Genomic DNA, 136330 nt, shown 5'->3' on the forward strand with positions numbered 1-136330 from the left:
GGGTCACGTAGATGCTGCCCACGACGCCTGTGCCCTGGCCAGGGGGAGTTTTCAAGGGGACGGGGCAGGAGGGCTTCACAGGCCCCCTGGCCCCTTCTCCTTCGAAGCCCTGTCACAAGTGCAAATGACATCATTCCGGACGGAAAGGGCAGCTTCAGGCCATCTTTGAACAGACGGGAAACTCGCTGAAGCCTGGGGCTGTGTCCCCAGCCCTGAGCCAACAGGACCGGAGTCCTGACAGACCAGAGGACTGACAAACACCCCCCAATCTCCCAGAGGTGCTGAGAGGGACAGGGGTTTATTCGATACGTCGTGTGCGTGTCGGGCTCGGGGCGACCTCTGGAACCCTAGCCCCGGCTGGAAATGGAGCTCTGGGTGGTTCTCTGGGGATTGTTTTCACAGACACCTGATCCCCGAGGCCCTGACCCCAGGACACGGAGGCGGGTGCCCTGGCCGGAGGCCTGGCTCCCGTAACTCATGCGGTGCCCTCACCTGGCGGGAGACGTGTCCGTGCCCCGAGGCTCAGTGTACCCGATTTGGTGGTTTGAGCTGCAGGTGTGAATCTTCAAAGGAATCTTGCGCAGAAGATACGCAGCTACGCATATTGGTTCTCGATGCGCGGAACCAACGGAGCGGCCGTCCTGGCGGACCAGGTGGGCGGTGGGGGCAGCGCGTGAGACCCCAGGCCACCAGGGATCAGGCTGGTAGAACGCGGTTTTGGGGGGGTGGGGTGGAGGCAGAGGCGACATGGGTCACTGAGCCCCGCTTCCCACACGCTGACCCCGGGCTTGCCGGGTGCCGGGCTGCGAGCTGGACGAGACAAGGCCTGAAAGATGGTCGCATGCGGCCGTCTGAGCCACCCTGCGGCAGAGTCACTCCTTTCCGGGAGAGGCGTCCGTGATGAAAGTCTAGGTGGGCAGGGAGGAGGGCGGGCTGGGGGTCGCACCGCCCACCGGGGCTCACGGCGAGGAGGAGTAAATGCGGCCTGGCCAGCTCCTGACCCCAGCTTGGCAATCAGACGTGGGACAAGCACCTCTCCCCGAAGACCACCAGCGACTGTAGGGTCCTCTCCAGCACGGCGCCTGAGGCCACCTCTTACCGGGTCTGTCTCCCGCACACGGCCTCTTTCCAAACCCGAGCAAAGCCACATCCCATCCGTGGGCCGGTTTACGGCGCAGCCCGCTCTGGCCCGTCTCTGTGATGACACCCGGCGCTCAGCTGGTGACCCCAGACGCGCCGCGATCAAAGACCACCGTCTCTTCTGGGGTCCTGCCCCCACCCGCGGAGCCGCCACACCGGCCTCGCTTGCTCCTGGAGGCCGGTGTCCGAAGGGCGTGGGAAGAAGGCCTGGACCGACCCTCAGCTTTGCAGAACGGCTTCCGTCCCGGACAGCCTGTGGGGTGGGGGGCCTTGTGCTGCTAACCCGGGTTCTCCAGAGACACAGGCCAGGAGGACACGCACAGATAGAGGAAACCATTTATTGTAAGGAATCGGCACACAAAGGCTTGGAGGCTCGCAAGTCCAGATCTGATCGGCAAAGTGGGCCAGCAGGTGCAGATAAAGTATGAAGGCAGTCGCTGGAGAATTCGCTCTTACTCAGGGAGAGTTAGTCGCAGCCGCCTCCAGTTCATGCCTTCAGCTGATGAGACGAGGCCCACCGCCATTAGCGAGGGCCATCTGCTTTACTGAAGCCACGGATTCAAGTGTTAATCTCCTCCAGAAATGCCCTCATAGAAACAGTCAGAATAACACGTGGCCAAATATCCGGGCACCCCATGGCTCAGTCAAGGGGACGCAGAAAATTAGCCGTCACATAATCATAACGTTCCTGCCTGCGTTTCCCTCCACGGTGAAACAAAGGCCTCTTCCTGGGCCCTTTCTCCCCAGTGTTGAGTCCGCAGCACATACAAGTGCGCCCCTGCCTGTCCCGTACAACCACACAAAGCACTTTCTGATGAGGACCCTGCTGAACCTTGCAGGCTCCACCCACTCTGCTGGGAGTGTTTTGGGGACATCCCGTGGGCCCGCGGTCCCAGCGCCTAAGAAAACACGAGCTCGTAGCCCACCCCGGGCAGACTGTGTAGACCGAAATCCCAAATCCCCACAAGGTGTCGGCCAGGAACCAGCCTGTGGGCACAGGGGTGGCCGGTCCCCGATTTGGGGCAGAGTCTTTCCCGAGAACAGGCCGGTCAGACACAGCCAGAGCCCGAAAGCGTTCTCACTGGCCTGTCTGCTTCTCCCCTTGTCCATACCCCTGACTCGGCCCGGGGGCCCCCACGACTGCATCTCGGAGTCCTTGAGGGGCTCTCTGCCTACGTGCCTGCCGCCCCCCCCCCATCTCCACTTGGCATCTAGAGCGACTTCTAGAAGTTCATAGCAGACAGTGACCCTCCTCCTCTCCTCTAAAGCCTTCTGTGGCTCCCCAGTGCCCTCAGAGAAAAACCCAGATTGTGTACCACGTGACTGGCCAGGCACCCTGGGACCTGGCCGTGCCCCTCTCTCCTACAACCCCCCTCACTCTCCCCTCTAGCGAGACCTGTCTCTCACGAGCCGCGTCTTCTCCAGCCTCTGTCCCCTGTGTCTGTGCCCGGTACACCCTTCCCTGCACACCTGACCAAGGCTGCTCATCCTTTAGGCCTGGCACTTACTCTCCGAAGCCTCCCCTGGCTCCCCAGGCCAGTGGGGGGCCCCTGCTCTGAATTCAGGCCGCCCCTAACACGTTGGGTGTGACCCCCACCTCCCTCCTCCCAGAGTGTGAACTCTGCCGGGGCAGGGCCTGCACCGTGGACCGTCCATCCCAGGGACAGCATTTCACAGACACGGGAGCCCCGGCCTCGCGGAGACGCTCACGTGGGAAGCGAGTGCAGGCGCCGATCTGCGGGACCCTGTCCCCGGGGTAGGGGACCCAGGCGCAGCTTGCTGACGGGCCTGAGTTACAACTGACACCTGCAAAGCTTCCACAGGAGCTCAGCTCGCGCAGCCCTGACTAGCCCGCCTGCAGGGCCCCCCTCTGCTGATACAACGTATCCAGGACCCTCAGCTTTGGGCCTGGAGACTGCGGGTTTACAGGGCACCTAAGAAGGGACAGGAGGCAGCCTCTGGGCTTTCTGACCCTGAGATACAGGTGTGCCGACTGAGTTCATGGCCCAGCAAAGCCCCGTTTGTGCACAATCTTCACAGTGGGATGGGGGAGGGAGGGTGTCATTTTCCCAAACCCAAGAGCCACGGCCCCTGCCCTGCTGTGTGAACACCTTCTCAGGGCATTGTGACAACAAGGGGTCCTGTGTCCTCCAGAAGAAGTGGCTGCCCAGGGGCCCCAGCCTCCCCACTGGCTGCATCCCGCAGGGCCTGGTCTTGGGCCCCCCTGGGCTCCGTACGGAGCTGCACGGGGTGGGGGGTGGGCAGGGCTGTGTGTAGACGCTGGCGGGTCGTGCCAACCGTTGGACAACCGCCGTGTGAGCGTCCTCAGACCCAGCGGCATAAAACCACAGAAGCATCGCGTGTCCCAGTTCTGGAGGCCAGAGTCCCAAATCCAGGGGCCGCGCTCTCTGCCTGTCGGGGACCATGCGTCCTGCCCCTTCCGGCCAATGCTCCTGGCTGAGGCTGCACCCGTCTGGGCCTCTGCCTGACGTGCCCCTCTCCCGCGTGTCTCTGTCTTCACGCGGCCACCGTCAGATCAGCCCGGGGCCCGCCCTTCCCATGCACGACCGCACCCGCACTGGGTACGTCCACACCGAATGACCTCATTTCCGAATCTGGCCACATTGTGAGCCACGCGGAGGGGGTGCTTAGGACTTTCACGTATCTTTTTGGAGGAGGGACAGAATTCAAATCAGAACGTGCGATTTTGAGGGTCAAAGCCATCGCCGTCATAAAAGGCCTCGCCCCCGGCCTGGGCCACAGGTGGGGGCCCCCAGGGGGAAGTGGCATCCAGACTATGGGTCTGGCCTGTCAGCAGGCCGTGTGGCTTTACCTCCTGGTGGTGGCAGTGCCCGCACTTGTGGGGCCGGCTGCTTCTGCGCGGCTGCGCCCCCGCCCCGGCACAAGGACACTGCTACTCGTGGCTCAGCTCCCACGGTGCCACTCTGGGGGAGGTCCTGCCCAGGGGCGGCTGTCACGAGACAGCTGGGCACCAGCTCTGGGGGCAGGAGGGTTCCGGAGCCCCATCTCTGCAGGAGCGGCCAGATGCTTTTCCCGCAGTGGGTCTGATGGGGCCGCCTGAGCGGGGGGACGGGGTGCCCAGGCAGCTGGGGGTTTGAGGGTGACTCCTTCCCCCAGGGTCAGCCCACTGAGCTCGGCCTCCCCCAGCCCATGAGAACAAAGCCCCAGGCCCCTTTTATCTTGGCTGCTGAGGTCCTCCTGGAAGAGGAGCAACCCAAAGCCTGACCAGCGCATCTTCCGCCCCCGTCACCTTCTGGCCCAGTCTTTTCTTCCCTTTATAATGCATTTTAATAGGGTCAGACCAAGAAGGATGAACCCCGCCCGGGGGGAGGGGCAGGCCCGCCCCCCCCCCCCCCCCCACCCCAGCTCTGGCACTCCCGAAGGCCTCCAGGAGGAGGTGTCACACGGAGGGCCGAAGACGGCTCGCCCGTGCCCTGACCTGGGCTTGTGGGTGCCGGCCGACAGCCTCGACCCGAATTCTAGTCTGCGTCTGCTCCCTCCCCCCCTCCCCCCCCACGTCTCCCGGGGTCAGCGAGGCCACACGTGGGCCCAGCCCCGGTGTGGGAGGGGCAGAGGGGACCCCCAGGCCAGCACCCACTCTGGCCGCGAGGACAAGAGGTAGCCGCCAGCCCTCGTAGGTGAACCTGTGCTCCGTCACTCGCTGATCCCAGGGCTCATTCACGTGTGACCCGTTCATCACCGGTTCCTTCTCATCGTGGCCCGCCGGTTCACTACCCACACGCCGAAGCTGCCGGCCGCGCGTCGTGCGTCCCCCCAGCACGGGCTCACTGGCCTCTCCGACGGCCCCGGGATGTGGGTGTCATCTTCCCATTTTGCGGATGAAGAGACTGGGGCACCGTGGCCAGGTCAGGAGGAGCTCTGTCCCGGCAAGGGCCCCTCCCTGACCCCCGGCCCCTTGGAGCCGCCCCCGTCCCCCATGGGGACACCGAGCCGCAGCCGGCCCATCGGAAAGCTGCACCCTCCTTTGAGCATCAGGAAAGGGGGGTTTGGAACCCGGCACTCCCGCCTCCAGGCCGGCCTTGCCTCTGCTCGAGGACAGGAAGTACTTTTGGAAATTGAAAGGGCGTAGTCTCCCTCCCGGGGGTCAATTCACAAATCAGCCTTAAAATGTACCTGTGGGGCTTGACATTTCCCCTAACGAGAGGACTGTTGGCTGGCTTCTCTGGCTGGTCCCTCCTTCCCGGGGCAGCTCCCTTCACGGCCGCCAGAGACGGTAACAGCTGCCGTCCTCCAGCAGGTGAATGCAAACAAAGGTGCCCGCGTCCACACAGCGGACTATCGCTCAGCCGCAAGGAGGGTGAAGCCCTGACCCGCCGCCGTGTGGGTTTACTTCAGAAACGCCATCTCAGCGAAAGAGGCCAGACGCGAGCGGCCACCTGCAGCGTAACTCGACGTCCGTGAAGTGTCCAGAGCGGGCAAAGGCACACACACGAAAAGCAGAAGGGTGGCTGCTAGGGGCTGGGGAGGGGGGGGACTACACGTGGGACGGGGCCTCATTATTGGGTGACGGAGATGGTCTGAGATGCGTGGCGGTGGTTGCACGACTCTCGATACGCTAAAAGCCGCTGAACTGTAGGTACGCGTTAAAAGGGTGAGGTTCTTGGCTCGTGGATTACGCCGCGAGCTAAAAAATACACACACGCAAAAAGCCACGCAGGGTTGCGGCGGTCGGCCAGGGGCCACACCCTCCTATGTGGCCAAAGAGACAGCAGAGCAGGTCCTGTGCCTGGTGCTTTTGGGACTGGGTGCGGATGTAACCCTGGCTCGCGTCGAGGGAGGCAGACGGGTGTTGGAGGGGGCTGGTGGGATGGGGTCTGTCCACGGGGACCCGCGGCTGCCCTTCTTAGCCCAGCCTGCGGCTCAGAGAAGGACGGTGACCCCATGGCCGACCCTCAGTCCCCAGCTCTTTTCCCTGGGTTGATGGGTGCTTCTATCTAATGGGTGCACCCAGAGACCCAGGGTTTGGACGCCAAGCCTGGGTTTCCAACCGTCCCCTAGGTCTGCGGTCACGCGTTGTGCCGGTCATCCATCGTCACAAGATTAGGTCCCCAAATGCCCGAGACGACGATGACCGTTGCTTCTCTCCCACGGTTTCTGGGGGTCCGGAATTTGCAGGCCGCTTAGCCGGGAACGCCGGCTCTCGAGGTGTCGGCTGGGCGGACGTGACTTCATCAGGGGCTCAAGGTCCGCTCCCAAGGGTTGGCAGGCTGGTGCTGGCCGTTGGCGGGAGGCCTCACTTCCTCCCCGCTGGACCTCGCGTGTCCCCGCCCCGTGGGGGCCCGCTTCCCCCAGAGCCAGTGGCGGAGAGAGAGGGAGGGGCGGCAGCCAAACGTCCCGCTGCCCAGCCCAGAGTCACATGGCGCCATCCCCCCTGGGCCCTGTTGGTCACTCGGGGAGGCCCCACCAAAGGGGAGGCACCAGGAGGCAGGGGCACCATCTGGGAGGTTGCCCACCACCAGCGGGAACTCACGAAATTGCGTTGGAAACCCAAATCTTTCTGGAGTCCGCGAGCGCAGCCTCCCCAGCCCTCCCCGATTGATTGCTGTTTCGCGTCCCCACAAGTACATCGACGATAATGCCCTGCCGTGACTCATGCTACGCCGAGCCCTGGGACCTTCTCTCTGCCTGAGGCGACATTTTTAAAGCTGCCCGACACTGTCTCTTTAGCAGGCAGGGAGGCCGGCATCCCCGAGCATCTATGGCAAGAACGTCCCCGCTCACGTCCGGCGGGGTGCAGGACGGCTCGTGCCCCCCCCGGGGAGGGTGACAGGAGGTCGTGCCCCCGTGCTGGGATTTCACGTGATAAAGAGCGTCCACAAATCCGTAGGAGAACGCCGGCCCCTCCCCCAGCCCTCTGTGTCTCTGGGTTTGGGTCACAGCACCCTCCCCCTTGCCCCTTCAAGCCTAGTAGGGTGCTTCAAATACTCACCCCTGGGAGCGCTCCTCAAATGACCCTGCTTGGGACTGCTAGCCAGGGAACCCCAGCGGATGCGCATCCGAGGGGCGGTGTGGGCGAAAGACAGTGACAGACGGCCCAGGTCTTGTAAATTGCGTCTCCCTGGGTTCTGATCGGGGCTGTGGATGCGAACGTGAACCAGTACTCACGTGCCCTGGTCGTACAAGAAATGCAGATCAAAACCCCAAGATGACACACACACACACACACACACACACACACACACAGTTGTCAGAGTGCGGTGCAAGCGGGTGGCTGGTCCCTTCCTGGCCGCACCGGGCTGGACGGGCTGGACCAACGGCCATGTGGCGGCAGGTGGCCGTGAGCAACCTCTGACCCAGGGTTCCACCTCCAGGGCGTGATAACCCAAGACGCACATTCGGAGGTCCTTAGTTCCGGGAGTAGTCGATTACATCTGCCCGCTGGACCCCACTGGAACCCTTATAAATAGTAGTTGGGGTATTTAATGAGACAGGGAAATACACAGGATGTAATTTTTCTAGAAAAAATAGGGTACAGGACACCCGGGGGGCTCAGTCGGTTAAGCACCCGACTCCTGATTCAGGCTCAGGTCATGATCTCGCGGTTCTTGGGTTCGAGCCCCGCGTCGGGCTCTGTGCTGACAGCTCTCTCTCTCTCTCTCTCTCAAAATAAATAAACTTAAGGGAAAAAAAAGGAAAAATAGTGTAAAAATGGTAAATATAGCATGAGCTCTAGATTAAACAATAAAGATAATATATAAAATATATAATATAATGTAATAATACAATATAACATAATGTAATACAATATAATATAATAAATACATTCGCAGAAAAAAAGACTAGTGGAAAAGCCAAAGTACTTACGATGAGATTGTTGGTATTTTTACTTTGCCTCTTATCCTTTACTTTTGTATGCTTTCTAGACTTTTTCAATGAATGACTCTTTTTTGTTGTTTATTTATTTTTTATTTTTTAAAGTGTGTTTATTTTGAGAGACAGGGAGAGAGAGAGAGCGCGAGAACGCTTGAGCAGAGGGAGCGGCAGAGAGAGGGAGAGAGAGAGAATCCCAAGCGGGCTCCACGCTGTCAGTGCAGAACCTGACACGGGGCTCGAGCCCACGACCGCGAGATCGTGACCTGAGCTGAAATCAAGAGTCAGACGCTTAACTGGCTGAGCCCCCCAGGCTGCCCCCACTTTTTGTTGTCTAAAAAGGAAACAACTTCCAAACTCGTGCCCCCTAGGACCACATGCGGAGAGAGGGCACATCTCGGGCAGATGGCATAATGTCATCACCGGGACGTCTGACCAAATACACACACGTGCCCTGCACTCCACAGTATGCAGATGCCTTTCCCTCGCGTCCTCACCAGCTCTGGCCTACCTCACTGTGTCAGCTCGGGGGGAACGCTCTGCGCTGACCTTCTGTCCCCTGAGACTCAGCCAGAACACCGGTCACCCGCAGGGGCTGCTTGTAGGGCCCTGGACCTAACTCTGCAGTCGGGATTTTGGATTGATCTTCTTCAAGAGGCCTGCAAAGTGTGTATGCCTCATGCCCCACAAAGCCTGGACCTGCCCCGACGTGGATGTGTGTCGGAGCCCCTGAGGAGGACTCCTGGCGGAGAGAGGGTGGCGGCGGGTCTGGGCACGACCCCTGAGGCCCACGGCTCACCCCCTGCCCCTCTCCCTGCCGCGGGACCCCGAGGAGCCCGGCCCGTTCCTCAGCCTCGCTGGCCCTCCTGGTCTCCGGGGCTCCGTTCGTGCACTCCCTCGGCGGAAAACAAGCTTCCACAGAGGTGTCCCTCCCTCGGGAAGTCCCTCCAGTCTTGGCGCCCGCACCCCGGACCACAGCTCCCCTGCCCCAGCCTCCTGCTCACCGGCCACCGCTGTAATTGCCAACCCGGAAACCCCGCAGACGGGGCGTCTCTGCCCTGGTCCCTGCCGTCGTGTCCCCCCTGTGCCCACCACATGCAAGTTCAACGCCTTTTTCTAAAGAGACACCAGAGTCAAGGAACGAATGACACCGGACCCTTGCCAATCCACGTCGCCCAAACAGGCCCCCCGCGTGGGCATCTGAAGCCACAGGAGACCGAGGGGGCAGCGTGCGTCCCGCCAGGGGCACCTCACGCCCGGTCCTTCTTGCCCTCCTCGGCGCGCTTTGTGGCCCAAGCAGGGTGTGGGCCGTGCAGGAAGGCCCCAGCCTGGCTCTGATTTCCTTCCCGGGAGCGGAGGGGCGCCTTCCCTGCTCTCCCACTGCCCCCACCGCCGCCCGCGTGGGGCATCCAGCTGGAGCCCATCCAGAGGCTGGGGCCACCCCGGGCGTGGCAGACAGGGCCAACTGTTCCCCACTGGTCTTGGCACCCCATCCCCGCCGAGCCCCACGGCCAGACGGGCCTGCTGCTTTCCTTCCTATTAAAAGTTGAAAATACGTTTTCCTCCTGCCGATCTTTTTCCTTTTCATTTAGCAAACATTGATTTTTCCCCCTCCTGCAGACGGAATAGAAATGAAATCACACACGTCTCTTTGGGGTGATTTAGTTGTCAGGGCTGGAGGCAGCGGGCAGATGCGAGGCTTGTCTTGTCACCTCGTGCACGGTGGCTTGGTGGCCTGGGATAGTCATTCAGCCCTTCTCCATTGGGAAGCCCACCGCCCCTGTCCTGGGAGAGCAGGAGGCCCTACCTGCCATCCAGGGGAGCCTCCGGGAGGCTCAGAGGACAGCTCCTGTGAAGAGCCAAGTTCAAGGGTGTGTCAACACCGAGCACCACGAGGTGGCAATTATCCAATTAACTCGATTCGCGTAGACAGAACCGCCAGCATCTGCTCTGCATTCCCCCCCCCCCCCCCGGGCTCCCCATCTCGGACAGCTGCGGCAGAACAAGGACGAATGTTGGAAACTGGAAACCGGGCCTCCAGCCACACCCCAGCCGTCCCTCTCTGTGCCCTGACCTCCTCGACTCTACCTGGTGGGTGATAAAGCCTCCCTCGCGAGTTTGTGGTGAGGATTTGCGGGCCGCCCGTGGTGAGAGTTCTGGGGTGACCACGGGAGCAGGTGCTTAAAGGGAAGGCGGGTGGGCAGGGCGTGGGGTAGAACCACTTGCACCCGGGGCCCAATGCTTCCACCAGGGTCACACTGGGCAAACTACTCCATGCCTGGGTTTCTTCACGTGTTCCATAGGGATTCCAACAGCCTTGGTCTCAGAGACGCACAGCACAGGGTGATGGTGGTGACGACGGTGATGATGTTCACGGACAGGATAAACCACCTTTCTCGTGGGTTCTCTGTACGGCCAAGCAAAAAAACATCCTTGCCAAAGAGCCCCTCCAAAGTGATCCCTCCCTTACCGAGAGGCGGAGTCTAATACCTCTCCCCTTGAATTTGGGCTGGCTTCACAGCTTGCTTGACCCATAGGACATGGCAGAAGTGATGCCGTGTGACCTCGAAGTCTAGGTCAGATGATGCCTCGGAGCCTCCCTGACCCACAGGCCTCTTAGAACCTTCTGAGCACCCTAAGTTGTGGGGATATCGAAGTATCCCCAGACACCGCACCAGAGAGGCCCCGTGTAGGCAATCTGGGTGATAGTCCCAGCTCAGTCCAGTCTTTTGGTCAAGCTACCAAAGAACCACACTTGTGAGTAAAGCCATCTTGGACTCTCCAGACCAGCCTGACTGCCAGCTGGATGCCGCCAAGTGAACCCAGCCAATGCCACGTGGAGCAGAAGGGCTGCTGAGTGGGACCCTGCCGGGATTCCTGACCTCTACGTTGTGAAAGATCGTGAGCCTCTATATCTGGTGTTGGCCAGCGACAGCCGACTGGAGCAAAGGGTCTGGATGGTCTGGTCTCAGCCACATCCCAGACGAGCATGTGTCTACAGGTGTCGCTTGGCCTAGCGTCACACACCTACGTCCCCTACCTGTGGCTTGTGCCGATACGGGTCCACTTTCTACAAAGAGCCGTTCAGCCCTCTGACTTCTCAGCCTGGGGGAAGGCACACGTGCTTTGAAGCTGGTGGTCACAGGAAGGCCACGTATGGGCTGGAAAGAGCCCAGCACAGTACGAGCCAAGAACTACCCCCAGGCCCCCGCGGGGCACCACCAGGGCCCCCAAGCACACCCACTCCTAGCAGGGCAGCCCCAGGGGACAGGCTACGCCGAAGGGTGCCACCTCGACAGCCCCGGCGGTCCCCACGCCGACCACAGCCTGGTACTCTCTCCCGCCAGGCCCTGCTAAAGAGGGAGCCACTGAGGAGTCCCGAGTTTGCTGCCTGAGAGGAAAAGGGGAGTAGGTTGTGTGGAGGGAGTGGGAGTGTGTGCTGGGCCAGAGCAGGAGCTGCCAGTGCCCCAGAGCACAGACGGTGGTGCCTCGGAACTGGCCTGGGGAAGACAGCTTCCTTTCCTGCCCTAGATGAGATTTTCAGGGGCCAGACCGAAGTCCCGATGCTGGGCAGGATCTGAGCCGGGTCTGCCTGACCCCCAGCCCATGCCCCCTGTGCCTTCACGGGGCCACCCCATAAGGAGTCCCAAGGGTTTTTACTTTAAGGGCGAGGGGTTGCCTTTCTGAGCCTCAGGGCCCCAGGGTTTGGCCGCAGCAGGGATCTAACCAAATGCCACCCCGTAGGTGAAGTTCAGGGTCCTCCGGTCAGGCAGGCCCAGCACACAGAGGTAACGGTATTTTATTTTGGGGGCTTGGGAAGAAAATGCAGCCAAGTGCTGGGCGACCTGCATGGGTGGGGGGGGGGGGGTGGTGCAGGGGCAGCAGAGCCCATGGCTTGCTGTTTGGGGACAAGGGTCATCTTTTTAACACGTACAAAAGCCACTCGTACCCCTGCTTTTTCTTGACTTCAGGAAAGGGGGTGATGTTGGTTATAAGTTGTTCTTTTCCTTCTGTATTTAATTTTTTTTTTAATTTTGTGACGGTTTTTACTTATTTTTGAGAGAGAGAGAGTGTGCGAGCGGGGAAGGGGCAGAGAGGGAGACAGAGGATCCAAAGCAGGCTCTGCACTGACAGCACAGACGTGGGCCTTGAACTCCCGAACCGCGAGATCATGACCTGAGCCAAAGTCGGACACTCTACCGACTGAGTCACCCAGGCGCCCCTGTACTTTTTTTTTTTTTAAAGTAAACTCTATGCCCAGTGTGGGGCTTGAACTCATGACCCTGAGATCAAGAGCCACACGCACCACCGACTGAGCCAGTTGGGTGCCCCCTACGTCACTTATTTTCTACAGATTCTCTTTTTCAGTTTGCGGAACTTCTCTGACTTCCAACCTAATCTTCTGAGAGTTTCTGTCATGATCGGGTGATGAATTTTATCAACGCTTTTCTGAATCTTTTGAAATAATCATATTTTTACAGGAGTTTTCTCCTTTAGTCTGTTAATAGGGTGAATTTTGTTGGTTGTCTTTCCAATGTTAAACCAACATTGTGTCCCTGAGATATATCTCAGTTGGTCATGAGGTATCCCTTTTATATATTGCTGGATTTAATTTGTTAAAAATTTAATTCAGATTCTTATAAAATCTTTGAAAAAACATGAAAAAAATTTGTTTAATGTTTTATTTTATCTTTGAGAGAGAGACACACACAGAGCGCAAGCAGGGGAGGGGCAGAGAGAGAGGGAGACCCAGAATCCGATTCAGGCTCCAGGCTCTGAGCTGTCAGCACAGAGCCCGACGCAGGGCTCGAACTCAAGAACCGTGAGATCATGACCTGAGCCGAAGTCGGACGCTTAATCAGCTGAACCACCCAGGCGTCCCAAGTTCAAGCTCTGTAATAAGCTATAGGGCTGATCAGATCTTCTATTCCTTCTTGTGTCAATATTGTAAGGTCCCTCTTCCAATAAATGTGTTCGTTTCATCTGCATTGTCATATTTCTTGGCAAAAAGTTGTCTATAGCATTTTCTTATTGATATTTGTAGGATCTGTGCTGATAACCTCTCCTTATTTCTGATACTGGTGATTTTTGTGCTCTTTTTTTCTTCCTGATCATAGTAGCCAGGGCTCTGTCCATTTTGTTCATCTCGAAGTCTCAGTTTTTGTCTTTGTTCATTATCTCTGTGGTCTGTTTCTGTTTCAGTGACTTCTCTTTATTTCATTCCTTTTAATTTTTTTTAATGTTTATTTTTGAGAGAGAGAGAGAGAGAGAGAGAGAATGTGAGGCAGAGAGAAAGGGAGACACAGAATCCAAAGCAGCCTCCAGGCTCCGAACTGTCAGCACAGAGTCCGACGTGGGGCTCGAGCCCATGAACCGCGAGATCATGACCCGAGCCGAAGTCGGACGCTCAACCGACTGAGCCCCCCAGGAGCCCCTTTTACTTACTTTGGATTTAGTTTGCTCTTTTTTTTTTTTCAAACTCATCTTAAGGTGAAACCTTTGGTCTTTGATTTTAGATCTTTCTTCTTTTCTAATATAAGCATTAAAAGCTATAAGTTTCCCTCTCAGTACTGCTTTAGCTGCACCTATAAATTTTGAAACATGGGGTTATTTTCGGATTGCAAATGTATTGCCTGTATTTGGAGAGGACAGGCTGTACCCGTGATCCTAGTTCCAGGCACAAGGGAAGAAGTCGCCCAGTGATACTGTGAGTTCCTTGGGCCACTGTGGAGAGGGCGGGGTCACCTGCTAGATGGTTCCGCCCACCCCACCCATTTCAGACTCGCCACCCTCCTCCTCAGAAGCTGTGCTGCCATCTCTGCTCTGGCCACTGTCACTGCCGGCCTTGGGACTCCTCTTGTGTCATTGCTCCAGGCCCCTGGTCACAGTGCCTCGTACCTGAGTCCATTCCTCTCTCTGGGCCTGTCTCCTCATTGGTCAAGGCAATGTCTTGGCCCTCCTGGTTGATGGCAGGCCCTCCCTGCCATTAGCCTGTCCTTCTTTGAATTGAGAGTCTGTCTTGCCTCCTCACCTAGGCTGTGGGTCACTCAGCCTGATCGATCATCACGAAAATCCTCCCTTCTCCTCACAGCCAGCCTTGCAGAGGCCCTACTGCCCATTTCACCGATGAGGAGCGGAGGCTCAGATGTGCTGGGGGTCTGGTCCCGGCCCCCCGTCACAGGGCTCATCCCTGGGGGAGCAGGAAGTCCGACACAAACCTGCCACGTCCCCCATGCACTGGGCGCGCTCTTGGTGACCAGTCGGCTTGTGGCGGATGTGGAAGCTGCACGTTCCTGCTGGGCACACTGGCCGGGGGCTGGTCCCAGGCCCCCCCCCCCCCCACCGTCAGAGGGGGCGCCTCCTCCAGAAAGGACCCTAGCGAAGGCGGGGAGCCAGCCGCCGGGCTGGAGGAGCTCAGCGTGGACGCACAGCTCCTGGGAGAAGAGCCTCCCCCACGGATGAGTTTGGGGGGGTGACGGGGGGGCCCCGTTTCTTCTCCCAACAGTCAAGTGTTATTTTTGTTTGAAGCAAGACCTATAGAGTGCTTGCTCTGCATGTGCACCGTGCCACGATCGTTGGACCTATGACTGGAGGGGTTGCCACGCCCCCTTTGTGGGCGAGGAAACCGAGTCTCAGAGACAGGACACACAGCCGGGTCGGCCGGGCCCCTCAGGCCAAGCCATAGATCCCGGCAGCCTGCCCTGTGGAGCCCCGGAGAATGTGGGTAACGGAGGCACAGAGGTCTTGCCCCGTGGGTCCCATGTTGGAGGGAGAAAACCAAAGGGGACCTTTAGGGTGTCACTCTGGGCCAGAGGAGGCCAGCCACAGCCTCGCCGGGGAGACCAGCGTGGATGCCAGCCCAGGGAAAGACCCCGGGACACCCGTGGGGGCAGCTCTGGTCCCTTCAGGCAGCTGTCGTCGCGGGACCCAGGAAACCCAGTCCCCAGCACAGGGGCCACTTTAACGAGACGTGACACTCAGAGTCACATCCTTGGAGTGTCACTGATCCAGTCACGGCGGTGACACTGAGCAGGTATCGACACCATGCCCTGCATCTCTGAGCTCACAGCTGCCTTCCAGAAGGGTCCGAGGCCCTCGCTGTCAGGGGGAGGAAACAGGGTCAAGGCGGCCAAGGTGCCAGCTCCCGGCACGTGAGGCGTGGCAGAACAGGGGTTCAACCACGGGCTGCGCGGAAGGCCCTGCTCTGTCTGCACCCCACTCCGTGGGCCCCCCAACAGCAGGGCCGAGGGCTGCCCGACCCACGGGAGACCAGCCGTCTGTCCTGGCACCCGTGACCCCTTCGGGTCACAGGGGCCTAAAGTCCGGCCCAACGACCAGACCAGCGTGGCTGCAGATGCAGAGATAGTAGGAGGCGCTCAGGGCCGGTGGCCTGGGCGGAGGGGGGAGAGATAGCGTTAATTCCTCTTGGGAGGGCCGAGGGGGGTTCATGGCCAGAGTGACAGGGCTGAGAAATCTTGTTAGCCCTTTGCTTGGCTCCTTCTTGGGTGAGGTGGCTCCCAGACAAAGCCGCTCCTGGGGCAGCAGCCTGATAAAGAGCTCAAGCATTCATGGGGGGGCGGAGGGCAGGGCCCCAGGAGGCACTAATCCTCTGCAGCTCGCTGGAGGGGGGGGGTCAGAGGGAGGGGCCCAGCCTCTGCTGGAAGCTTCTGGCCTTGGACAAGCCCCTCCTTTCTCCTGGGCCTCCGAGTTCCACTTACGGTGGTCTGGGAGCATCTTGCTCGCTAGTTCTCTGGAAGGCGGTCTGGGCGAGGCTCTCTCGGGGCTCAGGACAGTGTGGGCCCAGCCCCCGCGCCGCCCTGGGGTGGGGCTGGGGGTGGGGGCGTGCACCCGACCTCCTGCAGCGGCCAGCCCGGCCCTGCTCTGCCCTCGGGGCACCAGGCTCCCGACAGGGCCCTAGCACAGCTCCGGTGTAAGGCAAGCCGCCTGGCATCTCCAAGCCTGGCTCCCCCTGGCAAAGTGGGGCCAACGATGGCACCCCCTGGAGGGCGAGTCCCCCTGGGCTCAGACCGCCGGACTCCCTCCCACCTTTCAGCAGCCCCCTGGCTGGGCAAACAAAGCCCTTCCGAACCTGAGCCACCCCGTGGCTCACCACTGAGTACCGGGTCCCCAGTCCGCCCGCCCACGTCCCCTGGCCAGAACTGGCCCACCTTGAGGCCCTCGGAGCCCTGTGCCCCAACACCTGGCCGGAGGGCCCTATAATGCCCTCTGGGTGTCTCTGACCCTCATTTCTTTTTTCTTGGTGTTGTGTCCTGCCCCCTCTCCGGGGGGCCACAGGGTGGCATGGTGGGACCTGGCCCATGGGGTGTCACACAGTGTGTCACCTGGAGGCGGAGGGAAGAGGGGTCTGGGCTGTGTTCTCCCTGTTCGTTGCCCCCCCATCCCCTGGTGGCATCTGCGTGGTGCTGGGGTCCCGGGCTCCATCCTGCAGCTCAGAACCTTTCGGACGAGCTCAACCACTGGCTGTGTTGGCAACAGACAGCTAGGAACAAAGGCCAAGTGGCTTCTGTGTCAGCTTTGAAAACCACTGAAATGATCTCACTTATCTGCCATGGTCCAAATATTTTGGCCATTTAGATACAACCTTCCATGCTTGTGAAATTAAGTGTATTGTTAATTCCGCCTGGCCCAGTGACAGGTGGGCGGATCGGACAAACCCCCTCCCGGCCGATCGAGGGGAGGGAGAGCATATTCTTATCTGTACAAAGTAGTCATGGATGTTTCCAGAACGACTCGGGTGGCTCACAGCCTGTCCCCGGAGGGAGGCTGGATGGTGGGCACGAGGAGTCCCCCGTGACAAGGAGGGGGGTGCAGAGAGGAGAGGAGAGGGCTCCGGGGAGACGACCACTGCTCCCAGAGCCCGTGAGGCTGTCACATGGGCGCCACGGGGGTGGGGGCCGGCTGGGGGTTCTGAGAGGGGAGACGGGACCTGAGCTGGGGTTTCAGACGCATTGCAGACAGACTTTTGTTAACCCTACTTTTTTCTAATTATAAAGAAATAAAGGCTCATTACAGAAAACGAAGATGACTATGGAGGAAGATCTGGCCGCCGCCCCCCCCCCCCCGCCCCCCCAGCTCCATGGCTAGAACTCACCACCGTGAATAAGCGGTGGTCGGAGGTGGGGGGTTCTCGCCAGACTCTTGGGCGAGCGTTCTTAACTGGAATCCTTCTGTATGTAACTTTAAGCCGCTGTGTTTTCACTTGGCAATACACTGTTTTTGCACAACTGTGTATTTAACTGGCCAATCGTTATTTAACCGGCTAACCCAGTGGCTGTCCAGTCAGCGCCGGCCGGCCTCCCCCAGCACCTTTGCCCCCAGGCTGTCCTCCGAGATTATTTCCTTCACGGCATGGGGGGCCCCGGGCTCGGACTCGGGCATGGTTCCTGCTCTGCTCCAGGCACCCCTCCCTGCCCCGAGGGGCATCGTGATGACCAGGGCATCCCCGGGAGAGAGCTCTGGAACCCCTCACCGGTGGGGCGTGGGAGGCAGGCTTATTTAACGCAGGAAGTCGAGGGCGGGGGAGCTGAGTGACGGAGTGCCTCACTGAGTCTGAACCCCAGGAAGCGACACCAGTCAGACCAAGAGGGTGATGGCATGCCCTCCGGCGAATGTTTGTCTGATCGGTTTGCTGAGAGGGCCAGCAGCTGGGCTGTGGTGTGCCAGCCAGGTCCTTGGCACCGGTGGTCACGGGTGTTGTGTGGGGACAGCGGCTCCCCCAGGGGCTCTCCGCCACGTTCTCTGCCCACGGCGGATGCAGTGTGCCGTTGGCAAGGCAGGAGCTCGGCTCTCTGCTGCTGACCCTGTGCCCTCCAGCCAGCTCGGACAGGCTCCCGGGGCCCACTGGGAGGCCCTTCTGTCCCCTCCTGCCTGCCCATGAATTGTGTTCCTCAAGAGCCAGCCCGCCCAGCACGACGCAGCTGGTGGGGAAAAGCCCTTAACCAGGTCGGCTCCCAAGGGCCCGAGCCACCCGCCATCACCCCATCTGTGGACAGACGTCACTAGAAGGGACCTGGGATACCAGGGACCGACGTATAAACACCAGCACAATCTGGAAATTTCTGCCACGGGGCCTCCATCGGGCAATGCCGGGGCCTGGCCTCGGGCAAATTGCCTTTCCAGACAACTGCTGGGCTCTGGGCTGAGCGGTGCCCTGACCGAATGTGCGTGGGGAGCTGCACCCCAGCCGGGCCTGATGATCCTATTAGCCAGGCCGTTTATTCAGCGCCAGCTTGGGGCAGGCCTGGGCTGGCGGCTTTGCAGACATTATCTCATTTGATCCGCACTTGAACCCCGCAGGGTCAGTCCCATCACTCCCCGCCTCCCCCCGTCAGTTGGGGTTCCCTCCTGATTCGGGCGTCTGTGACTCTGCGGTGACTGGACAGCCCCTCTGGAGTAGACAGGATAACGGGCAGGTTCGGGGGACCCCCCAGCTGGCCCCGACCAGGGCACGGCCCCTCCCGTCTTACACCTGCCCTTCCAGACCAGGATCACCGAGGAAATGGAACCAAGCAAAATGCTATACTCCAACCTTTCTGCGGGTTTCCCTCTGTTCCACCTGCCGTATTCATTTCTCCAATCTTGTGTCCACCTCGAAGCTGGAGTGGGGACGGAGGGGTAGGAGGGTGTCTTGTCCAAAGGCACACTCGTGCGTGTGTGTTTCCTAGGTCACTCGTCCGTGGAAATAGTTTATGACCCTGAAGACAATCTTTTTAAGGAGGGAAAAAAGGTCAAATGTCATTAAGCCCATCTGACGCACACTGAGCCCGGGGAAGCCGTCCGGGCCGGACATGGGACCAGTCACCTCCTGGTCTCCATTCCCCCCTACCACTTCTGAATTTCCACTGCCCCTAGGCAGGTGGAGGCCCTGATGCTCACATCCCAGGGAAGAGGGTGAGGACCGGGGCCGGGGCCACAAATGCCCACTGCACGCGGGGCTCTGGCAGGGTCTGTGGGTGAAGCAGAGGGAGCCCGAAGTGCGAGTGTCTCCTGCTTGAGGGAGACCCCGGGGGGTTCAACACGCGGACAGCAGGAGCTCCTGTCTGGTCCAGGCATTTGTTGGCAGAGCTGGGAGCCCCACACGTGACCAGCGCTGCCTGCAGAGCAGGAGGCTGGGAGCATCAGTTGGGGGTCCCTAGCAAGAACCAGGTCTCCCTAAAAGGGGTAAAACGAAGGTCTGTGCCTGCAGGCTGGGAAACACGTGGTCTGTGTCCTTCGGCCCATCAGCGACGCTCTGGCCTGGTTCTTACCTTTCCCATCCGTCCCGTCTGTCCTCTCCCAGGGCGCAGACCCCAGGCACTGTGTGCAGTGGGGCCCCGGCCCCTCCTCCCGGGTGACCTCATTTCCAGGACTGCCCCGCCCCTCCTGCCGGTGTCTCAGCCCAGAGGCTGCTCCTTTAGGGAGCTGGGACCCTCATTAGTGGGACAAACAAAGGCCCATTGTCACCAGGAGCCGGTAATTCATCAGCCTGGGGTCCGGGCTCCCTGATAGGGCTGGGGGCCAGGCGGGTGGGGTGAGGTAGGGTGGTGGTGGAGGGGGTTAACCCTCCCCGAGGTTTTCTCGGTGACAACGCCCATGGGCACTTCCCAAAGCAAACCCTAAAACGCTTCCTGTGAGGTATTCAAGGGGCCTTGACATCCCCATGCTGAAGGGTCTCTGTACTGAGAGGTAAACCGAAGTCCTGGGAGAGAAATACTTCTCTAAGTCTAGGAGGACCTAGATGGACAATAAACGAGGATCCTGAGGCCCACCCCCAGGGCTTGGAGGGGGAGCCATTGCGTGGCCACGGCAGGGCCCAGGCCCCTTTAAAATGGTGTCCTCCCCATCCCCCCTTGGTGACCATGGGGGGACTTTCCGTGGGAGGAATGGGAAGCTGCCGATCCGGGGTCCCTGGCCTTGGGAATATCAAGGAAACAGGCCACACAGAGGCACACGGGGTGCAGGTTGCCGTGGGGCACAGAGAAGCCCCAGCCAGGCTTGGGGGTTGTGCGTGCTGGGGGAGGGTGGTCTGCAAACTGCCGAGAGGGGCCCGTCGGAGCTGGGCCTTGGAGTGTGCTGTGGGGTGGCCAGCTGGGGACTGTGGTCCAGAGCAGTAGTCCTGCCCTGCTGCTGGCCTGGGGGTGGGGTGTGGCTCGTGGGAAGGGCTGAAGTTCTCTTAGGAGTTTGGACTTTACCCGAAGGCAGTGGGGAGCTTGGAAGAATTCTTAAGCAGGGGAGTGACTGGCTCACAGGGCGGCGGGGAGGGGGCTGATGCTCTCGTCTGCTGGGTGGAGGCTGGGGACAGGCTGACCTGTGGGGGTCTCCGGCCAGAGAGGGTGGGGCCTGGGCCTTCGGTGGCCTCCCCTGTGGGGACCCTGCGCTGCAGCCTGGAGCTGGGGCTGGCCCTCCCGTGACACCACTGCCACCGGCCGAGCCCCCGGGTGCTGGCAGTCTGGGGGGCGGGGAGCGTCGTCTCAAGTGCAGGTTCTTTCGATGCGAGCCCCAAGGAGCATTGGGGCCAACTCCTCGGTTACTTTCCCCATCCTTCAGTGCAAAACGACTCCTTTTTATGGCCGCTATCAATAACCGCTCCCAGCTCCCTGTTGCCCCAGTGGCCACATATATAATATTTAAACCACATTGGTGGATGACAGAGACGTACGGATATTTTTAATCCCAACAGGCTATTACGGTTCATATCATGTCTGTCAAATAAATATTATGAATCATTTCCCGTTATCTTTATGGGGGCAAGTTGACTCCATCAGTGAGATTGGGCTCGGTGGCTTTTCCCTGCATACTTACCCACCTCTTATGTATATGCATGTGTATAGAGAGAGATTCATGAGGCCATTGTCGATAATAAATGCCCCCGATAAAACACATCGCCTTCTTGCCGGACGGGCGGCGTCTGGAGAGGGCACGGAGGGGAGGGGCCGGGAGGGGCGCACCCTCTCCAGTCAGGCGAGGTTGGGGCTGACGCCAGGGCTGGGACGCTGTGGCCGATCCCTGTGGCTCCTGGGACGGATCCCGCCGTGCACAGGTTCTCCCCGTGTGCCGGGAAGGTTCTGTGGCTGGTGGCTCCTCTCTTCCCGTTTTATGGGAGGCCGTGGACCCGAGAGAGCCACGTGAGGGCTTCTGGTGCCCACCCCAGCACCCAGCCTTCCAGTGTTGCTGCCTGGCCCTCCTCTCTGGACTCTGCCCGCCCCGTGCTGCCCAGCTGACCCCCCCACACTGTGAGGAGCTGGGCGCTGGAACAGTTAGCTCCAGGCAGGGGTCAGGAGCCGGTGGTTGTCCCGAGGCTTCCCCGGTAAGCAGCTGATGCCCCTGGTGCTGAAGCCCCCGCACGGCCTGGAGCCAGGCTCCCTTCAGCCTCAGTGTCTCCATCTGTGAAATGGGGAAATGCAGGGCCGGGTGTCTGGGGGAGACAGTGCCCGGCAGGGTGCAGAGGCCTGGCACCGAGAGGCACCTAGGAAACATCGGTGTCCTCTCCTGACTCAGACCTCACGGAATCACAGGCTCTCTCCAGCCTGCGGCTGCCCCCCCACCCCCGCCCCTCCCAGGCAGCTGGGACCGCTTCTAGGCAGCCTCGGAATCCAGATGGAGCGTCTCTTTGGAGGGCCCTGGAAGGAACCCACCAGTCCTCCCAAATCCTGGCCCTTCTCCCCAAACCAGCCCCTCCCCCCTCAGGCCTGGCTCACTTGAATGGCTTTGCCCAAACCGCCCTTGGCTCCCTGGAGGTTTGGAACTGGGCTTCTGCCCCCCGTGAGGGAGCAACCCTCAGGGCACCTGATGCACACAGCACCCATCCTGTCTTTCTGGGGTTCGGTCTGCCGGGCCTGGGTGTGCGAGGCCAGCTGTCCTTTGGGGCCAGGAGCTGTGGACAGGTGCGGTGTGGGGACTGCAGGGCTGCTGGCTTTCCACAGAGGGCCAAACCCGGCCACAGAAGGCACCCTCCCGTCCCCTCTCTGTCCTCTCCTTTCCCCCCCCCCCGTCCTCTCCCCCTTCCGCTCCCCTCCCCTCCCCTTATCTCTGTCCTCTCCCTTTCCCCCTCTTCCCCCTCCTCTGCCCTCACTTCCCCTCTCCTCCCCTCCCCTTATCTCTGTCCTCTGCCTTTCCCCCTCCTCCCTCCCCTCCCCAGGTCCCCTCCCCTCCTCTCCCCTCCCATCCCTTCCCCTCCCCCCTCCCATCTTCTCCCATCCTTGCTCTTTCCCTCCGCTAAGCACAACACTGGAGGCCGAGGACACAGGCAACTTTCCGTGTCCTCCAGCCTGAGGGGGAGACAGGGGGAGACTGAGGGGAGCTCCATCAGGCCTCCCTGTGTGATCTGGGGCGAGCCCTTGCCTCTCTGGGCTTCACCACCTCTCAGCTTGAGTCATCTCTCAGCACAGACAGAGAGCATCACCCCCAGAAGAGCCGCGGAGTCAGTGAGAGAGGGCACTCTGGGCTGGGTGTTTGGGGACAGAGGCAGGCCACCCACCCATGAGGACGAGCCTAAGCCCCTGTGAGGTCCTGCTGGTCACCAGCTCAGGATCACGTGGACCCTGTTTACGGGAAGGAGCCAGAAGTGGCCGAGGTGCCCCTTGGTGTCCCCTGAACTGTTGGGAGCTGTCCACCCAGACACCAGCCTCAGGGGCCCCTGCCCGGCAGACGTGGGCCTTTAAAAAATATTATTCACCAAGTGATTCCGGAGACTGTTTACCAGACTCTGCCGAGACAGGCACATGAAATAGACCAAAATACCTTAAAAAGCATCCTTCAGGGATGGTTTAAAAGAAAAAAAAAAAAAAAAAACCCAAACAAAAAACAAAACCCTCTTAGATCTCAGGTTGTAAATAGATGGGATATTACTATAAAAACATTTTTTGGCTGCAGACTACATGGCAGGAAGGCTGGGGGCGTTTTTTTCCATGGTTAGTTTGGACCCGGCTACACCAAATGGGGCAGCCGCTGTCCTGGGCGGTGTCCTGTGGGAGCATTTCCACAAAGAGCCCCGGTTTCAGGGGAGCGGAACCTAGAAATAGAAAGGGCACAGGCATTTTCCACCAAGGAGCCGGATTTGCCGCGGCCCCGTGGCCGCTGACGGTGGCTCCAGGGCACCCCGCGCCCTGTACCCCTTCACCAGAAGGCAAGGCTGAGGGCACCTGTGGTCGGTCGGCATCTGTGGGCCCTGAGGCGGGAGTACAAGCGGGTCTGAGGCCCGGGACCCCGCACTCGCTCCCCTGTCCACATGCTCGCAGGCTGGGGCTGGACGACCCCTCCTTGGATCTGTCTTAGGAACAGAGGGCCCCTCACCCCCTGGCCTCCGTGCCTTCCCTGGGGCGGGGAGCCCACATGGAAATTCGCCTGCGTGTGGCTCCCTGGCTCCAGGCCCCAGTGGTTCCAGCGTCGAGTTTTCCGTGGCAGGGGTGGGGCTGGGGAGGGGCGGGGAGCCAGGCTGCCCACTGTCAGAGGTGACTTCAGATGCCTGAGCCCAGCCTCCCAGGCCTCCGGGACCGGCTTCCCCACAGCGCCCAGCGAGTTGCGACCTGCCCGCCGAGCGGGCTGCCTGCCGTTCCTTCCAGGAGCTCAGTACCTCCCCTCCCGGCCAGGCCAGCGCTCACACGGGTCCGGTCTGGCCGCCTGGAGTGTCCTCACCCCTGCGTCTACCCGGTGAAAACTTTCCTCCTTCAAAACCCAACTGGAGGACCAGCCGGACCCGGAAGCGCCCGGGGCCCCCGGCTGCACGTGGCCTGGCCCTCCAGTCACTGTCCACGCCTCTTCCTGCGTGCCCATTACTCTGCACCTAAAAGAGAGTTCCCTGTGGACACGTCCTGGCTCTCCTCGGGGCTGGGGCTCCCAGAGGGCCTAATTCATCACCTAATGATAGTGGTGGCAGGACAAGTGGCAACCGAGCTCACTTGGTGCCATCTCATGTCGTCATCGCGGTGACTCAGGCAGGAGGGCATGTTGTCCCTGCTTTGCAAATGAGGAAGCTGAGGCATCGGGAGGGGGGTGACCTGGCCTGGCTGCACGGCTGGAAAGGGGCAGCGCTGGGATCTGGCCCATGCCTGTCCATCTGGGACCACACCGCCGCCTGAGCAAGGGCTCAACGGACGTTTGTTGAATGAATGAATGATCCACGACATTGGACAGCAGGAATTACTTATCTCTCTCTCTCTCCTGCTCCTCCCCACTCACTCTCACCCTCACCCTCTCTGTCCTGAGGCCCGGAGCCTTGGACTGTGGACGGGCTGTCCATACAGGAGGTGTTAGGGAGGCAGCGTCACTGATGGTCACCCAGGCCCCCCCGGGGCCTGTGAAGGCTTGTACCCTTGCTGGCACAGAGTCCAAGGACGGGCCCTGGGTTCAATCCTGACTTTGTCCTCACTGCTGTGTGACATGTTCCCGTACGTCCCCTCTCTCAGGCTCGTGTTCTCGTCAGTCAGGTGGCTTGTACCGTCCACTGCCCCTGGGTTGTTGGATGACCCTGTCAGGCAGAGGAGTGGGCGCTGTGGTCCTGGGGAGCTTCTTCCTGGTCAGTTGTGCCCAGTGGGGTCCCTGCATGAAAAGGGCATCTGGCCTCTTCCGTAGCGGGAGTGGTGGGGTCTGATGATGCCAGCCGGGAGGACAGGCCCAAAGGGACCTGACCGTGCACCATGGCCAAGGATGTGCGGGGGGCGATAGAGGCAGGCCTGAGAACGGCTCTCCATGTCAGTGCCTCCGTCTGCTCCTTCTGGGAACTTTCCCTGTGTGCTTGCCTGCCCCCGGCCCTGGCAGGAGGAAGTGAGTTTTTGAAGCTGTGTCCCAGGCAGTGAGGAGGGTGTGAAGACAGTGGCTGAAGGCCACAGTTTAACAGGCCGAGGCTGAAGGGAAGGCAGGGAGCTGTGCAGGTTGGGGGGCGGGGGGCGGTTACAGGTACAGGTGGGGGGCTCAAGGGCCAGCAAAGGGGAGGCTTTCTGCAGCAGGGGAGTGTGGATCAAGCAGGAGCCAGGGGGACAGGACCAGCCGGGGGGGGGGGGTTCTGCTGTGGGGGGTAGCTCTCCAACAGTGTTTGTCCCCCACCCCCCACCATCCTCCTGCCCCAAGTGGAATGAGAGCCTCCCTCCTGGACAGGCCCAAATGGCCCTCCAGAGACCCAGCTCCTGACCGTCAGGTGGGAGGTGGGTCCTGTTACTCCCCATTTCACAGAGGGGAAGGTAAAGCCCAGCAGGGTCTCAAGGCTTGTTCAGGGGCGCACCAGGCAAGATCTCCGTTTCCTTGTCAGGGCTGGGGTCTCTCTGGGCAGCAAGGCCTTCCACATCCAGTCATCATCTCCCTCCACATCAGGCCAGGGCGGCCCCAGGACCACCGCGCACAGCCAGCGTGGCTTCGGTAAGCCCCTCCACCTCCCGGAGCCTGGGTGGGTCTCCACGGGAAAGATCCTGGAGCAGTGCTCCAGGCTCCTGGGGGCTGGTGGGGAGGGGGCGCCCCTGGGCTGCATGTGCTGAGGGAGGGTCGCCCCATGCAGGTAACTCATGCACCCCAAGTCCTGCTGCCAGGCGGTCCCGGTCTCAGGGCCAGCGTGCTTCCTTCCGTTTTTAAACAAATCACAAATTTAAAAGTCAGGGTAGGGAAGTGGCCACCGGCCTCAAAGTCAGCGCCCAACTCACGGCAGCTCCTCCCCAGCCCGGTGCTTCTAAAGAAGGGTCCCCGAAGTCCGGCCAGCGTGCAGGGAGCGCGAGCCCCGGCCTGGCCCGGCTGCCCGGTGGGGCCGGCCGCGGGGCATGGCAGAGGGTACCCGGGGACCGCGGCTTTCCATGGGCGTGAAAGTGGGGGCCGGCCAGAGGACGCGTCCAGAAACTGGAGGACTCCCTGGCGGAGGCCTAGCCCGTGCGCCCGCTGGAGCTCGGGCCACCGCCAGCCTCAGTTTCCCCACGTGGCGGCGGGCGGGGGCAGCGCGCGGCGCAGCCGGCCGCTTTGTGTGGCCGCCCAGACAATGGCCGGGCCGCCTAGGGCTCCGCCGCCCGCCCGCCTCCCCCCTCCGCGCGGAGGGCTGGGGACAGCGGGGAGGGAACCCCGCGCGCGCGCGCGCGCGCCCGCCCCTCCCCCGCCGCCCCCGCGCGGCTCCCGGGCGGCCCGGCCGCGGCCAACTCGCAAGTTTGCGCGGCGCCCGCTCCGCGCTCGCGGCCCGGCGCGCGCGGGGGCGGGGGGCGCGGGGTCCGCGGGGGGGCGCGCGCCGGGCGGGGGCGGCCGGGCCGGGCGGGGCGGCGGCGGCGGCGCTGCGCCGAGTCCGCGCCCGTCGCGGGCCCCCCGCCGCCCCCCCGCCGGCGCCGCCGCGGTCGGAGCGGAGCGGGCGCGGGCGCGCGCGCGGCGGGGGCGCGGGCGCGGGCGCGCGGCGGCGGCGCGCAGCTCAAGTAGTTTACATTGTTGGGCGACTTTTGCAACAACTCGCCGCGCCGCGGCCTCCGCGCGCCGCCGCCGCCCCGCCGCCGCCGGCTCCCGCCGCCCGGGCCCGGCCGGCCGCGCCGGGGGCCGCCGCGCTCGCCCGCCGTCCCGCCGCCGGCCGCGGTCGCCGCCGACATGGACACCAAACATTTCCTGCCGCTCGGTGAGTGCTCGCGGGGCCGGGCCGGCGGGGCGGCGGGGCGCGTTCCCGGCCGCTCGGCCCCGCGCCCCCCTCCGCGCGGCCCTGGCCGAGTTGTTGGGGCGCCGGCCCGGGGCGGGCGGCCGGGCAACTTTTCCCGGGCCGGCCGGGGCGGGGGGCGCGGGCGCCGGGCCGCCACTCGGTCTCGGGGCGGGAGCGGGCAGCGGGCCGGCGGCGGGGCGAAGAGGGGGGCGGCGGGCGGCTGGGGAAGGGGGTCCCGCCCCGGTTCCCCCCCCCCATGCCCCCCACTCCCCGGGCTACGCCGGTCCGCCCGCGGCCCCGGGCGCGCAGCTCCAGCCGGGCTGCGCAGGGGCCGGGCCGGGGCGGGCGGAGCAACTTGTGCGCTCCCAGCCTGCGGCCGCCCTGGCACCGGGACGGCCTGTGCGCCGCCGCCCGGGCTGCCGAGGCCAGCAGGCCGCCGGCCCTGGAACGCGCGGGACCCCTCCTCCCCCGGAGCAGGGCGCGGGTGGGCAGGGTCAACGAGGGGGCCTTAGCACCGGGAGCCTCAGACCCGGGAAGGCCCCATTCCAGAAATGGGGCCCCTCACTCTGGCTCACCCGGCTGCCGTGCGGGGCGCTCTCCGGGGGAGGGGGGGGGCTGGCCCTGCACTTGGGGGGAGGACACCCCTGAGGCGCGGAGGCTCAGTTTTCCTGTCCTCCTGCTGCCATCCCGCCCAGCGGCTTCCCTACCCCAGACCGTCCCCCCACCCCGACTCCAGGCCCTGACCCACGTAGCAGGAGGAAGGGGCTTGGCCAGGCGTCTCCCCCCTACCCCCCCCCCCCCCCCGCGGCCGCTGCCCTCCCTGGGGTTTGGGAGCCAGTGAGAGGCAGGGAAGGGGGGAGGGGGTGGGGAGACTTTATGAACGAGCGCCGGGAAGGATATTAATTTGGTGGTGGGGCCGGCAGCCAGGCTGTGAGGCTGGGTGAAGGATCTGTGCTGAATGGAAATTCAAACAGCTGATTATGAATGAAACCCCTCGGTCAGTCGTCCCTCCTGCCTGCCCGCCCCCCTGTAGCCTGGGGCGCAGTTTGGCCACCAGGTTGGCAGCCAGAACCGGGCACAGCTGTGGGAACGTTTGCTGAGACTGGGAGGTGGCGGGGAGCCAGCAGGTGCCCCCCAACCCCGGGTGTCAGGGTGAGGATTTGAGCACCCCAGCCGCCCGCCCCCCCCCCCCCCCACCTCACAAACAGGGCACGCTGCAGGGACACTGGGATACGGGTGGTCAGATCTGGGAACACCCCCTCTCTGCCTCTAAGGTGATGACTTCTGCAGGCGCCAAGCTCCTCCCAGAGCCCCCAGGGGTGGGCACTCCTGCCCATTTTGCAGACTGGCTTTGAGAAACTGAGGCCACAGGATACAAAGTGGTAGATTTTGGATCCGCACCCCTAGGTGGGTGCCTGCGTGTGGGGACGAGAAAAGAAAGCTAAGTGTGGGGTGGCGGGGCCCCGTGCGGGCCGACAGTGGCTCCGTTTCCCCCCGTGAAAGCTTTGCGCGCTCGCACGCACACAGAGCTAGGCTCTCCCGGAGGGTCCTTTCTGGAACAAGAATGCTCCGCTCTGTCTTGGCTCCCCGCCCCCGACGTGGCAGGGCCCTGGCTGGGTACTGGGAGCAGGAAAGGTCTGGGTCTCTGACGTCCTGGGAGGGTCCTGGGACTTGACATGTGCAGGGCCCAGGTCGCAGGATTGCCGTGCTGGAGTCCCCCCGAAGAGGCGAGGTCCTGCCTCTGAGCCCTGGCCCCGGGAACCTGGACGGGTTCCTCAGAGACTCAGGCTTCGCCTCCACCAGGCTGGTGGCCTGCCCAGCAGTCCCAGCCCCAGGCTTGAGTGGAGAGTCCTGGGCTCTGATGACATTTTATTTGTTTTCTGAGCTGTGGCCTGCTCTGAAGTGTAGTGGGGTTGAAGGCCCGTTGGAGCAGCTACTTGCCCAGGCTCTTTTGTAAACACGGCCTGATCCCTCCTGGGGGTGAGTTTCAGAAGGCCCCGCGCACTCGTCCGGGGCCCGGCTGGCACCCTAGGTCAGCCCTGCGCTGCTGGGAAGGCTGACCCACCTGCCTCTTTCACGTGTCGGGCCCTGGGCAGAGAGGGCCTCTCCAGGCTTGGCGGGTCTGGGCACTTGGCCGTCACCTCCCTGGGTGTCCCCCAGCTACTGCCCGCTGAGCTCCCTGGTGAGGGCAGGGACGAGCCCAACGTACAGATACTGGTGCTGGTAAGTGGCCCAGGGCAGCCCCTGCTTCCTGCCCCTGCCCCTCGGTGCCCCCCACACCCATGGAGGAGGCCTGCATTGGCACCCACCCGGGCGGTGGGCTAGAAGGCCGGGCCTGCACAGGCGGCCAGAGGTCTCAGGCCTGGCCAGACCCTGCTGGGCTGGTAGTGGCTCACTTGCCTGGGGGGATGGGGCAGCCAGTAGCAGAGTGATAGGCCCCCCCCGGCCATCCTCTGGGGGACTCTCAGGGACCCGAGTGAGCTGGGAGCCCTGGTGAGGGGCTTCTGGTAACATCAGGGCCCCGAGGGACCCAAAATAGAGCACATTCCGGGGCCTCCCGAAATAACAGGGTCACATGACTCTTGGGAGGCTGGGCTTGGAGTCCGGGCTTGGAGTCCGGCCTGCTGAGGCAGTTCTGTCTAGGCCTGGGCACTGCTGACTGTTGGGGCGTTTGTTTTGGTAAACTCCGGAGGGGGCTCTGTTTGTTGACAGAAGAAGTGTCAGGGCGAGAAAAACAGCCCTCGGTGCGGCCTGACCGTGGCCGAGGCCTTGCGGCCTGCGTACTTGCCTGCGTCTAGCTGCCGTGCCTGGGCCCGGCGTGCACCCCTGACCCCCTGTGCCCAGACGTGGGTGGAATGGGCTGGCCCCAGGAAGGGCCGTGCTGGGAGCGCCGTCGGCCGGGAGCTAGGGTTAGGCAGGGTTGAGCCAGTAGACTTGCTCACACAGGGGCGGCTGCTGGGGAGTTTGGGTAGTGCTTTCAGCTGTGCGTGTCCTTCAGGGCCTGCGGGGGACTGAACCTCCTCCGGGAAGCCCTCTACCTGCTCTCCCCGGCCCCCACCTCACTCCCTCTGTTTCCTCTCCTGGGAGGGAGGAGGGGGGGCTGTGGGACTGTGCGGGCACAGAGTGGGTGATGGGGCGGGGCCGGGTGCCCATGCCAGGGGCTTGGGCGTCAGGAGAGTGGCCCCGCGGTGATTCCAGGCGGGCCAGACTTGGGCAGCACAGAGGTGGCGTGGGGTGGGGGGTCCTAAAAGCCTCTAAAGGCCCAGACCCCGTGGAGCCTCCCCCAGAGTTCTAGCATCTTGGGCCCCGTGGCTCTTGCCACCACGGTGTGTTTCAGGGCCGTGGTCTCGAGTGGCGAGGGAGGCCCGTCCTCTGGAAGGGGCTCCTGGGCCCAGCTCAGCTGCTCCCCACTAGACGCAGAGCAGGGGCCACTGAGCCGGCCCAGTCTGGGCGCCGTCATCGGGCTGAGGCTTTGTAAGCCTAGACCTGCTCCTTTCCTTCTCCACTGGCTCCAAGTGTGTCTTCCGTTGTGGGCTTTGGTGGCTGGGGCTTTGAGGTGTCCATTCCCGTGGGAGCTGGCCACCGGTGGTGCTGGGGATGGGGAAGGGGTCCGGGCCCTCAAACCCTGTGTGTGTGGACTGTGCCTGGGCGGCTGGTGGGCTGGTGCCCCTTTGGGGATCCCCTTCCAGACCTTTGTGCGGATACTCTTAAGCGTGTTGATTTGAGGGATGCTTTGGGAGGGGGGGGTGGGGAGAACTGGTCCCGCCTGTACATTCCGTCCTCTGTGCAGCCCTGCCCGCGACATTTATGTTCTGTGCCATGCAGTTCCAGCCCTCTCCCCTCCCTCTCCTCCTCCCCCTCCTATCACACCACTCTGTCACTTGCTCCCCGCGCCTGCTCTCTCTGGAACGACCCGACCGTCCCTGGGGGTGGGAGGGACCAGGAGCAGCACCTTCGTGGGGGTCCGTGTCCTGTTGCTGGGCTGGTGGTCACGCGCCAGGGGTCCGGTCCTCTCTTTGCCGTGTGTGTGCGTGGCTGTCTGTCTTTCAAGCCTCAGCACGCATCTGTAAAATGGACGCGGGTACTGGGGAAGGCAGCCCGTTTCGTCCTGACGGCCCCTCTTCGACGGTGAGGTCTGTGGCCAAGGGCTCCCCGGGACTTCTGCCTGGGTCAGGGCGGGCCCGGGCCTGGAGAGCTGGATCACACAGGACCCCGGAGCAGAGACCACGGCCGGTGCTGTCAAGTGCAGGCAGCAGACGCGGAAGGGAGGGCCGCCCCCGGCCTCCGTGAGTTGAGTGAGCACTGTGGCCCCTCTGCCGGGCGCCTTCACCCCCGGCCCTCTCCTGGAGGCCCCCAGCAGGCGGGTGGGGCAGCGGACACGCGGGCACCCCTCCCCGTCCTCCCATCCTGGCGCGAGGCATTCTGAGGCTCACGGTTGTGCCCGGGGCCGCACGCACGGGGAGATCGCACCCTGGAGTTACAAAGCAGTTATGGTGCTTGGCAGTTGAGTGAGCGCGAAATGGGGCAGAAAGCAGCTAGATGAGATTGGCGCGGCTTGGGGGGGGGGGGGGCACACGAGCGTGCAGGGCCTGGATGTGTGCACGCTCACGCTCACATTCTCCCTGTCAGATGGCTCTGGCCCTCGCAGCTGGGCCCTGCCCGGTGCTCCACCAGGAGGTGTTACGTGTCCCTGAGATCTGTGTCCCCGCATCCCTACATCTCTGGGTCTCTGTGCCCCTGGGTGAGCGAGGGGGCCGCTGGGGGCCTGATTTCCTCATCTCCAGAAGCCAGACGGGCCTCCGTGGTCCCTGCCCACCCCGTTTGTCTAAACCTCTCCCAAGTTCTGGGCCCTGGGCTGCCCCTTTCGAGGGTGCTGATGGCTCCAGTCTTTGGGCACCTGCTGTGTACTTGGGACTTGATTTTCAGGACCTCATGGAGGCTGCAAGGAGGCAGGCCCACTGAGCACATGGGGAAATTGAGCTCTCCCATGAGGGCTGATGTGGCCTTTGCTGGGCCTCTGGGTCAGGACCGTTCCCCAGGATTGGGAGTGCTGTTCCCTCAGGCCTCTTGACCGTCAGGTAGCATTTTCAGAAGATGCTTGCGTCCTGGGGCCCGGATCTGTGCCCCGACTGGGCTGCCTAGGAGCTCTGTTACGGATCTTGGGCCCACAGGTGAATGCGTGCTCTGTTCTGTGGGACTTGGGGGAGGACTGAAACTTCACTATGTCCCTTCTGTCCCCTTGTACCCACTGAAGGCTCTCTGGGCAACAGAGACCCCCCGACCCTCATCCAGGGTTGTCCTTGGCTGGAGGTGGGGCAGGATAGGGGCTGTTGATGGGCCAGAAAGCTGTGGGTGGGGTCGGCAGCCAGAGGCACAGCCTGAGGACCCCTGTGGCCCGGTGCCCGCCTCCTCACCCCGCCAGGACTGAGCTGTCCAGGAACAAATTCCTGAGGGAACTGCATGGTGATCGCTGGGCTAGAATGGCCACACAGGGCCTCCGGGGCAGGGCGGGGCCTTGCTTGTCTCTGTGATCACCATTGCCCGCGCACACACTCACACGCATAAAGTACGCGTGCACGGAGACGCATGTGCACACACGCACACACGAGCGCACACACACAAACACGGGCATGTGCACACACGCGTATGAACCCCCGTGTGCACGCATGCCTGCGCACACACAAACACACACGTATACACGCACAGGTGCGTACCCACAGATGCACACTTGCACACACCCGCCAACACGCGTTTATATGCACACGTGCACACGCACACACACACGCGCTCACTCAAGTGCAGGCACACGTGCACACGCCGGGCCTTGCCGGCCTATCCTAACAAAGCCTCCACGAGCTTTTCCTTAGGGGGACCCAGGCCTGCTGGCTGGCCTCGGTCCGCACGGCACCTGGGGTATACCTGCTGGGTGCTGGCCTGTCCTGCCGTCCCACCGGGGTGGGCCTGAGGAGCAGAGGGCAGGCAGAGTTTCCTGTTGGAGCTGGTCCCTGTCGTGAGTCTGGAGGAGAGGCGGCCTTGCAACAGGTGGCAAGGGGAGGGGACTCCAGGTGGCAGGGACAGCCCAGACAAAGGCCCGAGGCCAGTCCTCCAGGCCTGCGTGGCTGCAGCTGGGAGACATGGTGGCTTGTGAAAGGAGATGGCATGTCGCGTGTCCCGGCGAGGGCCTGGGATGCAGGTAGGTGTGTGGGGGCCCGGGGCCACGGGGCACCATGGGCATGGTGATGTTTGCAGCTGGAATTAGGCGTCCAGCTCTGTGCAGAGGGTGGGCCGGAGGCAGGCCGGGGCTGGAAGGAGGAGGGGTCCCAGGTGGGCCTGGAACCTGACGTGGCAGGTGTGGGCTGCTGACCTTGCCCTGGCCGGGCCGCCCCGAGTAGCAGCCTCCTGAGGGTCAGGCCAGGCCTCTGGGCTGGCTGCGGGTCTCTCTGCCTTCCCCTGGTCATGGGGTTGGGAGAGTGGTTGTCTCCCTCCCCGCCCCTGCTCCCCTCCTTCCGGGCCCTGGGGCCCTTGGCCCGTCCTTCAGGGGCAGTGCTCTCCAGCCTGTGCTCCCTGCCCCACGTGAACTGAGATGTCCCAGGGCCTGGGGTGCTAGTGGGGCTCTGGGAAAGAGGATGAGACACTAGGGTGGTCAAGAGGGCTCAAGCCCAGTCCCGGAAAAGGAGTCAGGCCCAGGGTACCCGATCAAGTTGAGGGGATGGGGTGACCATGGCGGGCAGGTGGCCGGGCCTCGTGGGGTCAGAGCAGGTACCCGAGGGCCATGTTGGGACTGGCCTTGGGGCCGAGGAATGGGACACTGGGAGGCTTTTATGGGGCTGGAGCCCCTGGGGCCTCAGTGTGAGGCATTACCTCCAGGTCCCCTCCTGAGATGTTCACAATTGGCCCTTGGCTCTGAGTTCCTGAGGACTCTACCTCTGCTAGCTGGGGCTGGGGGTGAAAAGGGGAACCCTTGGTGTGAGACCCTGCTCCTGGGGTGACTGAGGGCCTGGCCCTAGCCTCTCTGTACCTCCATGGGCCCATCTGAGCAGCGGTGGTTTCCAGCCGTGCCTCGGTTTCCCTGAGGTGCTTGGGGCGCAGTGCTGGTGGCGATGGGCCTCAGGAGAGGGGAGACAAGAGAAGGGGAGCGCGCGTTGGGCCTGGGCCAGGCGGCGTGTAAATCCTGCAGCGCAGCGGATAAACCCGTGGAGTTCAAAGCCGGGCCCGGGTGCGGCCGCCCGGCTGTAATGAGGTTACTGATTCAACAGGCTTCCTGGTGCTGCGGCCCAGAACCGAGGGAGGCTGGGAAGCCCCGGGGAGGGATCTAAGTATCCCGTAATTGACCAATTTAGCTTAAGTGTCCGCACCGGCCCCGGGCAGAGGTCAGGCGGTGACAGCCCAGGTGGCCCGAGTCGCCGCGCTCGCGGGCTCCCGATGGACGGCCGCCTCGTCCGAAGCTCTGGGGAGTAGGGGCGCGTCAGGCCTGGCTGGTGCTGTGCCCCCCCGCCTGGACACCCCCCGCCCCCCGCGCTGTCTGTGGCGTCTGCCCTAAAGTCGCGTCCTCAGCCGTGGCCTTCTGGAGGCCCGCGTGTTGCCCCAGCCTGAGCCGGTTTGTGCGCAGAGTGCAGTGCGGCGTGCTGGGCGCTCGGGCCCCGCCGTCGGGTCCCCGGCCCTCGGCCCTGCCGTTCCCCCGTGCCCATCGCGGGGTCATCGTGCTGCCTCGTGGGGACCCGGGAGGGTGAGCCGGCTCGGTGCGCACGGGGGACTAGAGGCCGCCTGCTGTGGGCTCCTGACGTGCTGGCCGCCCACCCCGCCTTCCGTGGTCCCCGAGGCTTCCTGAGAGCAGGGCCCTTTCAGGCGTGTGCAGTCACGCGGCCCCTGGCACGGGGGTCCAGGCAGCGCCCGGCTGATTCAGGACCAGGACGGAGAAGACCCCGCGACTGACTGTCGGTGGCAGCTGGATTCCCATGCTGTGCGGGCCGCACCCAGTGTCCTGGCGAGGGGCTGGGGGGGGGGGGTGGGTCCGGCCCCCGCTCTCCAGTGAACCCAGGCCTCGTGCCTGCGGGACCCGCTTTACTACTGGTTGGTGGCCCCTCAGAGGCAGGGCCAGCCACGGGCAGCGTTGGCCAGTGACCGTCGAGGTGACAGCGGTGGCCGCCGTGGGGGCCACGTCCTGAGCCGTGTTCCCACTCAGCCGTGTCCGTGGACGGGCCCGTGCGTGGGGGCTGTTTCGTCTGTATTCTGCAGTGGAGGTTTCAGGCTCGGGAAGGTTGGCCCCGAAGGCTAACTCTGGGGTCTGAGGCGAGGCGGGTGTCCTTCCCTGGGACGGTTGGTGCCCACCTGGTACCCCCTGTGGCTTGGCTTTGTCCAGAACAATTTGGGGTGCTCCCGGCGGAGGCTGTGGCTGCCGCTCTTGGGAGGGGCGCTGGGTGGGGGGCGTCCCTGGAGCCCCCTTGTCTCAGCCTGCTCGGGTGGGCGGCTGGTCGCCCACCCCTGCCTCCTCGGGGCCCAAGAGCCGCTTCCTGCAGAGGTGCGGCGCAGGGCTGGGGTGGGCGGTGCCGTGCTCCCCGAACAGGCTTGCTGCATGCCTGGGCAGGCGCCTTCTTCCTTCTTGGCCTCGGTTTCCCTGGGCTTCTCTGGCTGCCGGAGGCTTCTGCCCTTCCCTCCTGGCACCTTGGCCTTGTTCCCGTAAGCTCGTGGCCGTCTGATTGGGGCGTCACAGCTGTGGACCAGCTTCTCCGGAACTGGCTCTGTGCCCTCCCTGGGCCGAGGGGGACGGGCCCCGGGCTGGGGGTGGGCTGCCCGTGTGCTGGGAAGCGTGGGCTCTGAGCTGGCTAGGGGTGGGGCTCTGGTTCTGAGCTGGGAGAGTTAGGGCAAAACACTTCGGGGTGAGCTGCTCGTAATGGGGAAATGGTGAGCCTTAGGAATGGCTGGGCATCGTAGGGGGCGGCGGGGGCATGCTGTCACCACCCGAGGCCAAGCCAGGCTCTTCTTGGGCTCTGACCTCCCCTGCCTGGAACACTCCATGGCTCCCCATTGCCCCCAGCATGGAGGCCAGGCCTCTGCTCAGTGTCGCGTGGCTCCGTAGCCTCTCCGGCCTCATGAAGCACCACTCTCCTTCCTCGCCTTCTCGTGTTTGTAGCTTGCTGGCGAAGGCCGTCCTGTGTGAGGAGTGAGTGCCAGCTCTGAGGTGGGGGCTGTGTGGCCCTGGGTTGGCAGATTTGCCTGTCTGGCCTTCAGTTTCCTCACCTGTAAACCGCCTGGGGAGGCTTCACGGAAAAGGTATTGTTGTAGTTGGGTTTTGAGGCACAAATAGGAGTTTGCTGGGTAGGCTTGGGAAGGGAGTCCAGGTAGAGAGAAGGGGTGGACTCTCCCTGGGGATTTCTGGCTCCAGCCAAGGGTGTGGGGAGGGGATGCCCGTGTGGACGGGCATTCTCCCTGGAGAACTTCGGAAGGATCTGACTGCGTGGCCGGGCCGCTGCGGCTTGCCCCTTGCTGGCTGGGTTACAGGTCTGTCTGTGCTGGTGAGGAACTATGGGAGCATTGGTTTGGGGGTGGAGGGGTTGGTCAGCTGGTCTGGGAATAATTAACCCTGTGAGGAGTCAAGGGTGGCGGTAGGCCTGGCTCTCACCTGGTGGACCCCGTTCCGGCTGTAGGCAGCCCCTCGGAGCTGGTTGCCCGCTGGCCTCATGTCCCCTCTGCCTCCAGGCCCTGACATGTCCCTGTCTGGAGCATGACCCACGCTGGCCCACCGCGTGTTACACCAGCTCAGAGCTCTGGTTCCTGGGGTGAGTGGCTGTTGCCGCGCCCCTCTCCGGGTGGAGGTGCCGGGGGTCCCTTCCCCACCCCGCCTGGCCGTCCCCGTATCCCTGGTCCGCCTCCGCGGTGCCCCCTGCTGCACGCCTGCCCCTTCCCCCGTGGCAGCTAGGTGTCATTTCCCAGGGGCCTCCTGCGTGAGCGCTGCCTGGAAGAGAAAACCGATGGGGCCAGAGTCCACGCGAGGTGGCTCACCCCACCCCTGCTCCTGGACTTTCTGCCTAGGACCAAGGTCGGGAGGAGGGCTGGGAGGTGGGGACCACGGGCATTGGGTGCGTGACCCCTGGGGCAGGGCAGTGCTGGCTTTGGCCTTCCTGGGCCCAAACGGGGGGTCAGCCAGGGGAGGGCAGCCGGGACCTCCCTCTCCCTCCTGTCTCGGGGACACAAGGTCAGGGTACCAGCCCTCCTGACCTGCGGGGCCCGCCTGCCCCCAAGGCTGGGACCCCAGGGAGCCTCACCCCTGAGAGGCTGACCCCTCGAGACCGGGGGCCCCGGGGGACGGGTGGCCCGCCTGCCTGTCCCGTTCCGGCTCTGCCACGTGAACTCTGTGACAGGGAGCACGTTACTTCCTCCCTCTTTATCTGGGTTTCCTCGTTTGTCAAATGGAAGGAAGGATGTTGGGGCCGGAGGTGGGAAGTGTGGCGGCTGGCGGCTGCTCCCGGCCGGGACCCTTGGCAGCCGTGCTGCCTGGGAGCGGCTCTGCCCCCCGCGGGTCCCCGGCACGCGGAGCGTCCCTCCTCATCCGTGGGGTGGCTTCTGGTCCCGTTTGCGGCCGAAGCCACGGTGCCAGGCGCTGCCCGGCCTTGCGAAATGTTTGTTGATTGAATTAGTGCTTCCCGCAGGTGCCTCCCCTGCCCTCTGCCCTTCAGAGAGGTGGTGGGGGGAGGCTGCCCCTCACGAAGTTGACTTTCACAATTGCTGCTGTGGCGCGAATCACTCTTTTTCCGGGGTCTGCTGGCTGTCGAGGGAGGGGGGTCCCGTTGTGTGTAGCCTGGGAGGGGGGCAGGGAGAGGCCGGACAGTGGGCCAGGCCCCTGCCCTGGAGGGTCCCCCGGGCGCCCTCGAGGGAGCCTGCGGCCGTGTGCGTTCCTGCCCACGGGGCGAGCCCCCCGGTGGACCCCCGTGGATGCCAGCCGCTGCCCGCTGCCGGGGAGATCTTGGGTCTCCCGTGGGCCCAGATGCGCAGATGCATGTGGGGAAGGCCCCTCAGCCCCACATGACTGGCCGTGTCGGGACCTGGTTCCTTCCTCTGCTGCTCGGCACGTCTTGTTGAAACTGGGTCGTGGGGGGTGGGGGGGGGGGAGGGGATTAAGGCCTGGCCAAGAGGTCCGGAGCAAATCTCTCGCCTGCCTGCTGTTCTTGTCTGTTCGTCTGACTGGCTGTGTGTCCGTGGACATCTGGCCCTGCTGGGGAGGCAGAGTTGAGTGAGGCCCATCCCCCGATGGGGTCAGAGAACAGGGAGGGACCCAGTGCTGCCAGTCGACAGCGGGCCACCTTGGGCCCGATGTTTAAAGCCTTTCAGGGCCTCGGTTTTCTTGTCTGCAAAGTGGGGCTGATGGTGTGTCAGGGCAGGTCGCCTGGAGTGAGAGTGGAGCTGATGTGATCCCTGCTCTCCTTCTGGGGAAGGAGATGGTGTGAGTGTGGTAGGAAGAGGTACCGAGGGCAGGCGGGGCACAGAAGTGTTACCAGCCTGCCCTGGTGTTTGGTGGGTTGGGCCCTGTGAGTTGGGTCGTGAGGGATGAATAGGAGTTCACCTGCGAGAGGTCGGTTTCTGAATCTTCAGACGTGCACGCGAGCTTTTGTTTTGTCAGGGGCCACCCCAGAGCGCCTGTGTGGCTACAGCCAAGCGGAGCGGGGGGAGCTGGCATCAGAGGGCACGGGGGAGGCTCTGCGTCCTCTGCCTCCAGGGACTTGGAGCCAGGGGAGGCTCCTGGGCCAGGGAGGGCGGCATCTGGCCTGTGCTTCCTAGGAGGCTCTGCCGCTGTGTGAGGAGCGGGGCCGGAGCGCAGGGCCGGGGAGCCTAGCCAGGCGGCCGTGGTCTCGGGGCTCTTGGCCCGAGTGCCTGAAAGAATGATGTGCCTTTTACCAGACGAGGAGAGCGGTAGAGGGGGCAGGTCTGGGGGCGGTCGGGTTGTTGGCCGGGGAGGTGTTCTGACCCCCGGGAGAGGTCAGGCAGTGGCTGTGTGGGCGGAGCATGCGCCTTGGCCTCGCGGCCTGGTTTGCGTCCCAGCTTAGTGTCCACACCTGCATGCAGGGCTCACGCTAGCTCCAGGGCGCCTGAGGGTTGTAGCAGACGGGGCGCTGCAGGCCCATTGGGGAGCACAGCCTCTCCTGGTGACCCTCCTCGGGCTGGAGGGGTGGGCGGGTCTGCGGGCCTGGCCCTCCGCCCGGAACCCACCACCGCCAGGCGGGTGATGCCTGCCGACTGCCTCTGGCTGCGTCCGGTGGAATTCAGAGAACAGGCCACGGCCGTCAGGAGTTAGGGCTGAGTCCTCCCAGCATGGGACCGCGGGCAGCGCTCGCTCCAGGTTGACCGGCCCCCAGCCCCGGCGGTATCCCTGGCCCCTCCGACCAGCCCCAGGGTCACAGGGCGAGGTCACGTCTCCTTACGCCTTCGCTGGCTGCAAGTCTTGGGAGAGGCGTGCCCTCCCGAGTGCCCTCCCTGCCCACGGCCCGTCCCTGAGACCTATCTGCTCGTGGGCAGTGACTGTGTGTCCTGCACTGGGCCCGAGTGGGGGAGGGGCGGCTCCGGAGCCCACGCTGACCCTGGACATGGCCGATAAGCCGCAGAGCTTCTTATCGGAGGGGCCGGCCAGTGTCCCTCACCCCCTTGGCCATCACTACGGTCCTGCATGGAGGTCAGGCCCTGTGCCCCGTTCAGCCCGGTGGGAGGGGGGCAGGGGCCGGGCAGATCATGGCCTTGGGGTAGCGATCAGACCTCGTGGGGACCTGGGGGTGTCTCAGGGACCCCAGAGCAAGGAGGTGGTCTGGCCTGGGCCTGGGCCTCCCTGCCCTGCTGAGTTTCCGTCTCTCGGTGTCCGCCCCCCCCCCCCCCCCCCCCAGTTTCAGAGAACAAGGTGACTGCTGTCACCACTGCTGTCCCCCTGGCTGCCTGGACCACGCTTGGTGCTTGGTGGCCCACACCAGCCAGCACCTGGGACCGCAAGCTGGGATCTGGGTCCCCAGCCCACGTGCCTGGGGCCGGTGGGCTGCTGGCGTCTCCGGCCCCAGGCTTGGCCACGGGGCCCAGGGTCTACCTCTCGTCCTCTGCTCCCAGCCATGGGGGCTCCTACCCCACACTTTCCGGCAGGTGCTGAGGGGCTGTCGGCTGGAGGGTGCTGGGCAGAAAGGCCGGGATTGGGTGGAGGGCACGTTGCCCACCGCTCCGTCTTTCTTCCCCACCCCCACCCTTGGGGACCCCGTCCTTCCCAGACTCTCTCCTCAGGGACTCGGAGGCAGAGCCACACGGGGCAGGGGGTCCTGGCAGGGTCACCCCTGTCTGGAGTCAGGGCGCGCTGCACGCGTGTGTTCGAGAACGTGTGAGTGCGTGAGCCCGTAGGAGTGTGCGTGCCTGAGTGTGCACGTGTGTGTGTGTCCCGTGTGCCCTCTGCCCCTACCTCCTGCCGGCTGGGCTGCACACGGGCTCGCCCCCGCCCTGTGGGCTGGCTCCCTCGGCGAGGGCTGACAGGTGTCTGCCGGGAGGCCGGGCGGGCGTGAGCCAGGCGGGGGCTGGCGGGCGGCTGAGCTGCGCGAAGACCTGGGGTTTACTGGTGGAGGCCAGAGGATGGAGAGGGTCGGAAGCAGAGGTGTGTTCTGGGAAGCTGGCAGACCGTCGCAGGGAGGGCGCTTTGGGGCCGGCTGACGCTGGGTGAGGCTGGGCATGTCCCCGTTAGACTTCCCTGGCCAGTCCCCCCCGGAGCCTACGTTAGTTCCCCCCGGGAGGGGGCTGTGAGCGTCAGATCCAGTGGTGGCCCGCGAGGGCTCCTGGGAGTAACGGGGGCTGCTGGGGCCCGCCCGTGGCGCATGCCCACTGCCGCGGTCCCAGGCTGTGGCAAGCATCGCTGGCCGGGGGCTGCCCTCAGAGCCCCTTTGAGCTCCCGCCTTGGCACCCTCGACCAGTCGGTGAGCACTGACCCAGCGGATGCCTTACTGAATGGAGCCAGTAGGGGAGGGTCCTCACAGAGCTGAGGAGGGGGAGGGGGCCGCATGCATGAGCTGTGCCTCGGCCCAGGTGGACCCTCCTTGCTCTCTGGCTGGGTGTCTCAGCTCCAGGATCCGCTCAGGGCGAGCCAGTCCTGCAGGTAGGGTCAGTCATGCTCACTTTAGTATGAACGAGCCTAGTGCCCATCCTGGACGGGCCCAGTAGGAAAGGATAGGAAGGCAGGTTTCCTCCGATTGTTCCGTGAGGACGTTTAGGTCCGATTGCCCCGTCCGTGGTGAGCTGGTGCAAGCCGGGAGCCAGGTTCAATGTCTTACTCTAGCCGGCGCTCTTATTTTCTGACTGCCCCCCTGGGGCAGTGGGGTGAGCGAGCCGATGGGGAACCGGCAGAGGGGAACACACCTGGGGGAGAACCTGGCGGAGAGGCGTGTGGGGTACCAGGAACCTTGCATGTTGTGCCTTTCTCGGCACCCAGGAGGTGGGTTTGTACCCCACGGGTGACAAGGGGGGCTCGGCTCCTTGCCCAGGGCCACCCGGCTGGTTGGTGGCAGAGCTGGGGTTTGAACGGGGTTCTCGGGATTCCTCTTTGAGGCACGTCTTGGTGGCAGCTGGAGGCTGGGGGAGACATTCCTCGTCTGGGAGGGGCCCGGTTGCTGAGCCCGCCTGCCTGCCCGGTGGGGCCGTAGATGCCTTGTTTCCTACACAAACAGCCGGGGCCGGCTGGAGCAATTTTATTTTTTATTTCCTATTTTTACTTCCCCGTTGGCTCTTTTTAGCAGCTCTGGGTCAGATAGGCCCCCGCCCTCCAGGCTCCACCCGGCTTCCTGGCCCGGGCCTGGGGCCTCAGAGAAGATGAGTGTGTGTGGCTCCGGGTGGGGGGAGGGACTCGGGCCTTGGCTTGCACTCACTTGGCGATGGGGCCCCTTTGCATCCTCTGGAACCAGCCACCGGCGGGGTTGGCGGGGGGGGGGGGGGGCAGAGGGGGAGTGCCTTGGTGCGTGACTCAGTCACCTCACACCCCTGCCTGGTTCTCAGCTGGAGGTTGAGACCGGCGGTGGCCATGACAGAGGGGAAGGCAGGACCGGTATAGGTGTGTGTGCTGGGTGGGGTGGGCTGTGGACACGTGGGTGAATAAATATGCCGTGTGCCTGCCTTGGACTGGACAGGGCGGGCCGAGGGCAGGGCTGGACTTGGCCTTGTTCAGACCGTGTCCACCAAGGGCCCTGGGCCAACCTGCTGAGAGACCGGCCATGCTGTGGGGTCAGTAAAGCCCCCCCCCCCCCCCAGGGTGGGGGTTGTTGGAGCATCGGAGGTGGGTGCTGCTGGCTAGGGGCCACATGGAGACCCCAGGTTAGGGGGCGACTCCCCGGGGGCTCGTGGCCCAGCCTGGGGCGAGGGGCCTTGGGGACGTACCTGCCTGTGTGAGCACAGCTGGGTGGTGTGCCGGCATTTGCTGGATTGGGGTCCTGAACTGTGAGACCAGGACAGAGAAGGCACCCGACCCTCCGTGCTCCCAGGCTGAGTGGGGCTGGGGTGCGGGACCAGCCAAGCTGTGGCCCACCAGGTGCCCGGTGCGGCCGGTGCCAAAGCTGCCACAGGTGAGGCCTGGGCTCAGAAAGGCTGGGCAGATTCTCAAGGTCACACAGCTCGGGGTGTGGGGTGGCCGGTCCCCCGCCCTCTCCTTGTCTCCTTCGTCAGACCAGGAAGCCGAGGCCTAGGAAGCCGGAATGCTGCTGCCACGGTCCCACGGGTGGCAGCTTGGGACCCCACCCCGTGCTGCCCGTGCCAGGCCTTCGGTGGTGGTGGTGGTGGTGGTGGTGGTGGGCGGGGGAGGGGCTTGAGAGAAGGGAGCAGGTTTACCCAGGACCTGCTGGGGGCCACGTACCAGGTGGAGGGCTGCAGCATCAGAATGGAAGGCCCGTGTGGCCCTGACGTCGGGGCGCTGCTTGCCCGGATGGGGACACGGGACACAGACGTTTCCCACGCGGACAGGCCCACCCTGCCGATGCTCGTGGTGTGAGCCGGGCCAGGCGGCCAGTGGCCGGCCGGAGAGCGGACGGGTGGGTCTGGACGGGGGCTTAGGGCTCCGTGGTCGGGAGGGCTGCCGGGGCGACCGATGAAGGACACAGGCTTGGTGTGGGGCTGTCCGGGTCTGGCCCCGCCCCGGGGGTGCCTGCTTTGTCTCTGTCTCTCCATCACTGGCAGTAGCGACGGGTGCCGAGCGGCCACGGGTCCCGAACTGCACCCTGCCGAGGTCCACTGGGACCCTCTGCCATCCTGAAGGGGCGGGGTGAGCTCCAGGTAGGGCCTGCGGCCCGCTTTCTGCAGGGCACAGGTGTGGTCTCCCGGGCTGACGTGGGAGGCCCCAGCAGCGCTCAGGCCTGCCGCGTGGGTCTGGGGGCTTCTGGCCCCAGGAGGCAGTGGTCGGACCTGCCCGGCCTCCCTCCTGGCCCTTCCTGTCCTGGCTGGCTCAGGAGAGTCCTCTGCCGAAATCCCACCGTGTGGGTGACGTGGGTGGCTCTCGCGTGCACGTGTGGGTGTCGGGACTGTTGGTGATCCCGTGATTAGAGGCCAGGAGACCGAATCCCGCAGCTGAGGCGGGTGAGGGGTGCTCCCTCCCTGGAGGGGCCCAGAGATGACAGGATTTACCCCCGCCCTGCCCTTGGGAGGTGGCGTATGTGGGCAGAGGACATCTGGGCGGTGGGTCTACAGGGTGGGGGGTTCCTGGGGCCTGTGAAGCCCTGTGTGGGTCGGGTGGCCCTGGGGAGCTGGGGCAGCTGCAGTCACACCTTCACAGCTGTGTGGCCTGGGCCAGCATCGCCCTCTCGGGGCCTGGATTTTGTTAAAACCTGTGAAGTGGGGCAGTGACACTGGCCGCTGGGGAGGGCCTGAGTAGGGCCAGACCTTCAGTTCTTGCCTGGGAGCAGGGAGGATTGGTGGCAGGGGGCCCCTCTGAACCTCGGTGTCCTCGTCTGTGGGGTGGGGAGAGGAGTTTCTCGCTCTGGGGCCCGGGCCTGGGAGGGATTGCCCGTCAGTGCCCGGTGGCACCAGGAAGGTGGGGGGCATTCGGTGTCGGGCTGGGCCAAAGTTCTCCCCTAGGAGGGGGCGGTTTCAGGGGCAGCTGGCTCCAGAACCATCCTGGGCACCAGGGATCTCCAGGGGCGGGAAGCGAGACCCGTTGCCAGGTGTGACCTTGGCATGGACTTGGGAGGGTCCGTCCCCTGTGCAGTCCCCGCGGGTCTCTCCCTGTGCAGCGTCCCGGCCCCCAGCTTCAGGGAGCGAGCACCGAGCCCTGCAGCGGCGTGATTCTGGGTTGGGTTCCCCTTCTTCCGGCAAAGCAAAGAGGATCTTTCGTAACTGTGGGAAAGAGCATTTCTCCCCGAAGGCGGGCGGGGGTGGGGGCTTGGTCAGCAGATGTGACGTCCCCCGCCCTCCTGCCCTCCTGCCCTCCTTCCAGCAGTGCCCTCCCGCCCTTTGCCCGTCCTCACGGCCCCACCAGGGCGGCCCAGGTCCCCCTTGGCCGGGACCTGGCGGTCTCCCGGGGGTCCCCGCTGGCAGAGCGAGCCTCTGGCCGCTCCCACCTCTGAGTCTTTGAGCAGGCCCTTCCCTCTGCTTGGCGTGCCTGCCTGGCCCCGGCTCTTCCAGCCCTGCACCCCGATTCAGTGAGCCTCCTCCCCCCTTGCGGCTGGTCCCCAGACCTGAGCTGCGTGTCCCTGCCCTGTGAGGGTCTCTGCCACCGCACCTCTGCTCCACGTCCCGGGAGGGGATCGGGCCACACGCGGACAAGTCTGCCTTGGCTCACCCCGTGCCTCAGTTTCCCCAGCCCCAGGTGTTCCCTTCCGGCGCTGAGGAGCCAGGACGGTGTGGCTTATGGTCCTTGGGGTGGGGGGTGGCCGCTGTGGTGGCAGGGGGCCCGGAGCTGGCTCACTCAGCTGGGATCCGGCTAGCGTGCTGTAGGTGCTTGGCAGGGCCTGGGGCCAGCGGACTTGGCTTCCTGCCCACACTGCTGGAAGGGTCTGTGATTCGGGTCCCACCCCTGTGCTCCTGACTCAGCAGCCGCAGGGTAGGGGAAACCGGAGGTTTCTCCACAAAAACCCCAACCCTGGGCATCCGCCACAGGGCCCAGATTGCTCTCTCCAAGGTGGGAAGTGGGGTTGCTTCCTGCCCCCGGGTTCCCAGCAGATGGGGGCTGGGGCTGGAGCCAGGGTGTCTCCCCACCCCCCGACCCCCTACTGCCCTTCCCCTGCGTACCACCCTCTGTGGCTCCCCAGTGCTCACAGGAGGAGGTTCTCACTGCCTCCCGGCCTGGCTCTCCTTCTGCCCGCCCTGCCCCTCCTGCCGCCAGCTGGGATACCCCTCGGTCTTCAGGAGCAAGGCTTGCTTCTGCCTCCGGGCCCCAGGCCTCCTCACCTGCAAGCTTCCTGCTCTGTCCAGTGCGCACGTACGCGGCCTCCTCGGGGGGCCCTCCCGGGCTGCGTCTCCTCCGGCCCTCAGCAGCAGTGATGGCGAACCATCACCCTGGTGGTAGTGGCAGGGTGGGGCTCGGAGCCCCCTCGGCGTCCGTGCTGGACCCTGTGGTCAGACGTACATGTGGAGGGGAGCGTTGAAGCCCTCTAGCGGGGCCGGCCTCCTGGGGCCTGGGGCTGCCTAGCAGGGCATTTGGGCTGGTGGTCACAGGACCTTTGCTCGAGCTCCTTGGAGAGGTTGCCTCCGGCCCCCTGAGGCTCTGTCTGCCCCAGTCCAGTGTGTGTGGTGGCTCCTCTGTCTGGACCACCGACGGAGGGTCTGCGGAGGGGAGGGATGTGGATGCGCCCCAGGGGTCATTCGTGAGTACTCGGTAGGGGGCGGTTTGGGGCAAGGGCCTCAGTTTCCACACTGTCAGGTGGGGAGACCAGCCCCCGTCGGGGTGTCTGGGGGCCCATGTCCGCACTGCCTGGGGCTGCACCTGCTGCTGGGGGTGGAGGTGCTGGGGAGGAGGTTGAGGGTTTGGGCTGAATGCAGAGACGGGGTTTCGCGGCCCCGTGGCCACCAGCGGTGGGCGCACCTGGTGCCCACCCTGGGACCAGCGTGGGGGTGGCCGTGCCGGGTGTGGAGTCTGGGTTTGAAGAGCTGCGTTCGGGGTCTGGGTGGCCCCCCGCAAGCAGGGTCTGGTGGGTACGTGCCATTGTCACTCTGACCTCGCGTTCTGGGCCTGGCCGCGCCTGCCGGGTCTTGATTCCGTGCCTGATGGCGGCTTGAGTGCCCCCCCCCCCCGCCGCCCCCACGGTGCCAGCTGCCTGCTTGATCCCTTAAGGTATTTGCAAAACATGAGCTAAAACAGGTTCTTCCCCGGGGTGGGGGGTTGGCCTGCGCAAGGAGGGAGGGGACGACTGAAGCTGAAATGAATTGCGCTGCGTGGGTTTCCTCCCCCCGCCCCCCCACTCACCGTCAGTGCGCGATGCGTGACGAGGGAGAGCGAAACGTAATTAGAGTCTCGACTCACTCCCTTCATTCATGACTAAATCTGGGTCAGCTCCCGGCACAGATAAGCACGAGCGGGCGCCGCACGGCGGGACAGCGGCAGGGCGACTGCACCCGCTTGGCCTGCTGTGCCAGGTGCCCCCTCCTACAGGAAGCCCTCCTCGATAACCACCACTTGGGAGGCTCTTCCCCACCCCTGAGGCCCAGTGTCTTCTGCCTCTGGTGGTGTCTTTAACCCACCTTCCCCGTAGGGACCAAGTTGGGGGCAGGCAGCAGCTCTCGGGGGGCACGTGGGGGCGTGATGTGCTGTCAGGGACCCCCTGCTTGCATTGCACACTTGTCCCCAACGGCTTGGCCCTGATCGTGCCGTGCGTTTTAGATCTCTCCCACGCTGGCATGGTCCTTAGGTTGGAGTCCCAACTCTGGCCCTAGCACTCGTTCCTGCTGGGGGGTGGACCAGCTGTACTGACCTGCTTCCTGTTGCTAGAATGTTCCCAGCCCTCTCCTTGCTCATGGCCTTTGCACGTGCTGCGCCTTCCCCGAATGCCCTTCCTCGTATCGCCCTGTGGCCCATTTCCTTCCTTCTGGTCTCGCTTGGGTGTCACCCCCCACAGACCCCTTAACTGCCGTGGCCTCACCCCCACCGTCAACCTCAGCCACCTCAGCCTCTGAGGGTTTGTTGATGGGGCTGCCGTCTGTCCCCCTGACTGGCGGGTGTGCTCTGGGACTGTGGCCGCCCCAGGGACCGTATCCTGGCCTGTATCCTGGCATCCACACACCTTCACGGTGGGTGCAGCGAGAACGCGGCTGAGCCCCCACTTCTGGGGCCTGCGGCTGCCCCTGCCCTCTGCCTCCTCCCGTTCGTAATCTTGCCGAGACCGTGGGGTGCCCTTCGGGAGGGGTGAAGGGAAGGTGCTGCCTCTGGCAGACGGCCCACGCGGCATTGCTGGGCTCTGCGTAGTGAGCGCTCTCAGGGGCCTCGGGTGTTTGGGAGGCCGAGCTGGGCAGTGTCTGGATAGATGAGAGACGCTGGGGGCTTGGCCGGGACCCCTCCACCCACGTCCTGATTCTTAGTTTGTAGAAGGGGGAAACTGAGGCCTGAAGGGGAGGTGTTTGGCTTGGATTGAGGCCTCAGGGGAGGGTTTGAGAGGAGCCGCCTCCCGGCTGCACGTCCTGGGCTGGACCTGGGCTGTGGGGGAGGGCCCCTGGCCATCACTGAGGTCACGGGAAGGGTCCCAGGAGGTCACCGTGGAGGTGATAGGCAGGCAGAGGTGAGGCGGGAGCCTAGGAATCACCCTTGGACGGATGGCACGGGCAGCCGGGTGCAGAGCCTGGTGGAGAAGGGGTTAAAGATTGAGAGAAGTCATCGTATTTCTAATTTTCCGTCGTGATTTAATAAAAATGTAAATCGTGGGGCGGAGGACGACCCACCTCACCGTGGTGTTGACCAAGATTAATTGTGGGCTCCTGGTGGTCAGCCTGCCTTTGTCTCCACGCCCCTGGGCCTGGTGCTTCTGCCGGCCCCGGAGGCCAGAGAGCGAGGGGCAGGTACCACGCCCTCCGCCCGGACGGTCGGGGAGCCGGAGCGCCAGGGGCCGCCGCGGGAGCGTTGGGGCATCTGCTGAGGAGGAAGGCCCCAGAAGGAGGCTCTCCGCTGACTCCTGCACCCCCGTCTCCAGAGGAGCTCAGGGGCTAGGCCAAGACGGCCCGGGGCCTGCGGTGACTGTGGTCAAGCCCCGGGTGTGTGGGGGTGATGTTTGCGGTGGGGTTGTAGCAGGGGAAGAGGTGGCAGGCAGAGCCGTGGAGGAAGAGCATTCTGGGCTGAGAGGCAGCGCGTGCAAAGGCCCTGACATGGGAGCGAGCCCGGCCTGCGAGGGTCAGCGCGCAGGTGGATGCCGGGTCCAGCCACGAGGCGGGGGCAGGGGCCGGGGCCGGTGGGAGACGAAGCCGGCTGGGGTACAGGTGGGGCTGCTGGGCCTGTCCCGAGAGCCATGCAAAACCCTCATGGGGCTCAGCGGGGAGCGAGACTCTGCAGGAGTCTGGCGGCCCCTGGCCTGGGTGAGAGGCTGCGAGGAGGTGGGGGGGGGGGGTGGTTCGTGAACCTGGGCTGTCATTAGAGCCACGATCGACAGGCCAGGGCGGGGTTCCGGGGGCTTGAGCTGCCCGAGAGGTTTGGGTCCGGGTGGGGGTGCTGTTTGTGGGGTGTGGCGGGGGCGGGGTCCGGCGTTCTGGGTGGGCCTTGAGGACAGCAGGGCCTCACGGGGCCACGTGGAGGCTGGAGCAGCAGACATCGCCGCCCAGGCTTGGGACTCCGGGGTCTGCGGTCAGAGCGCAGAATGTTCTAGGGGCGGCGTTCTGTCCGCTGACTCCGGATAGTGGCAGCGGCCTTTGCTGGCGTGGCGGCGCGGTGTCCATGGAGGGATGGGTGCGGGGAGGGTGGCCGCAGTTTGGGGTGGGTCGTGGCTGGGGGAGCCACACGCACCGTGGAGCTCAGTTTAGCGGAGGTCGGCGGCTGTGGGGACTCTTCCTCAGACAGTCACCTCCCCTCCTGAGAGAGGTCGCTCCCGCGTGTCAGACCCGCGCCTGGTCCAGGGGTCCCGGGGCTCTGGTGTGTCTGGCCCTTGGCTGTCAGGCGGCGGAAGCTTGCTGGGGCACCTCCTGGGGATGCGGGGCACCGAGGGGCGCAGCCGGGCCCCGGCGAGGGCGGGCTTCTCCCCCAACACCGGCTCTGCCTGGCTGAGCGTGGGCCGTGCCGTCTCACCACGGAGAGAGGCTCCGGGGGCAGGGGGCGCAGGCACGTCGGAGATCCGGTCGTGCCCCAGGTGGGTCGTGCCTGGTGACACTCCGGAGGCTTTGTGCCTCGTCACCTGTGCGTTGTTGGTGGTTCTGATCAGGGGAGCTCTGGGCAGGGAGCACCTCGGCCCGGGTGATGGGCTTGGCCAGGTTTGGTGGGAGCAGAGAGAGGGCACCCGTGGGCGGGGAAGTGGGGCGTGGACCAGGCCTGTGGGGGGCTCTGGAGGCGGGGGCTGGTGTCTGGGAGGGAGCGAAGGAAGGCGGGCTGCTCCGGCGGGCTGTGTGTCGGTGGGCCTCGGCTGGGGGGCTGGGGGGGGGGGGCCGGTGCCCTCATGAGCTCTGCCTCTGAGGTTCCGTGGGACTGAGGGAGTCATGCCTCTGGGTGCGAAGTGCCTGCATCTGGCGGTGGTGACCGCGGCGGTTGGGCTGGGGGCGGGGGTCCCTCAGCCCCTGAAGCTCTTCATGTGCAGAGGGCACGTGGGGACCGGCGCCAGCGTCTGGCTGGGCGTGCGTGGGGCAGGCCGGCAACATCGGGAGGGCGCGGATCCCTCCGGCCAGCCATCTGGTCTCGCGACGTTGGGGGTCCGTCGTCCCACCTGGGGCTGCCTGCGCCCTGGGGTCTGAGTGCGCATTTGGCCACGGGACACCCCGGAACCGCGGCTGTGTGTGGATCCGAGCCCGCGGGTGCTGCCCGCTCCGGAGGGCTGCTCAGAGGCGGGCCGGCGGTCGTCTGTGGCAGAGCCGCGTGGACGGCACCCGCCATCTCGCCCCGACCTCAGCAGTCCCCTCTCCTCCTGGCCTGGCCTGCCTGGAGGTCCCTGGCACTGCTGGGCCCCTGCCCCGCACCCCGGAGCCCTGACTCACGCCTCTGTCCAGAGCACGCGCGGGCCCGGGGTCGGGAAAAGCGGGCCCAGCAGATGGCCGGGCGGGCTCCTCTGCCCGAAGGTACCAGGAGGCGTCACGCCCACCGCGCACTTTGATTGAACAACCCGTCCGGGGTGACTGGGCAGCTGGTCAGCGTCAGGCTCGCGTGGCAGGAGGCGTGGAAGCCGCCCGGCGCCTGGCAGGGAGAGAGTGAGGCCGGTGAGGGGAGGGGGTGGGCGTCAGAGACCCCAGGCCCGTGCCCTGGCCCCCACTTACCAGCTGGGACTCGGGGGGCCCTTTGCCCCTCGGAGTCTCAGTTTCCCCATCTGCAAGGGAGGGCGTCTCTACAGGCGGTGCGGAAGCGTGTGGATGCTGTGTCGGCGGCTGGAGGGGCTCGTGCTCCTCCTTGGAGGCCCGTGGTTTCTATCCGGTGAGGACCTGGCGACGGCCCGGGAAGGGTTGCGCAGGGCCGGCGGCTGTGTCCCCCGGCCCCGGCTCCGGGTGCCTGTGCGGAAGTGGGGGGCGCTTGCCGGGTGGGGAGCCCTGCTCTCCCGGCGGCCTGGGCTGCAGCATGGCTCTGCTCCACCTGTCCTTCCGCCACCGCTGCCGCTGCTCCCACTCGTCTCTGTCCTCCCCCTCCGCCCCCTTCTCCCCCGCTCCCTCATCCCCTCCCCTCCTGCTCTTCCCCTTCCCCTTCCCCCTCCCCCGCCCCCTCCCCTCCTCTCCCTCCTCCCCTCCCCTCCTCCCTCCTCCTCTTCCTCCCCCTCCCCACCTCCCCTTCCCTCTCCCCCTCCCTCCTCCTCCTCTTCCTCCCCCTCCCCTCCCCCTCCCCTCCCCTCCCCCATCCTCTCCCTCCTCCCCTCCCCCTCCTCCTCTTCCTCCCCCTCCCCTCCCCCTCCTCCTCTTCCTCCCCCTCCCCTCCCCCCTCCCCTCCCCCTCCCCTCCCCCTCCCCTCCCCCTCCCCCATCCTCTCCCTCCTCCCCTCCCCCTCCTCCTCTTCCTCCCCCTCCCCACCTCCCCTTCCTCCTCCCTCTTCTCCTCCTCTCCCTTCTCTCCTTCCAGGTGGGAGTCTCCTGGCCACACTAGGGGCTGCTCATCTGAGATGTTTTTGTTCTCTGCTGAGAGGTGGAGGTGGGAGGGAGGGAGGCCGGGTGTCCTTGCCCTGCTACCAGTGCACGTGGGGACACGTTCCGGGGAGCTGAGGGTCCCACTGCTGGTTGAAGCACCGTCCCTTGTGGGCCGTGTGGTGGCTCCGTGAGGGGACAGGGCCCGCACTTGACAGCTTGGCCATGCTTCTGCTCCTTGGAAAGGCTGGGCAGGCGCCCAGGGACGGCGGGCAGGGCCTCTCTTCTCCTGCCTCAGTGTCCCCTCCTGTAAAACAGGGACAGCACGCTCAACCTTGAGGCATAACTGCCTGATCGTGAGGGAGTGTTGGCGTTAGGGGCCGGGCCCTGTGACGCTTTGCTTTGGAAACTGCAGTGCTAGGGATGGGGCTGGTCCTTCTGGAAGGTCGGGCTGGCGTTGGAGGTCCAGCCATGGCAGGACTGTGGCCAGGGAGGTCTTGCTGGAGACTTCCCACAGGGACTCACCCACTAGAGGCCCCCCACCATTGGCATGGCTCGCGAGGCACCCAGAGCCGGGACACGGGAAAGGCAGCAGCCACGACCCAGGGGACGGGCGGGATGCTGGCTGTGGGGCCAGCGGGTGTCTAGCCTCTGCCCCCTGGGCTCTGCTCCCCCAGGCCGCCCTGACCTCATCCCCCCGAACTTGGTGTCCTCCTGGCTGGGGGAGCCCCTGGAGAGGGCAGGGAACTGACACCTCGGGAAATGTGATCCCCTCCCTGGCCTGTGAATATTTCATCAACGGATTAAAAATTGAAGCAGGGCTGCTCCCGGAGGGCGGAGGAGGGGCGCCGCCTCTGTGTCCGGCCCGTTGGAGCATCTTTCTCGGTGACGGAGCCATGTCTGTTAGAACGTGACGTCGCTGTTGAAAATGCTGTTGCGCGGCCTTCTTTAATTAAGACGTAAGAACCAATCTGCTGCTGTGAATGAATCCTTGACCGTCCGAGCGAGAGGCGACGGTGCACAGGAGGGCTGTCGGAGCGGGCGTGTGGGGGGCCTGTGAGTCTTCGGTGGAGGCCACGCAGAGGCTGTGGCGGGGCCTGGGCGCGTGCTGGCATGCGTTGGTGGGGTCATTCTGGTCTGTGCATATACGTAGGGTTGGGCGGGAGAGTCCGGTCTCTGTGTGTGTGCACGTCTGTACATGTGCACGTGTGGGGCTGGAGAGGGCCTGGGTGGCTGAGGTCTGGCTTCCCGCCGGTCAGGAGACCTGTCGTGCCTGCATTGCCTGGCACCTGGAGAGCCGGAGCCCTGGCAGCCCTCCAGGGGGGCGTGAGGTCACACGGGCAGCTTGGGGACGGTGAGGGTCCCAGGTGTGATGTGGAAAGGGTAGGCAGGGCTCGGGTGCAGCAGGGGGACGGTGTTGTGGGCCCTGGGGCCGAGGGAGAGAGGGCCTCTTTCCGGGGCTGCCCAGGTGGATTGACGGGTGCCTGGCAAGACCAGAGGGGCGGGCCGGCTGACACGCGGCCTCCGGGCCTAGGGAGCTTGTGCTTGAATGGGTAGTGCCACCGCTCCAGGTGAGCACGTCAGGGTTCCTGGCGGGTGCACCGGGTCAGGAGGACACGGAGGTGGGGGCATCCAGCCAGGTGGCTGCTTGCCGGGGCCCCCAGGGGTCCGAAAGACTGCATCAGGGCCCCTGGGTGCATCTCAGGCACCAGGGAGGGTGCAGGGGCCCCGCTCCAGGCCCCCCGGCGGGCGCGCCGGGCTTGGCCGTGCTGCCCTGCCCCTCCCCTCCTCTCTCCTGCCCAGCGGCGGGCAGAAGTGGCCCCTCGCCAGGCAGCAGACTGCACAAGGCTGAGTGTCTGGACCACCCAGCCTCCGGCCATTCTCCTGCTGGGCCTCTCTTGTTTTCCTTTGGCCGGTTGGAGCTGATCCCGGCTGCCGACGGGCGGGGCATCGGTTTCCCGGTGCAGGTGCCGAGGGGTTGGGGCCAGGGTGGGGGGAGGTGCCCGCCTGGGGGTGCGGCTCTGCGTTCAGCTCTTAATGTCCACGTGTGTGTCCTGCGGGGGCGCAGAGAGGGTCCTGCTTGCTGTTTGCACAGTCAGCCGGGGGAGCAAGGGTGCCTCACTCCCTTTGGGGACGTTGAGGCCTCGGCTGGCCTCTCTGGCGGGTAGGGGGAGGTGGGGGCCGAGGCACCCGAAGCGGGGCTGGTGCACCTTTGTTTGCTCTTTCTCCCGACCGTACCCGTACCCGCAGCACTGAGCCCGCAGTCCCGTCTTCTCCTTGCCTTTGTTTTCTTTCCCCGGGGACTCAGCCCCTCTTCCTGTCGTGGGCATCACCGGGCATTTTACACCTGGTGGGTCCTGCGGTTTCGGTTGCCGAGCGCGGTGGTTCGGGCCGTGTGGCGCAGGCTGGGCGGGGCAGGCCCAGAGCGGGCTCTGGGGGCCGGGATCCCCCTGAGCTGGCTGGGCGGGGAAGGGGTGCTGGAGGTGTGCTCCCGAATGTCCCCGGGAGGCCGAGATTCTGGTGGCCTGGGCTGTGGGGTCCTGGGGAGCCCAGGTGGCCTGGGCTGTAGGCGTGCACGTGTGCACGTGTGTGCCTACATCTGTCCACGTGCATGTGTGCTCACACTTGTACGCGTTAGGCCGGTCTCCCTTCTCGCGGCCTGGCGTTCCTTGCTTTAAGCAGACCTTCACCCGCTTTCAAGAGCGCTGGCTTTACCCAGAGGTGTCCTGTCACCTTCTTGGAACCTGTGTGTCCCCAGCACGCTGCGGGCCTCCTGGAGGTGGCGCCTGGGCACGCCCCTCCTTCTCCAGGTCAGCAGGTGGTCCGCCCCTCCTCGTCTGTCTCTGGGCAGGGGGCTCGAGGGGCCCTCTGTGTGGTGATGCCAGGCCTCGGGAAGGGAAGGGGTGCCTTTGGAACGGGATCCGTTTACAGGGCTGGGTGGACCTTTTTGGTAAGTCAAGCCCCCCGGGATTCCTGACCTCTGTTGGGCCGGGTGATGTTGGCCGGACTCGGGGACGGCTCCGCACACACCCACGGTCCTTGCCGGTCGGGGGAAAGTGTTCCGAAGCCGTTGGTTTGGATAAGGTCGGGGTGAGGGAGAGGTGCCGCCTGCGAGAGCAGTGGCCCCAGGCCCTTGGAGAAAGGGAGCCAGGCCTAGACCGTGACCTCTTGCCTCCATAACATGTCTGCCCCCACGCCTCTACCTGGGAAGACAGTAGGTGCGTGCGGCCGGCACCCTTGCTCCGGTGGGCTGAATAAATGGGGCTCAGCAGCCAGGAGTCTGGGTCTGGGCCCTGGCAGGAGGGTGTGCCGTGCCGGGTTGGCGGCGTGTGCCTGGGAGGACGGCACAGGAAGAGGCACGTGCCCTGCGGGGCTGGCCGGGGTCCTCGGCCCCCCGCTGCTCCTGCAGCCGGGCTCCTCCACCGAGAGCTGAGCCAGGGGGCTGTGTCCATCGTTGTCCTGTCTCGTGCAGAATCGTCGGCTGCTCACTGCCTCAGGTTCCACGTCCTCTGTCCTCGAGCAGCCCGGCGGAGGAGGCCTTCCGGAGGGGGTGCCGGGGTGAACGGATCTCCCACACTAACTGCAGCCTCGCGTGGGCCAGCCCGCGGCGCTCGCCGTGGCTGCCCTTCGGGGCCACGGGTGGAGTTTGCAAAGCACCCTGTGCCCAGGCCACACCCCACACCAACTAGACCAGCGGCCCCGGGGGTGTGCCCGGGCGCTGGGGCTTCTCAGCGACTCCCTGACGGGTCCTAACGTGCCATCAGGTCGAGACCCACCGGCTCAGGGCATCCGGGTCGCGTTCCTGGGCGCCCGCCGCACGGCTCCGCGTGAGCGCCGGGCATCCGTGAGACTGCAGTCTTCAGGAGCTCTGTTGTCGCCGTGAGCCTCAGATCTGGGTCAGACCGCCCTCCCCGGGCCCCGGGCCCTCCGTGTTCCTCAGGCGATGATTATCCCAGCCCACAATCTGTGGCTTCTGTCTGTAGATCCGTGCCCTCTGACTGTCCTTGCAGGGGCCACAGGAAGTGTCACTGGGGCGTTTGGGAGCCTGCCCCAGAGTTCTGGCGTGTTTGGACCAGAGTGACCCCCAGAGAGACGGGCCCCCCTGCTCCCAGGAAGCTGCATGTATGGGGTCTCCGTCGTAGAAAGGCCCAGGACGCAGAATTCCATGAAGAACGCATATCCCTCTCTCATCTGCCCATGTTGGCCTTTGGGGTCCAGGGTGGGGCTGGGGCTGGGCATCCCTGAGCCCTCCTCTACGTCGGGCTCCCCTCTGCCCGCACAGTGCTTGGGCACCACCCCCGGGCGAGAGGGGCAGCGGCTTTGCTGGGGAGGCCCCTGCTGCCCGTGTCTCTGTCTCTTCCCCCCCCCCCCCCCCCAGGTCCGTCCCCTCATCTGGCAGAAGCGTGGTCCCCAGGCCCTGGGATCTGTGCCGCGGGTTCCCCGGGTCAGTGTGAGCAGTGCTGGGTGGGCCATGCGGCTTGTCCAGCTTGGAGGGGTCAGGGAGCCCTTGTCCGGCGGGCCCCGGCCTGTCAGCGAAAACCAGCCCGAGACTCGCTGTGGGTCTGGGAGGTGTCGGAAAGCACCCTCACCCCCGCGCCTTCTTGGCCTCGGCGTCCTGGTCCTGCCCTCGGGAGGGCTGGGTTGGCGAATGATGCTCGCGTGCTCACGGCTCAGCCCGGCCCAGGAGTCGCTGTTGCTCAGTGTGGGTCGCTCTCTCCTCCCTGGGGCTGCACATCCCGGGTGGCGCAGGGAGGGAGAGGCCCAGGCCCGGAACAAGGGGCTTGGTGAAGCAGCTGTCCGCAGGGAGGTTTCAGAGTGCCCTCTGTGGCCAGGGCCGGATGACGGCTGTTGGGGGCGGGTGGGGGCGCACCCAGCTTCCATTTCCATGCACGGTAGCCTGGAAGGGCGGCGGGTCCTTGCCACACCACGGAGGCAGGTAGGGACCTGGCTGCCTTGTACAGGTTGGAATGCTGCTGGGGGTTCCTCCCAGGGCCCTGGGCTCTGCCCTGCCCAGGAGTCTGCACATTTTGGAAAGCGTTGTGGCACCCTGGTCCTGGGAGACCAGAGGTTTTGAGGTCGGCCTGCTCCCAAGGGTCAGAGAAGCCCTGAGTGGGGGAGGCTGGACTGTGGCTGGGTTCTGGAGTGGCCACCTGCCCTCCGGGACGGCTGCTGGGCCTTGATGTACCCCCCCCCCCCCCCCCCGCCCTCCTGCCCTCCCGCAGAGTGGCAGGGCCTGTCTGAGGCCAGGTCTCCCTCCTCTCGGGGCTGGAAGACCACGAACCCTGCTGGCTGTCCTGGGGGGCTGGGGGCTGGGGCAGGCGGGGGCTTTCCTTGGGAGCCGCCCCACCTTCACCCGACTTCCCAGCACCCCACCCTGTGGACTACGTCGGTCTGTTGTGGGCGACCCCCACTGCGGAGCAGGGCGTGTGGGCAGGTGACTCAGACGGCCTGAGCCAGGCTTTCCTCAGCAGTGAACTGGGGGGAAAAGAGTCGTGTGTTGGGTTTTTGTCGAGCGGAAAGGAATTGTCCAGCTCACGCCTGGGACACATGCAGGCGGTCGGGCCGGGCCCATGAGAACGGTCCCTGACGGACCTCCAGACCAAGGGGGCTGAGGGACCCCACTGTGTACCCGCCGCAGAGCCCTGCAGATGAGCGTGCCTGGGCCAGACGCCCCTCTATCCAGAGAAGGCTCGGGGAGAGTTAGTGCCTCACCCGAGGGCACCAGCCCCTGTCCCCCAGTGAAGGGCCTGAGAGCACTGGTGATGGTCCTGTTTGGTGGCTCTTGACCCGACACCCTAGAGCCCCAGACTGGGCATATGGTGGACCTTCTTATCGTGGGCCAGCTGGAAGGGAAGGGCACCGCGTGGCTGGTGGCAGGTGTGTCCTCACAGTTGGGAAAGAGCTGCTTTCTCAGGCGTATGGCCACACCACGCCAGCCTCACCCTGCCCTGGGGCTGGCTCAGCCCCCAGCTTGTCACGGAGGGCAGCTCCCTGGGGCCTGCTCGCCTGTCTCCTCCCTACCTGGCACCCAGCGGGCAGGCGGCCCCGGAGCCCCAGCACCCAGGCTCCTGCAGGGCACCCCCAGGAGGCCTCGGGCCCCTCGCAGGGCTGGGGAGCAGTGGAGGCGCATCTAGGGCAGAAACAGAACAAAACAAGAATCCGCCCCCAGCCCCCAGCCCACACCCCGAGTCTTCTTATCTGTTCCGGGGCCTGTTGCAATCTCTTGCTTGGTGCCGTGGGGAAATGCGATGAAGAGATAGTTGTCAGGCGAGGACTGTCTGGGCCAGTCAGACAGGTTTGGTTCCTGCCCAGGGTGGAGGGGAGAACCTGGCCGGAGGTCACTGCCTAGAGCAGGCGGCTCATGTAGGCTCCTTGCGGGTCCTGAGAAAGGGGGCTTTGCACAGAGCAGGGGACTGGCTGGTGGACATAATCGAGAGCAGATTTTAGGTAGAAAATGCCCTACCCAGCCAGAAGTCAGATTTCTGTTAGTCAGAACCTTCTGGAACAGACATGTGCCAGAAGGAGGCAAAAAGGGCTACCCTCAGCTCGGATCCTCTGTTCTTAGAAACTCGTAAATCATGGTTTCTTAGTAAGTTTATCAGTTTTGCCCTGGTGCCCTTTGACCTATCTTATCATAGGACAAGACCTCGGGGACAGTTTGTAGCAAACCCGAGTTTAGCAGGGAGACGTGACAGCCGAGGAGGAGGCAGAAGATACCAACTGTGACCTGGGCCACCCAGTGAAAGGGTGCCCCGGGGACACGGGCACGTGGGGGAAACGGATCGTGGGATCTTTTTGGGACTCTGGGACATGGTTGGAATGAGCTGTGATGCTTCCGTGTGTTCCCATGGACAGACCCTGGTCGTCTGCCACCCGAGGGTCATCTCCTTCACGGCGGTCCCCACAGGAGGCCTCGTGTTGCTTCTGAGAGGCCGCCCTGGTGCCCCACCCCCGGCCTGGGCCAAGAGTGAGCTCTCTTCCCCGTCGGGGCTGAAATGGCAGACTCTGTCCAGCCCAGCCGGGGTGTCCTTGCCCGGTGAGGATCCTGGCTCAATGAGCCGCAAGCCGGCCAGGAGGCCCGTCAGACTGTCAGCGGCCACGGTCTTCAGGCAGGAGGTGGGCAAGGGTGCAGGGTGTAGTTGAGGTGAGGGACGGGACTTGGGCAGTTGCGGTCCTGGGTGAAAAGCGTCTCCGTTAACCTGGGCTGCGGTGGAGCTTTTGGGAAGGCTTCCTGGAAGAAGCGACAGTCTACAGGTCCAGACGAGGGAGCAGCCTATGCAGAGGCCTGTGCAGAGAGGAGTCCTGGGTGTGTGCAGGGAGGTCAAGAGCTGAGGCCTTGCAGGTCTCAGGGGCCCCGTATGAAGTCTGGACTTGACCCTGTGGGAATCGTGGAAGCGTTGTGTGCGGGAACCAGACGGTCCAGGCGCAGAGAATTCTCCAGGAATCCCGGGATCTGGCTTTCCAGGCTTCTGTTTGGGTGTGGTTCCAGCAGAGAAGAGCTGCCTTGGGCCCTCCCTCCCCCGCTCTCCTGGGCCTGGTCATCAGTCAGCAGGACAGGGTAGGGCCTTCAGCCCTGGCGGAGACAGGCCGTTCCTGGGGCGGGCCTGGGCCAGGGCTGGGGTCTCCGTGAGGTGGCGCGGCCGCCTTGGGAGTGTTGGCAGGTCTGAGCCTGGCCTGTGTCTGAGAGTGTGCTGCTCAGGTGGTGGGGTGGGGGTGGGGGGAGCGGAAGCCCTGCGATGGGCGGCCCTGGGCTCAGGGGAGGGGTGGGGGTCCCAGGACAGGAGAAGGGAGGTGCAGGTGGAGCCCTCGTGGGCCAAGCCTCCCCCGACCCCCGCCATGACAGTGGGGCCCATTCTGTTCGGGGAGCATTTACTGAGCACGCCTGGGTACAGGAGAAGCTTGGGGAAGGCCCAGGAAGAGTTCGGGTCTGCAGCCAGAGAGTCGGGGGGCCGGGCGGAGGCTGGGTGAGGACCAAGGTGCAGAAGTGGCCGTGGAGAGCTGTCCCGGGCCATCGTAGGTGAGAGCGAGGGGGCCAGTGTTCCTTTGGGTTGGGCTCTGGGGGGGGGTCCCTGCTCCGTCTGAGGGCACCTTAGGGCCAGATTTGAAAGCCACTGGTCTCAATCTGCAGCCGGGGAAACTGAGGCCCAGCATGGGACACCCACACCCAAGGCCATGTAGACCCTGACGAGGGCGTGTCGGGTTCAGTGGCTTTGACGGGGCGCCCTTGGGCCTCTTGCGTTTTGGAGTGCGGCCCTGAGATAATTACGCGGCAGTAATGAGCTAATTAGTCATGGTGGTTGCCCTCTCCCAGCCCCCCAGCCCCTCGTTCTCGCCTCAGGGGACGCTGGGGTGTGGCTCTGTCTGCTAGAGGTGCTGGGCCACTGAGGGTGGGACCCCCGGGGAGGTGGCTAACCCCCTCTCCCCATCAGTGGGCCTGGATTGGTTTTTCCTGACCTGGATGAAGACGGCTCACTGACTCTGCTGAATACATACAATCGTTTGTGGCCCGAATCCTAGGAGAGGGCTGGGTGCGTGTGGCATCGGGGTCCAGAACAAGCTAGGGTTGAGCCCTGGTGGGAGCAGCTGGCAGGCTGCACCCCCGCTCTCACTGGGGTGTGGAAGGTCCTGTGACAGCTCTTGGTGCCCTGGCCCGGGCCCCAGGCCGCCTCCCGTCTGTTTCCCTCTCGGGCAGGGCAGCCTGGAAGGGGCCCTGGACGGGCCTGGCCTGTGCAGGGAAGGGGCTCGTGCAGCCCGGCTTCCTCATCGCCCCACCAAAGGGTGGCAGAAGGTTCTGGAGCTGCCCGGGGTCCCAAGGCTGGCAAGGGGGCGGGGAGCCAGGCAGGGCAGTGGTGCAGTGACGTCATTCCCAGGGCTAAGTGCCGCTGCAGGCTGCACCCGGCAGGCCGGTTTCCTCTCGGCCACTTTGGAGGAGGCCCTTCCCTGAGGCCCTGCTTTCACCTCGTCTTGCCTGGGGGCGGCCCAGGATCCCCGGGCTGGGCCGGGAGCCGCGGGGTGCTGGGACAGCGCCACACTCCCTGCACACTGGCCTGTTGTCAGGGGTGGGGGCAGAGCGGGCAGGAAGCAGCTCTTCTTTCCCGCTGCCACCCCTGCTGGTCATGGGATGGTGCCCGGTGGCCCTGCACCAGCCTCGGGTGCGAGTGTGGCCCCTCTGGGCCCGCTTCCTTTCCCCGGTGTGGGTGCCCACGCCCCTGCAGGTGCCGCTGGCACCGTGGCTCACGGCTCGGGTGTGTGGAAGCTTCATTAGCAACGGAGGAACCTGCTCGGGCGTCGGGCAGGCGGCGCTTTGGCCGCCGGGCCTGCCTTGTGTGGGGCCAGGCCTGGGATCTGAGGCCGCTGCCTGGGGTCTCACCATCCAGGCCCTGGGGGGCAGTGGGAGCAGGGGCTGCCCCCAGCAGGGCCACGGCCTGGGACCTCCATCCGGGCTGAGGTGGGGCAGGCCCCAGTGGGCGCTGGGCGCTCAGGAAGGCAGGGCCCCCTGGGACTGCGATCTGGGGCAGGGGAGGCTGTGGGGGAGGGGGTCCCTTCCCCAGTGGCTGTCAGAGCCCCAGCTGAGCCCTGTCTTTCTGGTCTGGGGTCCGGGAGCCCCCTCCGGGTGGTCTTGGAATCCAGGAAGCCTGGCAAGTTTTCTGGGGTGCCTCTAGCCGGAGGAGCCCCCACACCGTGCCTGGCTTGGGCCCCCCACTGCCTTTCGTAAGCTCCTCCTCTCCCCGGCTCTAGCCAGGTCTTATCTGATGGCAGAGAGCGGGCCTTTTGGTGTCAGACTTGACTTTCCCACGTGCCCTGCCATCTGACTCATCACGTTAACGTAGTAACCGTTTTGCTGATTTGCTTATCGGCTAATGGTTCTAGAACTTTCTCTGGGTCAGGCACCTGGTCTCAGAGCCAGAGGGGAACTTAGAGATCCTGTTTAATGTTCTCATTTCACAGATGGGGAAACTGAGGCCTCTCTCAAGGCTGGTGGCTGTCTCTGTGCTGTTCCCACCCCACCCCCCCGGACACCACCCTGGGTCCCATGACCAGCTCGAGCTGAGGGCCTACTGCGTCCAGAGGCTCATTTGAGGACCTGCCCCACTGTCCCATGCATCCCACCGCATCCTTCTCTCCCTAAATGTCCCCCGTGTGGCATCCATGCTCCATCCAGCCCCAGTCCATCCGGTGGGGGGCGCGGGCTGTCTGGGGCTGGGACACAGTGTCGGGCGGGCGCAGGTGACAGATAGGGCTGCAGGCATGGAGGTGCTGGGGCTCCCGGAGACGAACGCTCTAACCCAATTCATCAGGGACTGTGTGCTGCTGGTGGTCACACGGTCATTTGTTGGTAACGAGCTTTGTGGCACCATAATTTGTGCCTCTTAATTGCCAAGCAAGCACCTAATGGCTCTGGAGGTTCCTTGTTTGGGAACAGGCTTGTGGCTCTCAGGGCTGCCTTCCTTCCGCCTTAGTGACCAGGTGGTGGTAGAAGCTTCCAGAACAAGAGCTCAGAGCCTGGGCACCTTGGGTGTCCTCCTGGTCTAACCCGGGCTGGAGATTCCCCTGCCAGTCTGCAGACTGGGGACAACAGTGTCCCCTGCAGCGAGCACCCTGGGGAGCCGAGATGTTCCCACAGCCTTGCTGGGCGGGCATCTTGGCTCCTGTAGGGACAGCCCCGCAGTGCAGCCATCGAACTTGGCCCGCTCCCAGCCCTGAGCTCGCCCCTGGCTGGCACCGCCTCTCCTGGCCTTTGTCCCACTTCCCGTGTGGGTTGGGAGGGGACGCGGCTCCGGACGGATGGCGAGCGGTGCTTGTCCATGCTGCGGTGGTGCTGCCCCGCCTGCCTTCTGTGGGTCCCCGTTGTCCTTGGGCTGAACTGCATCCCTAGCCCCTGCCCCACCTGGAGCCTCAGGCCAGTTGCACGCGTCCCGCAGCCTGGACCAGCCCCACAGGGGGCTCTGCTGGATGGTGCATCTCCTGGACCCCTTCCCAAGTCGGGGTCCCCGTCGGATGCTCCCACAGCCCCCAGCATCTCTCCCTTGTGCCCCAAGCTCCATGGCTTTGGTGGCTTGTCCCCACCTGGCTGTGAGCCCCGAGGGGGCAGGAGCCACGCCAGGCTGGGCACAGGGGCCCCTGCGGCCAGTCCCTCTGAGCAGGAGAGGCAAGAGGCCCCCCCGGAGTGAGACTTGGGGTCTGTGTGGGAGCCGGGCCCACCACCACTTTCTGTGTGTCCCTTGCTGGCCGTAGCTGAGCCAGGCCACGGGGCTTCACCTCGCTCTCACCGCCCACCCGAGCCCGTGCCCTGCCTCCCTCCCACACCCCTTTCTTCCTGCCCAGGCTCTGCTGACACTGTTATACCACCAGGAGCCCCTCCCTCCCACCCGCCTCCCCTCCTGGCGGTGCCGGGTGCTCATTTCTGCAGTGCTCCGCCTGGGGACACAGACCCAGCCGGGGGGCACCATGCCTGGTGATGGATGTAACCCGAGTGATGGCTGCGGGCCAGTGGGGCGGCAGGACCTCGTGGCTCTCCGTCCCCACACATCCAGCCACGGCCTGCCTGCTTCCGAGGCGTCCCCTTCCCTGCGGAGCCCACGGGGCCGTCCGCCCACCCCTTCCCTGCCAGGAGGGGAGGGGCGGAAAGCGTCCATTTAGAGGATCCACTGATTTCGCCGCTCACCGCTTTCCCATCTGAGCGCCCATCCCTGGCGGGCTCGGGGTGGACCCGGCACGCAGGCTCTCTACCGAGTGCTGGCCCGCTTCTCACCCCTCACCCCTGTGGGGGCTCCCGTGTCTGCGTGGCTGTTTGCTGCCGTCTGGGTTCTGTGACTTTCTGCCACCGTCTCCAGGAAGGCCCCAGGTGGTGCCCGCGGCCACAGGGCCGTGTGAAGCTGCGGCGAGGACGCCGCCAGAGCCGGGCATCCCGAGCCGGGCCGGGTACTGAGTGCACGTCGGCGCTCGGCTAATGCGGTGGCACGGCTGCCCGTCTGCCTGGGCGCGGTCGGCGTGGCCCCTGGGTCCTTGGGACGGCCCCGCGCTGCCCCTTGCTGATGCGGACGCAGATGCTGAGGGCGCCCGGTCGGGAGGGCGCGCTGGGCCTCCTCACGTCCAGGGCGGCGCCTGCTTTCCGGCGCACGCGGGTTCAGGCCGCGGACTCTGGAGTGAGCCTCGGGCTCCCTACATTCTGTAATCCCCACTCGTTTTAGGAGTTCGGGGAAGAGTCTTCCCTGAGAACGTTACAGCTGAGAGGCGGTGGTCCACACCGCGAGCGGGCTTTCTGCTCTTGGCCTCTAGACCCCTGCCGTGGTGTTGTGACTGATCTTTCTTTCCCTCCAAATCTCAAGCTGAATTAAGGCCTCTTCTCACTGAGCTGAGCTTCCAAGGTTCACGGCGTCTTGTCTGAGGTGCAGGTGCTCGGGGACGGGGTGCAGGAGCCGTGGGGCGGGAGCTCATGGGCCTCGGGCGGGAAGGTCAGGTGAGCGTCCGACGTGCGGGGGCCTGGAACCCCAGTGGGGACAGGTCAGGTGATCTGCTAAGAGGATCCAGGATGGGCCTTTGCTGACACTAATGACAGAAGCAGCTTTTGGGTGCCTACCTGTCACGGGCACCGTCCCTTCTCAGGTCAAAACAGCCTAACGGGGCAGTTTACAGTTTGGAAGCTGAGGCCCTAACAGGTTGGACTGGGATTCTCACTGGGGCCTTGCCCTGCCCACCTGGCCTTGGCCTCCTCTGGGACTTCTGGGTGACTTCCTGCTGGAGGTGACCTGGGCCGGGGTCAGGGAGGTGGTGGCTGTGGGCCCTGAGTGCCCGAGGTGGAGCTGGCCTCCTGGCCCTGGCTGGGGAGCGTTATGGATGAGGACGTCCGTCCCCTCTCGCTGCTTCCCCTGCCTCTCAGAGGAGAGCAGGCAGGCCGGAGAGAGCTGTGCCCTGTGCCCGGGCACCCTGTGTGAGGGGCCAGTCCTGCAGTGTCTGGGGTGGGGGGTTCCTACAGTGAAGGCTGTGTGGGTTTGGGGGGAACGGAGCTGGGGTCGGGGTGCAGGTTGCGCCCCAGGCCCCGGGGAAAGCATCCATGCGTGCCGTCTCACGGGGTCCTCCCGAGAACCCCCTTTAAAGATGAAGAGGTGGAGACTCAGGGCCACACCCCAGTAGCCCACCAGCAGCTGGCCAGAAGCCCCTCTGCCCACCTGTTCTTTCCTTTGGGGGGCAGTGGTACCTGGGCGGGTGAGCCAGAGAGGTAGCTGGGGCCCGGGTCCTGGGTGCGCCTGGAGTGTCGGCCATCCCAGCCTCGGGGACACTTTGGCAGATGCACCTGCTCCGAGAAAAGCAGCTGTACCACGTGTTCCGAGAGAGCTGACCGTTCTTGGCTTATCTGGGGTCTTAACACACACCGGCCTCAGTGTGGACGGGGGGCTCTGGGGCCGTGTGTGGCCAGGCCCCCTGCTCCACCCTCTTCGGCTGTAGCTAGCTGGACGAGGCCAGTGCCAGGCCCCGGGGTTTGTGCCGTGTGTGGACCGGGCTCTTACTGACCCTCAGTGCACCTGGGATGGGACAGTTGGTTTGACCTTAGTGGCTGCAGACCCTGGCCAGGCGTGGCTGTGAGGAGCCAGGCAGACTCAAGTAGGGGCACTTGGAAGGAAAGGAAGATGTGTCAGGCAGAAAGAATCCCCCCACCCCGTCATCCTGCCCGGCTCAGGCCTGATTTGGGGAAGGAGTCCCATGTGGGGTGGGGCTGGCCAGGGAGGTACATGCAAATGCTCAGCAATGAAGCTGGGTCCTCTGTGGGGGGTGGATCGGGGGTCAGGGGTCAGGTGAGTGACCTCTAGGAGCAGTATTCTGTCTTGGCTGGAGCCTCAGGACCACGGGATTTTGCTGGCACCCCCTCCTTCCTGGAGGGGTTGGGTGGGCACCTCCTCAGCATCTCGGGCCGGCCCCCGGGTGCTTCAGCAGCAGCCCGGGAGAGGTGCCCCTGCCGGGCACAGACGGGAGACTGAGGCTCGGAGATGCGGGGGCCGCAGCGGACGGGCTGCGGTCCCGGGGTGGGGGGGGTCTCTGCTCCCGTCCCGCCTGGGTGGTCTCGGGCGTGCACGCACGGGGAGGGGCAGCGGCCTGTGCTCTCCCACCCTCCTGGGTCCACGGGCCTGGGCGCGGGCTCAGGAATCCCACATTATCTCAGGCCGCTTCCAGCTCCCTCAGCAGGGCGCGGGGCCGCTCCCCTCTCGCACCACCGGCCACATCTGGATCGCATTACCTCAGGGTGTCGGTGGCACAGCGGCCGGCCGCGGCGGGCTCCCGGGGGCAGTGGAAGCGGCCCCCTCCCCGGCACCGGCCGCGGCTGCCCCCCCCCCCCGCCCTGGGCCCCCCTGGACGGGAGAGGCCGGCCTGGGGCCAGTGTGGCCGTGGGAGGGGGGGTGTGCCCCCCTCCCCGCCCATGAGGAGCCGGGTGGGGCTGGAGAGGGTCTCTGTTGGCCTGGTCTTCCAGCTTCGGGGGAGTAGCACCTGGAAATCCAGCCTCAGGGTGTGAAGGGCCCCGGAGAGACTGTCCCCACGACAGCTGCGACGACGTGGGCATGCGGGGAACTGAGCCCCAGAGAGGTGGATCGCTCGCTTGAGGCGTGCCCCGGCAGGCCCTGCGGGGCTGTGGACGCCGTGCGCCCTGGAGGAGCAGCCGGGGCGGCGGCCTTGGGCCTCGGTGGGCGGGCGGTGCAGAGCGGGACCCGGCCGCCTGGAGACCGGGTGTGAACCCAGGCGGGCTCTTAGCCCCCTGCCAGGCCGTCGGGGCCTTTGGGGTGTGTCCTGGGCGTGGAGTCTGCCTTCATGCTGCCTCCCAGGCCTTCACTCGCCCCCCTGGGCAGTGGGCGTGTGTGGGCGCACGCACCCGCCCAGGGGCACAGCACGTCCTTAGCGCCGGCGGGTGGAGGGCTTCGAGGGGCGACGCCGTGCCGGCTTCTCCCTCACCAGGCGCCACCCCGGGACCTGCCCAGCCCGGTTCTGGCAGCCCCGCTCAGCCAGCACTTTTCGCTGACCCGGCAGGAACTGCTAATTAAGCTAATAGTTCCCAGAGCTCCCTGACATCAGTTGATGGTATCGGCCTTGCGGGAGACTCTGCGATAAGACGCTCTCTGCCTGCTTGGCGTAATTTGTCGTTAAACAAACACCGCTCGGCTCGCTCTGGAGCCACCTCTCCCCTCCTCGGAGAGGCCGCCTGTGTGGTTGTGCTCCAGGCCTGGGCTGCCCCGCGAGGGCACCCCGCTTCTGCGACGCCCGGGAGCCTGGCTGCAGCGGGTATGGATCTTGGGGGGGGGGGGTCTCCCCAGCCCCTGGGGACTCTTCCCAGTGTCTGAGGGGTGAAGCGGGGGGCTTCCCCAGCCCCATCCTGGGGAATAGCAGCCTGCAGAAGATGAACAGCAGGGCGGTGGTCCCCGTAAAGCTACACCTCGTCCTGGACCTTGTCTGAGCGGGCCCCTGTCCCTGCAGCGGCCTCCTCCCAGTGAAGGAGGACACGCCTGGGTGTGTGGCCCCGCCTGCTCCCAGCTCTTGCTCTCTCGCTGCCCGGTGCCCCCACAGGCTCCACGAAGGGCTGCTCAGGGCTTGACGGGGGCGTGGCCAGGCCTCCTTCCAGAAAGAAGGGCAGCGATCCCAGGGCTCTGATGAGGGTGCCCCTGTGGGCCTGGGGGCTCCCTCCCAGCGCCGGTCACCCCCTGCCAGGGGGCCTCCCTGTGCTCTGATGCGGTAGAGATGCTCCCTATGGAGTGAAAAGGCCCAGGCAGCAGAGGGTTCTGGAAAGTTGGCTGTCTTGCCTCTTGAGAGAGAGCGGGTGTCCTGTTCTGTGGGTGGTGCACACGTGTGTGTGCACGTGTGGCTGTGGGGGTTGGTGGCCGCCACACCTCTGAGGGCCTTTTGGGCCCTGCTGTCCCCACGAGCTCCCCACCCAGGGCCCCCTTCCCTGCACGTGCTGCCTGGGCTTGGGAGTCATGGGCCTGGTCCACGGTTCCACCTGGGGCGACTGGGTGACCTTAGTGCATTCCCCCTGGGCCAGGCGGGCCTCCGACCCCACGCTGCCCCACCGTCTCCTGCAGCCTTATGGCTTGGAGGCGGCAAGGGGGGTCGGGGAGGCCGGATCGGGAGATCCCTCCTCCCAGCACAAGGCCCCATCTAACCCGGAAGCTTTCACGCAAACACATGGGTGTGCACGCACGTGCACACACATGTACGCTCGCACGGGGACCCCGACTCGCGTGGGCCGGTGTGAGGAGCAGGTGGCGGCCTCGGCTGGGCACGTGGCGGAGGGCGCCTGACTGCCTGACTCCCCGGATCTGGCCTCGGTCTCCTGATGTGGGGACAGGAAGGAGGCCCGCCTGTCCTCACCAGCGGATGCCTTCGGGGGCCTCAGGGGGCCGTGTGGGCTGACGGTTTGGATGTCCTTGGACCTGAGCTTGAACCCTGGCTCCACTGCCGCCTGGCAGAGCCTGCTCTCCCCCCACGGGCTCCCCTCTGGCCGGCTGCTCCCCTGCCCTGAGCGCCGGGCTGCCTTCGGCCCCACCGGCCCCTCCTGTTCCCGGTTCTCCGTGAAGCCCTTCCGGGTCCCCAGAACCACACCGGGCCTCCCTGCCCCTCGACCCCTGATTCCCTCCTTTGCGTGCTGGTTCACCCTCTGTCTCCCGCAGTGGGCTTTCTGCCGTGTTCCCACATCTGGTGTGGAAGGCAGGCCGGTCACCCCTCATTTGGAGTTCTGTGTCTCTCTGTCGGTGCGGCCTGGCTGTGCTGAGCCCTTGGGGATTTCAGGGAGCCAGTTGCAGCTTGGCAGCCCCAGTCATCCTTCTTCGTCACCCCGAGCTGTCCCCGGCAGTCGTCTGTGCTTTGTGCGGGATGCAGGGGGTGGGGGCGCCCAGACAGACACGTGGCCCCTTGGAGCTGGTGGTGAGGCTGCAGGGTGGGCGGGGCCGGTGGAGGCAGGCTCTGGGGCCCGTGGCCGGGGGGGGGGGGGGGGGGGGGCGCCTGGAGGGAGGGATGCTCCTGGGCCAGCCCTGCTAGGAGAGGACACGGCCAAGAGGGGAGGTGGTGGAGGGCGTACCACAGTCATGGAGGGAGGCAGTGGCCAGCCCGGGGTCCGCTCTGCTAGCTCATTCGGGATGCGATGCGTACCAAGGGCCTGGGGCAAGGTCACGTCCAGCTGAATGGTGGGTGGCGGTGCCGGAACCTTAGCCCCCGAGGTGGAGATACAGCTGGGGGGGAGTTGGTTGCAGCTGGGGCCCCTGGGCCGGCTCTGGGGTCAGCAGGTGGCAGGACCCTAGGCCGGTAGCAGACGGTCCCCGCTCCCCAGGGATTTACCCCTAAAGCTGATCTGCCTTCCCACCAGACCCCCACCCCAACCACATTTTTGCCCTCCTGCTGGCCCCATGGAGGCAGCTGGGTGTGGGTCAGAGTGGGGTCCCTGCCGGCCCGCTCCTGCAGGTGTGTCCTTGGGGGAGTCCCTTGCCCTCGCGGGGCCTCAGTGTCCTCCTCTGTGGGGCGGGACCTCCCTGAGAGTTCAGTGGGACCATTTTCCTGGAGCACGGGCCCCACTCTCATTTTGCTGATAACTCAGCAAAGTGGCGTAGGCCACAAGCAGGCCCTGGGCTGGGCTGTGCAGAGGGGCGCATGTTCGCTCCACTTGACCGGCCGCTGTGTCAGCTGAGATGGCCTGGCGAGGTCTGGCCTGGCGGGGTGCCCCGAGGCCCCGACCTCGCCCTGGCAGGCCCGCAGGGGACTCCTGTCGCTGTTTCACAGCCGTGGCTCGCAGGCCTGGGACAGAGCCTGGTGGCCGATGCTAGGCCCGGTGCCCCCTGGCTCACTGGGCCTGCAGCCCGGCGCAGGGGTGTGGCAAACCGGCTTTGGGGGTGGCCTCTGCACCTTTGAAATGACCCAGCCCTTGTGTCCGCGAGTCCCTGAGGACAAGGGATGTCACCCAAGTTGGGGGACGGTGAGGGGAGGGGGCCGAGAGCGCTGTGTCCGAGGCCAGCATCCCCGCTGCGTGGCACGGCGTGGCAGGCGGGTGGCCTGACAGGATGGCAGTGGCCCTTCCCGGGTGCCTGCGTGTTGAAACCAGTCGCTGACGTGGCCGGTGGTGTTGAAATAAGTGCTCACGGGTTTCCCAACATCCTGCCAGCCCGTCACAGGACCTGGTGTCGGGAGCCTGGTGCAGCCTGCGCCTCCCTGTCCGGGGTGCCCGGCTCCCCGCTTCCTCCCCGAGGAGACAAGGAGAGGCCTACCGGGGCTCTGGCAGCGCTCGTGGCATCAGGAGGGGGTGACATTACTCCGGGCCCACGTAGTCCTTGTGACCTGCCCGTTTTCCATAGATCACTGGGCTTTGGACTGGGGGAAGGGGGCAGGATTTGAACCCAGAGCTTGGAGCCTGTGCTGTTGCGGCCTGCAGGGCAGGGAGGAGAAGGGAAGGGAAGGGAAGGGAAAGGAGGAGCGGAGGCAGCCCGGGGACATCTCTCCAGCCTGGTGGGCGTGCACCAGTCAGGTGGCAGATGGTGCAGCCGAGGGTCCCGGCCCCTGCGCCCCCTGGGGACTGGCCTGGCTGAGCATGGGCCCCTTTCTGGGCTGACCTCCTGTTGAGGAGATGGTGGAAAGTGGGGGCCCTGGAGCAGGGCCTGGTGCCTGGGACTGCCCTACAAGAGGGCAGACAGCGGCCGCGATGGCTGTGGTGACTGGTCACCCCCTGTGCTCCAGGCCCTTGACTTTGGGGGGATTGTGGAGCCTTCCCTTAACCCCTAGGGTTTCCGTGCTCATGCTTGGTGTCTAGGGGGGAAATGGGGCTTCGAGGGCCCAAGTGACCTGCTGTGGGCAGGAAACCCCGTCCACACTGCTGGACGGTGAAGGCCACCCTCCCTGGGGTTCTTCTGGGTCAGACCGGGAGGACACGGTATGGTGGGAGAGTGTGATCTCGGGGGCACACCCCAGCTCTGCCCTTCTGAGGTGGGCCACCTCGGGCGAGTGGCCCAGGGTCCCCACGGGGACTCCGCCAACCCGGGCACAGAGTTGGTTGAGAACACTTCCAAGGTCTGGCTCTCTGGGTGTAGGCGAGCGGGACAGGGCCTCGCAGGACAACGAGGCCCCTGCTACGGGGACGGAGGGGCCCGGGCTTCTGGGAACCTGTGGTCAGGCCTCACCCTGGCTGTGGCGTCTGACTGTCGCTCATCAGCAGGGGAGGGGCGCTGGAGACTGGTCTCTTATGGAGGAGGAAGCAGATGCCCAGAGACGATGATGGGCTGGGTCTGGGCCACACAGCGAGGCAACCGCCAAGCCAGGGGCCGTGGAGAAGGGGGTGTCGGGAGACCTGGGCTCTGGTAAGGTGGGAGTCCCTGTGGTTGGGGTGGGGAGGATGTGGGTGACACTTGGGCTGGGACTGCCGTGGTGGGAAGGCCCGTGGCCCCCGGAGTGGCTCCTGGTTATCGAGCACCTGCCGTGCTCCAGGGCCGTGCTCAGCCACGCCGCTTCCGTCCTGAACTGTGTTCCAGATGAGAATGTCCTAGCCCGGGGGGGGTGACATCGTTCCCTGTGGCTTATGGCCAGGAGGGGGTAGGACTGGACTTGGGCCCTGGTCTCAATGCCTCCTGCTAGCAGGGGTCCCTGCATCTGTCTGCCGCCCTCCCTGGGGTTGTGGCAGGGGTGTCTGTCCCGTTTGCACAGAGTGCAGGGGTTGGTTTGGAGGGGAACATAGGAATCTACTGTGTTATAGCTGGAGGAAGGTGAGTGGTTCCTCTTACAGGAAGCCTTCCTTGATGTCTGCTCTCAGATAAGAGTACCTTTTCTCTGTGGGCTCCTGGAAGGGTCTCTGTGTGAGTCTGGACTACGCGTCTCGGGGCAGGGCCTGGCCTTGTTTATCTGCCTATTCCTAGCACGGGTGTCAGTGGGGAGCAGGTGTCTCATTGGCGGCACTCTGTGATATGTGAAGGGAGCAGAAGCCTTTCTGAGGACAGGGGCGCTGAGACCAGTGGGGTTGAGTCAGATGCCTGCGGCCCCACCTGGCCATGAGTCATGTGGCCAGGAGTGGAGCCCAGGTCTGCTGGCTGTGGGCCGCTGGCCGCTCTCCACCTGTGTTCACCATCTGTGGGGACGGATGAGGAAAGGCCAGCTTTGTGGCCCCTCGTCTCCTCCACTTGTGTCCTAGCCCCTTTTCTTCACATGTGATGGCCTCTCTTTGCAGAAGAGGAAATAAAAACTCAGAGGGGTTGTTTAACTGCTGGGGGTTGTGCAGCTTGTCGGTGCTTTGGGATCTCTTTAAAACTTGCTGCTTGCTTGGCTGGTTCTCGGTGAATCCTGCATTCTGCCCTGGCTCGTTCCTACCTCTCTCACCACCACCCTGTCCACGTATTTGTAAGACTTCATGGGGGACCTCTGCGCGCCAGGCCCCAGGGATGTCTGATGGACCAGTTGGGGCTCCTACCCTCAGGAGCCCCCAGACCTTAGCAGCCTCAGACAAGCCAGCTGGGGGGCCCTCTCAGGGGTATGTGGTAGAGGGGGTTCCTGCTCTGGCTAAGAGGATCATAAGGGCGTCCTGGAGGAGGTGTTGTTTAAATTGGGTTGGAGAGAGCCAGGAGACACGTAGAGGGAATTTCGGCCCAGGGAACACCCTGTCCAAGCCTAGAGGCCAGAGAGCCGGCGTGTTCCTGGAAGTGACCTGGTTCCCGAGGCTGGGGGAGGAGAGTGGGCAGGCCCAGACAGCACGAGCAAGAGGAGGGCGGGGGGCGGGGGTGGGGTGGCGGCCGTTGTGGCCGTGGTCGGCCCGGGTACCACAGGAAACCTTCCTGCTTCCAGAATTGGAGCGGCTCCTGGGTGCTCAGCTGGTGCGGTCTGGGTCTGGGAGGTGAGGCGGGGCGGGGCGGGGCGGGGGGTGGTTCTCCTCGTGGGCCTTGGCCCTTTCTGGAGCTCTGGGGCATGCTGGGGGGAGCTGGCCCTGGGCAGCTGGCAGAGGCCCCCCCGCGGGCCCCGGCCCAGAGTAAACCCCGGTTCACGTCTGGGTCAGCCCAGGGACCATTCGGATGGGCTGGCGTTCGAGTTTGCCGAGTGGCCTCTCCTCCTGATGGCTGAGGACCACGGGCTGGGGGAGGCGAGTGGGCGGGGTTCCGGGCAGGGAGCTCCCAGGGCTTCTTCCAGCTCACCTGGGGGCGGGGTTGGAGGGGCTCCTGGGTGGGTGGAGTTTTGGGGAAAATCAAATCTGTGTTGGTGTGGAGGGGCTTTAGGTGGGGGGTTTGTGCCAGGGGCCGGCAGACAGGGGGATACTGAGATTCTATACAGCACTTCCCCCCACCGCCCCCAAACCCCAAACCAACCACCCTGTGACTCTGTTACCAAAGCCAAAGCGAAAAGCAGCTACTGCGTCCCCCCCACCGCCAAGGTTAGTGCCGCGGGCATCTTGCTTGGGGTCGGCCTCTTTCTCGAGCGCAGATAGATCGTGGCATATCCCGGTGTTTACATTTGAAACAAAAACGGAGTCCACATTTTTGGTTTCTGTCAAAGTTGGGATGTTCCATAGAAGCGGCCTGCCCTCTTTTGGGGGAGGAAGGAGACCTGGCCTTTTGGTAGGACTCATGGACAGTGGAGGACAGGACCAGGGTGCTCCTGGAGAGGACCCAGGACCCTGGGGGTCCTGTGCTGGTCACTGCCCTCCTGCTTCCCCGAGGGCCTCGCCCCGGGGTTGGGGTTTCCAGGGGCTACCGGAACCCCAGCAGGGTGTGCCTGTGGGGCGTGTGCATGTGCTCATGCCTATCTAGGCCTCACTGCCCTGCCTCAGTCGTCTCCACCCACCCGTGAGGGCACAGGCTCCCGCCAGCACCCCTCACGTCAGCGCCCCTGCTGCCCAGTTCTGCTGTGTCTCCTAACACGGCTGTCTCCTGCCCCCCCCACCCCGCACCTTTGCCCGGGGAAGCCTTGATCTCATAGTGTGGCCCATACTGACCAGCTGTGTGGCGTTGGGTAGGTTGAACTTTGCGTGATGGAGCCTCGCTCTCTGTCTGTAAAAAGATGGTGATGCCCGTAGAGCGTTTGAAAGACCTGAATGAGGCGCACGTTCTAAGTTAGCGTCCAGTGCGGGGTCCTGCGCATCAGGGATAATCAGGGGACTCTGGCACCCCTCCGGCTGGCATTTACAGGAGCCGTTGGGGCACCTGGCAGGGGCATTTTTGCCATCTGAGGGTACAGGGGCTTTCGGGAAGGACCTGGCCAGCATCCTGCACCTGAGACCAACGAGCCGTCTGGGCTCAGAGGGGCGGTAGGTTTCACGTTGTCTGTGGGGTTTAAGAGAGGCCGGAAGCCGCAGTGAGGGCCAAGGGCCCTGGAGTTTCTGGGCCTGTGGAGGGCTGGAGTGGCTGCGGGCCGCACTCACTTCGCCATGGCCGGCCGGGCGGGTGGGCTGGCCTGAGTTCACCTCCAGGCCGAGCGTGGTCTGTGCGTCCTGGGCCCACACCCTCCCTTCCTCCCCGGCACACTCTTGGCTGCTGTTCCTGACTGGGGCCGGCGGGTCCTGCTGGGGGCCCTGAGACCCCCGGCCTGGAGATGAGCCTAGTGAGGGGCCGGCACTGGAGAGCAGGGGCCCTGGCCAGTCTTGGTTAGCGTCTGGGACCTGGTGGGGGTGGAACCCTAGGCTTGTTGCTTCTGAGCTGTGGGACCCGGAGCCCTCCCTCTGTTCCTGGGATATCAGGCCACCGATGGGCTGGGCCGGTACCCCCTGATCACCCTGTGCCGTCCCCTAGTGCAGGGGTGGTGGCCTGAGTTCCTGATCACCTGACCGAGGAGCTCGCTCCGGGGCAGGGTCCCCGTTGTGCGGCCCCCGTGGGCAGCCGGCCCCTTGCTTCGAGGCCGAATGTGCTCACCATGAACACTGCACATCCATCCCACTTGTGTGTGGCTCTGGGTACCTCTCGGCCTGGGGACCCCACACGGCCCCCACCAACCCCATCACCTCTGTCCTGGCAGCTGTTGCTCTGTGTTTCTGTTTCTTCTCGGACCTCACGTCAAGGGCCTCTTGAGGTGCTTGTCCTTACCGAAGCCCTTGCCTGTGTGGTGTCGTGTGTGAGTGTCCTTGGTGCTGGAGGCAGGACTGTGCCTGGTGAGGCCCGCCCTGTGCCGGCCTGCTGGCCCCGGGGTCTGGGCACCGCCGCCTTCTCCGCCATGGCCGCGAGCTCCAGGCTGGGTGTCTGTAGTGGGGGGGGGGGGGGTTGTGGGGGAGCCTGCCCCCAGTGTCGTCACCGTGGGTCGAAGCAGAGTCTTGCGTGGCCTGGTCCACATGTGCCATCTCCCCCTGGTTGGATCTTGCCCTGTTCTCCCGGAGATCTAGAGTTTTTGTTCACGGCTTCTGCTCTCTCCTTTCTGTGTGTGTGTGTGTGTGTGTGTGTGTGTGTGTGTTCATTGGTCGTAGCCTCACTGGGGAGGCGATGGGGCACTGAGCAAGGCCCCAGGGGGCCTGGGGAAATGCAGGGGTGGCAGGGCCGGTGTGGGGCTGCCGACGGCATGGCCTGGCCGACTGCCTTTGGGGATTAGGGGTGCCCTCAGCAGGAAGCTGCAATCCGGGCAGGGCCAGGGCAGGGAGAGAGTGCGGGCGAGGGCCTGAGCTCCCGGGGGTGCCTGGCCACCGCGAGTGTGATGGTTATGCACAGGGCCCTGCACCGGGACCCTGGCCCCACACTTTCCTCCACTTTAATGCCACCCCCCCACCCCCACCCCAGGCGGGTTGCACCCTCCTGCCCCAAGGTGGAGCGGAGGTGATAGTCTGCCCTGGGGGCACCGTGGCCTAGAGAGAACTGAGGATACTTGCTGGTTTGTTTGCTTGCAGCCAGACTCTGGGGCGCGTTCCCTGTCCCCTGGTGCTGTCCGCTGGGAGGGCGGGAGATGCCAGCCAGACCGTGGCAGTGCCCCGGGTCAGGGGGAGGTGGCGGTCCCCCCCACCTCCCCATCCAGCGCCAGCTCAGGGCCGAGGTTCACCAGCCAGGGAGGGGGGGCCCCTGACCCCCAGGTGGTGCACTGCCCTGCGGCTCCCCTCAGAGTCAGGGTTTGCTGAGGGAGGCTTGTTCTCTGCGCACCGAGGGCTCCGGATCCCAGAGGTGCCCCGGCCTGACCGTGTGTCCGTCTGTCTCCAGCCTCCACTGGAGGTCCTGCGCGCAGGCGGCCGTCCTGGCCCCTGGCCACGTGCTGCCTGTGGGAGTCCCTCAAGCTGAGCGGAGGGTGGGAGCAGGGCTGCCCTTGGCTGTGACTTTGTTTTGTTTCCTCGAGTCAGATTGTCCTACTCCATCCTGTGCCCGGAAGAGAGGCCCGCTTCTGTCCTTGGGCGGGGCTGTGAGCCCCTCTCCTTCCCTCCCCGGGGGGTGCGGGTGGGGCAGGGCCTGCTGCCAGGGCTCACCACCCGGTCAGTGGCTCTCCTGCTGGCGCAGCTCCTGGGGCCTGGGGCCAGGCTCCTGGCCCCCTCCTGTCTCACCGGCCCAGGGGGGCCGTAGGCGTGCAGTAGGACTGGATGCCTGGCTGATCCCTGTCCTGTTTGTCCTTGGCCGTATTCTTTCCCGTACCTTCTCCTTTTTTCTCCTTCAGTCCCTGGCCCCGTTCACCCGCACTAAGTGCGGCCCCTTAGGTCTTCCTCCAAGGTCTCTGCCCACTTCCCGTGGGCTCCCCAAGGGTGAAGTCGGGGCCATCTCAGGACACCTTTGTGACCCATGCACGGGAGACCCGGGTGGTCGGCACTCTGTGCTCCTGGAGGCATCCCGGGACGGGGACTCCCTTGTTCTCTGGCCATCTGTAGGGATGGCCTCGGGGGGCCTGTGGTCAGGAGGGGCCGCAGTGGCCCCCCACCTTTGGGGTGGTGAGTCAGGGTAATGGGCATTGCTGTCGGTGGCCCTTGTGTGTCAGAGGCCAGCTCTGGCCCTTTGAGCCAAGACGTGGCTGCCCGCTTGGGGGTGTTCCCATGCGCCCCTGACCGCTGGCCGGGCTTTGCTGTCCTGTCTCTTGCCCCTTCTAAGCATCCCTTGTTCCCAGGAGGTGACGGGACACCCCTGATGGACAGCTGAGACCTTGGCCTGGCCTGAGTGGAAACTCCGTGTGGGGGTGGGGCCTGTAGATCTGCCTGGCCCCCCAGGGTGAAGCCCGGCCTCCTGTGGGAGGAGGCAGTGGCCCCTGTGCCCGGACTTGGAGGGTCTGGGACCCTCCCTGCTCGGTTGGCATGCTGGCCTCTGGGTCGGGTGAGTCAAGGAGGCAGTGGCCCCATCTGAGTTCTAGGCCCTTTCGTGGAGGCCCTTGGGCCTTCGGGCTTTCGGGATCGGGCCTCCAGCCCTGTAGGGGCTGCGTTTCCTGAGCCACTTGCCCGAACACGACCTTCCCGCGTCCCTCCTGGGAGCCCCTCCGTGACACGGTGCTTGGCCGGCCCCACAGCGTTGGGGACACCCAGTTCCCAGGCCCTCCTGCCATCTGCCAGCATCGAGTCTGGACAGGTGTGTGTGCAGAGGGCGGCCGCCTGCGTTGGGGGCCAGGCGGCGTTCCAGCCCCGTGAGTCACGCTGATCCTAGGAGCGGGGGTGGCAGGGGCCAGGCTGTGGGGTAACGTGCTGAGACGTGCCGCTGACCTGGCACGGGGGAGTAGGGGGAGCGGGTGTGTGGGGGCCTGCTCGTGGCCTCCCTCTCAGAGACCCCGCCTCCCACCAGGCTGTGCGGTGGGAGGTGGGGGGCTCTCTTGTGGGCCGGGGAGGCCCGGCGGTTGGTTGTGAGAAGTTGGTGCCTCCCGGGTCGGTGCCGCCCAAGGAGCAGAGGCTGCTTCGTGCCCACCTTGCGATTGGGCAGCAAACCCATGGGGCAGGGAGGAGGGAAGGCAGGAAGGCAGAAAACATGGAGTCTGGCCCCTGGGTCAGGTGGGCCCGCGTCCTTGGTTGTGCTGGGGGCAGGTGTGGCAGTGCGGTGGGCCTGAAGGGTGGGCCTCCTGGGCCTGTGCCCCACGACTACCAGCCCTGTGCTGCCCCAGTCCTGTTCCTGGGCCGGGCAGGGATAGAACTGGCCAGGCAGCCTCACCTTCTGCCAATCCCTTGCACCTGGTCCTGGGGGCCAGAGGCCAGAAGAGGCCCTCTGCAGGGCTCAGGGCCACCAGTCCTGGGATCGGGGGCCTTGGAGCGGCAGGTCCCAAGGTAGACGGTAGCCACAGCTTCTGCTGAAGGCCCTCTTTGCTGCAGAGACAGCAGAGCCCCTGAAGGGTGGGCCGGAAGGCTCGTGCTCCCCCACTGTGGGGAGAGGTACGGACTGGTAAGGGCCTGAGCCTGGCAGAACCTCTTGCCAGCTCTGTGACCTGGGCACAGCTTTTCAGGAAAGAGCCCCAGACCTTCGGAGGGCCATCCGGGTACCTCTGTGAAGGGCAGACATAGGCTGGGCTGGTTGAGGGAGGTCCTGGTGGGGAGGGGGGCAGCTGGAGCAGATCTGAGGCTCAGAGGTTTTCAAGAGGTAGATGGCTGGGAGTGGTGACCAGAGGGCCGAGCTTGGGCTAGGGGCAGGGGTGGGAGATGACCAGCCTGGGCTGTTGGGCTCAGACCTAAGCTGGCGACCACAGGGTAGGAGTTGGTGCTCTGAGAGGGTTTTGGGGCTGAGGCTCTGTCCCAGCCATTTACTCTGTCTGGCAGGGGCAGGGAGGCTTCCTGGAGGAGGTGTTCCTGGCAGGAAGACCCACAGTGAATGATTGTGCCTGCTCTGAGGGCCAGGGCTGGGGCTAGGAGGGGCCGATGGGCATACTGACTGGAGAGGGCTGGGGGGCTAGGCCCCTGTGGCCCCTCTGAGAGAGGGAGGTGGGCTGGCCCTGGTGCGGGTGATGAACGGGAGACCCCTGGGTGAATTTGAGGTTTCCAAGCTGATGGTCAGCGGTCTTCAACAGCCCCGGTCAGGGCTTTGAGGGGTGGCTCCCTGCCTTGAGGGAGTCCTCCGTGGGGGCTGTTTGGGCACAGCTGTCCCGGACCCTCCCCGGGCATGTCCTCACCACCCCCGGCCCCGGGGGAATGGGGGAGGCTAGCTGGCCTCTGCGGCAGCCCCCGCCCCTGGCAGCACGGGAGCGGGTGGCTGCGGTGGGGTTGGCACCTCCTGCCCAGCCCTCGCCCTTCTCGCCGCTCCCTCACGGCTGCCGCGTGTGGAGAGGAAGGAAGCTGAGGTCCGGTTTGCTGTTCACGGGGCACCCGGGCCGGGAGGGGGGGGCCGGGGCGGGCGGCGGGGGCTGCAGGGGCCCGGGGCCTGGTGCTGGGGCGGATCTGGCCCACTGGTGGGAGGGGGAGGCTGGGCCGCGGGCCTGAGTGGGCAGAAGGCCTCTGGGCCGCCATCTGGGACGTGGCCACACTGGCCACTGGCCGGGCGGACCGGAGGCAGGGGACTGGCTAAGAAGGGGCCCTGTGCCCGGGAGGAACAGTAGGTCTGCGGCCTTGAGGGGTGCTGGGGGGATGGGCGGAGCCTTTCAGGTTCCGCCAACCCCCTCTGGTTACAGACAGGGAAGCTGAGGCCGGCAGGGGGTGTCCCCATGGTTCCGGGGTGGGGTGGGGTGAGGGAGCTCTGATCTGGGGTGTCTCCTGGTTTCTGCGCTGCGAATGCTCCTGCGGCCGACCTCAAGCTATGGACGATGTCTCACGTCGCGAAACGCCTATCGGGAGGAGATGCGCACCCACTGGGCGGCACCCCCACCCCCACCCCTGCCGCTTTTCTGTCCGCCCCCCAGACTCCCGGTTCTGCTTAGCACCTACCGCATTCCTGGCGTTTGCTGACTGTTTGAGTGCCTTTGCATGGGCCCACTCAAGGCGGGGTCTGGTCGGGGAGAGCCCCGGGGGCTGTGCTGGTAGGACTCTGGGGCCACGTGACCCACATGGATGTTGCTCGTGTGCGTATGTTGGGAGGGGGTGGGTGGCGGCTGGCCTCCCCGGGTGTCCGCACACAGGCGGGCCATGGTGGGGACTGGTGACCAGGGCGCTGGTCTCACAGGGACTGCCCTGCCCTGGGAGCGTGGGCCTGCTGGTCAGGCCACAGGCAGCTGAGGACGATCTGGGGGACGCAGTGGACCACCGGCCACAGCTGGACTGCCATGTTGCCTCTCCTGGGCTGGGCTTGTGGTGTTGGTTCCAGGCAGGACCTCGCCGCACCTGTCCATCGGGTGATCTGATGCAGGTGTGTTCCCGGGCCCTGAACCAGGCGGACAGGCGCTGGGAGGTGTGACCGGGAGTGAATGAGGGATCGAGGCCAACCTGGAGGACGGACAGCAGCAGCCTGGGTCTCGTGTGTGGCCAGAGTCTTGCTAACGTCAGGCTGCTGCAGAGGTGGCTTGTGTCACTGTCATGAAAACAACACGTGCGTTGCAAACCAAATGCAGACCGAATAAAAGTGCAGGAAGTGACGTGCCATTTCCCGCCGTGGATGTGGGAGTCCCAGGCCCCTCCAGTCTGCAGTGCGACTTCTGGGGCCTTCCCCCTGGATCCTGGAACCCCAGATTGGGCAGATATTCATGGGGGGCTGGAGCGTGACGTGGGTCCCTGGTGACGTGACAGGATTGGCTTGGAGGATGTGACAGGCCGTGGGGACGCGAGCGCCGGGGGGAGCCTGCCTTGGGGGTAGGCCAGGCGTCGGGAGTCCGGTGGGCGCCCCGTGGGCAGGGGCCTGCCCTAGTCCCACGGCCAGCTGGCTTTCCGGCGGAGGGTGGTGCAAGCTGGTGGACAGGTGTGGGGTGCGCTGGCGTGGTCTGGGGGCCGCCTGGGCCCCTGCCATCTGGGCAGGGCAGCCCCGCGTGGATAGATCCGGTTGGGCCTCAGGCTCCTCGCCTGAGGAGCCGAAGTCTGAGTGCCGTGGTCCCCCTGCCCCCACTCCCAACGCCGGCCCCGAGCCGCGGGCTGATGGGCCCCGGGACGCATTCTGTGGCCTGAAAGAGCGGCCGGGGGCCGTGGAGCCTTCCCGAAGACCCTCTCCCCTCAGAGGCTGGGTCCCTGTGGCCCCCGGAGGCGGCGTCCACCCAGACCGGCTCAGGCCCCGCTGCTCTGGTGGCTGTGGGGCTCTTCATTGCTCCCCCACGCCCCCTGCCCTGGCTGGGACTCAGTCCTGCAAGAGGAAGACTCCCAGGGCTCAGTGCCCAGTGTCTCCTGCCGGGGTGCAGGAGGACGGCAGCGCAGGTCGGCCAGGACAGGCACGGTCCGTCAGGACGAAGGAGCCCCCCCGGGCGGCTGGCACCACGTGGGCAAGCGCACCCCATCCTCACGGCGTGCAGCTGGGGAAGGGGGCTTGGCCGGGTCAGCCGGCAGCTGGCCGGCAGGGGAGCCGGTGGGGCTCTGGTCCGCCCGCGTCGGGGCCTTGCCCCGTCCCCCGGCCCCGGTCCCTGCCGGGCAGTTTGCCCATCTGCCTCACCATCTGCAGGCTCAGATTGAGGAAACGAGGCTGGGGTCCGTGTCCTCTTCCAAGAAGTGCCGGTTTCGGCCGATGGGAGCTGCCTGTGGTCACAGGTGTCTGGGTGAGGGTGGTGGGCCGGGCGGGCGCTGGGAAAGGGGAACTCGCCCGCTGGGCCAGCGTGAGCGCCACTGGCTCCTGAGAGGCTCGCAGCTGCCTTGCGGAGACGCCGGTCCTCCCGGGCCTCCTTCCCCACCCAAGCTCCCGCCGCCGCTCGTGTGCCGCCACACTGCATCGCCGGAGGCCGTGGGACCCCGAGCCAGCGGGCCGGGGGCTGATGGGGCCGCCCCCGTGGTGGGACCTGTCTCCCACGCTCGCCATGAGGCTGCACCTCCTGGCCTCTCTTTCGGGAGGGGGCCTGGCCTGGCGGGCAGGGGACCGCAGGTGGCCGGCAGGTGAGGGCCGGGCCGGGCGGGCGGGCCGGGGGGCAACCCGGCCCGGGAGGGTGCCAGTGTCTTGCCTGTGGGGTGTGGGGCTCAGCTCGTGGAACGTCTGCCTGGGGGCCCAGGTGAGGGCATCTTGCTCCCTCCCGATTCTGACCAGCATCCCTGGCTGCCTCTCTCAGCTCCTCGTCCTTTAGATGCGTGAACAGAGGAGACTTGTCTGAGGTCCCGTGGGCCCGGCCGTGACTGGGGTCCTCTGGTCTGTAGACCCGATGGCCTCGGGCTCGGACTCCTGGTTTCTGGCCTGCCCCCAATATGTGCACGCTGGACTCCAGGGAGGGCGGCCAGCTCTGGGGAGGGCGCCTCGGGGTCTGGCTCACTCCCCTTTTGCACATGAGACGGGGACCGTGGCACTGGTCTAACTGGGGGCGGGGGTGGGGTGGGGTGTGTGGATTCCCGGTGGCCTGAGTGCGGGGTACGTGGGGAGGAGGCCTGTGGGGGTGGCTGGTAGCCCTTCTCTGCTGAGGAGTGAGAGGCTGGAGCCCCAGCCGCTCCCAGTCGAGCCCCTCGTGGTGACGGGAGTTGCACCTCTGGCCTTCCCGGCTCGCTCCGTGTGTCTCTTCCGCTCGCTGTGAGGACACCTGCGTCTTGATCCCTCACCTGTGCCAGGATCTGTATAGGCTGCTGACTTACCTTCCTAGACGTCCCTGGGAGGATGCCATCTTCTGTGCCCAGGCTCAGGGGAAACTGAGGCTCGGGCGTGCGGTGACTTGTCCAGGGCCACACAGGGGCTCGCGAGGGGCTCAAACAGACCTGGGCGGCTGGGGGTGGAGCTCGGACCACCTTGCTCCTGCAGCCCTTTTCTTAAGTTTATTTACTTAGAGAGAGAGTGGGGGCGGGGAGGGGCAGAGAGAGGGAGGGTGAGAGAGAATCCCAAGCCGGCTCCACGCTGTCAGCACAGAGCCCGACGGGGGGCTCGAACTCACGAACTGTGACCTGAGCCCAAGTCGAGAGTCGGACGCTCAGCTGACTGAGCCGCCCAAGCGCCCTTCCCCTCCAGCCCTTCTATTAAAGTCCTTTGGCAATTTGTGGGCGTTTAGCCCATGATGTCTCAGGCTCCTGCTTGCGTCTCTGTGTCCAGAGCCGCGGCCCGGCCCGTGGTGTGCCGTGTGGACAGTGCTGGGCGCCGGGCAAGACGGTCTCTGGGAACCACTGGGCTTTGGGCCTGGCACCCAAGTTAGAACATGGCCACTGGGCAACGTGGGACAGGCGAGCCTGTCCCACTTGGCTGGGTGGCTCTCAGCTGGAAAGCCGTAGGCGGGTGTGAGATGTGCGAGCGGGGCGTTGTGGGTGCAGCCCACGTGTGCGTGGCAAGGGGTCATCGTGGGCATTTGGTGACCGGGCCGGGCTTTCCAAGTGTCCCGCGGGGCCTGCTGACCGTCTCCCCTGCGGACGGCTCGGGGACAGCGCTCTGGCCACGTGCAGGTGAGCACGGGGTCTGCCTGGAGCGGGCGCCTGGCTGCTGGGCATTTGTCGGACGTTTAGACTTATCCCATCGTCCCCCACCTCCCACCTCTCGCTGCAACGTTTAGCGCTTTCCGATCGTTTATTCTCTGGGAAGCGGCGTGTTCGCCTTGTGTGTGGCGTTGCGTCCGCAGGCTCTGAGCAAGGACTTCCTCCGCGAGTCGAGTGCATGGGTTTTGGGCTCTGGAGTCCGTCAGTGGGGGCTGTGGCGGGTGCTTGAGGCTTTTTTTGCTGGTCTCTGGGGTGTTTCTGCACCTGGATCTGGGGTCTTCCGACGTCTGGGTGGGAGATCTCTGACGGAGCCAGCTTGTTCTTTGACGTCCTCGCAGTCCAGGTGACACAGCCGGGCGCCTGCGGGGCCAGGTGGTAGGGATTCCCCAGGCATCCGGCGAGCTGTGTGTTTGCTGGAAGGATCCAGACCCTTTTCCCACTTGGCAGGGGCTGCTGCTGCGTGGACTGTGTGTGGGTTTCGGGAAGTGGGGTGGGTTCCACGTCTGAGAAGGCGTGTTTCTGGGCCCTCGCCGCTTCTCTCTCATGCTGACAGGGTGTCCGCTGTCCCTGGCTGGGGTGAGAGCTGGGTGCAGCTATCTGCCGGCTGGCTTCCCCCCAGCCCTCTGCGCCTGGCCTCACTGAGCTCCAGCGCCCCGGGGCGGGGCTCAGGTCACCTGGGCCCCTCAGCCCTGCCGCGGGGAGCACACTTGGTCACCTGACTCGTCTTGTGGCGGCTGGCCGGCCCCCAGCCCTGTTACCCTGCCCCCCACCCCGAGGCATTCAAAAATGCGTGTTGTTGGTAGTTCATAGAAGCTGTTTTCAGATATTCCCAAGGACAGTAACAAACGGTGGAAACATACTTTCCCCAGATTCCCTCCCCCACATTGACGCTGGCCTTGGCCACCCCCTGGGGGTTGCTCGTGACACCCAGAGAAGTGAACATTGGTGAGCCCGAGGGGGCCAGGAAGGGGCACGGGGGCAGCGAGTGTGCGGGTGGAGGCCCCGGCCCCGCGGGGCGAGCAGGCAAGAGCACTGGGCAGCCACGGGGCTTCCCCGGGGCTCCAGGATGGGCCGGGGGCTTTGGGATTTGGGGGCTGTATAATGGGGAGCCATGGTAGGTTCTAGCAGTGACGGTGGACCATGACCATCCTGCCAGGTGATCAGCGGCGGGGGTGGCCATGGGGACAACCGTGCCGAGGTGGCCGCGGCCGGGTCTTTGTACTAGGGGGACTGGTGGGCGTTTGCCGGGGGCAGTGCTGTGCAGATGGAGGTCGTGATCATCCAGAGCCCAGGAGGAAGCCCTCCTGGGCCGTCTGTCAGTCTCTTTATCCTCGCTTCTGCCTGGGGACCCTGTGGGCTGGACGCTCCCGTGGGTGCTCCCTGTAGCCCTGTCCTGGATGCTTGGGAACAGATGCCGCCTGTCCCTCTCCACGGCCTCACCCCCCCCCCCCCCCGCCCTTCCCCAGAGTCAGCATCCTGGGGGCGTGGTTGGATTGTGAGGACAGGGCAGAGGTTCTGGGGTCAGCCGGGCCTGGCCCTGTGCTCACACGGCCACCTCGGGGCCTCTGTCTCCCGCCTCCCTGCTCTTGCTGGGGGCCCAGAGGAGAAAGTAGTGGGCGGAGCCTGGCACACAGCGGGTCCCCGGCAGATCTCAGCTTGGGAGTCCAGCCCAGCCCAGCCCAGCCCAGCCCGTCGGCCTCGCAGGCCCCGAGGGGCTCACAGGTCAGCCTGTGCTGGTCCCAGAGCGGCTCCTGCACGGAAGCTTCTTGCCCAGAGCAGAGAAGAGCTGGCAGGGTTTTCAGCAGGGGTGGGGCGGGGGTGGCGTGCCAGGGCGACCTTTGAAGAGGCTGCCCTGGCCTTGTAGGGCCCGGTGGGTGGGGAGCGGGGGTTGGGCTGCTGTGCTGTCCAGGTGAGCACCCACAGAGGCCCTCGCCTGCGGAGGGAGGTGCCCCTGCTCTAGCTGAGATGGGGAAGTCCCTGCTCCAGCGGGCAGACGACAGGTTCTCGGTCTGTGTCACTGGTGAGGCCCTGTCTCCGGTCTGCAGGGCCCCGCCGGGCGGGCCCCCGCACGCGACTGACACCGGCCGGGAGCCGCTGGCTGAGTCGGTGCGGCGTGGGTGAGCCTCTGCCGAGGGGAGCGTGGCCAGGGCTCACAGCACGTGGCAGTGGGGGTCATGGGAAGCCCTCCGGGAACTCCTTGGGAGCTGAGCAGACGCCCTCTTCCCCGGGGACCCCTGGCCTGGGCGCGCCCCACCTACCGTGCGGCCCCGGGCTCTGAGCATTCGTGCCCCACGGCCGTGAAACGGTGGTGCTCCTGGGCAGAGGGGGGACGTGGGAGTGTCTCCAGGTGTGACCAGCCCACCCCAGGCCCAGAGGAGTTTCACCCGGAGCATCTCCTCTCCCTGGCCCTTCCGGAAAGCTCTGACCTGCCCGGCCAGCTGCCTGGAGGCCCCCACACTCCACCACAGGCGGGTGGGGTGTGGGCAGGCTCAGCCCTGGTGTCTGCGGATGTGTTCCAGGGCCCGACGGGGATGCACGTGAGAGTGAGAACAAACAGCTGTCGGGGGCAGGACGCACAGGCGTGTTCCCCGACGGAGCAGGGCCTCTGCGCCAGCCAGGGCAACGTGGCTCAAAATGAAACAAGAATCATTTCTTTTCCTGTTGAGAAGAAACTGGTTCAACCAGCCCGCAGACTCGGGGCCCTCTCTCCCCCGCAAGCTCTCCTGCGGCAGGCGGGGTTTCACCAGGAATCCCCCCTTCCCGCCCACCTTCCTCCAGAGTCTGGGCAGCGCCCCACAGGTGCTGGGGACAGTGGAGGGGACAGCCTGGAGGGGAGGCCGTGGTGCTCAGGAGCCCTCGCCTGGCCTCGGAGAGGTGAGCGCGCTTCCCGCTCCCTGCGCTCCGTCCCCACGGTGGGCGTCGTGGCTGGGCGCCAGGTTCTGTGCCTGCGGCTCGGTGCCCGGCCGCCCCGCTGGCCGTGGGGGGTCTTCGTGAGGGCGAAGGGTCCTGGCCGGCGGCTCTGGCTCTGGCTCAGGAGGAGCCTCTCCCACCGAGCCCCCTCCACCTGCCCGCTGGACGAGAGCTCCCGTGATCAGATGGGGTGTGTGGGGCCGGTGTGCTGTCGGGTCCTGCTTAGACTCGCCCTCTGCGATACGGGGGTGTCTTCGGGGAGACTTCACAGCCCTCTGCGGGGCCGTGGGGCAGGCTCGCGTGTGTGGGGATCTCTGATTTGCAGCGGCCGGGGTGCCGACGGCAGGCTCATCCGGGCAGGCTGCCGGTTCCTCCGCATTCCTCTTGTCCCCCCCGTTTCTGTCCCTGCGCCTCCTCCCCCGGCATTCCAGCAGGTCTGGGGGTGTCCACGGCTGCTGCTTCTTGGCCCGTCTGGCAGGCCGTCCAGCAGGCAGCGTGTGTTAGACTGCCAAGCGGGGCCATGGCCTGGATGTCTGGCCGCAGCGTGGGGAGGTCTGCCTGCTGCGCCCGGGGACGCGGGCCCGGCCAGCCTGCTGGGGGTCTCTGGCCACAGGGCTGGAAACCAGCTCGGTGGACTGTCCGGGGCTCCTTGGCATCTTTCTGGGAGCATTGCACTGATGATTGGGGCCCTCTCCTGGCGCCCCCTGCAGTGCTGGCCGGGGTCGCTGGGCTGGTGGGTAGCCCCATCGGCGAGGCCACCGGCAGCCTTGTTGCCCCCTCGACTGTCTCTGGGGTGGAGGGATGTGGGCACCTCTTGGTGAGATCAGATGCCTTGGAGCCCCTCAAGATTTGGGGGCCCTAGGTGGTGGCTCTGTGGCTTGCACTCGGGGGCCGGGCATCTTTGAGGTTTCTGCCTGTTGGATGGATGGATGGATGGATGGATGGATGGATGGATGGAGGAGCGGCACCGGGGACAGGAGGCTGCCCGAGCCCTTGGGATGGGACTTCTGTCCCACAGCCACTGACCTGACGCCGCCGGTCCTGACCACTGCCCCTCCGAGTCCCTAGGCCTCTGCAGACCACCTGTCTGCTGGTGCTCAGCGCCCCCCTGCCCATCGCCCGTGGTCACGTGGCTTCTGGAAACACTGGCCCTGCCCTGGGTAGGGAAGGTGGGGAGTTGGCGTTTCCTGAGCCGCGTTTGGGGCTGTCTGTGCGACAGGTCCTGGTACCTGCTACCTTGAAGCTGTGAGCGGCCCGTGGGGCCTTCTCCCTGCCGCACCCGGGCACACAAGGGTGGCCGGGCGAGGACGGGGCTGGGCCAGACAGGCAGGGCTCCGGCGGGAGCGCGAGCGCGGCCCCGCTGTGCTCCTGGCGTCGTGTGTCCCTAAGCTGCGAAGACTTCGGGCTGTGTGCCGCTCCAAGACTCACTGCCCTCTCTGCTCCGTGGTGGTCTGAGCGGTGCCTCCCTAGGTTGGGTGTGCAGCTCGTCCTCAGGTACCCCAGATAGTGCTCGCCGTGGGCTTCCATCAGAGCACTGCCAGCCGGGGGGGGGGGGGGGGTGATGACACCCCCTGCTGCCAGAATGAGGGGAAGGGGTGCAGGTGCATTTGGTTGACTCTGTGGCTGGGCCTGGTGTGGCCCCGGCGGGCAGCCTCCGGCAAAGACCCCGGTGGGAGTGCCCCGGGGCACTGGTGCTGTCCTCAGCTCTTTCTCCAGCACCTCCCAGGCCCGGGCACTGGCTGGCTGCTCGCGGGGAGCCCCTCCTGGCCACCCCCTGCCTCCCGGCCGTGCTGCTCACTTCCTCCACGGTGGCTGGACTCCAGCCACACCTGCCGACCCCCGGGCCCAGCTGTGATACCCCTTCCGTACGAGGTGGCTGGGCGAGGGCGGCCACGCCACTCTTCTTCCCCTGCCCCTCACCAGCCCTGGCCTGCTCGGTATGGCCAGCAGAACCCCGAAACCCCATCCCTTTTGCTGCTTGCGGCAAAACCCACTTAGCATCAGTCTCTCTGGGCTTTAGGCTTTCATGCGTGCCGTGGGGCAGGACAGGGGTTTGCTTAGGTGGTGAGGTTGATGGTGACGATGGTGATGGTGGTGAGGTTGATGGTGATGGTATAGACGTATCTGTCATCGAGTGCTCAGTGGATATCAGCACAGACGTTGTGTTACCCTGGGCTTTGTTACAGAGAGTGGTTTCCCCTGTTAGACCCTTTGGGCCTTTCTGGGGTCTTTCTCCATGAGGCGCATTGCAAGGAGTGTTCCATCTACCCTGGGAGTCTGAAGTTGGTCAGGGCTGAGGGCTTTAGGTTGGTGTCTCCTCATTGGGACCCAGAAGTCCCAGCGCCTGTGTTACTGTTTCTTGTTCTCACACCCTGGGATGCCAGGGAGTTCCTTGGGAGAGCGGCCTGACTGGGGCCCTACAGATCGGGGCTGCAGTCCTACTCTTGGCCTTTGTATCTGTTTCCCCTGGGGGTCCAGACGTGTGAGCAGCCATGCTTTGTGTCATACACCCTCCTGTGAGGGGCTTTGATTCGCAGCCCCTCGCTTTTCCGTGCGTCCCACACTCCTACTCTCAGCCCCTGATCACATCCTGGGGGCCAGGGTATGAGTTCAAGGAAGGAGAGCCCAGCTGCGTGGCTGCTTCTGGGGTGGGGAAAGGAGCCGAGCCCCTGGTTTGCGTGATGTGGGTGGGGGTCAGGGGCCTTAAAGACAGGTTTGGCGTCTCTGAGTTCTTGAGGCCTCGTGCTCAGCTGGGCCCCAGGGCCCTGACCTGGCCCAGCCCACCCGGCGTCACTCTGAGGGGAGGACACCTGAGGCTCTCAGGGGAGCCCCTGACTCTTTCCGAGTCTCGGGCAGAGCCTCTGCCTATTAGGTCCGTGGTGGCTGCTCATTCTGGGGCCTTGGGGCTGGCAGGGTCATGATGTCCGTCCCTTGGCCTTCGGTGTCCACCCTGCCTGCCCCCTCTCCACCCCTCCCCTCCCGGGCCCCCAGGCATCCCTGTCTGTTGCAGAGGGTGGGGTGGGGTCATGCCAGGAAATAGGACTTTGGAGAGGCCAGCTGGTGGTCTCCATGGGACCCATGGGGGTGAAGTCCCTGTTGGGTGCCCAGGGACCAAAACCCTTAGAGCCGTGTCCTGTGGGCACGTGGGGGCAGGGTGAAGGAATGCACGTCTTGGCTTGCTGTCCCCGTCCTCTCCCTCCCTCTCTTCTCTGGGGTCTGGGTGGATCTGGGCCACCCCGGACCCTGTGTAGAGCTGGGCAGGTCCACGTTCTGGCCCCCTTGGGTCCGTGTGCTCGCTGAGCCCGGCAGAGCGAGGCCCCCAAAGCTTCCTGCCTGGCACATTCGCCACCCTGCTCGAGGCCCCCGGGCTTGGGGCAGGACAGAGGCAGGCTGGGGTTTCTCCTCACCTCTGTAAAGGCCCAGCTCACCTGTGTCCTCCTTAGCGGGGGCTGAGACTTGGGGCTGGGACCACTGGTTTGGGAGAGGGCAGAGTGACCCCAGAGGAGCTGAAATTTCAGCCTGAGCCACCTGAGCCATAAGCTGACACTGGGCCAGGAGGTCGTGGGTGGGCCATGCTCCCCGGGGGCCGGAGGTGACAGGCCCCTGGGTCCCAGCCCACCCTCTGCAGGGTGGGAAGCAGGCACGGACGGGGCACAGGGGCCACCACAGTAGCTGCTGCCTTGGGTGCACTCTGTTGGCAGAACGGGAAACAGGCCAGGGGCCCTGAGTCCCGGCAGCGGTCGGCTCTCCCTGCGGCTGGAGCCTCCGCATGTCAGGGGCCGTCTGCCCAGCCGGCCCCAGCTCCTGAAGGCCCCTTGCCCCGTGGGGCCAGCGGGAGCTTCCCACCTCCCCCTCCTTGTGTTCCAGCCACTCGCAGCTTCCCCCAAACCCAGACGCGCCGCGGTCCTCACCGCGTCCCCACCAGGCCGCCACTTCTCCCTCCCCTGGTGGCCTCGGGGAAGCAGTCCTTCCGGAAGGTGGGGGCTGTAGGTGGGTGTCTTGGGACGCTCCTGAGGGCCTGCCAGCTCCTTGATGTGGGGTTTCGGTTCCGGGAGGGGGTCCCCGGGCAGGGGCGCAGTGTTGCAGGGGTGGGGGGAGCTTGTGCTCAGAACTGTTCTTGTTCTTACAACATTCTTCCCCTACGTTTGTGCCCCTCTTCCTCCTGGGCACCTTCGCTCCCGCCCCCACACCGGCCTTCTTGCCCCTCCCCGAAGCGGGACCCCTCCCCTGGCTCCCTCACTTGGACCTCCTGTCCCTCCCTCCCCACTCTGCTTCCTGCGTGGCCCGCCCGGTGTCCTCCTCCCTCCCACTGGACACACGGCCCCAGCCCGTGGCCTGCTTGGACCCTGCCCCAATCGGTCCTGCCAAGAAGGGCCTTGGAGGAGCCCCAGCTCCCCTTTCTAAGAGTCAGGGGTTCCCTGGCTGTCTGGGGGAGTTGGAGCCCCCGGGCGTGCCCCCAACCGCGGTGAGGCTGGCATTTCCTGCCTCCTCCCCGCCTCCCTCCTGCCATGCAGCCACCGGAAAGGAGGTGGTGGGGCTTCCCCGCCTTCCTGCCGTGGGGTCCCAAGGGCTGGGGGGGGGGGGATCCTGGCGGGACCCCATGCGGCTGTGGAATCTTGGAGAGCGGAGATGTCTCTTCCTTCTCTCCAAGGGACCTTGGGCCACCTGTTCCTGAGTGGTGGCAGTGGTTTCCGCTTGTAAGCAGCTGCGACCGAGAGCCCACCGCCCGAAGAAGCGGCCCCTGCCGTTGTCGGTCCCCAGGAGACCGTTCTCGGCTTCAGACTTTATCAAGCGTAGCTCTTAACCCCCAGGCTCTGGGGCTCAGGGAGGTTCTGGGCGCCTGCTCTGGGGCTGAGAGCCCAGGGCTTCCCACCTCTGCCTGTGGCTCTGAGGCTGCCCTCCAGGTATTTGTGTGTGAGATGCAGTTTTGTGGCCTCAAGTATGTGCTAAAGGAGAGATCCGTCCACCACCTCTTCCGTGCAGCCTTCCTGGACTGAATCTGGCAGCCCGTCCAGGTCTCTGCCTGTGTGGGGGCTGCTGGGCCTCCCGTCCGTTTGGACAGAGGCCTGTCTCGTGGAGGTCCCTATGAGCTCCCGAGTCCCACTGATGCCTCATCGTCCCAAAGAGGGCATGGCGGCGGGGAGCGGTGGAAGGGGTGTGAGGTGCGGGGGTGCTGAGGGTGTGAGGCTTGGCGTTTGGGCGCCGCCCCTCCCCACACGCCCCTCTGCGCCCCCCTGGGCAGGGAGGGCCGGGTGTCAGCTGGCTCCCCCGTGTCTGAGCTTGATGTCCTGCAGCCCCGCCCCCCCCCACCCCCCCCAGCCCCACTGAGTGAGGATCAGATAAGTGTGTGGCGATCAGCCAGTGACAAGGCCCCAGCAAGTCCAAAGTATGACTTTTAAAGAATAAGGCCTTATCGCCGCCTCCGCTTATCAGCGGGTAGGGGCGGATGGCAGCGGTGGGGCCTGCACCCACGTGGAGGGGGGTGGGCAGGGCCTCTGCGAGCCGAGGATGTTTGGGCATTTTTTTGCCTTTTCTTTCTAATGTTCCCCTTCCTGGCCAGAGTGTCTCTCTCCAGAAGACTCCAGAAAACACACCCAGCCCATTGTCACCCAGGCTCCGGGAAAGTGTCTTCTGTGGATGTTCTGTGCAAACAGGAAGCACCCAGAGTGGGGGCCTGGGAGCAGCAGGGGTCCTGAGGAGGCGGGCTGGGGTGGGGGGGGGGGTCCTGGGACCCAGCAGCCCCAGGGGCTCACAGCAGGGTGGAGCGATTGCTGGACACTGAGCACGCAGCCTCGGGCCGGGTGGGCAGGGTGCCTGCTGCAGAGGCTCAAGGGGGGTGCTCCTTCCCCCATGGGCTCCCCTCCTCCTGGTTCGCAGACTCGGGCTGGGTGCAGGCAATGCCTTGGGGGGCTGGGGAGCTTTGGGGTGCAGGCTGGCAGCTGGCAGTCAAACAGGCCTCCTCCCTCCCGGCCCCCCTCCCTGCCGCCCTCCCCCCTTCCGGCCAAGCTTTCTCCTGCCTCTCCCTCCCTTTCCTGGGGGGGAGCAGCAAACAAACAAACAACCAGCAGCTCCGGGGGCACCGGCCCCTGCAGCTGTGAGCCTTGGTGGCGGCAGAGGCCCCTCCCAGTGGCTGTGGCTACGGCTGCACCCGGCCCCCGGGCCCTGCTCTGATCAGGGCCCAAGGGCCCCCAGGAGTACCTGGCAGGGGGGTTGGAATCTAGGAGTGGCTTCTCTTGCTCGGCCCTGGAATCATGGTCTCCTTCCCACTTGTGGGAAGGAAGGTGGGCGGCTCCCCCAGGGACACCGTCCTGAGGCGGGGAGCCCCAGACGCCCCTGGCTGCGTTGCCTCTCTCTCTGTGCTGCCCTGGGAGGCGTCCGCCAAGCCCGTTTTGCAGGGTCCATCTTGCTCCCTTTTTCCTTCCACCCAGAAGTTGGACAGGTGCTTCTCTAGACCGCGTGGAGGGGACAGCCCTGGTCCAGGCCATGGCCACCTCCCGTGGAGCAGGCGTGCGGAGGGGGAAGCCGAGCCTCGGGCAGGGGTGAAGCCGACTGCAGGCCGGAGAGGCGGGCCACAGTGGGCACCTGCTCGCCTGGTGCAGGGGCAGCTGCGGGTTTCTGGGCTCCTGTCTTTGGGCGGGTCCGCTGCCTTCTCTGTGCCTCAATATCCTCGGCTGTCACAAGTGGGTAGGCAGGGACGTGGGAGCTCCGTGAGATCCAAGATCTGCAGCCGGGCCTGCGTCTGCTGTGCTCGACCGCCTGGCCTCTCCCTGCCTGTCCTCCTCGTCAGCCCTGCCCCCCCCACCGCAGGCTTCCCGCGGGAGTTCCCGGGGTGCGGACCTGGGGCCCTTAAGGACTAGTAGGGCCGATCTGCAGTACCCATCCTTGCCAGCAGGTGCTGCTACCACCCGGCTCTGGAATGCTTCAGTTTGGGTTTTCGAGTTCAGCAAAGCGGTTGATCCCCACTTTTGTGAACGGCTGGGATTTCAGACGGATCGGACGAAGCTGCCCACTAGTGGAGTTGGACGGCGAGCAGCGGCAGGCGGGCTCGTCCACCCCCGACTCCACTGTGGGACTCTGGTTCCACGGAGCGGGAAGTGCCCAGCGGGCAGGGGGCTGCGCGATGGGGGCAGGTATAGGCTCGCAGAAGAGGGCTTCTGACAGAGTGGCAGAGCCTGCTGTGTTCCTGCCGGAGCCGCCCACCGCGCCCTTCGGGCTGGTCCCCCCCCTCCCCCCAGCGTCTCCAGGGACAGGTTCATAAATCCCTGCATGAGGATCTCGGCTGGAGTCACGAGTGCCAGGCTCCGACTCTGCCGGTTGGCAGCTTTGTCCTGAAGTGTGACGGTGCGTGCCCCCCCCCCCCCCCCCCCGCCCCGAGACCATTTGCACAGGGAGCATTCAGGACACGGCCACTGCAAGGTTGGCGGAGGTGGGTTTTCCACGGGGCCGTCGAGGGGTGCAGCCCCCTGACCTGGGGTGCGTGTGGACAGAGGCCACGCCATCGTGTCTGTGGTCCCGCTCGACCTGGCGGAAGCACCTGTGGTCACCGCGGGCTGGAGCGAGAAGGGCCGAGGAAACATTTTGCAGATGGGAAGGCTGAGGCCCAGAGGGGCCCCGCTTGCCCAGGGTGGGGGGGGGGGGGTGGCGTCCACTGGCCTCTGCCGCCCTCGGGCTCCGCCGGTTCCTGATGGAATGCTGGATGGAATGCTGGAGTGTTCGGCCCTGTGGGCAGCGCATTCGCCACCTGAGAGCCTCCCTCCGGGGAGGTTTCTTCCTGCTGAGCCCCCAGGCTGGGGTGCGGAGGCCTAATTAGCGCTTGCCGGGCTTTGAAATCCCTGAGATGAAAGTCTGTGTGTGGGAGGTCCCGGCCCCTCCCCACAGCCTCTGTGGGCTGCTCGCTCTGAGCACCGGCCCTCTCCGGAGCGCGCGGATTTGGGGCACACAGGAAGTGCGCATCTATCTGGGGTTCGTGGGTCAGAGGGCCACGGCTGCTGGGGCGCCTCCTGGTGCCAGAGCCGCCGTGCCCGGGGCACTGTGAGAACACAGGCCTGGATGTGCCGTCTGTAAAATGGGGTGATGATAGCGCCTGCCGCAGGCCTCCCACCTCCTCCCTTGCATTAATCTGCACCGAGGACACGGACTGGTTTCTGCCACGGCGTGGGCACCCTGAGGCGTTGGTCGCGTCCTTTGTGCCGTTGTTCCCACACCTTTACCTCAGCCCCTTGAGCATATGGGCAAGGGGACTGGCAGCTCGTGGTGACCAGGCATCCCAGGCGGACAGGCAGCCTTCCCGTCTCCCTGCCTGTCCGGCGTCTGCCCCCCCCCCCCCCCCCCGCCAGCCCAGCCTGAGCCCCAGCACCGGGGCCACCTCGGAGGGGGAGCTTCCGGCGCCCTGGCCCGGCCGGACCTCGTGTTGGGGGGAATTTGCGGCCCGAGCCATTACGATAGCCATAGGGGCGCTGGGGCCCGGCCTCGCCGCGGTCTCTGCGCCCTGCGGGGAGCAGGCCGGGGCCGTGTGGGTTCCTGACCGCCCGCCTCTGGGTTCTTGTCTTGCAGATTTCTCCACCCAGGTGAACTCCTCTTCCCTCAACTCCCCCACGGGGCGTGGCTCCATGGCCGCCCCCTCACTGCACCCCTCTCTCGGGCCCGGCATCGGCTCCTCGCTCGGCTCCCCCGGCCAGCTGCACTCGCCCATCAGCACCCTGAGCCCCCCCATCAACGGCATGGGCCCACCATTCTCGGTCATCAGCTCCCCCATGGGCCCCCACTCCATGTCAGTGCCCACCACGCCCACCCTGGGCTTCGGCACCAGCAGCCCCCAGGTAAGTGCAGAGGCGGGCCCCGTCCTGCGGACCCTCGGGGGGTCCTCTCCCCACTTTATGTCTGGGAAGTCGAGCCTCAGAGCGAGCGGTGGCTTCGGCCTGAGTTTGAGCCCGGGTCTGGCTGACTCCCCGGCCCTCGACTCTCCGAGGTCATCAGCCGGCCTCCCCGCTCCTGGTCGTTTACTCCAGTGTGCCCCCTCCCCCACCCCGCGGGGGGCTCCCTTGCTCCCCTGACTCAGAGCTCTGTAGGGCGGGGTGCCGCCTTCCTCAGCATTCACAGCCACCCACCCCCCTGAGCCCCTGTCCCTTCTCGGCCCTTCCCTCCTGGCCGCCGCGCATGCCCACACCAGGTGGTTCCGGCGCCCCGGGCCCAGAGCCCGGGGTGGCGTGTCCAGGCTCTGTGCCGATGTGCCCTCCTCAGGCCGGGCCCCAGGCCCCACGGTGGCCTCAGCTCATCTGTCAGGGCTCGGTGGGATTTTCCACGGGCGTGGGTTTGGAATAGTCTGGCTTTCAGGGTTGTCTCTGAATCAGGAAGGAAGTGGTGCCTGGCAGGGCCTGGCTCGGTCTGGTTCTTGCCGTGGGGACCGTGGGGGCCCAGTCCACCCTCCCCTGGGCACCTGTCGTCCAAACCCCTGCAGAGCTGTCCGGAGCTCTTCTGGAGATCCCTGGGTGGTGACGGGTCCCCGGGGCCCAGCAGGGTGTCTTCTCTCCCAGCTCCGTGCGTTTCCTGCTGGGTTTCTTGCTGGGTGGCCAGAGGGCCTGCCTGAATCCCAGCGGGACCTCCCTCTCTCTGGGGCTCGAGCCGTCCTTCCTGAAATAGGTCCGAGTCCAAGGCTGGGTTCGGCCGAGATGGCAGCCCCGTGGTGGAGAGCCTTGGGGCACATCTCCACGGAGCCTCAGGACAGCCTCCTGGGGAGAGACTTGGGCGCAGGCTTCCCTACCCAGAGCCACACATGCCCTCGTGACAGCGACATCCTATGGGCTCCCAAGCCCCTGCCTGCGGGGCAGTCCCCTTTGCTGCTGGCCCCGGGGTACCACCGAGCTGGAGCCAGCCCACTGCCCCTCTCGCTGGGCCTCTAGAGCTGGCCTTGGGGGGAGAATCTTGCTGGCTTTTCCAGAGTGACCTTGTCAACCTTTTGTGTCTGGGGGACAGGAACAAAAGAGCTGGGGTCTCAGGCCTCAGTGCAGAGCTCCCGTGCTCCTCTCGGGTCACTTGGTCCCCGGAGCAGGCAGGAGGCCTGAGGTGCTGGCCTGAGGGAGGCTCGGCTGCTTTGCTGGGCCTGGCCAGGTTATTTTTAGCACAGCCGCCCCACCCCATTCTTGCTGGCTGCACAGCGAGCCAGGGGGGCAGATGAAGACCGAGTGTGCACCTGCCCCCCTGGGGACCGCGACAGAGGCAGGCACCTGCTGGCCCTCAGCCCCATGAGGCTCCTTGCTGGCCGTAGGCCTACCACCTGCCCTGGACACCCTGAGGGCTCGTGTACAGCAGGAGCCTGGGCGTGGCAGTGGTGTCCCCCAGACCTTGGGGTCACCTGCCACTTGGCACTGTTTGCCCATCTGGGAGCGAGGGCGGGGTAGTACTGGGGAGCGAGGGGTTTGGGGGACCACATCTGTCCTGTTCTCTCTTATTCTCAGCACCCAGCCAGGTTCCTGGCGCTTGGCGGTGCTGGTTGAACCCAGGTTGCGTGTGAGTGAGGGGCCCCAGGCCCCTTGAGGCTGATGAGGGGATCGGGGCAAGAGTCAGGCCTGGGAGAGGGTGTGGGGAGCAAGCCCACTGTGCCCCAGATGGTCACTGCTGTCCTGTGGCCACCCGTCCCACGTGTCCCTCTGTCCATCAGTCAGTCGCGCCACAGTGAGTTTTGCCACGGTCTGAGCCGCGCACTCGGCCTCCCCCGTGGCTGCCCGTCCTGGTGAGGCCTCAGTTTCCCGGTAGCGCCTTCCCGGAGTGAGTGGAGCTTCTGGGCTTCAGCAGCTCATCCTGGAAACCTGGGGTTCCCCATATTCACGAAGAGTGTGGGTGGAGTTCAAAGGGGGGCATGCCCCACCCTCTGCCCCAAAACCACAACCGCGAAGTCATGGTTGGCGGAACCAGCGAGGTTCTGCGATTTCTGCTGCCGGAGAAGGGCTGGCGCCCTGCCGAGGGCTGCCTGCTTGAGTCCACGCAGCCCAGAAGGCCCGCCAGCGCCCCCGGTCTGCCTCGCTTCGCCCTCCCTGCCCAGAAATGGGTGCCTGGGGGTCCAGATCCCAGGCGCCGGCCCCCGGGCTGCCCTGTGCCTCTTTCCTGGTCTGGGGGCTGAGCACAGGGCCCGGGAGCACCCCCACCGCGCCCCAGAGCCCTCTGGCCCCACCGGGCCTGCCGTGGGCACCACAGCATGTAGCCCTCGCCAGCCCAGCAGACCTTCCCTGGTGGGGGAATCTGCTCAGGCCAGTGGGCCGGCTGCCACTGCCTGCTCTTTGTCGGCAGTCCTGTGGCCGTGAGGCCTCCGAGGACAGGGCGTCCCCACGGTTTGCCCCTGCCTTGCGGGTCCTGTGAGGCAGGCGAGGCCAAGGGCCTGGTCCCGCAGCGGCAGGCCTGAGCCTCCACCCCCAGTTCTGGCCGCGGATTGGGGGGAAGCCGGCTGTTGGCTCAGGAGGAAGAGCGTGGTGGGTGCAGAAGAGAGGAGCCTCCAGAGGCGGCAGGAGACCCTGGCGGGGCCCTGATGAGGCTGCTGGTTGTTTCAGCGAGTCCTGTAGGCTCCAGTGGGAACTGAAAAAAATGCCAAGGATATGAAAGGGGAAATAGGACTGGGCCCCGCCCTGGCCACACCACATGGCCTCCAGGCCCTAGCCAGGGGCTGTTGGCACCGTGGATGGGGTGCAGGGGGGAGGGGGCACAGCTCCTCAAAGAATGGGGGAGCCAGCCCAAGGCGCATCAGCTTGGAGCTGGGAAGGGCGAAGTGTGACCCCTGACCCCGCACAGCCTGGCCCTGGTGGCCTTATGGGCACCGTTTACTAGTTGAGGCAAAGGATCGATGTGGGTGGCCCCAGGCCTGTGGTGAGTGGGGGCTGCAGCCAGCCTCGTCTCTCCACGTGTGCAGGGTCTCCTAGGGCTCCCAGAGGCCTCTGGGCTGACTGCTGTGCCCCTGGGATGCCTGAGGCCGGGAGGGCAGGGATGCCCCCGGCACATGGCCGACAGCCATGGCACCGACTGTCCTTCCCGCCTGGAGCTCCTTCCCACGTGGGGCCCGCCCAGCCTTCCTCGCTGCAGTGGCCCTGCCTCAGTTTACCTAGGGCAGTCACCAGTTCTTAGGGCCTGCATGTACACGGGGGACAGGGCAGGTGGCCTGCCACCCACCCAGCATGGTGTGGGTAAACATGAAAGAGGAAATGCCCAGGTTCCTCTCCCTGGTGCCCTCGAGTGGATCCAGCCACGTGGGGTCCTGGCCGGGCTCCCACAGCGTGGGGAAGGCTGCAGCGGGGGCAGGCCTCCTGCTCCCATGTCCTCAGTGACTCCCCCCCGTCGGCCCCCTCTGCACCCATGTCGTGCCCTTCCCGAACGGCTCAGCGGCCCCTCCGCCTGGGACCCAGCCCGCGATGTCTCCTGGAGGCCGAGTGTGTGCAGCAAGCTGCCCCTGTGTCGGCTCAGTTTTCCTGACGGCGGCCCTCAGCTTGGCCCTCGACGAACCTCAGAATGATTGAATGATTTCCCCAAAGTCACACAGTGGATGGAAGAGGACATAATCCGGGGGCCCTGCCATAAGCCGTGCTGTCCCCACCACTCGCCTCCGCCCCGTCCCCACCGAGCCAGCGAGCTCTGCAGGGCTGCGCGGGGCTGTGTAGCCTGTGTCGCTGGGCACTTAGGGAACGGCGTGTGACGGGTGGGGTCCCTGAGTGGCTCTGGGCCTGTTCCCCCTGCAGCATGCGGGCATCGCCTTGGTGCCCACCGCCTGCTACCCAGAGGCCTGCCTGCCGGGCCCCTGACCTCCTGAGCCTCCACATCCGTATCTGGGAAGGGACGGAGGGTTTTCCACATGGCAGAGGCAAACGTGTGTGGCACACCTGGGCACAGGAGCCCTCCGCAAACGGCCCCTTCTCTGTCCCCTTTCCTGTGGGAAACGCTCCCAGGCCTGGGGACGGTGCGCAGAGAGTGCCCTGGTGCCACTGGACAAGCCGCTCTGGTCCGTGGCGCCCTCTCACGTGATGGCCCCCAGGGGTTTCTCAGGAGCCCCCCGGAATCCCGGGTGGGGGGTTGGGGGGGGTGGTCAGAGTCACAGGGCCCCGGGCCGGGGAGGGGCCCAAAGCCACGGGGGCTGGAAGGACCCTCCCAGCCTCCCAGGCCGGCATGGAAACAGGCATTGGGGGCCCTTCTGCTTTGTGTGCTCGTAGCACCAAGTTCTCGCTGCCCCGTGAGAAAGCGGTGGAGGTCGGGGGCCTTGGGGAAGGAAGGAGGTGAGGTTCCCGCTGGCAGGAGGGGCCCGGGGCTACCCGGGGGCAGCCAGGCGCCTGCTGTCCTTCCCCAGAGACGCGCACACTGCCCGGTTTCCGCCTTTGTCAGGGGTTTGCAGAAGTGGGGGGCCGGGGGCCGCCGGGCCGGGGTCCTGGCGCCAGTGGAGACAGGCCAGCCCGTGGGCGCAGCAGGAAGCACCCCTGGGCCCTAGCGCTGCCGGGAGAGCTGGGGTGGATGCAGCGGAACCAAAACTGCTGTGTCATTGCAGCGGCAGCTGTTGCCAGGGTGACGGTGAGGTTCCCACGCTTCCTCCTGGGCAGCATCGGGCTGTCAGCCGCCGCGTGGGGCGGGGTGGGGCGCTGTCTGTCCTGCTCTCCTTGGGTCACGTGATCCGAGCTTCTCTCCCCCCCCCCCCCCCCCCCCCGCGGTGTGCTGCCGAGGTGGACCCCAGCTCCCTTTGCTTGCTGTGACCAGGCCTCGGCGCCCAGCTGCGGGTTGGGGGTCCCCAAGACAAAGTGCCTTCCTCGCAGGGGAGGGGCGCGAGCTCACGCTGCCCTGTCCAGGGCTCACTCAGTGATGGGAGGTGGGTGAGAGTCAGGGGGTGTAAGCAGGGCCCTGGGGGGTCCTCCTCTGAGGCCATGGGGGGGGTCCCTGAGGGCAGGGCAGGGCTCAGCAGGGCTGGGCCCTGCCGCTCCTGTGCTGTGTGGCCTGTGGCTGGCATCGCCCCTCTCTGAGCCTCGGTTTCCTCTCTGCAAGGTGGGGGGGGGGGTTCATTGGCGCCTTCCTACGGTAGGGCTGGTGGGGGGATGCTGGCACGTGCCCCCCTGGACGGCCCCGGTTTTCCCTCCTCAGCTCAGCTCGCCCATGAACCCCGTCAGCAGCAGCGAGGACATCAAGCCCCCGCTGGGCCTCAATGGTGTCCTCAAAGTCCCGGCCCACCCCTCAGGGAACATGGCGTCCTTCACCAAGCACATCTGTGCCATCTGCGGGGACCGCTCCTCAGGTAGGCCGTCGTGGTTGCAGCGGGACTGCAGGACTGCCCCCACCGCCCCCTGGGCAGGGCGCAGCGGTGCGGGGAGGTGGGCGGCCGGCCGGGCCCAGGAGGGGGCTGCTCGGAGCTCCTCAGGCCTTTCGCGCGCCCGGCCTTCTGGTGTTTTTGCGGCACAGCGATCGCGAGCTGGGGGAGGCCGCAGGGGGGGACGGCGGTGGGCGGGGCCTGTCCCGGGGCGGGGGGGGGGGGGGGGGGGCGATGGCGAAGGGGGCCGGCCCGGCCTCGCGCCCCTGCACCCCGACCGCGGGGGTGGGGGAGGCCGCACGCGCCCGGGCGCCGCGCTCACGGCCCCGCTCCCCGCAGGCAAGCACTACGGCGTGTACAGCTGCGAGGGCTGCAAGGGCTTCTTCAAGCGGACGGTGCGCAAGGACCTGACCTACACCTGCCGGGACAACAAGGACTGTCTGATCGACAAGCGGCAACGCAACCGCTGCCAGTACTGCCGCTACCAGAAGTGCCTGGCCATGGGCATGAAGCGCGAAGGTAGGCCCGCCCGCGCCGTCCCGTGGCTCCTCCCACGGCCCCGCCCCTCGCGCGCCCCGCCGACGGGACGGGGACGGGGCGCTCGCTCGCTCCCTCCAGGGGCCAGCCCCGTGGCTCTCCCTGGGCCCTGGGCTCGCCTGCCCTTCACCGGGCGCCTGCTGTTCGCCGGGCTCTGGGCTTAGCGGGGGCCGCCTCCATCCTGCCCGCTGGCGGCTCTCAGCCCCGCGGGGGAGCGCGATCAAAGCCTCTTCCGGTGCCAGTGGCCCAGGGCGTGGGCTCTGGGACCCGGGCGAGGGCCGAGGCTGCAGGTGGGAGATGGGGAGAGGGAGGGTCCCGAGGTCGTGTTGCGGCCGACTGGTAAGGGGACAGTCGGGGACGCCGTGGCGGGGACAGCGCTGATGAGGGGGCGGAGTGGAGCAGGGAGCCCCAGCCACCACGGGGGTGCCGCTGAGCCCTGCTGCATGCGGGGGGGGGGCGGGGGGGGCGGGGGGCCTCGGGAGCTCCAGCGCTGAGCTGCAGGGGCTGGCCGGGGCCTCGAGGAGTGTCTGCCCACCCACCCTTCCTCGGACAGGCAGAGGAGCTGAAGCCCAGAGGGTCCAGGGCTTGTCCGAGGCCACATGCCAGGCGGGACCCAGGCCCCTGGTGCTGTCCTCGTTTCTTTACGCTATCCAGGGGGCCAGAGGAGGTGTGCACCTGGCCCTGGTTCCTCTGGGTGCCCTTTGTAATCAGGGAGGGTTGGCCGGGGGTGGCCCGTACAGCTGTGTTCCCGGGATGGGGACTTGGGCAGGGCAGGCGCATGGTGGGTGGTGGATGAGTGTGTTCCCCGGGCATAGGGCACTGGCCAGATGGCCAGGTGCCAGTGGGCTGGGGGGAGGCTCGGGCTCCCTTGAGGACACCCCAGCACAGAGCGAGCTCAGGTCAGCGCCCGAGACCACTCACTGGCCGAGCTCAGCACTCCTGGTGCCAGGCGCCACGCTGGGCACTGGGCACGCAGCAGCGAGCCGTGGGCATGCGTCCACTGCAAGGGATTGTCACGTTACCAGGCGGGGCCCCCAGGTGTGCTCAGCGCTGGCAGGGGACACAGAGGAGGCGGTGACCCAGCTGCAGGCAGATGTCAGGCTGATGCCTTCAGAGCGCAAGGGTGTCGGGTAGACCGGGTGCCTAGCCGGAAGGGATGGCGTGTGCAGAGGCCGAGGGCATCAGCAGATACGGCATGCTGCAAGGCCTGGATGCCATTCCCGGCCCCAGAGAGTCACCCTCCGTGGGTCCCCGGGACTGCCTACTAAATGCGGGTCTCTCTCTCAGGCCCCCTCAGCCTGAGCGTCATCAGACCCCAGCTGCCTGACCTCCCGAAGGTCTGGGAGAGAGTGGATGCTGCTGGGTCCCAGGGCTGGGGAGACCTGGTCTGATCCCCCCTCCTGGCGCCCACAGTGACCGGGTCTTGTGAGTGGCTGTTAGAAACAGCTGCTTCGTGCGGGGCCTCACTGGGCACCGACCCCGTCTCCACACTCACTCTAGCCCCCTTGCCCGTGGTGTGGGGATTCTGCCCTGACTTCACTCACAGAGAGACGGGCTGCAGGGGTGGGCACCTGGGGGGTCTCCGGGCCAGCACAGGCCGAATCCCGTCTGCAGCCGTTGTCTTGGTCCGGGGTGGCACCAGCCCGTTTGTCTCTCTCACCTGATGGATAAATCTGGTGCTTTGGGCGCATTCCCGAGGCGGTGCACAGCCCTCGAGACCTGATTTATGGGCCGTTAGATAAATACCTGATCCTGTCAGGGCCCACCTCCCCTTTGCCTCGTACTGGATTTATGAGTCACGAACGTGCGGTAAAAACCCTCCTCCGGAGCTCTCTTGTGCCTCAGACGGCACTCTTACCCATGCTTTCCCGTGTGTAGCTCTGTGGCAGGGCCCAGGCCACAGCCTCACCCTTGGGAGGGGTGACCAGTGACCGCAGTGTGGCTTTGGTGCTGGCCCCACAGGGGGCTCCACGGTCTCCCAGGCCAAGAGACCTGTGACTGGGGGCTGGAAACTGCCCCCAGCGCCCCCCCCCCCCCCCAGAACTGGTCCTGAAACAGCTCTTTTCCTGTCTGCTGCCCTGGGGACAAGGCTGCTGCAGCGGGACCGTGGGCCATAGGGGAGCACGTAGGATGTGAGGTGTTGGCTTCTAGGCTGGCCCGGGCTGCGGGGCCCGTCAGTGAGGCCCTCGATCACGCCTCTGTCACGGGCGAGGACCCAGGCGCGGGCCCAGGCAGCGCTGCCCAGTGCGGCGCGGGAGGGCGCGGTCGGGGTGGGCACGGATGGGGACTGCCCCGCCGCGTGCTGGCTGATGAGGGGCGCTGCAGGCAGGCAGATAGCATCTGTGTCGGGCAATGCCGGGGCCTGCATGCACCTGCACCACCTGGGACTCGCTCCACGGCATTCCGGGGGGGAGATGCCAGCCGTCCGCCAGGCTGAGCCCGGGCCTGTCTGCTGGAGCACGCGGGGGCAGGGTTCGGGGGCCTGCTGGCGCTCCTGGTCCGATGGGGGGATCCGGCCCCCACCAGGGGTGGTGCTGTTCCAGGCTGGAGGGGTCACCCCTCTGTATGCCTCTCTGCTTCCTTCTTCTTCCTCCAGGAAGGCCTTTCCCTGCTTCCTTCCTGCCTCCATTTGCTTTCTGTGCTCCGTCTCCCAACCCAAAGACTGGGGTGCAGAGGGGGCAGTGCCGTGTGTGTGTGTGTGTATGTGTGTGTGTGTGTGTGTGTGTGCGCGCGCGCGTGGCTGCTCTCGAGTATAGACTCCTTGACTGTCCTGGATTGAGTACCGAAGGAAGGGGGGAACGTGTCCTCTGAGCTAGAGAGCCCCTCCGGCAGGACACCCACTCTCTGGGTCTCAGTGGCCCCGGCTAAAGAAGGGGCGTTGGGCCAGGCCTGCCTGTCTCTGTGCTGGAAACAGAGGAGGCGGCCGGGGCTGGGTGCTGCTCCCATAGCCACCCCCTCCCCCGCCTGGCTTCCCGCTCAGCCCCCACGGCCCGCAGGGGTGCAGCGGACACGGCAGTGGGTCGGGGTGGCCCCCGCTCCCCGCCCCCCATGTCAGCGTCTCCCTTGATGCCTGGGACCCCGCTCTTGTCGGGTGCGGAGCCCCCCTCCCAGGCGCATGTCTGGGGGCCCCCTCTCTGGTCTTCTGAGGGCGGGGCTCAGGCCCAGGGCGGGGGCGGGGGGGGGGGGGCAGGGAACGAGGCCCTGTGCTCGCAGACGCCTCCCGCCTGAGGCTCCCCGGCGCTGGCAGAACGTAAGTCAAACATGACTACGTCTAGAAGGTGACTGAGCTGGCAAAACATAAATCCCTGGGCTCCTCCCGCCCCCTCCGCCAGCTACAAATACAACCATAATATTTATAATGATGCCGCTCAGAGGTGCGGGCCCTCCACGGCTTCAAAGTGCTTCACGAAGCATTGGCTAATTAATTCGCGCCGCCCCCGCCGAGGAGGCAGGTGCCGGGGACCCCCACCCGCCGCTGCCGCCCCGGGCGCTGCCCCCACACTCGGGCCGCCCCGTCTGCCCGCCTGTGCAGGGGGAGGAAATCTGTGACCGGCATGTGGGGAGCGTGGGGGCCGGAGGCGGGAGCGCCGCGCGGGGCCAGCCCCGGGGCGGGGCTGCGGTGCTCCCTCCGGGGCGGGGGGAGGCGGGGCCACACAGCTGGCGGGGGCAGGGCCACGGCGCCCGGAGCCACCCGCTGCCCTGTGAGCTCAGCCGTGCCCCCGTGCTGCTCTGGACCTGCGTCCCCAGCTGGAAGAACGAGGCAGTTGAGCCAAAGCGCATGCCTCTCGGCTGTGTCCCAGCCCTGAGGGTTTCGGATTGTGCCCAGAGCACAGACCCCGGGACCACCCCCCCCCCCCCCCCCCCCCCCCGCTCAGGGTCTCTGGGACACGGGCCTGCCTGGACTCTGTGTCCGTCACCCCAGCTGCTGGCTGCGTCAGTCCGTGCACGGTGGCAGCAGGGTGACCACGAGCAGGTGCCCTGCCCCAGCCCGGCACCTGCCACATGTTGGGGTCTGGAAGCCTGACTGGAGAGGGCCCGGAGCACGACCGTGCCTCCTCGCCACCTGCCCGCCAGCGGGAGCTCCCCCTGCCCCCCGCGGCCCCCACCTGCTCTCGGCCTTTGGGAGGCGCCGGCCTTGCAGAAACTCTGACTTGGGCTTCCTGCCTGGCTCCTCGGCCCAGCTGCTGTGATTTGCAGGTGCTGAGCTGGCCCCTGTCCTTGAGTCGCACTCTGTGAGTGCAAAGGCCCTCTTCTGTGCTCTGGGTCTCAGAGAGTGTAGCCTCTGGCTCGGGGTTGGCTCTAAATAGCCACCGGCCAGCGTGGCAGACATCGCCTGCCCTCAGGGAGCCCCGCGGGGTGGTAGAGAGGTGTCCGTTTGGGCTGTCAGGGAACTGTGGGCTGTGCTCCGGGAACCAGGCAGGCCTGTGGGACCCTTGGGGCCAGCACCGTCAGGGAGCCCTATGCCCCCCGGGCTGGAGCGGCGAGAGAGGAACGAGGGCTCACGGATCCCCGGGGGAGGGCTGATCCCCAGGAGCCATGGCCTTGGGAGGAGGTGGCAGGTGAGAGCCGAGGCTGGGCGGGGAGGCGCCAGAGCCACGGACGCCTCTTCCCGCCCTCCCCCCTCCTGCCCGTCTGTTGCATTTGCCAAACCCATCAGGAAACCAAAGGGGAGAGGACTTGGTAAGGCGGCCCGAGTTCGGGCCCTCAGAGCCAGGACAGGGGGGTGGGCTCTGGAGGTTCAAGGAGGTGGTCTCGTGACAGCTGGCATCTGTGAGACTCGGGGACGTGCTGTGCCCCACAGAGATGCCCTGAAGGGGAGAATGAGCCCATCTGAGGCCCAGGGGGCCATTGACTCAGGAAGCCCCGGGCCAGGCTGCACCTTCTGCTCTCCAGAAGACACTGCCCCAGGACATTGGACCAGGAAAGAGGGCACTGAGCGCAGTGCCCTGAGAGTATGAGGGCGTGAGGGCGGGATGCCAGGCTGAGGTCTGCAGGGCGGGGGCTCTGAGCTGGCTTTGGGAATATAAATCAGGGACTGGTCAGCAGTGGGGAGTGGGAGACCCGGATGGCCCAAGGAAAGGCCCGCTGGAGGAGGAGGGTGTGGCCAGCATCCTCGGGAGGGCCGTGAGGCCCCCTGGCTGAGCCCCCACCTCCAGGGCTGGCCGGAAGCTGGGCAGTGGTCCAGAGAGCCTGCAGCGGTTGGAGTCAGCTGACCTCAGCTGGCTCCTCTGCAGGAGAGTGACCTGGGGGCTGCAGGTTCGGCTCCTTGCAAACGTCACTGTATTTTATCTTCGTGCTCTACCCAGGGGCCCCCCCCCGGGAGCTGGCCGCTCGCCAGGGCCTCTGGTGCTGCAGCTCAGGGTGTGATCTAGGAGCGGGACGGTGGGGGTCCGGGTCCTGCGATCCCGGAGCGGGATGGTGAGGCGAGCTGCTCTGAGTCGGGTGGTGTGGGCATCCATCCAGGTGAGGGTTCTGAGGGGCTCATGAGGTTTGTTGGGCACTTGGCTCGGCAGAGTGGCCTGCCGGGTGCAGTCATGGGGGCTGCGAGGGGCTGAGTCCGAGGACTGTGTGCCACGAGCACCGGCCCAAGTCTCAAAGCCCTCGGGTTTCTAGTAAGGGAGTGAGCTGCCTGTACCCCTGGGGTGCTGTGGGGGACCTGGGCCTGGCATGTGGGGCTCCCCCAGCCCAGGGTTATCTTCTGCCTCTTACTGGGAGCCCTCTGGGCTTGGATGTGGCCGCAAGAGGTGGGTCCAGCTCTCTCGGTCCTCGGGGCCTCCCAGGGGTCGGCCTGCCTCTGGACTCTGTGGCGAGGGGCTGTTTCCAGGCCCTTCCTCTCAGCTTAGATGGGCCTGGGGACAAAGGTCTCCGTGCTATACTCTTGGAAGTCCCCTCACCAAGCTCCCACTCTGTGATGGGGTCTTCAGGAAACCGAGGGCCTTGTCTGGGGGTGGGGGGGCCGAGGAGCCGGCCCTCAGGAGGTCGAGGCCACCCCAGGGGCCTGGTGGAGGGGGACCATAGGAGGGTGGGCTTGGGTGGGCTTGGGTGGGCTTGGGGGAGGCTGCTGTGACGGCATCTGGGCATTCCCGACACTCCTAGCTGGCTCAGGCTGAAACAGTGCCGTGTGGACAGCCCTTCTGGCCCCGCACCGGGCTGCAGGCTGTGACTTTTCCCTTCGGCTGACTCGTTTGCCCCAGTCCAGGGCCCTTAGTTCTCTTACCGGAGAGGAGGGGTGGAGGTGGGGGTCCCCCAGGAGCCTGCGGCAGCCCCGAGGAGCCATCTTGGGTGCTTGTGGGGCTCTGGGTGGGGTCCACAGCCTGACCCCTGGGTCCCGGCCTCTCTTGGGAAGAGCAGTTTGAGCTTCATGGACTCTGAAGTCTGAGGTCTGTAAACGCCCATCCGCACAGTGCCCTGGTGTCCTCCCTTCTGTCCACGTAGGTCTCCTTGGGGCAGTGTGCAAGTGAATGCCCCCCTCTCTGCCTCCTTCCATCGGCTTCTCTCCCTGGGCTCCCAGGGACTGGGCCATGCCCTGTCCACCCATCTGCTCAGCCCTCCAGCCCCAGGGCTGCCCCATTCCCTACCGGGCTGACCCAGGCCATCCTGGCTGATGCTCTGGGTTGGCATCCAGCTCCTGGTCTCCCCTGGGCCCCCCCTTTTCTTTCTGCAGCTGGATGGGACTTTCAGAGGTGTGTGTCCTGTCCTGTCCCTTTCCTGTGGCACAGGAACTTGCCCCTGCTTCCGTGTACCCCTTGTACCGGCTCTCCAGCTGGTGTGAGAGGCCCATTCATCAGGAGTATCTCTGATCTGGCTCTGGGCCTTTGCACACGCTGCCTCCTATGCCTGAACTATTACCCTTGTGTTTCGTGCCTCTTTACTTTCCTTGCCGCTTCTTCCGGGCAGCCTTCCTGCCTTTGTCTGAGCCCATCAAAACCCTTCTCGCTGCACGTTAGGCTCCCTGCTGAACCATCCGTCAGCTGCACGAGAGCTGGGCCCCATGTGCCCTGGCCTGTGTATGCCTGGCCCCAGACAGGTCCTGATGTGGAATTAGCCAGACGAATTAACGAGAGGCGGGTGTGCTCTGTGAGTGTGTGTGGCTGCTGAGAGGCAGAGACTGGGCCGTGGTCTGGCCCTCACTGGCCCTGCTGGGCGTGCTGGCTCGGGGCCGACACGGCTTGGCCCCTGGTCTGGGGGGCGGGGGGCGCTGCCCAGGGAACCGCGGGCTGACCATGGCCTCCCTCACCCTGCAGCCGTGCAGGAGGAGAGGCAGCGGGGCAAGGACCGGAATGAGAACGAGGTGGAGTCCACCAGCAGTGCCAACGAGGACATGCCGGTGGAGAAGATTCTGGAGGCGGAGCTGGCCGTCGAGCCCAAGACCGAGACGTACGTGGACGCGAACATGGGGCTGAACCCCAACTCGGTGAGCGCCACCCCTGCCCACGTGGTCCCCCCCTCCCCCCCGGGACCGCAGGGGCCGGCGTTGCCTGGGGACCGCTGGCCCCTGGTGAGCGTTGTGGGCGAGAGGCCCCATCTGTCGTGGGCCGTGCTGACGCCCGGGACCCCGCACGTGCTGTCCTGCCCCACGGGGCCTGCAGCCCGCGCTCAGCTGGGTGTCGGGGGTCCCGTATGTGCCCCCATGTGGGGTCAGGGCTGGGCCCAGAGCCTGTGGCCCTGAGGTGGCACTGGCCTCTCTCCCTCCGTCCTCCGCCTGGCTCGCCGCGGCTTCCACCGTGCTGGACACGCACGCCCTGTTCGTCCACCCGTGCACCGCCAGGGCCCTTGCACATGCAGCTCTCTCTGATTCCTCCTCTCGTGTCTGTCTGGGCTCAGGGGTCTCTCTTCCTGGGGCCCTTGCCCCCTGTGGCCTTCCTCCACGGCCCTGTGAAGGCGGGCCTGGCCCCAGGGCGTGGCTCAGAGCTCCCTTCACGGCCCCCGGCACACGGCAGCCGGTCGCGGGGTGCGTGGTGGGTTAATTCTCCGGCCCCGGCCAGGGACCCCGCCTGCCCGCGGGTGCTCACACGCAGCCCTCACCCCGGCTACGCGTGCCCCGTGTGCTCACGAGGCCCCGGCACTGTGAGGCCGCCGTGGCTGGCCACCTGGCTTCCCCAGACCCCCGTGGGGGCGCCCAGTGCCCAGGGCCACAGCCCCTGTCGGGCCTCCGCTCTGGCGCCCAGCCAGGGAGCAGGTGCACGCGGGGCCCGAAGTCAGGCGTCCGGCACTCTGCTTGTGGACTGAGCCCACCCCTCAGGGCCCCGGGATGGGGGGTGGGGGCCGGCTTCGAGGGGTTCACGGTGGGACAGAAGCTCCGGGACAAAATCGGGAGATAGACCAGGGGCTCCCGACGTTTTTCTTCCGTCGAGTGCAGACGTTATTAGGAACAACCAGCTGCCGCCTGCTCCCCCTGCTCTCAGAACCGGCCCGGAGCTGCGGGCCGTGCCGAGGGCTGGCCGCATCGGGGGACACCAGCCTGCCTTCCTGTGGCTGGCCTTGTTACAGCTTCCTCTGGGTTGGTCTGGCCCCCCTTCGGACAACTCATTAGGCCCCGTCCCTCAGACAGCAGGAGGGTGGCTCACTCTGGAGTGGCACCTTTAGCGCCCTGGGACGGGGGGGTGGCGGAGGGCCTGCTGTCATCTCTTGGGACACGTGACCTGTGCGGCCAGGTGCAGAGGCCACTGCCCGGGAGTGGTTCAGGGGCTGCGCTGGGCCCCTCGTGGGCTCCTAGGGGGCCAACAGCCGGTGGCCAGGGAGGCTGGTTCCCTGGGCTTCCTCCAAGAGCTTTGAGGCTCCTCCACGCGTCCCCCTGCTCCACAAGGCTTCCCCGGGCCCCTCTCCACCTGACAGGGCCGGAGGCACAGAGCCCAGCAGGGGTGGCCTCGGACAAGGCTAGCTACTGGGTGTGTCGCCCTCGTAAGCCGGGGACCCCACGCAGGCCAGCCTCTGTGCCAGTGCGGATGATGGGGGTGCTGCGTGGGGACACATGTGCCCTGAGCGGAGCCTGGCCCCCGGCTTCTGGTCGATGCGGAATGTGCTGCAGGGAACGCAGGAGGGAACGCCCACCCCACAGGCCAGCCCTGGGCAGCAGAGGGATTTTGGGGTGAGGGCAAGTATAGGGGTGTGCTGGGGGCCATCACCCTGGGCTGGGGGTCCCGTGAGCCCCAGAAGCCCTGGCTGACGCCTGTTCCTACAGCCCACGTCCCCCCCTGCTCACCCAGCCCCTCCCCACCTGGTGGCCTCTGTGACAGTTTGTCACCTGGCTTCCCGTGCAAGCCCTCAGCAGGCCTCTCCCGCGGGACCCCGGGTGTGGAGACTGCGCCTCCCTTTAGGGCAGATGGCCGCCGTCTGGGGAAGCTCCTCAGAGGAGCCTTTGCCCCTGCCAGGGGGCCCCGGCCCTTGTGGTTCCCAGAGCGACGGATTTCTGCCCCCACCCCCCCTCGCTCAGGACCCGAGGCTCCGCCTGCCAGGAGCCTGGGAGGCCTGCCTGCGTTTCCTCGTCGGTGAGGATGAGCGGAGAGGTCCCTTCTGGCTAGAACTTTGCAGAAGGGGCTCTGATGCCCGCACCTGGATACCGTCTCCCAGCTGGGAGGAAGAAATGGCACGGAGGGGCCGGCACTGTCCCCCGCCCCCCGGGTCCCCCCGGCCCAGCTCCAGCTTCACACCTGCCTTTCTCTTTCCCCGACTGAGCCACAGGGTCACCGGGCCCCGCACCGAGTGCTTCAGACAGCAGCGTTTTTAGTATCTTACGGTCCTGGTCCTGGAGGTCCGCGGTCCCAAATCCGTGTCTGCGGACTGGGGTCGGGTGTGGCAGGGCTGGGTCCTGCTGGGGAGGACGCCCCCTTGCCCTTGCGGGTGCCGGAGGCGTCCTTGGCTCGCGTCCTCCAGCGAGCGTCTCTCCTGCTCACCGTTCCCGTCTCTGACCCGGTCTCCTCCGTCGTCGGCCCACCGGGGCATGCCCCCAAAGGGAGATGTAAAGTGGCCCGTTCGCACATCGGTCTTGCGGCCTTCCTCAGCCCGGGGCGGGTGCCGCGGGGGTTGGGGGGACCTGGTCCGGGCCTCGATCCCAGCAGGGCGCTCACTGTGTGCCCCTCCCCCCGCCCAGCCCAACGACCCCGTCACTAACATCTGCCAGGCGGCGGACAAGCAGCTCTTTACCCTGGTCGAGTGGGCCAAGCGGATCCCGCACTTCTCAGAGCTGCCCCTGGACGACCAGGTCATCCTGCTGAGGGCAGGTAAGTGGCCAGTCTGGTCGGGGCCGGGGAAGGCATCGGAGGGGAGAGGGCATGGGCCTTGGGGCCCCGTGGTTGGGTCAGACCCTGGGACGCCCCATCCTCCTGCAGCGTGGGGCTCCCTGCCCCGTCTGGCCTTGCTCCGCCCTCCCGAAGGAGGTATTGGGTTTGGGGTCTCTAAGTGGCCTTCTGAGAGGTAAAGCGCTGTCTGGGGACCTCTGGAGAGGGTGAGGGGACTGTGACTGTCACGGGCTGCCCCGGTGAGGGGGTTGTGTGTGTGTCCTGCCCTCTCCCCACACCGAGGCCTCAGCTCCTTCTCTGGGTGGGGGTTCCGATGCCGGCAGGTGGGTGGGAGCGTCGGCACTGGGGTTCAGCTCAGGCCCAGCTCCTGACACGTGATGGGTGTGCCGGTTTCTGCCGTGAGACTAGGGTCCTCAGAGCAAGTTCCTGCCAGAGGGACAGCAGGGACGGGGGAACCAGCTATGCTGGGCCTTCCTTCAGAGGGTGCTGGCAGGGGCACCCCAACCCCCCGCCAGCCTCCTGCCCCACCTGGCTACCTGAACGTGCTGGGTGGTGCTGTGTCCACCGGCTGAGGCCGTGCCCCGACCCCGGCCGTGCCCCCAGCTGGGCGCTGAGGGAATGGCAGAGGGCAGCCGGGCCCAGAGGTAGAGGGGACCAGGCAGGCCCCGCGGGGCATCAGGGAGAGCAGAGTGACTCCTGAGTGATCCCACGGTGTCAGGGCTAGGGCCGGCTGGGGAGGACAGGTGCTCTTGGGGCCAGCTCTGCCCCCAGCCTGGTGGGGAGGGGAGGGGCGCCTTCTCCAAGAGCTCCCACTCTAGTTGGGGCATAAAACCCAACACCCAGGGCCATCAGGGGAAGGTGGGCAGAGGCCCACGTTCTTGACCTGACTCACCATGGTGGGGTAACCCCTGCTGTGCCTCAGTTTCCCCTTCTGTAAAACGGGGCTACTCCTGGTTTCGTTGTAGGATTGTAGTCAGTATTGAACGGGATGGTCTACGTGATCCCGTCTGCCACGGAGCCCGGAGCCTTCCGAGCCCTTGGCAGTGTGGCTGTGAATTTCGCTGTCCTTGGGGAAGAGGCTCCGGGCTTCCCAGTTCCACAGGAGTCAGTGAGAACCAAGCACAGAAATTGTTTCCATTTCAACTTTTTCTTCCGTACCTTTTCCTGACCCGAGATACCTGCTCTGGTCTGTCTGCGCTGGGAACTCATGTAAAGAGAGGGTCCGGTTTGTCTGAGGCTCAGCCTTATTTCACTTTGATAATGTACTATTTGGTGGTGCCCCAGGTGGCACACGTTAACGCGAGAGTTCACTGCTGAGACAAGGTTCGCGGAAGCAGCTCCAGGGTCGCCCCGGAGAGAGTCCCCCACATCCTCTGTGGCTTGCACACCCTTGTGGGAAGAGACTTCTCTGGGCACATGAGTTTGGGAGCACCTGGTTAAACAGAGCCAAATCGGGTGCTCTGTGCAGGACTTCTCAGGGCCTTTATTGCCCCAGTTTGCACCGTAGAAGAAAGAGGCATTTCCCAAACATAGGTGCTTGGGAACCTTGTTCCTGTGGCACGCTCATGTAGGGGTTTCCCCAGACCCCACTTTGGGATGGTCCTGTGATAGAGCGTGCTGCCTTTGGATGGCAGCCCCATGGGGGGAAGGGTGGCCCCGGGGCCCGGACACAGCCGCGTGACCCTGCGCCCTCCTCCCCCCAGGCTGGAACGAGCTGCTCATCGCCTCCTTCTCCCACCGGTCCATCGCCGTGAAGGACGGGATCCTCCTGGCCACCGGGCTGCACGTCCACCGGAACAGCGCCCACAGCGCCGGGGTGGGCGCTATCTTTGACAGGTGGGGCCCCCGGCCCACATTCCCCTCCCGCTTAGCGTGGGTTCCGTTCACGCGGGTTTCAGATGTGGACACGGAAGTGTAGGGACGAAGGTTCACGTCTCCCTAAGTCTGTCAGCGAGGGGCACCCAACAGCCGCAGCCTAAACGTTTTGATTTATTTCCTCCCGGCTCTCTTTATTTTATTAAAAAAAAATTTTCTAACGTTTATTCATTTTTGAGAGGGGGGGGGAGAGAGAGAGAGGGAGAACGAGCAGGGGAGGGGCAGAGAGAGGGAGACACAGAATCCGAAGCAGGCTCCAGGCTCCGAGCTGTCAGCGCAGAGCCCGACGTGGGGCTCGAACCCACAGACCGTGAGATCATGACCTGAGCTGAAGTCAGACGCTTCACTGACTGAGCCACCCAGGCACCCCTAAGACTATCCTTTTTTATACAACTTTCTCCTGGAACCCACAATTGCCTCTTCCTTTTCTTTTTTCTTTTCTTTTTTTTTTCCTTTTTTTTTTTTAACATTTATTTTTGAGAGAGAGAGAGACAGAGTGCAAGCAGGGGAGGGGCAGAGAGAAAACGAGACACAGAATCTGAAGCAGGCTCTGGGCTCCGAGCTGTCCGCACAGAGCCCAACGCGGGGCTCGAACCCACGAACTATGAGATCATGACCCGAGCCGAAGTCGGACGCTCAACCGACGGAGCCCCCCAGGGGTCCCCTCCTGGCTCTCTTTAAACTTCTGTGCTGGGGAAGGAGCATTGCACTTTCTGAAAAGGAGGAGTCACCGTCTTACAGCAGCTGCTGTGTTTTTAATACGTCGAAGCCTGAGAGCGCCCTGCCGTGTCGGCCGCTGCTCCTTCACCTCCCCGCACCCCTGCGCTCCGTAGCATACATGCAGGGAGGCAGCGCTGCAGGGGTGGGGGAACCCCGCGCCTCCAGTCTAGTGGCTCCACACACACAGCTCCCTTGTGCTCCACCCGGCAGGGTGGACGGGAGCTGCCCGTCCCCGGCTGCAGGCACCTGGGTGTCTGGTTGGGCCAGCTGCAGAGGAAGGGCTGGGAGAGACGTCGTAGGGTCCCTGGGGCGGGGAACGCAGCACGGGAGCAGTGAGGGACGGTGGTGGCAGGGCTCCCAGGGAGCCCGAGTATGGGAGCCCTGAAGTCAGAGGTGAGCGGGGCCCCCCGGCCGTCAGCCACGGGAGAATAAAGGCAGGAACCACGCTGCCCTGTAGGGCAGTTCTGGTAGGACCAAGAAGTCGGCCCTCAAGCTCCCCGGGATGTGTCAAGTGCAAATGGGCTGTGGCCACGTACCCTGGCAAGTGCTGGTTTAAACAGCATATAGGTGTGTCTTTACTGCAGGACTTCTCAGGGCCTTTAACAGGCTGATGTACAAGGTGCCAGCAAAGGCAGCTGCGGGGTGCAACCATTGTCCACAGAGGCCTTCTTTAGAGGGGATAGCCTGCTGGGATCTGCTTTGCTTTAGGAATGCAGCCCCAACCGAGCACCCAGCCGCCAGTTCTGTGTCACAGCTGCTAGAGAGGTGACAGCGACAGAGGCGTGGGGCTGTACCCCGAGTGGGCCCAGAGCGGCATCAGAAGGAATCCGCTCCTCCTTGCCCTTCGAGCGAATGGAACGGGTGACCCCTGCCTCAGGGCCCCACTGGCCGCAGCAGAGGTGGTGGGGCGTGTAGGCGACTGTCCCCTCCCACTCTGTCCCCGAGGCTCCCCGGGATCTTCCCCTCTCCAGCCCGCAGACCCTTGGGGGCTCCCCGGCTCCTCAGGGTGATCATCCAGGTTCTTCCCAGGCCACGGTCCTTGGTCCCCTGTGGCCCAGCCTCGCCAGCCACTTGCCACTTCTTGGACACGGCCGTCGAGTTCTGGGGGCCAGTGAGCAGGCCGACGAGGTCGGGGAGCACAGGCAGCCCGGGGACCCAGGAGCCTGCTGCCCACAGGGGTGGGCCAGCTGAGGTTGGGTCGGGGCTCGCCCTGTGACAGGTGGCATGGCTTGGTCTGGAAGTGAAGCCCCCTCAGGCAGCTGGGAAGAAGCAAGGGGGGCCACGTCTGGGGGACCCACAGGAGCGGTGTGGGTGCCGTGCACCACGGCCCTGCTTCGAGCCGTGGGGAGCCGTGGCGGCGGACTCTTTCCACCGTGTCCCGGTCCCTGGCTCCCCTCGGTGCCGCTGTCACAGGTCCCTTCCTGGCAAATCCCACCTGCCGACCGTCCTGAGAAAGGAAAGGGAGCCTCCCGTCTCCGGGTGGGACCACACGCGGGGCACGGGGGACGTCAGGCCCCGGCCGGGCGGCTTCTGGGTTTGGCCCGGCCGTTCTCGGCTGTGCCCGGCGTCCACGCCGCTTCCCGAGCGAGTCCTCTGGGGAAGCCGCGGGGGTCCCCGGCGAGGCCACGGCCTGACTGGGACTGCGGTGCCGCATCCTCCGCAGGGTGCTGACGGAGCTCGTGTCCAAGATGCGGGACATGCAGATGGACAAGACGGAGCTGGGCTGCCTGCGCGCCATCGTCCTCTTCAACCCCGGTACGGCTCCCCTGGCACGCCCCGGGCGCTCGTGGCCTCCTCGCTGGCGGAGCGGCCACGCCGCCTTCTTCTCGTGGCTCTCGTGAGCGTGAGAACGTGGCGGCCTCCGCGGGCAGTGGGGCTCAGTGACTCGCGCTCCTCCTTCGCGGTGCGGCGGGGCCTGTGGCCGAGCCCTCTGAGCCCCGCGTCCGCGGCGTGGCACCACCGGCCGCCAGAATCCCGGTCGCTGGAAGCAGCAGCGTCTTCGTGAACTTCTAGTAGGGAAGGTCTGGAGCCCGGAAGGTCTGCTAGGGGCGGGTGGGGACGCAGGGGGGGCAGGCTCGGGGCCGCCGCGGGCTTCTAGGGAGAGGTGGGCGAGCTGGCCGGGCCGTGGTGAAGGCGGGGGCGGGGGTGGGGGTTAGCGGGCCCCCCTGCCCTCCTGCCTTGCGGCCGCTCCAGTGCTGAGGGATCCGCCTGTGGATCCGTGAACGTCTCCTTTAGGGGAGACCCCATTTCTGTGGGGGCATTTTGTCCCCCAGATTTATGCTCTAAGCCTGTGATCCTGCCAGCGTGGGAGGCCGGGCCACACATCTCAGCCCCGCCCGGGTGGGGTCCCCGTTCAAGTTGTGCGTGGCCCGGCCGCTGGTGCCCCTTCGCTGTCCGAGTCCTGGGTGTGGGGCTGCTGGGGACAGGAAGGAGATGGCTGGAGCTGGGGCCTCCTCAGGGCCTGGGGGCGCTGAGCTAAGGAGAAGCCTGGCGCGTCCCCGAGAGGCCCAGGACCCCAGGCCTCCTGCGGCATTCAAGCCGGGCCTCGGCGCACCTGCCGGGATGTCAGGCTGCCGGGGCAGTGCTGCTGTGAGCGCCCCCCGACCTGGGGCCCAGAGGCGACCCGACGGTGGGCCCGTCCCGTGGCTGAGCCGCTGTGGGGCCGCGGCGGCTTCGGACGGCAGCAAGCGGGCAGTGGTGGGCTCCGGCCTCCGGCCCCCAAGCCATCAGGTGGGACCACACTTGGCTGGGACCAGACCCGGGGCCTCGTGAACCCTAGCGCGATACCACCAAGGGCTGGCTGCTGTGGGGAGAGATGGGCTCGCGGATGTTGGCTTGTTGGGCCTTGGGAAGCCCCGGGAGACAAGGAGGCAGAGAGGACGCTGGACGGAGCTGCCTGGCCCGGTGGGCTCCGACTGGTTCCGGGAGCCCCACGACGCTCACCCAGCTGAGCCCCGGCCCGCCCCGTGCGCCTCGGATCCCACCGGCGGGCCCTGGAGGCTTTGGTGGCTGTGGTCCCGGGCATCGCCGTCCACGGGCAGAGCCCCTTCCGGACCGGGCTCCCGCCCTCAGGGTCCCAGGACTCGGGGGGGGGGGGGCGGCTGTTTCTGGGGTGTTGCTGGGGTGAAGGTTCGGAGCTTTCATCCACCTCAAAGGAACGGAGTCCCAGGTGCAGCAACGGTGGGACATCAGCCTGGTTGCCACGGTAACCGGGGGGGGAGGGCGGTCCCCTTGCGTCTGAGCCCCGATGGGGAAGCTGTGTCGCGAAGTCCGGGGATGGGCCCGCAGTCCCGTGGCCAGCGAGTGGCAAGTCGGGACCCAGAGCCCGCCCGCGGCTGCCGGCCTCGTCCGAGCGGGGAGCTCGCCTGAGTGCCGGGGTGTCCCGTGCAGCCTCCCGGGCCAGGGCCTCTGACCCGCGGCCCCTTCCCCTGCAGACTCCAAGGGGCTCTCGAACCCGGCGGAGGTGGAGGCCCTGCGGGAGAAGGTCTACGCGTCTCTGGAGGCATACTGCAAGCACAAATACCCTGAGCAGCCGGGAAGGTGAGCCCGTGGCCCCGGCCCCCTGCCCCGGGGGCCCTTGGGGCCTCAGTGCAGACCCCCGGCCCCAGGCCGGATGGCCGCCCGCTCTCCCGCACGGCTGTGGGAATTAGAAGGCGGCACCGCCTCCGTTAGGGAAGGTGTGCGGAGGGCGGGGACCCCGCGGATGCGCTGTCACACCCCTGCAACTCACCGGAAACGGTGCACACGCGGCAGGTGCTGGTCTCCGTGGGGTGTGAAAACGAAGCCAGCGGTCTCTGGCAGCTGTGGGCATCCCCGGAGCCCGGAGGGGACAGGGCACTATCCTTGGTGGCAGAGCAGCTAAGCCTGGTGTCCCTCCTCCAAGAGCCCCAGCCTTCCCCCTTCCCTCCCCCGGTCAGTCTGCCCCTCCTCACCCCCAGGGGCCGGGCAGGGCCTGGGGATCATGCCTCTGGCCCAGCTCCAATAGAGCTATTTCTGGGGAAGGGGTGGGTGTTGGCATGGAGCACCCGGGATGCCAGCGCTTCATGGGGTGAGGCTTGCTCGAGCACAGACCTGCTGCCTGGCCCACCTTAGTCTCCCCGCTGTGGCCAAAGGCACTGCTGATACTTAGATCCGTTTTCATAGCTCTCTCCCCGACTTAAAATCCTGCTGTGGCTCCCTATTGCCCTTCGAGAGAGAGAACCCACATATTTTAGCTTTCCCGTAATGCCCGACTAAGCCTGCGCCAGCCCAGCCACTGCCTGGCCCTGACTTCATCCCAGGTCTCTCTTACCTGGATCTTCCTTCAGGGTCTTTGTGACCACCCTGCCTGTTCCCGCCCCCAGGCCCTGGCCGGCTGAGCGGCCCCACCTCCCCCTCGGGCTCAGCACCAGTGGGCGGTGGGCGCAAGACCAACCTGGGTCCTGTCCCCAGGCGCCCAGCAGGCGGCCACCGGCACGGGGAGGGGGGGCGGGGGGGGGGAAGGGGAGGGGGGAGGGGGGAGGGTCGCCTGCTTCCTCTTCCACGGGCCCTCCCACAGGTTCGCCAAGCTGCTGCTGCGCCTTCCTGCTCTGCGCTCCATCGGCCTCAAGTGCCTGGAACACCTTTTTTTCTTCAAACTCATCGGGGACACGCCCATCGACACCTTCCTCATGGAGATGCTGGAAGCTCCGCACCAAATGACTTAGGCCCGCGGCCCGTCCTTCGCGCCCGCCTGCCCGCGCCCCCGTCCCCCGGCCTGGCCACCCCTCCTGGCCGCCAGCTGCTCGTCCCGGCCGAGCCCCGTCCCCGCCCCTTCTCCGCCTGGCCTGTTCGAAGTGGGGGCGCAGCCTGCTAAGCCTAAGAGTTGCCGACGGCTCCTTACGTTCAGGGCAGCGCGGCTCACCTGGCCACCGGCCTGCCCTGGAGCTGTAGCGGCCGCTGGTGATTGGAACATCCCGCGCCACCCTCCTGTGTCTGCAGTGGCCCCTTCGCCGCCCGTCAGATGCCCCCCAGCCAGCGCGCCCCGCCCAGCGTCAGTGGGGGGGTGCCAACGACCCCACCTGCACCGTCCCCGCCCCGGGGCACTTGAGAGGGGCTCCGGGGCCCCGGGCTCCCCTTCCCTCGCAGGGACGGGCCAGCAGCCCCTTCCCAAAGATGGCTTGCAACTTCGCCCCCGAGCCGACCGGAACGGGAACTGACCTCCGTGCAGGGTTCTGGGGCCACCTCAAGGCTGCCGGGACTGGGGTCACCCACCTTCCCACCTCGGTTTTCTCTCTGCATCACCCTGGTTTCAGCTTCTTCGCTCGCACAGCCCCGTCCGACCCAGGGTAGCCAGACCCAGCGCGTGGCCCGTCCTCCGTTCTGCCTTCTGTTTCGGCCTGTGAGGAGGGGCGGGCTCGCGCCCGGTTCCTGGAGGGCGAGCCCGCTTCCCGGCCTTCCTAGAAGTCCCGGCCACGCTGGTGTGACTCAGCTGACCTCGCGGGCAGAGATGGCCTCCGGGGAGGCCTGCAGGGGTGGGAGGAGGGGAGGCCCGCAGGGGTGGGGGGGCATGGAGAGCCAGAGGCCCGGCAGGACGGTGGGGCTGCTTCCTGGAGCTGCTGGGAGAGAGGCCCCCTGTGCTGGCTGGCTGTTGTGTGTAGGAACCTCTTGGAATCGGGGACGTCGCGTGCCAGCGTCCTCGGGCCTGTGGCTAGATGCCCCTCGGGGACAGCCAGCCCGGCTGCTGTCTGGTCTGGGCAACAGCCTTATGTGGGGCTCCGTCGGACACCTGCTCTGGCTCATGGCTCCCCAGTCCAGCCCAGCACCTGTTTCCGTAGCATCTCTGCCGACCCGGGCAGGGGCGCTGCCTCCTGGGTGGTGGGGGGGGGGGCACGCTCCGAGCTCCGGGGGTGCAGGGGCTCTCTCAGGTTGAACCGGCTTCTTTTGCACTGTGATGCCCTCCCTTTGGTCTGAATACTTTCCATTCTCACCCCTCATACTCCATGAACCCAGCGTTTGTCACTAGTGGGGGCCTGAGCAGGGATGGGGGGGTGAGGGGATGCAGACGGCTCCTGCCCTCTCGGCCCTTGAGGGGATGACCTGTACCCTGGGGGGAGTCCTGAGGCAGCATGCGGAGAGAGGCAGGCCTGCTGGCCCTCAGGCCTCCGTGGGGAACGTAGCTGTGACTCTTTTCCTTCCAGAGTCCCCGGCCAAGCTGGAAAGTGAGGCTCCGGGCAGAGGCTCTGAGGTGGCACAAAACCCTCCTTTCTCCACCGTCCACCCCGTTCATCACGTGGGGAGGTGTCCCCTGCCGGGCGGGCGGCAGAGGCGGGGTGTGCTGGGGCCTGCCCAGCTCCCAGACGCTCCCCCAAATCCCAGCAGCCTTTGGGGGCTCCATTATGACCAGCAGCGACGCAGGGACTCTTGGGGACTGCCTCGCGGGGTCCCCGGTGGTGGAAATAAATGGTAGACTGCCCCTCGCCCAGCATCCCTGGTGCCTTGTGCACCCGGTCCTCCCCACCCCGCCCCCTCGGGCACGTGGGAACGTCATCGTTCCGGGCCCCGGGGTCCCCGGCTGTTAGTCCGTAAAGCACTGAGGCCCCCGGGCTCCCGCCACCTCGACAGCCAGAAACCCTCAGCCCCTCTGCGCCCCGCCCCCCGACAGCCCGCAGGCACAGCGTCCCAGGCCCTTGGGCTGCCCTTGTCATCCATCCTGTGCTGTTTGAGAAGGCAGCAGATGGGGAGACGGCCCGTTGCTCAGTAGAGAGGTAGGATTTTTATGTGACCAGACCTTTAATAGTATTACCAATCTGGTTCCATTAAGGTGATTTTTTTGTAATTATTATTATTATTATTATTATTATTTTGGTGGGACAATCTTTAATTTTCTAAAGATAGCACTAACATCAGCTCGTTAGCCACCTCTTGCCCGTCCCGCCTCGGCCGGGCCGACGCCGCCCGGGCCCCGGCCTGCAGGTGCTTCCGCGCACTTGCTCCGCGGACTCACTGCCCCGCTTTGACATGCAGATGGGGTTCCCACAGCAGAGGAGCCCAGATGACCACGTCCCGCGTCTGCAAGGTGTCCGCAAAGCCAGGCTCTGGCTTGCCCCCCCCCCCCCCCAGCCCCCGTCAAGTGTCTCCTTGGAAGCCAGTCTGCCCTTGTCACCTGGAAACACACGGTCTCTGGGGGAAGATGGCCCCATGCCCTCGGCTTTCCAAGTCTCGGCGTTCCTAGAGGACTCGGGCCGGCGGCAAGCATGGGGAGCCACGGCAGGGCTCCCTCCGCTGCGGGGGGCCCCTAGGAGGGCCCGGCCGGACGTGCAGCCAGTGGGTAATCAGCTGATGTTGTCCCCATCACGGAATTCGGGCGCGTGGCCTGGTCCCTGCCCTCGCAGGGGTGTGGTGTAAAACGTCCGTGCTGTACAGAGAGGAACTGCGTGGAGCCACACGCCGTCGACACGCAGCACACGCGTAGCAGTTACCAGCGTTTTGTTTTCATTTTTAATCCAGACTTTCCCCCTCCTCCCGTGTTCCTGTACATTTGCTTCATGTGAGCAAGTAATAAGGACCCCTCCTTTGGTGAAATCCGGGTTCGAATGAATATGTCGAGGCAAGGAGTGCATCTATTTTAAGATGCTTTGGAGCAAGCAGCTTCATCAGCCCCCGATCCTTAGCCATGCCTTAGCTGGGACGCGTAGCTAACGCTTTAGAGAGGTTGACAAGTACATACAGAGATAAAATGTCTAAAGCATCGGGAAAGGTAAAAAAAAAAAAAAAAATCTATTTTTGTACAAATGTAATTTTATCCCTCATGTATACTTGGATGATGGGGGGGGGGGGGGTGGGACCTGTTTTGTTTCTGCTTCTGGACACGGAGGTGAGAGCTTCCCCGTGAAGCCTGGGGCGCGGCGCACGGGCTTTGTACCAACCTCTGCGCGCAGACGTCCCCCTCGGGCGGGGTGGGCCCAAGACGTTCAAGGGTTTTCTTCCCCTTCCGAGAGGTCTTTAAAGCCTTGCGCTGTCCCGCCCCCGTTGCCAGCCGGCCTTCCCGAGACTCTGTTTGGCTGTGAACTTCCTTCCCTGCGTGATTGTTCTCTGAACACCGCCACCGCAGGTGCCAGGCACGGACGAACAACGGTGTCAGAACGTGGAAAGAAACACAGAAAAACTGAGAGGAGAAACAAAATATGAGCGTTTAAAAATACATCCCCGTTCGGTTCTCGTTTGTTCGGGGGGCGGGGAGGCCTCCCGCTTTGGGTCTGGAAGTCGGCCGCGCGAGGGGCGTGTGGGGCCTCCGGCTGCCGTGGTGGGGGGGGCCTTCCCGGGTCTGCTCGGCTCCGGAGCCCCCCGGGGCCGGGCCAGAGGTCCGAGAGGGCCCCCCCACATCCGTGGGCGCCGGGCAAGCGGCCACCTGCCTTGCCCCAGGCTGCCCGAGCCCGAAACGGGGGGAGCGGTCCACACACAGGCCACAAGACGAAGGAGGTCACCTCGCTGCCCCGTTAATAATGAGGTGATGACACCCTGTCTGCTGCGTCCCGTGTGATAAATGCTCTTCGCGTCCACGCTGCCTGCGGGCTGGGCCAGGCCGCGGTTTGGAGGTGGTGCCTGTGCCCTCCCGTGTGCCCTCTGTCCAGCAGGCACCTTCCCAGGGAGGCTCTGCCAGCCCTGAGGGCTGGGTCCTGCTCTGTGGCACCAGACAGCTGGCCCGAGGGTGAGGGTGGCTCCCGGCTGGAACGCGTGCAGCCGACCACAGGCGGGGGGCTCCCCTTTCGTTACCCCCCCCCGAATGTGCTCACACACACGTGCACACAAACGACACGCGAACACACAACGTGCGTGCGTTCACCCACGTGTGCACGTGCACAACTGGCCCCCCTACGCGACACGTACCCACAAGACACGCGTGTGCACGCACACGTACGTTTCCACAGTGCACACAGGACACGCACACACCCACACACGGGTGCAAGGGCCTCAGTAGCCCCAGGACGTGCGAGGCGGTCGCAGCGGGAGCGGCTCACCCGCCATCTCCCCCCTGGGGCTTATTGGCGAAGCGGCCGCACCGCCACCTCGAGTCGCTCCCCAGGCCCCAGGGCTGGGTCGGGGGCACCCATGGGACTAGAGCGAGTGACGACGTGGTTTGATGTCAGTTTAAGACGCCTGTCAGGCCTGCTGCTCCCTCCGTGTACCCTCCCCTGGGTCAAGGCCTTGGCCTTGCCTGCGGGAGCTCAGCCAGGACAACCTCAGCCTGGAAGGGGGCGGGCATGGGGAGCCCCACCTCTCCCCGCAGCACAGCCACCCCACTCTGGCCTCGCCGGGACTGGCCCACGCTCTGTTCCTGTCAAAAGCACGTATATACCAGCCACGGGGGGCCGCTTCCTTGGTCTGGAGGCAGGGTCAGTCCTGGGAGGGCCTGGAGAATTGGGAGGGTTCCTCCCTGCTGACGGACCCCTTGTCCTACCTTCCACGCGACCAAACCCACTTTTGAGCGACGGTCACGTGCCCCGAGCAGGTGCCAGCCCGGCTCTGGACGAGGCCCTCGGGAGTGGTCGTGTGGGGAGGGCTCCTGTGGGCTGGGAGGGCCCCGGGTGTAAATGTCCCCGTCTGAGAGCGGCCCGGACAGCTGCAGAGCCAGGAGGGGCCTCGAGGGTCCTTTGCGGGAGACCAGGAAAGCAGTATTCCCCAGGCCCTGCGCTGGTGCTCAGAGGGCAGACCTGTGTCTTCCTAATAAGCCGGGGCAGGGGAGGGGGGTGGGGGGCTCCAGGTGGGGGCCGAGCTGCTTGGCCCTCTCTGTCAGTCTGAGTCAGTCCCGGTGGCCAGGGGCCTGAGATGACCTCTGTGGGGGCCACCCTGCCCCAACCCAGGGTCCTCCCAAGGGTTCTCCAGGACGCAGGCTCTGGGGAGCACACCCGGGACAGCGTGCTTACCCCCCCCCATCCCAGTGAGGGAGCACAGGGGAGTCAGGCTGAAGGATGGGGCCAGGAGGCCAGTGAGTGCAGGTGGGCAAGGTTCTGACACCAACTTCCTGCGGTGAGCAGGGGCCCTGGTGACCCCCCGGAGCGGGAGCACCGCTCTGTGCTATTGAGTTTCCAGCGGTCCAGCAGAGGCCCCGGGCTCCGCGTGGGCCCACACAGCACGGCCACCTGGCCTCGGGCCTCCCTGCTGCCTCCAGCTGCCTCAGTGACACCTGCCTGGGGCCGTCACCTGACCAGAGATGCTGGGCTTGATAGGTTTGCCACCAGCAGGATCGGCCCAGCAGGGCTTGGGGTTGGTAACGGGAGAGGTGAGTGTGGGGCAGGGGGATTTGGAGGGACGGTGCTGAGCACTCACTCTCTAGTGACAGGAAGGGGCTGGCCCTGCCATCAGGAAGCAAACAGGCAGTGTGATGGGAGGATGGGAAATGGGGGGGGGGGGGCTGGCGGCTGCAGGGGAGAGACCCTGCCTAGGACACACATGACAGGAGCTGGTGCCATCGCTGGGCATGAGGACGGCAGCATCCAGTGACAGGAACCCCTCGGAGCCGGTCAGGGAAGTTGTGGGGACCTCAGGCAGCAAGGGGCTGGAGCTCGGGAGGGGAGACCATGTGAAGATCTCAGTCCCCAGCCCCTAGTGCCCAAACGGTCCCATCGGTCCCTAAACTCAAGGGCTGCTGGGGACCTTGTGTTCTGGGAGTGTCGGAATATCGCCGTCGCGTCGTTTCCAGCCGCCGGGCTGAGGGCACCCAGGTCAGCCTCCCTGACGCATGCAGAGCCCCTGGGGAGTCCTCTGGGGGTGGGGGGAGCCCCCTCGGGAAGCCAGACCCCAACCCCTGGCGCCCGGGTGCCCGAGGCACAGAGCAGCACTGCCCTCTGCTGGAGGCGCCGGGGCAGAGCTCACCCTGCCTCCGCTCCCTTCTTGTCCCATCCGTCCCTCAGCGGGCGCCCCTGCAGCCCCTACCCGCGGCGGCTCCTAATTCTCCGTGCATCAGCGTCCCCAGGAGCCGGCTCCCGGCCCCCGAGCCCATAAATGTGACGATCTGGGGTGGAGCCGGCACATGTGCCTTGTGGACACGCCCAGCGGGGGCCCAGGCAGCCCAGCCACTGTGTGCTCCGCCTGGACCTCGGTTCCCCGCCCCCCCCCCCACAATGAAGGCAAAAGGCCTCACACCCCAGAACTGTGATGTGGGTGTACGAGACCTTGGTCATCCAGGTCAGATGCTCTGAAGTTGCCACTATGCTGTTCTATTTTGCGGTGAAGAGACTCCAACACGGGGCGAGGACCTGGACAGGGGCTGGGGCTGGAGCCTTTAGAGAGAGAGAGAGCCCCCGGGGGTCCACCTCTGGAGAAGGCCAGGGCTGTGGGCCCGGGTTCTGGGGCCTGGGGCCCAGGAGGTGGCTTTGGAGATGGGGACCCAGAAGGTGGGGCATCATTGTGCCCTTGAAGGTGAAAATCCAAGGGCAGGTTGGAGCTGCCTGTGGGGGGGTGGGGGGGGCGGTGGGAATCTGGAGGGTGGGGACTTCATTCATTCATTCGTTCATTCATTCGTTCACTGGACGACATGCCCCACCGCTTGGACTCTGCACTGCAACCCAGGCACAGCTGTTCTTGACCCTGAGCCTCAGGCCCTGTCTTGACACCTGGTGACCCTGACCCAAGCTGGCAGGGCTGGCTGTGGGGTCTGTGACCAATGCCTATGAAGCAGAGCACGCTGCACACGCCGGGGCTGAGAACCCGCTCCCACTGGGGGACTGGCATGGGGACTGGCGTGGGGACCGGTGCTGGCTGTGGTGTTTACGGGCACGGGTTGCTTGGGAGCTTCCGGGCCAGTGTGGCCCGCTGCCCAGAGAGGATCATGGGGCAGGGGCCGGAATGAACCAGATGGCACCTTCCTTGGCTACCTGCCCTTCAGGGGTGTCCCGGTGCAGCAGGGCTGGGGAGCAGCTTCGACAGCCTCCCCGGCGGTGGGGACGACAGGCCTCTGGTGCAGACGGGAGAGGGCCTGGCTTCCCCTGCCCTGCCCACACCAGCAGCTGCCACGGTGGCCAGGGCCATCCCGGGAGGCTGGAGGGTCAGGAAGCCGGGCCCCCGGGTCCAACCCCAGCTGGAGATCTGGGGGTGCAACGCTTACCTCCAGGGCCTCAGTCTTCCGTCTGTGGCCGGGTGAACGCGGTCAAGAGCGTGCTCCGCGAAGGCTCCGAGTTGAGAGTCACCTCAGAGGGAAGGAGACAAATCAGGGTCGCACAGGGCAGTGGAGCCTGGACCGCGGCCTCCAGGCAGCGCCCGGGGGAAGAGCAGGCCGGCCGACGCCTGCGGACCTCCCCTCGCCGGACGCTCTAGCTCCCCGAGGCCGGGTGGGAGCTTCGAAGGTGGAGAGACTTTGGCACGTCGTCTCCCTCAGAGGAGGCTGCAAGGCGGGGCGGTGGGTTCCCCCACAGCGAGATGTCGCCCAGCGGTCACACGGCTGGCCGTTTACACAACGGCCCTGACGACACGCCCACCCAAGCCCGCGCACGAACGCTCACGGCAGCTCTGGTCACCATCGTCCCGCACGGGAAGCAGCGCAGACCCCCCCCCTCCCCCGGTTAGGTGATGGACACGGAGCACCCTTAGCGAGAACGAGAAATGAGCTGTCAGGCCGCAGAGGGACCTGGACGCATCGTGCACGCGTGCTGGTGGCCGGCGGAGGCCGGGGAGAGAGAGGGCGACACGGCGTGTGGCTCCATTCACCGGGCCTCCTGGAAAGCGCAAAGCCACCGAGCGGGCGAGCAGACACTGGTTTCGGCAGGGGGAGGCTGGGCAGGTGGAGCGCAGGGGACCCTTTGGGGCAGCGAGCTCCGAAACGGTGGGTGCGTGGCGTTGCGCGCCTGTCAAAACCCACAGCCCTCGGCCGCCCCAGCAGGGAGCCTTGCGGTGTGCAAACCGAGGGCCCCAGGCCGTCCGGAGAATGCGGGGCGGAGGCAGACGGGCACAGAACAGGCTCCCGCATGTAGTGCCATGTGCACGGCCGCCTCGCGGATGGTGGGGGGGAGGCGGGCGGGGGGGACAGAGGTGGGGGTTTGCAAAGCTAAAGGCGGAGGGGGCGTGTGCGGGCGAGCTGGGGCCCACGAAGCCGTTCCCGGGATGTGGGGTGCCAGATCTGGCACTTGCCTTTAAGTGCGGGGGGCTCGGTCCTGTCCCTGTTGGAGTGGGGGTGACAGGCTGGCGGGGACAGAGGCTGCGGCCGCCACGCGGTGGGTCAGAGCTGGAGACGGGAGTGCGCGCTCCTGCTGGGAGGCACACGGGACCTCCCCGCGCTATCAGCCGAGGGGACCAGAAGCCGCCGGCGGGCACCCAGACCCCGGCCTCTGATGGGGCTGATTCTAGGGCTGGGCGGGCGGGAGACGGACCGGAGGAGCCCAGGGCGTCTCGGGGCCAGAGAGGGAAAGGGGTCCGGTCAACCAGAACGGCGAAGGCCCAGGAGTGGGGCTCATCGGACGGACACGGGGCGTGACCCGCACGGCTCCGGGTGGCCCAGGCCGGCCAGAGGGAGGTCATGCTGGCCGACGGCTCCAGCTGTGACACAGACACCCGTGAGTCCGTCCGCGCTCACCTGAACACATAACGGGGAGGCGGTCAAAGAGCCGTGAGAAAAATGCTAGAAATTGGCTTAGATGCTTCGCGCCCGGGAGGTGGTGCCTGACCCCGCTCCCGAGCACGGGCTGGGCCGAGGGACGGTGTCGAAGGGCAGAAGGGGGCTCCACAGTGCAGAAGCCGGGCAATGTGACCTCGGCCAGTGGCCAGAGCCACCACCGGTGACAGCCACGGCGTGCGCCCCGAGACGATGTGGTGAGGACGGTGCCTCACCTGGTGGTCCCCACCCCCACCCACCTAAGCACCCACCTGGGGACCAGATCCCGTGGAGGGACACTCTACGGGACGCCCGGCCCGTCGTCCTCGGAACAAGGGAAGTCTGGGCAACTCTCCTTCCTGGGGGGGGGTCCAAGGAGATGTGGTGGCTAAATGTCACGTGGGGTCTTGGGGACCCTGGGGGCAGGAAGAGGGCACTGGGTGAAAAACAAAGTCCCGACACACCAGTCCTGGCTCGTTTGTTAGGACAAATGTGCCCAGCAGCGTGACAGGACAGCGTGGAAAGGCCGCTGGGAGGCAGGGCGGGGGGGCTCAGCGTGGGGGGCCGCTGAGGTGTCTTTGTACCTCTCCGTAAATCTAATGCTGTTCGAAATTCAAAAAGTTTATTTAGAAAATCGAAGCGGCACGTATACAAAAAAAAAAAGTCATCGACTGTTGTCTGAGCTCTTACTTACGGAAACCCATGCGTTTCCCTGTGAGATATTCCAGCTGTTGTAAGTGAAGACTTACTTGGCTTTTCCAGAAAGATTCCACAGCACGCCCTTATTAGTATCTCATATTTAGAGGCGGGGGGGGGGGGGGGGGAGAGGAAAGGAAGGGGGAGGGAAGGAGGGAGGTGGGGGGAGGAAGGGAAGTGAAAGGAGGGGCGCCCAGGGTCCTGAGCACACTGGGGACCTCGGAAGCAGGGGCCACACCGCGCGCACGTTACGCTCTGTGGTTCAGCCCCCAGCTCTCCCGCAACACTGGCCGAGCCCTAGGCCCGCCGGACCCGGGGTGGAGGGGCCCCCGAGCCAGAAACCTGCAGGCAAGCCTTCCCCGCCAGACAGGCAGGGTTTCTGAGAGTTTCTCCCCGTCCGGGGTTGGGTGGCCACGGTCGTAGGAGGGGAGAGCAAGCCGGGCGTCAGTGCAGGGGGTGGGGAGTGGGGGGTGGGAGTGGAGGCGGGACTTGCCTGGGCTGCAGGGTCCCTGGTGAGCCGAGTGGAGGCTGCCCACGGGGCCGAGGGCCAAGATACGGGCGTTGCCGGAGGGCCATGAGGTCTCAGAGGGCCCCAGGGTGGGGGGAGCAGGTCGGAGGGAGGGGCGTGGGAGTCTGCCAGTGAGGACAACTCCAATGACTGTTGGCTACAACAGCAAATGGATTTTCATTAGGAAAACAAAAGCAATCCACACACAAATAACGAGTTAGGAGGAAACGGACTGGATTGGGGGGCGGGCTGATTGCCGGTTCCAACCAATGGCAGAGCTGCCTGGAGCGCTGTGCTGAGAAGGACTCTGAGGTCTTGCCTGGGGGCAGGAGACGGAGGCCTGACGGGCTGGGTCTGCGGCGGCTTCAGGAGAGTGGAGGCAGGGCACCCGCCAGCCAGTCAGCCGGAACTGTCACTGTGCACCTGCTCCCCTCGGTCAGTTGGGGGTGAGGGGGCAAGTGGGCAGCCGGCTTAAGGGTCTGGAGCCAGCCCCCTTGGGCGGCCACCCCTGTGACTTTGGACAGGCCCTCTTAGGGCTCCAGGAATTCCAACGGTCCGGGACCCCCTCCCCAGCCCAGGAGTTACGGCCGCTTGTACAGCTGGGTTGCACATCTCCGGGTGGACAGTGGGTGGCGCCATCCAATTATTCCAAGCTGGAAGTCCCTGGATGTTGCAACTTTAGGGGATACATAAGCTATGGAACTAGCGGGTTCAGTAAAGCCGATCTCTGCACACGCTGAACTCTGCGGATTACAGCGCTGAACGGAGTCAAATTCAAAGAGACATTTCACGGGCTCTTTGTAGTCCCTGCAAACCCCTTTCCTTGACTTGTGGGGCTGCACGTGGGCGTGATTCCGACAAAAAGTGACGTCCCTGGAGCACGGGATGGGCGGGAACCTCGCCACACCTGGAGGTTTTCACCCTTCTCCCCGAGAAGCCCCTGCCCCTCAGGACACGTGTGATGCACCTGGAATGAGGTCAGGCCTCCCCGGGTGTCTGGGGACACTGCAGCACAGGCTGTCGGCACCCGCGACCGCCACCAGAGGGCAGCGTCGCCCCGCCGAGCGCGGCCCGCCGCCGGGCGGTGGACCCTGCTGATTGGCTAAGCCTGCCGTCTCCCTGGCAACCGTCTCCGGCCCGCCCTCTCCCAGCGTCCAGGCGCCCGGCGCTGCCTGCGGGGTGGTCCGGGGCCGCCGGCGCCCTGTCGCGCGCTTGGGGCCCGGGAGCTGCCCGACCCGGAGCCCCGAAGCGTCGAGGGGCCCGATATCAGCATCTCTGGTTTCATTTTGGTTGAGGGGTCCTCTTGTCCTTAAATGCTTGCTTTTCCCACATCCTGTTCTGGAAACAGAGCGGAAAACAAGAGAGGGAGCTTTCCAAGCCAGACTGGAAGGCCCCGGGAACCCTGTGACCTGCCTCGCCTGCCCCCCCCCCCCCCCCCCCCCCCGCAGAGCCCCTGCATGCGCCTCCCAGCTGGTCATCTCACACCTGGAGGGCAGGGAGTGGGTGGGGAGGTTGCACCTGCTGGGGCGGGGGGGGGGGGGGGGGGATGCAGGACGAAGGGATCAAGGCCCCCAGGCCTGGGGGAGGTCCAGTGGGAGCCCCTCCGTGGCTAGACCTTGTCCGGTGTGACGTGATTATGAATTGTGACCACCCTGGACCCCAAGGTGATGCCCCGGCCTGTCCCCAGAGCCTGCAGAAAGGCCCAGGAGGGCACCTTTCCAGTTCTGAGCAAGTCGTGTAAGAGAAGGGCGGTGAGGGACACACCAGCAGCCTCTGCAGGGCATCTAGTGGCCAATGTGGGGCCAGGGCCATCAGCCCCAGCCAAGCACTCTGAGGAATCAAGGGAAGACAACCTGGGGTACATAGTGGGAGCAGGCCTCAACGAGGAGCCAGCCATGTGACGAGCCAGGGAAGGACCACCCAGCAGGGAACAGCAGGGGCGATGGCTCAGAGGCGGGAGTGTGTCAGGTGTTCAAGGAACTGCTCAGAGTAGAGACGGGGAGGAAGCAGCCTGTGCCTGGGGCCCAGGAGGAGGTTGGGAAAGAGGCTGGGCAGCATGAGGCCCACATGGCTAAACGTCAGCCAGACATCTGATGGCTCCAGCGGCCTCCTCCCAACCGCCTTTCAAGTGACTCTGCCCCCGACCAACTGTCCACGACCCTCCTGCTTCCGTCTCCTTGGCCTCACAGACTCTGAGAAAAAGGCCAGCGCCATGCCTTCCCCCCCATGTCCCCAGCTGGTCAGGGACATGCTAACCAACCTCTGAGGCTCCTTGCTCACGGGGGCTCCCCGTCTTCTCCTCGGGGTGCCCTGAGACCCCAGCACAGGACCAGGTGCCCCGCACAGCTGAGCACGTGACATGTGGGTGGGCCATAGCCCGGACAGGGGGGCTGCAGGACGACAGGACAGTCACGCTGGGGTGAGTCAGAGGCCCCGGGGCCCTCGGCCTAAGCACCCACCCACTCATTCATTCATTCATTCATTCATTCAGCAAACATTGCCTGGAAATCTGAGCTGGTTCCACAGACAGCAGTTAGCAGAGTCCCTGTGACACAAACGCCATGTGGGCCACATACGGGATTAAAAATGTGCCAGTAGTCACGTCAAGAAGCACGCGAATTTTAATAATTTTTTTTTATTTAACCCAGCATGTAGAGTTAGTGTCATTTCAATATGCAAGCAATATAAGCTACTAATGAGCTATTTTGCATCTGGTCTGGGGGTACAAAGTCTTTGAGGTTTGGTATATATTTACGCTCCCAGCCCATCTCCACTTGTACAGGTCACGTTCAAGCTCTCCAAAGCCGCATGTGGCTAGTGGCTGGCTTATCGGCCCGTGACAGTCCAGAACATTCTCATGGGGCTGCATGCAGGCAGCAAATGTGGGCCGATGTGTGTCAGGAGGAGGTCCCGTTCAAGGTCCTGTGGGAGAACAGAGGAGAGCGCAACCCATGGAGGAGGGACTGGAAGGCTCCCCCTTCGAGCTAGGCACTGAAGGATGACTAGGCAGTTTTCTGAGTGAGCGCAAAGTTTTCGGCTTCCATTCCCCGTACGCCGGGTGGGGCTCATGACGGTCGAGGACAGTCTGGAGAAATCAAGGACCTTCCGTGACCGCCCCACTAGGTGCTCCTGAAGGAACCATTGGCTTAAGCCCTCTTGTTAGGGCTTATCTCTACCCCTGGGGCCAGTGCTGATGTTTTCCCATCTTCTCGTTACAGACACTGAGGTCTGGGGGTTCAGCTACGCCAGGTGGGCCCCAAACCTTGAGCTCTATTGGCCAGGTCCCACTGATGCTTACAGGGCCGTTGTGCCTGTGTTCGCGAACCTTCCAGAACCTTGGCCTATGTGTTACCTGCGGGGATTCTCTAGACTTGTCTGTAAGCATGCAGGGCCGGTGAGATTATCTGGTGCCTGCTTGTTTGGTCCTCGTTAGGCTGAACTGAAAGTCTCTCGCTGCCGCCTGGGCCCAGGCCAGCCCGCTTGGGTGCTACCTGCTTCGACAGCTCTCCCCGGGGACCAGCCTGGAGAGCCACCGTGTTCACAAAAGCCGTTAGATACGGATCTTCCAAAATGCTTCCACAAAGAATCAGAAGATTAAACCTGCATCGGGGACGTCTCTGGACGGGTGCCCGGTGTGGGGGTGGCTGAGGGCCGTGACGGCTCTGCGTGACCAGAGGCAGGTCGCTTCTACTCTCTGGAGGTGGCGACTTGCCCTGCCATCAGAGGAGGGGGTTGTTCTGGGCCCCTCCGTCCCCCGAAGCTGCCTCCTCTGTTGGGGCTTCATCCGGGAGGGAGAAACGGAGCCCCCGCCCCGTCCCGCCCTGCCCCCTGCAGACATTCACTGCACATTCCGAGGCTGAAGTGGTCCCATCGCATTCTTCTTGGGGGGCCTGGGCGGGTTCGAGCAGGCCCCACCTCGCCGAGGGGCCAAGTGGGCGCGTGGGAGGAGCGTGGGCCTCCGTGTGAGATCGGGCGTGGATTCGGGCTCTGTGACATCCGCGTGGCCACCGCTCACCACCTACAAGGGGGAGGGGGCGGCAGGCGTCCTGCCCCCCACCCCCCACCCCGGGGGTGGGTGGGGGGGGGGTGCTCCAAGTCTGCCTGATGCTTTCCTTCCCCATTGTCCCCTACCTGGGCTCCTTCGGGCCCGGTGCCTCTCAACAGGGTGCGCGGCGGGCTGTGTCACTGGGCAGGGAAAGGTTAACCGGGCAGCTGGGGTGTGCCCACAGCCGGCACTTTCCAAAGGTCTGGCCCTGGCCCAGCTCCTGGGAGGCGACCTCTGGGCCCTTCGGATGTCATCCTGCCTTTGTTTGCCTGGGGCCTCGGCCCACGCCAGAGGCATCGACGGGGGCCCTCGGGCCACACGGTTTCAGCTCGACCTCGGGGGTGGGGGGTGGGGTGGGGGGGTGCGCAGAAGGCTCAGGTCGGCTGCGTCTACGTGGCCGATGCCCAGTGACAACCTACACACCTGAGCTCAGATGGTTTCCTGGCTTGGCTGCACCCCGCGTGTGTGGTCACACAGGGTCCTGGGCGAGCTGACCGCCGTCCATCGGCCGGAAGAGACTGTGACCGTGAGTGCAGCGGCTTGGCTGGGCTCTGTGAGCCCTAGTGAATCGCTGAACCTGAGCTTGGTCCTGGGGACGCCTGTGCCGCATCTCTGGTGGTTGGTCCTGGAGGCAGGGGAGTGGGGAAGGTGTCGGCCCCGTTTCCCTCACGGCCCCCAGAGGGCAGTCCTGTTCCAGGAACCCAGGGCACCACACACGCTTGTGACAGCTGGCTGAGGCTTCCCTGGGGGCCTTTGGCCCCTCTCTCCTCCCGTCCGCATCCCCAGCTCTGCCCACCCGGGACATCCACCTGCCAGCCCAGAGTCCCCGCGCAGAACAGATGTGCAAAGGCTCCGTGGGCTCGGGGGGACCTGTGCCAGCCCCATCCCAGATCTCAACCTCCTGGGTCACAGGGAAGCAGACAGGGCGGGGGGGACGCGAACAACTTTGGACGCAAAGACTTTGTGTCATCTCAGAAGCTGGAGTGCTTGGGGGCTGGGAGGGGCTTCCAAAGGCAGCATCTGGGTCTTTCCCCGCTGGCTCAAGGCTTTGATGGCGGCAACAGGGCCGGGAGGCCTGGCCCCGTCCCACACCCCACCAGGGGCCCTCATGTGCCAGCCCCCCCCCCCCCCAGGAGGCGCCTCAGGACCCCGACAGTGTGTCTGTCCAGCCTTCGGGCCTCTGCTCAAAGCTGTCCCCCGGCCTCGACGTGGGCCTGCGGAAAAACCGGGCTCCCCTTGAGGCACAGGTGTCCCTTTGGCCACGAGCCCTCCGGAACCTGCCCTCCCTGTTCAGCTCCACACCTGCCTCCGGGTGACTTGGTCCAGTTGAGGCGCTCCCTGGTGCCAGCCCTGGACAGAGGCTGCTTTTCATTGAGGCTCCCAGCACAACCCCCGTCCTGTGGAAACGGAGGCTCCGCGTGGAGACGTGTCTTCCCCGCGGCCGCTCAGCCTCGGCTGCGGGGCTGGGAGGCCCAGCAGGACGGTCTGAGCCCGAAGCCTGGTCCTGACGCCCTGCCCTGCTCTTTCCCGGGCCACGGCCTCCCCTCGGCCCACAGTGTGGCCAGGGCCCCGGCCTCCGGGGAGAGGGGCTGTCCTTAACGCCCCGGGGCCCCGGGACCGTGTCCTCCCGGGGTCCAGACCCGGGGCGTGGGGGCGGCCGAGGACCCGGGCCGGACTGGGGCCCGCCTCCTCCCTGGCCTGCGGACGTGGCCGGCCGCCCCCGCCCCGCCACGTCGCCCGGCCGGCAGGAAGCTGTTCACTCTTGCTCTCTTTTTTGTGAATTTTTGGAGGGTTGTTGTTGCAGGAAACATCTGGACGTGGTCCAAAGAACATAATGAAAAAAGGAGCGAGAGGGGGAGCGGGGGAGGAGGCAGGGGTTGGGGGAGGTTTGGAAAAACCATCTGATCTCACTTTGCAGAGGCAACTGCGATTATGCCCCTGCGGGTTTCACAGCCGCTTCAGATGCAGACCGTGCGGGTGACGTCAGGAGAAAACATGAGGCCCCAGATAGTTTGGTGACACACGGAACACGGAATGGGTCCCAGGCCGGCTCCTGGCTTTCGAATCAGGACAGTCGATGGGCCACGGGTCTTTTCCAGAGGCGAGGGAAGCAGGACAGGATTCCCTGCTGCGGACTTACTGGGGCGTCTGGCCGGGCGGCCCCGGCTGAGGGGGGGGGGGGGCATCCTCCCCGAAGTTCAGTGTCTGTTGAGCCCACCTCGAGCCCACCGACTCTGGGGGCACGAATCCGGGCCTGGCCCAGCCCACTCTGCTCTGCCCGCCGGCCGTGCCTTTGGCATCGCGGGCTCCCGGGTCTTGGGGGGTGGTGCCCTGGGGGTGCAGGGCTGGCTCAGCCCTCGGGGCTCCCCAGTTCAGAGGCGCCCACTCCAGTGCTTTCCGGGGGTGCCCTGTGGTGTGGGGATGAGTGCCGGTGACCCTCGCGGCGTCCCCAGGTCCTGGCCACCTTTGCCCTGGAGTGGGAGTGAGGGTGACAGCTGACCTCTGTGCCCCCTGCCCTCGGGTCGGGGCCTCTGCCTGTCCCAGCACCACTAGCCGGGGTCTCCAGACCCCACTCCAGAGCAGGGGTGCTGGAACGTGACAGGAGCTGCACAGGAAAGGATGTCAACTCCCCGTCAAGATTTTAGGGCCTCCCCATAGATGCTGCCCGCCCCCACCCTGATGGAGCCCAGGCCCCCGATGGAGGGGACCACAGCCCGTCCCAGATAGCCCCGCTGCCTTCAGGGACTTCGCGGTCGGGACAGTCTGCATGGGGGGGGGGGGGGAGGGCTAGCCCACTGCCCTCTCCACGTTTCGTCAGAAATGTTTCTTGAAATAAAACCAGAGATGCCCAGTGACGTAGCAAGGACGAGCGGGTGTCCGCCCGAAGGGACTCAGGTTCAACCGGACCAGCCAAACCGTGTCAGTCCTGAAAGCCAGGCCCTGCCCTGGGAGCCCCCCCAGCAGGGCGTCCCCTGAGCACAGCCCCTGTGGGCCCATAGGGCCCAAGTAGAAACCACCCCCTCCCTCCTCCCCCAGCCTCTCCTTCCACCGGACAGGTGGGACCCGGCTGAGGTCCCGGAGGTCACGGGGGGTGCAGGCAGAGGGCTCCGGGCCTGCTCGGGGCTGTGGGGCTCAGCCTGGAGCGGGCCCTGAGATGGGAGGGGGTCGGAGCTTGGCTCAGGACATGGGGGTGGGGGGTGGGGGGGCGCGTCTGTCTGGGAAGCGATTCAGCGGTGGCTGCAGCAGAGCCTTGAGTCATGGGCTGGGGCCTCCTGGCCTCTGGGGGGGTCTGAAGACATTTTTTCCATGGAAAGTAGCCGCTGGCTCTCTGCTCAGCAGGGAGCTCTCTGTCCCCCTCCCACCGCCGGTGGGGGCCTTGGCAGTGTGCTGCTGATTCTCTGTCGGACTTTCCACCGGCCTGGGGTGGGGTGGGAGCACCAGGCAGGGGCCAGACGGGCGGGTTCGGGACCTGGGTCAGCTTGCAGCGAGCGCCTGTCTTCTGAGTCTTTGCTTCACTTTCTGTTTGAGTCGCACTTTGGGGTCAGATGGGACGATGCACTGGGCCCGGCTGGGAGGGGACAGACCCGACTCCTTTGTCAGCTCTTCGAGGGGAAGATGGGGGTGGCGTGGGGGTGGGGAGCTGCAGGAGGTGGAGGGGGGGGTGTTCCCCCCCCAGACCTCCCCACCAGAGCCCAGGGGGAGACGCACCTACCTGCTCCGTGGGGTGCCCCCCTGCCCGTTCTGCCCGGGCTCCTTGGCCATAAGCCTGTTAGCAATCCCCCCTGTAGCCCCTTGAGGGCCTCGTCCCCACCACGGGAAACGCAGGCATCCCCAGGAGCCCCAGAACTTTCGGTGCCGGCGGGGGGAGGGGCAGAGGGTCCGCAGTGATGACCCGTGGCTCAGTGTCACCTGAGAGCAGCTGCTTGTGGCCGAGCTCGGGGGCCTCCCCTCCTCGTTCCTGTCGGTGGCATGGGCGGGAGGGGAGGCAGCCGCACGGCAGGTCTCTCACCTGGGTCGGTGGCCTCCTGGCTGGGTGTGGATACAGCCTAGGAAAGACCCAAAGTGGGTTGGTTATCACAAGTGGTCTTGGCAACGTGGCCCTGGGGCTGCAATGGCAGAAGCTCTGTGACGCTGCTCCTTCCTCCGGGAAGCCCTCTTGAACCATGTCTGTCCGCCTGACTTTCTTCCTCCTTTAGACTCTGCTGTAGACCACACGGTCTGCCCTTCCTGTGTTCTAGCTTCTGTGAATAGGGAAGTCTCGTGTCTCTGGAGATCTCGGCTCCCGGAGGGCTCCCCGTAAGCGCCGGCTGTGTCGGCCGAGGGGCGAGCGGGTGCCAGGCGTGTGGGCCCGTAGAGGGTCCTGGGCTATAGGCTTAGGTGCGACCCCCAGCCACACCACCCACAACCTGCGTGGACATGACCACGTGGCCCGCCGCTCTGAGCCTCAGTTTCCCCTCCTGTGAGATGGGATCGTAGCGGCACTGGCCTCCCTGGGTTCCCGGAAGGCTTTCACGGTGATGGATCTCCAGGCGCCTGCAGACCATCCGGGTCCGAGCCGCCTCCAGAAGGCCCTCTGCCCCCACCCTGCCCGTGACCCAGGAGCATAGCCCACTGGCACTGGTGAGTATTTGTTTGTTTTTTAGAGAGGGAGGCTTCTTTAAGGATGCGAATATCCTGTTTCTTCTTGACCCTTTGCCCATTAATTTTAGCATCCTGGGGGCTCCTGCCCTCAGTGGTCACTGACGCCCACCGACAGCCAACAGTGGGCTCAGGGCTAGGTCTGTCTTGTCCCCTATGGAGGTCCTGGCGAGCTCCCAAGGGCGGTGGCTGTATTTGTCACAAGGCGGCAGGACGGGAGGATAAGGACTCTCTGGGCCTGGGCAGGGAGAACCTGGCCGTGCCCTCCTCAGCTCTCTGACCTTAGGTAACGACAGACCTTTCCTCTGCCTCAGTTTCCCCATCTGTGCCACGGGGCCAGCTTCTACCTCAGAG

At 65.4% G+C, this 136330-nt stretch overlaps 1 protein-coding gene across 3 annotated transcripts; it reads left to right on the forward strand.

Moving 5' to 3' along the window:
- Window positions 1-26415: 26415 nt before the first annotated feature.
- On the forward strand, window positions 26416-117271 carry RXRA (retinoid X receptor alpha). Of its 3 annotated transcripts, none has more exons than XM_053204422.1 (10): window positions 26416-26557; window positions 93470-93735; window positions 99014-99164; window positions 99516-99695; window positions 106958-107127; window positions 109804-109933; window positions 111655-111787; window positions 114210-114301; window positions 115981-116086; window positions 117084-117271. In XM_053204422.1, the coding sequence occupies exons 1-10, from the start codon at window positions 26530-26532 to the stop codon at window positions 117229-117231; spliced, it is 1404 nt and encodes a 467-aa protein (XP_053060397.1). In that variant the 5' UTR covers window positions 26416-26529; the 3' UTR covers window positions 117232-117271. The 3 variants fall into 3 exon arrangements, with proteins under 3 accessions (XP_053060397.1, XP_026907620.1, XP_053060398.1); XM_027051819.2 differs by lacking the exon at window positions 26416-26557 and adding an exon at window positions 35427-36351; XM_053204423.1 differs by lacking the exon at window positions 26416-26557 and adding an exon at window positions 69585-70034.
- Window positions 117272-136330: the final 19059 nt, after the last annotated feature.

The sequence above is a fragment of the Acinonyx jubatus genome, chromosome D4 (genome assembly GCF_027475565.1).
Source record: "Acinonyx jubatus isolate Ajub_Pintada_27869175 chromosome D4, VMU_Ajub_asm_v1.0, whole genome shotgun sequence".
In the NCBI taxonomy this organism is placed as follows: domain Eukaryota; kingdom Metazoa; phylum Chordata; class Mammalia; order Carnivora; family Felidae; genus Acinonyx; species Acinonyx jubatus.

Excerpts from the sequence above, each read along its gene's own strand:
- RXRA (XM_027051819.2), top strand. The coding sequence starts at position 36,297 with ATGACCCACGCTGGCCCACCGCGTGTTACACCAGCTCAGAGCTCTGGT. Across the intron at positions 93,736-99,013 it reads TCGGCACCAGCAGCCCCCAG|CTCAGCTCGCCCATGAACCC; the intron begins GTAAGTGCAGAG and ends TTCCCTCCTCAG. Across the intron at positions 111,788-114,209 it reads GTGGGCGCTATCTTTGACAG|GGTGCTGACGGAGCTCGTGT; the intron begins GTGGGGCCCCCG and ends CATCCTCCGCAG.